This window comes from Microtus oregoni, unplaced genomic scaffold (genome assembly GCF_018167655.1).
Source record: "Microtus oregoni isolate MIOR12 unplaced genomic scaffold, Mior012 000006F_ref0000085, whole genome shotgun sequence".
Lineage (NCBI taxonomy): Eukaryota > Metazoa > Chordata > Mammalia > Rodentia > Cricetidae > Microtus > Microtus oregoni.
The window spans coordinates 11,163,710-11,307,888 of NW_024543065.1; the positions used below are offsets into that span (position 1 = coordinate 11,163,710).

At 38.8% G+C, this 144,179-nt stretch overlaps 1 protein-coding gene and 2 pseudogenes across 3 annotated transcripts; all 3 read right to left on the reverse strand.

Moving 5' to 3' along the window:
• Positions 1-10,357: 10,357 nt before the first annotated feature.
• Rspo3 (R-spondin 3) lies at positions 10,358-94,444 on the reverse strand. Of its 3 annotated transcripts, none has more exons than XM_041653993.1 (6): positions 94,322-94,444; positions 63,480-63,671; positions 61,704-61,850; positions 56,604-56,801; positions 12,056-12,225; positions 10,358-10,669 (listed from the first exon to the last, which is right to left on the reverse strand). In XM_041653993.1, exons 1-6 carry the CDS (start codon positions 94,416-94,418, stop codon positions 10,634-10,636), a joined length of 840 nt encoding a protein of 279 aa, XP_041509927.1. In that variant the 5' UTR covers positions 94,419-94,444; the 3' UTR covers positions 10,358-10,633. The 3 variants fall into 3 exon arrangements, with proteins under 3 accessions (XP_041509927.1, XP_041509931.1, XP_041509928.1); XM_041653997.1 differs by having other exon boundaries at positions 10,654-10,740; XM_041653994.1 differs by lacking the exon at positions 10,358-10,669 and having other exon boundaries at positions 11,011-12,225.
• A 21,587-nt stretch (positions 94,445-116,031) lies between these two features.
• Positions 116,032-116,495, reverse strand: LOC121449025 (annotated as a pseudogene).
• Positions 116,496-118,326: 1,831 nt separating this feature from the next.
• Positions 118,327-119,192, reverse strand: LOC121449275 (annotated as a pseudogene).
• Between the last annotated feature and the right edge of the window lie 24,987 nt (positions 119,193-144,179).

The following is a 144,179-nucleotide window of genomic DNA, read 5'->3' on the forward strand; positions in this document are numbered from 1 at the left end:
CCAGACAGTGAGAAAGCAAGATGGGCTGGCAATACAGAGTACGGGTCATATAAAAGAGTGTAGATTAAAAAATGCAGGCTAATTTAAGTTATAAGAGTTAGTTAGGAACAAGCCTAAGCTATAGGCCAAGCTTTCATAATTAATAAGAAATCTCTATATCATTGTTTGTGAGCTGGTAGCCCAAAGAAAAAATCTGAATATATCCACTGTGTGTTATAATTCTAAAATGTATCATTGTTTCTGAATAAATGGATTTTTTAACATCCCAAAATAACTACCAACAAAAGTGAGGTAGACCTAAGTAAATTGTATCATAATTCGGTCTTGCCTCAAGTTTCCTTTCTTACCTACTAGCTTCAGACACCCACCACTTCTCTCTGGTATTGCCTTCATTTCACATCTGCAATTTCTCACATTTGATTTCTTTCTCAACATACCATTATGTGGGATTCCCTTCTGTATGCTGTAAATACCATTGGTTAATAAAGGACTGTCTTGGGCCTGTACAGTGCAGAATAGAGGTAGGCAGGGAAAACTAAATGGAATGCTGGGAGAAAGGAGGTGGAGTCAAGAGACACTGTGTAGTTGCTGCCAGAAACAGATGAGCCAGTATGCCACAGCCAAGTGGCCATACACAGATTAATAGAAATGGGTTAAATTAAGATGTAAGAGTTAACCAATAAGAAACTAGAACTAATGGGCCAAGCAGTGATTTAATTAATAGAGTTTCTGTGTGATTATTTAGGGTCTGACCTGCCAGGCAGTGGGAAAAAAACATGCAACCTCCTACAACATACCATAGCCTTGATTCTATCTTTCTGATTTCATTGAAACAATTCATGAAAATTATCATCTTAGCAGATCCAGGTGCACATGTCAATATTAAATAGATTGATTTTATTGTGACATTTGAATTACTGATATTCTCAATATTTCATTATCATCATTTGCTTGATTCTTGGCACATTTACTTTTTTGTTCCTCTGTCTCAGATTCTACCACAATTCTTCTTCTACTAAGCTTTCAATAGTGCTAATATTTCTTAACCATTTTCTCCCTTTTCAAACACAGGATTCATTTTGCTTGCCTGTTTCCTCTTAGCGGATGGCGTGTGTCATGGCCAGTACCTTTCAGTGGTTCCTCATGTCTGTCCCTTCCTCCCTCTTTTTCTGCATTGACTCAGACTTCATTTACTGTGAATTTGAATATTATTTTATACTTTACAGTCTAAAACTGTTGCTCATTAGTCTTGACTCATTCTTAGCAAAATCTACCTGTTCATCTCCACTATATAATACTTAGCAAAAGAAATTGAATCATGCCATTGCTTTTTCAAAATGTTTTTTAACCCTCATGACTATTTTCATGGTACTATTAAGAACATTCATATATATATATATATATATATATATATATATATATATATATTTGTTATAGGTTTCCTGCCTATACACTTCCTAAATTTCTTACTAGACTCTAATTCTTCCAAGTGCAATTGTCTCTCTCTCTATATGTCTTCTCACGGCCTGTGCCACCAGTCTGTTGTTTCTGTGCTTTGCTTTACTAGCAAAGAAAATTGGTTAAATTTTAGGAGCAGGTTCAGGGTTTGGACACTCATTCTTGACCTCTTTTCCATTCACAGCTGAGTGAAGGCCTCATTCCTCTTGACCACCACACCCTTATGCACATCAGAAAACAAAAACACTAACAACAAGTGGATATAAAGGTTTGTTTTTTCCTCTAGGAAGATTGAGAGATGACAAATTGTCTTATGGGCTTACATCAGGAATATCAATCATGCTTCTTGGCAATAAGTAAGTGTGAAAGGAATACAGATGTGTGTGTGTGTGTGTGTGTGTGTGTGTGTTCATATATCTTTATGTTAGTGCTTTTATTTTAGATTGACTTGAAAACTCTGTTTTAAACAGTGTTCATAGCAAACTGAGCAAGCAACAATTCACGGAGGTCCTACTTGTGCTTCACATGTCCCATTCTTTGTTTTATTATCCCTTGTAGTAACTCTATACAGTCTGTAATAATTGGTTCATTTTCTGTGTGACGATACTGAAAATCAGTGCCTAAGCCATTTCTCCAGTGTCACAGGGTCAACAGTAGAGAGGTTTAAATTGCATGTCTCCCTGTTCTCAAAGTCTGTGCTTTTCCTACTAACTCACCCAGCATTCCCCACCCCAACTGATGTCCCGTGTTCTCCAACGATTCCATCTGACAGTTCATCTTGGCAGCTTCTCTAGAAGTGCATCTGGTTTTCCCTGGAGGCAATCAGATGGGGCTGGCCAACTAGGAGAGAAAGAGGAACAGATGAGCAAGTTGTCTGAAGGGGGTGTATGGAGGACCTTGTGAAGAGGCAAACACAAAGGACTGGGGTATACCAACCTGCTTCTTCTCGTCTCTCCTTCCTCTCTGTCCCTCTGTCCTCTCCTCTCCTTTCTGTGAATTATGGAATATTTATTTTTGGTTGGTTATGTTTTGCTATGTTACACTGAGAAGCATGTACAAAATGAAAACACCCCTCTCAAAACTCACAGTATGAATCCATCTTTGCTTTTGTTTAAATGCTTAATCATGAAAAATCTGGGTGATGCTTAAAAAAATATTACAACTAATTGTGTGGGTACATTTACAGAAGGGGAATCTGGAATTTAGGACAGCCTGTATGCAGTCCACCTACAAATAGCAATTAGGTCGATTTAATGAAAGGTAGGGAATGCTGGAGAAAATGGTTGCTATTTTTAAAAGAAGAAAATGTTAAAGTAAAACTCATTGTACTGATTTGGTTTGGAACATCTGAGAAATATATAACTATATGTCACTAGGAACAGACTGTGAGCAAATGAACAGATGAAGCAACATCTCAGACTCGGCTAAATGATCTTTCTCTGCCAAATGCTCCTCTGTGGAAAGAGAGACACGTGCAGTTTAAAGATACTTCTACAAAATCAATATTGCAATGTATTTATTGTTTATTTCAGAAATATTTACCTTTTTCTTGGTAACAAGTTCATCTAATATTTTAAAACATTGGGATTTGTGACTGGGAATAAGAAATAAATGGGGGACTATAAACTATTTTCTTTTTGATTCAAGTTTTTTTCTTTTTAATTTTATGTACATGAGTGTTTTGCTGGCATGAATGTCTGTAGGTGCCTGGTGCCCATGGAGGTCAGAGCAGGTAGGTAGTCAGAACCCTAGAAATTGCATTTGATGGACAGTTGTGAGTTGCTATTTGGTGCTTAAACTTGAACACAGGTCTTCTGCAAAAACAAGAGGTGCACTTAACCACTGAGTTATCCCTCCAGTTCCTCCTTTTAATTTTTATTGGTTGTTTTAAACCTAATGATCTTGAGGAGGTATTAAAAGTTAATTACATATTATATACATTTCTATTGCTTTTGTTTCTTTGATACCAGAGATATAATACTTAATTCATTATTTACAAAGATCCTACTTAGAACATGCCATAAATTAAGTGGAATAATTTGAGGGACAAGGATCTACATATTTTTTAAATTTACCTCAAGTGACTGGAATATGTAATTATTTTGCATAGGAAGGGAAGTTTGCTATCATGTAGTCTCTTTATGAACATGACTTGAATGGGGAGCTACACACAGGTGAATGCATACAGGAAGTCCATGAGCTTGCTCCTTTTCCTTACTTTGATGAGAAATGTTAAAGGTCATGATCACAATTATGTCCTCTTATGGCGGACATGCTATACCTTGGTAACACATTATACTTGAGACTTTGTGATTCTTTATTTTTTGCCAAAAACGAACACATAGTTTTTACTTTATGCCAAATACAGGAATAATTAAAAATAAATATGAACCATTTTCATATCTAAATGAACTGACTTAATAAGAGAATGCTTATTATACTGGTTTCAAACAATAGCAAATAAGAGAATTAACAAGTATTTCCAGGATTAACCTAATTTATGAGAAGATAGTTTGCAGAGAGTATTATATTTGAGATTTTAAAGTAAAACCAATTTACTCTTTGCTTGATTCTGGTTAATAGTGGAAAACATTCCTCAAGTTAAAAAAAAAAAAAGAAATCCATTCTCTTTTAGCAGTACTAAGAAAAGTCGACTCCCCCCTCACCCCACTGCGTGCAAAGCTTCCCTTCCAGATGTTATTTCGTATTTATTTTGCAATGTTTATTATGACAGTCCAAGATGTTCATGTTTTAGAGATACATCGGGGTGTTTATTTATAGAGAGACAGCTTCTTGAAGTGAAGACAGTTTACTTTGGGTGTGGGCTAAGCTACACAGCACCAGAGAAACGGCGTGTCTGTCTTCCTCCAATATGTTCTTCTTCTCATTTCCTTTCATTATGAGAACTCTACTTTGTCCTTTTCTTTTCCATCTGTGTTTTTAATGCGGAAGTTCTGTAAAGTTTATCTTGTGAAAAGTGAGCTGTTACCTGGCAGAGGAAAGGGGGGAACTCCATGGTGGGATGGATGACAGACTAGACACATTGGCTTATGAGTCTGGCTGCCATCAGAGCTAGGACCAGAGTAGACAGAGTTTCTCAAGGTACCTGGAAAGAGAGCGGTTGACTCTGTGTTGACCAGAACCCTGATGTTTCTCAAAAAAAAACTTAGGCCAGGAGACCAAAGAAGCAACAGATGTCTCTACTTGTTACTCAAATTGGCTGGAAAGACCTGTGGATGAAAGATTCTCTTACCCTTTTCTGCATTGCAAACTAGATGAGTGTTCAACCGTGAAGACAGATGAGAAAGGTCAGCCAAGTTTTCATTTCTTTCCTTTGACGACCTTAGGGTCGCTTTGGTAATTAATGTTGAATAGCATTTATTTCAAAAATTCTTTTATAATATAAAGCAATGCTAAGTCATTTTCCTGACTCATTTTTCCTGTTCCTCACAGTGTGCTTAGTTTTCCTCAAAAGAAACCCTGCTTGTGGCTAAGAGGCCCAGGGTACTTGGAACCTGAGAATCAGGGAAGGCTGGGGAAGTGCTGAGGACTTTCCCACAACCCTCTTTTGCATGCTAGTGCTTCTCTTCAAAAGGCAGTTTGGGAAGGGATGTCTTCTTATATTTAACATACACCCCCTTTCAAGTTGATCGTTAAATCTCTCTAATTTATGTGAATTTGTACCTAACTAACTCTGTATATTTTTCTTTTCTGGCAATTTTTTTGGGGGTAGGGGCTTAGGTAGAAATACCTTACTTAAGAAAAGGGAAAAAATAATCACCCTGAAAAACAATAGTTTTTTTTTTTACTAAATAGAGTTTGTATTTATTATGAATGACAGGTGTTATATATGTTATATATGAATTATCGCAAAATAACACAAGCCTTTAAGCCCTCTGAGAGACTTGATAATACTTCCAGAATATTCAAATCTAGTCTGATAGCTTCCCTGGGGTGTCACAACACTGTTAGTGATAATTTGCTATACCTTAAGGATGACAGAATCTATCTTACCATCAACTTGGCTTACTTATTTATTTACATTGTGGCTTTCTGATGGGTGGAAGGTGCATTTACTGGCCTGTGTGATATTCATGTCTCAGAGTAACTACTCTAAATATGGAATAAATTATCCTTGTTAAAGCGATTTTACTTTGTAACTTACTGATCCCTAATTATACCTCGTTAATTTAGTCTTTACCTGTTATCTAATTCACTTATGTCTTGGAGAGCAGTGTTGGGAAAAATATAGGCATGGAAGCAAATTGTCAAGGCCTTCAAGAATGCTTGTGCGCAAATGTTCTGTTCAAATGATCACAAATCTGATGACATCAATGTGGAATATCTAGACATCCTAGACAAACATGCTCTAAGAAGATTTCTTCCTTTCTATAAATAACCCCATTTTAGAATCTATTAGCTGTTCTGTATACACAACTCGAAAGTGTTTTCTTAAGCCTTTCGTGTGTACACAACAGGCCATTCTCTCAGCATTCCACAGTCAGCAAGTGCAGCTGTTGCTTTTCTGCTGCAATTTGCTCTCCTCTCTCCTCAGTGTCAAACACCAGCGTTAAAAAGAAGCTGGTAACCAAGAACACAGAGTTCATAGTTTGAAACCGACTCTCTTCCCTAAAGTGACCCTACTTGTCTATGTCTCCTTTAGGATCATATGTTACACTCTTTGATGCTTTGGATAAGCCTGAAATACGTTCTGGTGGAACCTTTGCAATCTTTCTTCTTTAGAGATTGTAAGGTACTGAGGTCAGATGGTGAGCAGCTTGGGGCGAAGCAGGTCTGGGAAGACCGCATCTGGTAGTACTCACTGACTCACAAATGACTCCGGTTCAAAATGCAAGATTTAGTCGATTTTATTTTATTATTTTTGGGTGTCACAGCATTTGCAGTTGTTCTTCTTGTGACACTCTTAATGCAACTCCAATGCCAGTAGCTACAGAAAACAAACCAGAGGGATTGGCTGCATTCTTAAAGGGGCACTCACCTCAGGCACTAGCGCTCCCCAACCTCCTTTTAGGGAAGTATCTGAATAATTTCCTCCAAGAATAAAACCCCCAGTGTCTCAGCAGGGTGAGGGATGGAGAGAGAAAACAGTCTGTTCAACAGTGGAAGGTAAAGGCTTTCCAGATACTGGCCAGTTTTCCAGCTACACAAATCAAAGTTTATTCTGAGTCTTGGTGTGTTTTGGGGGATAGGGGGAACACAGCAGGAAGGGTGGACCTGAGAGGAATGGGAGTCTACTGTGATCAGGGTGCATTGTGTGAAATTCCCAAATAATTGATAAAGTATTATGTTGAAAGAAAACAATACAAACCAAACCAAAACAAAAATGTTTAATCTCTTTTAATTTATTTTTTGATTGATTTAGTGTGTGTGTGTGTGTGTGTGTGTGTGTGTGTGTGTGCGTGCATGTTGTTGGGGGGTAGAAATGTCATCAAGCACACATGGAAGTCATAGAATGACTTTCAAGAGTCCATCCTGTCCTTCCATTATGTGGCCTCAGGGGCACAAACTTGGGTTGTCAGGCTTGGGGCTAAGCACCTTCATCTGCCAAGGCATCTTGATTTCTCTAATTCTGAGTAATTTTCATTGCCTCTAACTACAGATACTGAAGTTGTTTTACATACCAAATTAATTTTTTGTCTTGTAATTTGTCTGCTGAAACGCTTGCACCCTTGATTTCCTAGAAAACAGGCTATTTGTACTACTTGAGGGTCTTTTATCCCTTTATCTTAACGGCCCAGAATAAAAGCCATTGCTGGGATGGAGCTCCTCTTTCACTCTTTTCTATCTTCCCTTGATTTCTCTCACCCAGCCTCATTCCTTTCTTAGTTACACATGATGGACAAGAAAGGATGTGCAAACATTAGAACACATGTTCTCAGTGTCTCTGAAAGTCAGCGAGGTAGACTTTAAGTTTGCTATTCCAACAGTGAAGATCCATTTCTGCATTTCTACATGTCTGCCTGTGAACTAAGGGAAAGATGACAGTGCTGATCAGCACCATAAGAACAAATAGTGGATAACTATTTGAATTGTGATCCACTCCAGAGGCATACAGGGCTACAAAAGCTGGAGCCTTCCCAAGGATTCAAATGTGCCAGTCGCTTTTGGCTGGTCTTTGTCTTTCTCCAGTGGTGCATGATATCCATCCGGCCTTCTTCATTTTCTTGTCTTGTGCTGCATTCATTTATGACCCCACCACACGGGAAACCATATGTGTGTACCTGTTCAGAGGTGAGTCTTATCCTGGGTCATTCCCCTAATAGAACTTCTCAGTCTTCTTCATGAGGTAGATTCTTAGATCATGACATATTACCATCAACCTTGGAACTAAAATTAAATGATTTTAAAGGCTGTAATGAAGGAAAATTGGAGTTAACCAGAGATGGGAATGCCTTCTGGGCTTACTGAATACTGGTCATGTGATTTTTGGATAGTTCTCTGTGCCTTGAGTCTCTTGTTTGTGAAACATGGACATATCTATCTTCTTTAGAGGTATTTGGCATAATTGTGTAATACATCTTACTGAGAACATTATTGGCTACTGTAAAGGAGACCCAGCTGTTTCTTTCTCTTTTTCTATAATTCAAAACAAAACAACAACAAAAAACATTGGAATATAATTGTAATCGGAGATGAGTTATCATTGATTAAAATGGGAAAATTTTCTGTGTGACTACTGAAGGCTCCGGGATTAAGGGAAGTTTTTTTTTTTTTTTATCAGCCCCTTTGAAGTTCATGGCATATCACAGGAGAAGGGTAGACAGAATATAAGAGCTGAAGGAAGGGGCGGAGTTGTAGAGCACCATCTTCCAGGAACCCTGGAACTCACAGCAGCTGTGATTATCTGCAGGAATCTGCATGAGCTTGGGTTCCTCAGCAGCTTGTCACTAGAGAGGGAGAGACCATGGAGTCCCACTTTTATCTTTGGGCTTATAACCTTTCAAGCGGCAGAATGGGATATTTTTCTTTAATGGTATAGCTATTGGCAAGGTGCCTGTTTACCTGCAAGCAAACCCTCACTCACGCTGTTGTAAGTATGCTTAAAATTCAGTGGCCCACAAAACAATACAAAGCAAACCAGAAGTGGACCGACTTATGAAGAGGAATGGTTCAGCGAAAGTAGGAGGTGGACAACAGCAAGTAATGGGGGCGAATATGATCAAAATACATTATGCATACAGGTGAGAATGTATGGACATGCAGTGAAACCCATTATGATACACAGCTAATACATGCTAGGAAAATTAAAATAGGAATTCTCAATTGATCTGACCAACAACTTTAATCAGCCTTTTTGTGGAAGATGAATTCCACATATACTCCCATAGCATGTGAGAAGTTATATCCCATAATAAATATGCCTGAGAGCGAATTCTTTCCCCCTTTATTTGCCTAAAGACAGTTTCAATACTACTGAGAATGAATTTAGCCAGTCATTTTGCCACTGAAATACAATTGCAGGAGAGCTGGGGTGTCTCTACTTATGCCTACGTTTCAAATGTGCACATTTTTAAGAATAATCATTTCTTGTTTTTAAGGTTGAAGGCAAATTGTAAATTTGTATTCGTTCTTGAGTTACTACTGCTCTGTTGCCACCACTCTTGTATTTACATTTATATCTTGAAATCATTACACATGTATACTTGCTGGAATTCCATATATTAATCAAGCAATAGAATTGATTTACCTACTTGACTTGTAGACACGAGTTTGGTGTGTGTGTGTGTGTGTGAAATATTCTTGTCTACAGAATAGTTGTTGTTCTATTGAGTCATGAGTATTTTTATTCTTCTTGTGTTCTCGCCAGAAAGAAAGGCTGCACAGCTGGTCCAGGCTTACCCAAGTATAACCCAGTTGACTGCAGATTTCAGGCCTTAACATTGGCCATCTATATGCAGATAAGGCACACACTCTTCACTTCCTTTCCCCTTCATTTTGTGATGCTCAGCCTCTATTCTTGGCAGTAGCTACTTTATACACTATTTCTTCCCTCCATTATTCATTTGAATAACAAAGCATTAGACAGGTATATTTCAGTAACATCAGAGCAGTAAAGTCTACTCCATATTTCCACTTCTGTGAAGGGATGAGTAAGGATCCTTTTCAAAGTACATTCTCACTAGTGAGGACTCACTGGATGCATCCCCACGATGTGGAAGAAACACTAAATGTTCCCTGGCCTGGATCCCCCTCTCTCGTTGCAATAAAACATGGAGACCCCAATAGTTATACCCATGGCAACAGACCTAGGATTATAACTGAAATCTTCTGGTGATAGGACAGTTATAAAGCCAAGCTCTGGGGTTGTATAGATAGACTTTGAAAACCAGGGCAAGTGTATCAACTAGGTACTGACAGATTTGTGATGGTTTCCTTTTTGAATTCTATGTCTATATCAAGAATTTCCTGGATGTTTTTTATTATCAACATGGCCTTTTAAGGTGAGTGCAAAAAGTTTTCCATAATTCAGTGACTCAAGGAGCACTGCTTATTTGACTATTATATGATTTCTTATATCAGAGTAGGTTGAAATTTTAATACAAGTCACCATATAGCTTCAGGTATATTCTATCCAGTCTATGATTAACATCAATTGTAATTTGTTTTCTCTTGTACTTTTAAGTACATCAGATATATAAATACTTGGTGGTATAGAAGATCATAAGGAAATACATGATGATAATTTGCCTATGTTTGCTCTGTATTTGATGCATTGTATCCTTTTCCTAGACCTTATGAAGGGTTGTTGGAAGAGTGAAGATACTGAGAGTAGATACCCTAAAATCCAGCTGATTGCCATGCAAATGAGAAAAGAAACACCAGAGTAAGAAACAGTGACGAACTATTTAAAACTTTTATATCTTAATAGAGGAAAAGAAAAGTGAAAAACTACTTAAATCAAGCAGCCCACATGAGCAGTAGACTTAGTGAAGAAAGGGTGTACAGAGACAGAGAGGCAGGAGGCAAAGGCATTGCAGGTTCTTCAGAACTGATCTTGAGAGAGCCGGAAGCATGGTGCACAGAAGCAGCTGTACATCCTCCTGTTGCTGCAGAAGGCTAAATGGGTCATGAGAGTCTATGCTGCACACTCAGAGATCCCTCCTCCTGTTCAAGATTGGCTGGGTCCTCTGGGAAACATGACTGAGGCCTTCTGCTAGGGTGACTCCAGTTCCCAAAAGAGATCCACAGACTGAGAAAATATGGAGAAGAAAAGCTAAAAGTTGAAGATGCAGGAAGAATCAACACACAAGGTGCTCATCTCTAAGAAATGAAGGAGAGGGGGTAGTGAGATCATGTAGGTAGGCTCATGTGTCCATAATACATTTTTATTAATGTAAGAAAATTAATAAATATCTTCTAGCATATCATAAGTAAGTTTCCATTGGCTCAGGTAATGGTATATTGAAGGGGGAGCACTGAAAATCTCATCTTCTAAATTATTTCAGAAAAAGATCACCCATAGAATGGATTTCACCTTCCTAGTTCTTGAATCTCTCTTACCTAATGAAACAAAGTGAACGAAGCTTTAAAAACTATTAACAAATATATTTATTGTGGTGGCTTTCTCCCCTACTAGATACACCTTGTTAGAAAGTAGCATCCCTTTAGTTCCAGATGGACCCTTAAGCAGGTAATAAAATCGTTTTTCCTTCATCAAGAAAGAAAACATACACTTTTGCAAACATGTCACATTCTCCTCACTCTAGTTTTGTTCTCTATAAAGTCAGAATTTTCTTCTAATAAGTATGTTTTTGCTTTTGGAAGAAAGTTACAGGTACATGTTTACAGACTTATATAAACCGAGGTGTAGCAGGCGATCAACCACACAGTGCTGCCATAGATTGGAGACCTGTTCCAGGTGAGCACAACCCTTCACAGTACTGAAAAGCAAAGATGGTCTCCAGCTCTGTCACTTCTTCCACAGTTTCCCTCACTCCGTCCCCACACAGTACATTTAATTCTCTTATGTATGCTCAGTTTCTTGCAGAAGTACAGGATGAGGGCAATAGAAGTCATCTTTAAAATACTTGTTTCTTTGATGATAAACTCTAGGATTCCAAATACCAGGCCTTAATTCTGAGCATTCACTAGATCTCCTGGACAAATCCACCCTGTGCTTGGAGCGATGTTTCTCTCTCCTGACCTTTCCTTGGGACACTGCCTCTTGAAGTTGCAGAATTATCTTTTGCTTCTTAAAGACAATACTCGAAGAATAATTTTTTTTATAGGGAAAAGATGTTTCTTCTCTGGGTGTCCTCAATACATTGAGGATAGCTTATAGCTTATTGATAATTATGTACAAATTTTCTCATCTTTTAAAAATACACAGAAGCACAAAAGATAATCATCTAAAAGTATCCCTTCTTTGAACGTTTGGCTCTTTGCTTTTAACTATGCTTGTATGAAGAATATAGCAACTATTCGGAATGTTGTTTAGACAGAGCGGTAACTGGTGTGTTTTCCATTTGTGGCCCTAATGGCTGGAACACCTGTCCTGGGCATCTGGTTGAGATAGCAGCATCATGAGTCTACAAGAACCTCACAGGACCCTCTAGTGTACAGTGCTGACTGATACCGATTTTTGTTGTTTCTCTTGGGCTTTTCTCGTCTGCTGCTGCTGTCTGTCTTTGCTTTCCCGCTGCTCTGGGGTCTCTCTGCTGGACTCCAAACCTTTGCTGTCAGAACTTGTATCCTTTCTTTCCTCTTTATTGAGTTTTTTCCGTTTTCTCTCCCTTCCTTTTTTACCTGAAATAAAAGGACATTCATTTAATACATTTTATTCAATTATATTCTCTTTGCTTATTCTAACTTATTAAAAATGGCATTTTTTCTCAAGTTGCATATTATACTCAGAAATAACAAATATATACTCTTTAAACCTTTCTCTCAGATCCTTTTGTCAAACCAATGGAATTTTTATGCCTAATAGAATGAAGGGATTTATTTTACATGATAGTCACTTATGTATACTGAAAGGGAAACTTACATACATTTTTTTATCCATCTGAAAACTCTATTAATTTGTACATTTATCTGGTTTATATTTAAGGCACTATTTTATATTCAAATTTACAAATATCAGTTACATATTTCCAAGCTGTGGTGACATCTGCATGTTACCTAAGAGAAGGGAATTAATTTGTATAACAAATCAGGAAATAATAGTCCATAATGTATACCAAGGTAATTATGCCTTTTATTTTAGTACAAACTGAAATTACTTTGCATTGCAGTTTCTCTATGTGCATGGTGTTGAGTACAAGTTATCAATACTGTTATGGTGTAAATTACAGGGACAGGAACACTCTGTTTTTAATCAATCAAACAGATATTTCTTTGATGAATGCTGAATTCTATGGAAGGTCTTGACCTTGAACTGGGTTTGTAGTATAGATTTAGTTCAGACTAATATATGAGGTAGTTTCTCAAGTGAAATCAAGACACTAAAAAGGTTGATGTAGGTTGGCATTTTGCTCCACATGGAGCCACCAGCATGAACATTAAATTTTATTCAATTGTATTAGGTAACCATGAAAATTTTTGGTGAGTATTTTACCAAGACACCACTTTTTTCCCTATTTCCTTAAGAGTGAGACAAATCTCGAATGTTTGTCCCATACCCAGAGCCACACAAATTTAAATCAGTCTGCCTACAATGCGGCATTATGGATGTAAGAATTTTGGAAAAATTATTTGTGTGAGAGAACCAAAATATTTTCATGTCCTGAAACAGGCTGCAAATATTGAATTCAGTGGTTTGGCTCCTTTTTTCTCGTGCTTTGGTTACAGAATCCCAGGGAGTGGTGTTATTAATACTTCATATGTATACTAGGTCACTGCAGTTTTTTGTATTAATAATTTTATGCCATGAATAGCTTTGTCATGAGACTATATTTACAAAACCTTCAATCACTTCATGAAAACTTGCCTTGTTGAGTTTAGCAAAATACATGTTCAATTTATGAATGCTGGTAGAACCGTTAATAAAAATGAGAGTTCAGAGGAGGGTAAAGTAAGTATCAAATTATTTGAGGCACATAGAGTGAGACAAAACAGTCAACTATTACTTTGAAGCGGAACTACTGATCCACTGATAGGCCAATTTCAGTTTTCTTTTCACTTTGAGGTTTGTTGTGGTATTTGGAATACCTCTACTGATAGATCCCAGGTCTTTTTGTTAGTTTTTTTTTTTTTAACTTTTTTTTTTATTGAGAAAAGAGAAAAAAAAAAACAAAACAAATTTCCTCCTCCTCCCAGCCTCCCATTTCCCTCCCCCTCCTCCCACCCTTCTCCCCCTCCCCCCACTCCTCTCCCCCTCCCTCTCCAGCCCAAAGAGCAGTCAGATTTCCCTGCCCTGTGGTAAGTCCTAGGTCCTCCCCCCTCCGTGCATTTCTAGGAAGGTGAACATCCAAACTGGCTAGGCTCCCACAAAGCCAGCACATTACGTAGGTTCAAAACCCAGTGAACATGGGATGTACTCACTCATAATTGGTTTCTAGTCATAAACAAGGGTCACGGAGTCTACACTTGGTGATCCCAAAGAAGCTAAGTAAGAAGGTGAACCAAAGGAAAAGCATATAGTTGTCCTCTTGGCTATGGGAAGTAGACAAAATTGCCGGGGAGAAAATTGAGATCTTGGGGGTGGGGTGGGATGGGGGTAAGGGGAGATGGGGAGAGAGGGGGGAGAGGGGGAGAATGGGGGGGAGCTTGGGAAAGGGGGAGGATTGGGATGAAGGAAGGTTGGATGGGGGAGCACGGAAGCACGGTTCTTAGTTAAGGGAGCCACCTTAGGGTTGGCAAGAGACTTGAACCTAGAGTGGCTCCCAGATACCCAAGCCGAGGTCCCCAGTTAGTTCCTTGGGCAGCTGAGGATGGGGAACCTGAAATGACCCTATCCTAGAGCAATACTGACGAATATCTTGCATATCATCATAGAACCTTCATCTGGTGATGGATGGAGACAGAGACAGAGACCCACACTGGAGCACTGGACTGAGCTCCCAAGGTCCCGATGAGGAGCAGAAGGAGGGAGAACATGAGCAAAGAAGTCGGGACCACGAGGGGAGCACCCACCCACTGAGACAGTGGAGCTGATCTATTGGGAGCTCACCAAGGCCAGCTGGACTGTGACTGAAAAAGCATGGGATAAAACTGGACTCTCTGAACATGGCCAACAATGAGGGCTGATGAGAACCCAAGGACAATGGCACGGGGTCTTTTTGTTAGTTTTAATGACCACATTACATATTTGCAGAGCTGACTTAATTGAGGTAAGTAAACAACATGAGCAAAACATGAATAGAATATCTCCCCTTGTGATTATGTAGCATAATTTAAACTCCACAAAGCATCACAGGTTGATAGAACTCTAGTTTGCATACTCTGAAATTTCTCCTCAAGAGACTCTTGCAAGCATTGAATGACATACTATTTCTAGATTGAGTGGCAGGCACCTCAAGGGTGTTAGAGATCAATTATTAAATAAAAAGTCAACAAAAAATTATTTCAATGTCCTACAGGAGTTAATGACTTCAAACAAAATGTTACTTTTATGAAAATTACCCAGAAGTTCCATGTTTGACATTCTCTTGATAATGATCCAACATATGACAGCTGTGATCCCAACCACAATGTTTTAGAAACATAAAAAATATATTGTTTCTTCCTTGGTCATGGCTTGATTCATATGTTTTTTTCCCCTCCATTTGTGACAACACATTCAACTTCCAAAGCATTTCTGCTTATTAGTAAACTTATAGATTATTTCTTAGCCAGAAACATATTTGCAAAAGTCTTGAAGTTCAGTATTATGGCTTTATTATCCAAGAAATAGCTATTTACTCTGGGTAGGGTGTGGAAAGGGAGGCTCTGCTACAGCCATAGGAAACTACCACATTGTACATGGTTGCTGCCCAATAGAAGGTTATTACAGAAGAGAAAAAAATGCATTATTTTTTCCTTCATAGGCCATGTGTTAGTTGTTGGAAGCATTCACATTTTTTCTGCATAAAAATATATTTTACTCTTGTCCAAGAAATAAAATACAAATGCCTAGAGTGGCTGCAGTCCATTAAAAATCACGTGCAATTTGGGATAATTTTGTAAGGTTTTCATTAAAGGGCCTTCTCTTCCTATTGTAGTGACTTGCTGAGTTTTCACTGATGTGGTTAATAGTTATTTTGTGACTCTTTTGCAATTTTGCAAACTAAGCATTCTAATTAAAACAATCTGGTGTGTGTGTGTGTGTGTGTGTGTGTGTGTGTGTGTGTGTGTCTGTGTTGCCCTTTGCTGAGTATATATGTGTATGATACTAATGTGAAGTGGTCTAACAATTGAAAGAACGTTCATTTTTTCCACTGTTTTAGGTATAAGGAGGAGGTTTGAGTAGAAATCAAAGAGATATTGGTATTACTACTTGAGTACAATCTTCGCCTGCTAGGATTTGAATGTCCTCCCTTTAGAACTCATAGTAAAATTTAATTGCCAGGTAATCACAGTTTTAAAGGGACCTTCAAAGGGTGATTGCATTATGGTAACTCTACCCTCATAAATAAATTAGTGATGCTATCATGACAATAGGTTATTTCAGGATTAGATTACTGATAACAAGAATGAGTTTGGTCCCGGTTCCTCTCTCTGCCTCACACAAACCTACCAAACTTTCTGCCATTTACCATGTAGTCATGGAGCCCCCATAAGACACCGGAGCAGCAATCTGAGACTTCTTACCTTCCGATCCATGTGATAAGTAAGCTTCTATTGTTTAGTACATCACCTGTGAGAGACTTTTAGAAAAACAGAAACTAGAGCAAGATGGACACTTGGCTGTGAAGTTTTAGAATACCATCCTTAGGGCCAGAACTCCCTGCTCAGCTAAGTCTATTGCAAGTAGTTGCATAATCTTTTGCAAGTTTCCGATGAGCCTTGGGATTAACTGATACTTCAAGTAAAAATAAACCTTTCTCTTTGCTAAACGTTTCAAGGCTAAATAAGACGCTTGCAGAGCACTTACCATGGTACCTGACATGTTAGTCATGCGTAAAACAACAGCTAATGTTGTGATTATAAAGCACGGACATGTTGCAAGTTTTCACTCTACGCCAAAGAAATGTCTTTGCCTGAGTTTAAGCATGAGATGGTTCCATGCCTATACTGAGGTGGAGGCAACCACAGAACTCACAGAAAGCCCAGGTATCAGGTAATAGAGACTTAATGCGATTCTTTAGATGATGTTTAAGTCAAGCCTAAAAGAATTTGTTTTAGACAAGCGTTTGTGAAGCTGATCAAGGAAGAGGGCAAGGTAGGCAGTGAACGATATGTCAACATGTGACAGTGTGCAAGGACATGGTGACCTAGGACACTAAAAGTACACCTCCTTGGTTTGGTCAGAGTCTATATATAGGAAGTTACGGAGACACACTGGATTCAATTGCCATGTTCAGAATTTGTCCTAAAGCATCAGTGGTAATGAAAACTCTTCTCAGGGCTACTGTCAGAATCCTAGAACAAAGCAGAGCTTTGAGGTTTGGGTGATGCATTAAAAAATAACTGCATGTTTTAACATGTGACATTTTATTTCCCAGAAACTTGTTATATATGTAATGAAATCCATAAAGGGAGTATAGATTTTACTTATTATTCAGTCTTACAGTTTTATGCTGTTAATTTATTTTTGACAGTTTCACACACACACATACAAAACACATTTTAGACATATTCATCTCCTGATGCCCTCCCTTAAGAGACTAACTTTTCAAAAGAACAACTAAAATCTCTATGCAGAAAATAAAGCCACACATGATATAAGGACTTAATACAAATTATTACTACATATGTGAGTAGATAATAGACAGTATTGAGAGTGTGAAACTATTCTCTCCTGATGAAAATGCACAGTCCTTCGCATAAGCTCTGTCTAGAACCTTCTATAGACAAGGTTCCAAACATACATGACTGTGGCTGGAGATTACAACTCAATAGTTTGGTGAAGACACACCAGGTACTTGTGTTAGCAACTTTAGTTTCACTTGACCTTTTCCTTTCTTTTATATTCTTTCATTTCTCTTTTTGTATTTTCCTTTATTCCCAAAGATTTTACCCGGAATAGAATTACATCTCGTCTCCACTCCCTTTGCTCCCTCCAGTCCCTCACAGCTACCACACCTCAAATTCCTTCCATGTCCTTCTGCCATTCTCAAATTGACAGCATCTTTTTCTTTATCATTGTTACATACATTATATATATATAGTTATATAATATTACGTGTGTGCACAATACGTAAAACTTCCTGAGCCTATTTTGATAACTGATGAACCTAAGAACTGTATGTGTAGAGAAATAGAGTACCCTATTTCCTTAATTATATACAATGAAAATTTACCTCAAATCACATGGTTACTTTACATAACAAATACAAATTTGGCTTTGACTTACTACTACTAATCCTAGTAATTTGTAAGGATAGCTTTAAAATTAGGTACGTTTAGAATAGGAACTGAGGTGGGAAAGATTATTTGCAAATAATCTTTTAAAAACATGTAGAAGTACAACTCTGACAAAAATAATAAACTTTCAAAACTAGCTGAGGGCAGAAAATATCTTGAATTATTTTCTTTTTCTACAATATATATTAGACATTATATTTCCATGTGGAAACATAAGCCTTATGGAACATTCAATACTCTTTTAAAACACAGTGGGAAAATAATTGAGAGGGATATTTTCTGGAATCACGAGTGACAATTACTTAGATTATAAACGCTATGTGGTTTTTTGTTTTTCTTTTTTTTTGTCCACTGAAATGTTTAAGGGGTTCATTTATGAAGTTCTCAAAACTGACAGTAGGGGGCGCTAAGGAACTTTAAGTAGTTCCTTGTTTTAAAAACTAAACGAAAAAATTTAACAAAAATCTAAGTGTACTCCCCATTCTAGACTGAGAAATAAACATCACCAATTCCATGATCCAACCAACTAGTGAACTATGCCTCCAAAGAGACCAAATTTACCACTAGGACTTCAGTTATAAAATGAGATCCAAATTTACCACTAGGACTTCAGTTATAAAATGAGATCCAATCCGAAGCCCACGGTTTTATATATTAAAAGGAATTCATCTGATTTGTGAACCCAAATTGAGGCATGCTTTTATGTACAGAGGATAAAGATTACAAGTTTTGTTAGTTTTAGTTAATAAATCAGTGGAGAATTGTTGCACGGGAGGGGGCTGCTCCAGAGCAAGTATTTTTATGCAGCCATTATGATCTCTTGTGTAGATACATACTTAAAGGCCTTTGACCTGTGGGCTGTATAAACACAGGACAGTTTGACCCAGTGGTGAAGAACCCAGCTGAAAGCTCTCAAGGCCCAATGTCCTTCTCAGCTATCTTATTACCAAGTAGAACTGACTTGAGAAACATATTCAAACCTTTTGCCCCCTTTTTTCTTGTTTGTTTTTTACTAAAATAGACACACTTATTGCCTCTGCTGTAATTTTAAGAAATACAGTAAAAACAATCACAGAGGAGACATCTTTTATAGACAACCGGGCAGACATTTGATTTCTTCAACTTGAAATTTAAAGCTATGCAAGTTATGTGTTCGATCGGTTCATAGACAAATCAGACCTGTGGCTTTTCAACTTGACTTCTAGGGCCCTTTTGATTAATTAGCCAGAGAAAGTTAATCTGACACATTATTACGTACTCTACTGCCTACTATTATTTAAGGATATTCTCCTGAAGCCATTTTCGCAGTGATAGCTCTGGTCACTGGGTTCTGTTAAGACTTAGACTGTGTTTTGCTCACAACTGGAAAGGAGGTGCTGTCTGTCCACATCGTGTTCTTTTCAGAGTTGAGAAAGAAGAAAGCGCTTAAGGTAAGACACTACATGCACATTTTAGAGGTGAAAAGCCAATAATCTCAGGCTTCCTAATGTCGTCCCCGGGGTCCTTGTCCTCTGTGTCTTGTCCCTTCTTGCTCCCTCACCCACTTGGCTGGCCTCACACTTCTCTTCCTGCTCATCCCTGTATATCCTGCCCCCGCACCGCCATACTGTCTTCCGATTTCATATACTTGTTCACCAAGAACGAGAACTCGATTTCTAGACTTCCTTGTCTTACCTCAGACTCATGTTTAATTCTCTGGCCACAGGACCTCTTCAGGGAGTCTTCCTCGCTTTTCTAAACTTTCCCTAGGCTCAGCTAGTTTACTTAAGTTACTTTCATAGGTGCCCTCAGCACCCCCAGAGAAGATTCCTGCTGCAATCAAGATGCAGAGGCTAGGAGCAGGTCTGGGGGTGCAAACCCGTAATGCCGCTTAACTCAGGAGGCCGAGGAAGGAGAATCTCAAGTTTAAGATCAGCCTGGGCACCTTAGGAGCTCCGGTGCTCTGCAAGAAAAAGTGCTCTTAACAAACTGAGCGTCTCTCCAAAATCTTTAAGAAAGTCTTTTAAGAGTTTTGCCCCTCCTTTCTCTTGTTTAGGCTCATTATTCGCTGAAGAATCAGAATCTGAAATTTGAATTTCGGTTCCTGTGCTGACAAAGTTTTCTATGACCCTAAACACGGGGCTGACTCAATCCCACCCCAGGAACGCTGCTGGCTTGAATCCCAGTTTTTACTCCTTGCCTGCATATGCCCTAGAGCAACTCTTCCTGGCACTGAGTATTACCAGACAGCATGTCTGCTTGGTACAAATTCTCAGGATTAAACAAATTCAAAGTGAAAACTGGAGAAAGTACCCAAAGGTGTCTTAAAAACAGAACTGTTCAGAATATTTAAAATGTGCTCATTTTAAAAGTAAACGGAATCTTACTGTTCATAATATTTTTAAATAGAGTAGGACATGGCACTTCGTATTAGATATCTTAAATTTAATAGTATTTATTTCTATGAGTTTTTTCCCTTGAACTGTTAGGCTAAATATTGAGTTAAAGCTAGCGATTTCAGTATTTTAAGTGTAAGAACTATTAACTTTGAAATACCTTCCACCATATTAGATCAGATGACTAAACTCTTGGACAGTGAATCAAGCACATTAATTTACATGTTGAAATGTTCTTAACTGGCACATGTTTACATAGCACATTTTGAATTGGATGTTGAGTCTTAAACAGTTTTATTTACTGGATAAGCATATAAATTAACTCTGATATCAAAATTACGTTTAAATTCATTCTAATTTAGTTCATTAAATTTTATAAATTTATTTCTTTACTCATAAAACTCACGGCTACCTTATAAAATGCATATTATAGTTCCCTCAAATTATTCTGCATAGAATATTTTGGTTGCTTTATATTCTAGTATGTAAACTTTTATATACTGTTTATAAACTAAAATAAAGGTACTCCAAGGTATTTGGAGAGGTTTTTACTGCTTAAGAATGTATTTTGATCGAGTATGCTTTTAATCCCTCCCTTTTGTTGCTCCCCCTATTTATTTATTCTTTAAAAAAAAACCTGTTTAGTCCACTTAGTGCTTCCAGTAATGTGCATGGGTGTAGGTCATCTGTTGGAGCATTGACAGCCTCTCAAGGGCCGAATTCCTGAAGAAAAAAAAAAAAAACCAGAAAGCCTGATTCTCCTGGTCCCAGAGGCCGTCAATTGCTAATCGCTGCCCAGTTAAGGGGGGAATTTTGTGACTTCTTCCTGCCTCTGTGGTGGGATTTTGCCCAACTTGATCTTGTGCACTCATGTCTTACACACACGGTCACAATCACTGTGAGTCATGTGTGCCACACTCCTCTTAGGCCCAGGAAACACTGTGCAATTCGGATGTCCCTTTTAGGACTGAGTACTCTGTGGGATCTCTTATTCTCGGCGCCCTGACCAGTTGTATTAATTATCTCTGTGTCAATTGCCATCTGCCTCAAAAGGAAGCTTCTCTGATGAGGGCTGAGAGACACCCTAATCCACAAGTATAGCAATAAACCATCAGGATGTGATTTAATCCTATCCTCATTTATCAGAACAACAGTAATAAGTTCTCCCCTAGGACCCAGGACCCACCTAACCATGAATCGTTGGCTTTATTTGTCATGTCAAACACCAGTTCCATCTTGTTAGAGAGGCTGTAAACTCAGTCAAAAACTTGTCGATTAATCTCAGAACATTCATGTTCATGCTACTCTTGCACTCCTGGGCAATGACTGACATTAATATTTCAAAGACCATAAAACTGTACTTGGCAATGTTGTTATGTCTTACTAAAAAATTTTAATCTGGACCTAAGCATATCAAAACATGAATGAAAAGCTCCTAAATGAATTTATGTGCTCAAGTGTTTTATATGTGCACATGTGTGTGTGTGTATGTGTGCATGCGTACAATGTGTGTGAGAAAGTGAAAGGAGGACATCACGTGATCTGTCATATGACTCTCCACCTTATTGCCCTTGCTAGGGTCTCCCACCGAACCTAGATGATGGAGGAGGGTCATGTGTCTATGTGTTACTTTTATTGGTTAATAAAAAAACTCCCTTGGCTCTTTGATAGGACAGAATTTAGATAGGCGGAGTAGACCGAACAGAAGGCTGGGAAGAAGGGAAGTGAGGCAGACGCCATAGCTCTCCTCTCTGAGATGGATGTTGATTAGGATCTTCCTGGTAAGCCATCACCTCATGGTGCTACACAGATTATTAGAGATGGGTTAATCAAGATGTGAGATTTAGCCAATAAGAGGATACAGATAACGGGCCAGGCATTATTTAAAAGAATACAGTTTCTGTGTAATTATTTTGGGTAAAGCTAGCTGGTGACCAGGAGCTAGGCAGCTCTTTCTACACCTAGAGTTAGACGGACAGCCAGCAAGTCCTAGAAATCTCTGTAGCTGCCAATGGTTTATGGCCACACCCAACTTTTTATGGGAGTGGTGGGGATTTAAAATCAGGTTTTCATGATTATGCATCAAGTATTTTTAACAACTGCAACTTCTCCGCAAACCATCATCCTTTTATTAATTTTTAAATATATTAATTCTATACAGTCTCCCTTCTCGCTATCCACCCCACTTTATGTCCTTGCTCATTTAGAATATGGCTGGAGAATACCTGTAAATCTATGTAGTCTTTACATCAAATATAGTTGCCCTCAGTAGAGGGGAAGGATGGGTGACAGGGTCCCAGTGGGTAGAAAACCCCATGGAATCTCCAGTCTCTTATATAAAATGATGTAGAATTTACATGTAACTTATAGAATCTTCGTGGGTACTTCAAATCATCTCGCCACTATTGATCATATCTAACATAATATCCTGACATGTAACTAACCTGCTGCGCTTACTTGTTTAAACAATAATGACAAGAATAAAAGTCCGCACATGCGATGCATTTTGATCAGAAGTTAGTTGAATTCTCAAAGGCACAAGCGTGGTTTGGAAAGATGATGTAATGTTTTCAAATAACTTCAGCAAGTTTTCTCAGTAATTTAAACATTAAAAACAATGAAAAGACCCTTAGAAACTTCTCTCATGCAGATTCTAAATTTGAAGCCCATAAATCATATCAACTGTGAGTTTTCCTGTAAAACTGTTTGTAATTAGTACACTAATTATCGCTCAGAGCATCTATCAAGCCATCCCATTAAGTTTGAAAAAAATCCCTCCTATAGTTCCTGACTATACTTAGTCCCTTTAAAAAAAGTGTTTATACATTTCCTCATGAACTAGATGGCCTTAATTTTTGTGCCAGGTTAAAATTATTAGGAAGGTTGATAGTTGTGTCTATAGAGTAAGTTGAGCTGAAAGCTCCCGTTTTCAAACGAAGCTTTCTTTGTGAATCTCCATTTTCTTGCTCCAGATCTTTCTGAGTTTAGTCATGTTTTCTCAGCTCCAGCAGAGGGACTAGATGCTAGACAAATACCCAATGGGCAGACAGGTAAAGAGGTGGGGGGGGGGGCACAGAAAAGCCATAAAGATGGCATCCTTCTGACTTCTACACCAGTACAAAGACTCTGTATGTTTCCTTCTGTATGTTGGGCCACTTTCTGGCTGATCTGGAAATCTGAGATAGGCCATGGACATTTGTGGTGAGCCAGCCAGACCACTCTTCCCTCTCTCAGCTGACGGATCCAAACGAGAGGAGGGACACTCTGTCCATCAAACCCACTTTCTTCCCCAGCCCTCCAGGGAAAAAAGGGAATTTTAGAAACCAAAGTTTCTCTCCCTTTTGAAAAGAGCCTTCTTGCTGCATGCTTTTCCCAGTGTGCACACTTCTTCACATTTGATAAAATTTGCTACAAGTTATTACCTGCCGTGTCTGAAAAATTTTTGCTTTTCAATTCTTTAATTGGTGAAATAAATGAACCTGAGTAAGACACCTAGTTTGCAACATTTAAAAAGTGGTTATATTTTTTTGCCTTATCTAATTCATTTGTAAGGAAATGGGAACTGATCATTTTGTTAATATTTTTTGCATGTGTATATGTAATCTGTGTGTTTGCATGTTCACATGTGTGGGTACATTAATTTGTGTGTGTGTACATGTGGGCTTCCTAAAGGCTTTCGCTGTTTATTTATTTCATTTACTTGAGGCAGAATCTCTAGCCATGGGGTTATAGGCAACTGATGATCCTGTCTTGCCTATAGTGGAGTTCTGGGGATCTGAACTCTGGTCCTCATGCACACATGGCAAGTGTTTTATCCAGTGATCCATTCTCCCAGTCCTGGGTCAGTATTTGCCTCTAAGTACTGATGCTTTGATATAAGGTAGTATAATCATAGTGTTTTTGAACAGTTCTGAATAAAAACGCATTTGATTTCCCCCCCCTTTTCTTCAGCTATACACATGGGCTCACAGCAGATTCTTCCATGTGGGAAAGAGATGTCCTCACATCTCTTCGTGGCAACTATGAAGCGGAACCTTTCACAGTTACTGTTTGAAAAAGGAGTCTCTAAGCCAAGAGCATTGTCTTCATCTTTGATGAAATATAGCTTTGTAATGAGCAGGAAAGGCCTTTATTTCCAAATACTGAACAGAAAGCTACTTGGGAAATTTACTCCAGCTGAGTAAATTGAAGAACTGAAAGAATTCCAAAGAAAGAATATTCTCTTAGCATTATCATTTGATTTTCATTTGGATAAATTTCTACTTGTTCCAAGAGTTTGTCTCCGAATTTTGTTCCTCTGAGACAGAGAAGGAAGTGTTGATAGCCATGTTTGACTCCACTCCACTTCCTCCCCTATCCAAGCTGTCTGCTCCAGCAGATTGACAGGACTACATGCTTCACCCTTGCTGACAGGCTTGCATGATTTATTATACGAGAAATCATGATATTATTCTCCCCTCTTGCATCCTCTTATGTACTTGATCGCTTTGCTATCTAATTCTACCATAGCCTGTCTGTCTTTGCCTTGAAGTTTTTACTGTCCTATGGAGGTGAGGGGAGTAGGTTTAATATAGAGTCCTTTAACTGGGGAAAAGAACAACTTCTAAGTGTGCACTTAGTGACATTTTTGATGAGCACATTTATAGCCTTCTTTGCTAAACACATGATAGCCACTTCAAATTTCCAGCCACGTATTGACTACATAAAGCTAATTTTAAAATGTAACCTTGAGTATTTTACTCTGATTCACTGTTTTCTTTACCCTTTGTCTTTGATACATGCCATTTTGAACTCTTTCCGTAACTGGTCTGCAGAACAAACAGGAGCCGAGGCAGTAATGCAGTAGTGGGGGGCATGTTTGACAAACACCAAGTCCTGAGTTCATTTCCTAACACCATGAAAACATAAAAGCAAAAATGCTCATAGAAACTTCACACAGTATTCTAGTTTCATTCTTATTGCTGTGATAAAACACCTTATCAAAACTGTAACTTAGACAAGAAGGGTTTATTTGGCTCATAACTCCAGGGGGTCACAGGATAAGAAGACTGAGGTAGTTGGTCAGATCCTATCCACAGCTCCAAACAGAAATAACAGCACACACGCTCGCTTGTTTGTTCAGCTTGGTGTCTGGTTTCTTAGATAGTTCTGATACTCTGCTCCCCACTCGCCCTGCCCCTATGCCATCTAGCTGAGGGACTAGAACTAAAAACAGTGGACTGTGTCTTACCATATCACTGTAAGTGTTAAGAAAATTCTCCACAGACATGCCATGGGCCAGCCCAAACGGAGACAATCCCTCATTGAGCCTCCTTCCCATTCTGGGTGTGTAGATGACAATGAAAGCTAATCACCATGCTCACCATTTACTATATTATATTAAACTTTGTGATTAGTTGGTTTTAATGTAACGTAATGTAATGTGTAAATAAGAAGCAAAGGGCAGAGTTCACCCATACCGAAAAGTGTGAATTATTGTACCACTTGTCTCTCCCATTCTGTGTCGCAGGGCAAGCTGAACACTGCTGCTGTTCACGTGCAATATCCTAACCAGCAAGACGGTTTTTGGTGCTGTTTCAATTGTGGTTACATAGTGACTTAATTTCTTTAAAATATTTTAGCCGTTAGCTGCTCAATGATTTAGACATATTAGTAAGATTTTACTGCACCTTATTTCGAACTTTTCAGCATCCTTTGTCTATCACTGTGGTGCTGCTGTGTGCTTGGGTGGAAGAGTAGGCACATGTGCATCAAATGTGCTTGGTTGTTTGTGTGTATATATATGCATATATTTATTTATAGGTCCTTTCCAACCGCAGAGGGAATAGCTCAATTTTTTTTGATGGATTTAAAAATATAAATGCCAAGACAGCTGGCTTTTCATTTTAATCTTTGATAATTCTAAATGGAAATGTTTCCTTTGAAAGGCTGTTTCAAAAATTCAAATCTTCAAGAGATTTACTCTATCTTTTCCTTTTTTTTCTTTCTTTTCCCCAAATAGAGTTTCTAGCCTGGCCAGATTTCTAACTTCCTATATAACTATTTCAGTGACTATCTGATCTTCCTGCCTCTCCCTCCAGAACTGGGATCATCAGTATATGCTTCCACACTCAGTCTATGGAGTACATGCTAGGAAGCACTCTATCAGTATCCCAGATTTTAACTTTTTATTAACAACTGTATGTTCTAGATATTGAATTAACATGTAGCCTGGCTTGTTTTTTCTTCATAAAACACAGTTGGAAAAAGAAATATAGTTTTGTAATAAACACCCGATTAAAACAAAATAAATCAAAGAATTGCTTTCATTTGGGGAGAACTCGAACTTTTCTGTATGCTTTATCTTGCAATATTGACACTGTCAATACAAACATAATTTTTCTGCTGTTACTTTGTTCCTAGTGTGTTTTCTTCAATCAGTTTATCCGCTATGTATAATGGAATTCATAATTAATTATGTCTGTAGTTTTTGCAACTTTTCTAAGTGATATTGAATTTAATTTCTATTTTTGTAATGTTAGTTAAAATAGTATGAAGAGACTAATTATGATGAACTTACTCTCTAGAAATTCTATCTTAATTTTGATTCACCAGTATTCTATCATCTATAAAATGGCTAGTGCAGATTACATGGGGCAAGGTTGAGGTGGGGATAGTGTTGTAAGATTTCTAGGTGTGGGTTTCTGACCTATTTGCATGATTTTCTACATAAAGAGAAGCATGTGAAATATGTATTCCTGTTTTGTTTATCAGCATTAATTTATTGCTCTAAAACCAGATGGCAGTTATACTTTTCTTTCTGTCAATACAATAGCTACTCAATAAATTTAAATAGATTCAATGAAAAACATAATCTTATTTTTCTTAATTTCATGGCCATCATGCAATGAAAGAGACGTGAGAAGAACAGACATTGAGAGAAATGCCTTAACTAATAAATTCTTTTGCGTTCGAAACTCTGTGTTCCAGACAAATTGTCTCAATGAGCCCTATTTATTACTAGGGTGTTCTCAGGCAGTTACCTCTTCTCTTCAAATACTGGACTCAAGTGACTACAGTCCACTTAGAGTCATTATGGTCCCAGGAAAATCATTCCAGCTTGTCACACACACTCTAGTTGGTTCTTTGTGGGAACAAGCCAATGACAGAAAGAAAATGAATAACCAGGGAATCCCTGGCAAGAAGAGATGCTAGGAAATCAAATTTCCAGAGAGGTGAGAAGGCATTATATTCTCTCTTATTCTGAAAAATTGAATTCTGAAGGATTCTTAGAGACTTAAGAGCTTCCAAGTTTCCACGAAGTTGGGCATGTCAGCTATAGTTCATATCCCAGCTCCAAGCTTGACGACACTCTAACAAAAAGAAAATTCAAGATTGGAGAAAAAGAGAATGTGGAGCAACAGAAAAGAGGAAGAGAGGAGGAAAGAAAGGGAGTTTTGACTGTGAAAAGTTAAAAGACTCTAAAACAACTTTCTCTTTCTTAAATTATCTTCTACAGCCGGCATACATGATGCCTTGGTGGAGCTGGGAATGCAGTCTTATTCTAAAGTCATGAAATATGATCCTTGCTCATCTTGCCTCAATCTTGGGGCTTTTATCCCCTTTTGAAGTGGTACTCCATAGTTTCAGAAGCCTGAGAAGCCCTTGAGTTTTGAATGACTGTGGCTTTTGTTTTAATCCATTGATTTTTGCTTTCTCTGAGATGCCATCCAAATGAAGGACTGTTGGAGCGTGTGATGAAACTTCCACTTAAGAGTGTGTAACAACGGAAGCAGGCAGCTTGAATAGCGCAGTTAATGGGTAGAGAAAGCCTGGAACCAACAAGCGATCTTCTACTCCAAATGTATTTTACTATACTTGTTGAGTATTTAGAATTAGCCTTCTCTATTGACTTTCCAAGGAACATTTCAAAGCTTCTTTTTCACGAAGTCCCAGGGGATCATTCTCTAGCAGGTGAGGAAACATTCAACAGGAAGAGTTCCTATGACATTTGACTTTGAAGTCACAATGATCAGAGCTTGAATTTCTGCCAAGCCACTTAGTCAGTGTCTATCCTTGAGGGATGATAGGTAAACTCTCAAGACTTCATCCACTAAAATATGTGCTTTAAAAAAGAGTATGACGTAAAATGTAAAAACTGTGAACTAGTTATCCAGAGATGTGCCCTTTGCGGTTGGCTGTATCATTCATCAGCAGTGTGCCTATAAGAAAGGCACTTTTGTGTTTTCTTTGTTGATTTTGTAAAATACAATTTGTAAAGAACAAAAATTAATTACTATTTGAAATAAGTGTGAAAAACAAGTGATATGTGAATATTAGAATGTAGAAAAATACTAAATTAAAAAGCTCTTGACTAAGACTTAATTATAATGATTCTAAGAAACCACAAATGAGCTGTGTAGGCCAAGTCACTTTAGGGAAGTGATTAGTCTTGATCTGACTATAGTAAAAAATCTCAGCAGCACTTAATTCATTCAAAGCTTTAGAGCTAATTCTTAACCTTTTCAAGTCTACATGCATTAGCAAAGTTATGACAGTGTTTACCACCTGCATGTCTCTTAAATGAGTCACTCATTCGTCATCCACAGAGAAGTGTCTACTAACTCTAACATCTTTTCTTAAATTAAAAGAAATATCTAATTTGTTATTCGGATGTGTGTATTTGCAAATGTGCACACTCACTGTGGTATGTGTGCGTGGAGTCAGAGAAGCACTCTCCTGGTCCAGTTTTCTCCTTTCACCATGGGTTCCTGGGATCCAGCCCAGATCGTTTAGTTTGTGCATCAAATGCTTTCAAGTATTGAGTCACGTCACCCACCTGCTAGAGTGCTTCTTTGAAAAAACCTGTTTCAGGGTGTGTGTATGTGTGTGTGTATGTGTGTATGTGTATATGTGTACACATGCGTGCACATGCAAGTGATTCAATGTACCTTCTACCTTGCTGTCAGGCTGTCTCCTTACAGCACAGATGACTTGCCTCTTATTTTTGTTGGTACCTTGATTTTATATGCTGCCAGTGTTTTCCACCTGGTTTTCACAAGGTACAGAAGACCCTTCGTATCCAACTGTAGCTTGTTTTCTGTTTTCATTTTTCCTTTTGTTGAATACTATCCTCTTCTCTAATTTGCTATTATTTCATCTAATTTTGTTAATCTTCCTATCACTTGTTTATCTGGATTTTGCACTTTAGTAAATGCCCATAGGTGGGAAGTTCCTTTTCCTTTTCACAGAAGGAAAAGTCTCCCTGACCTTCTGGCTTCTTGACAGCTTATCCCCTCAACCTCAGAGAACAGTCATCTGCTCTGCTTTTGTTTCTTTATAACCAAATCTCCTAGAAAGTTTAGGGTCATATAAATCAGCCTAGTATATATTTGTACCTTCTTACTGTTATTTTTATTTCTAGTCTCTAGCACAGTTCCAGAAATAGAAGTTAATACATGCCTGACACACAGCAGTTACAAGTAGTCTGTGAAAATTAAATAAAAAAACCCAGCAGATGAAATGTTCAACACCAGAATCATGGACAGTAAAATAGATGGCAACATCACTATCTGGAATAATTCTTGTTCTTAAATAACACAATTTGATAATAATTATACTCATAGACAGATTTATTTATAGTTCAGAACATTTCATGGTATTTTCTGCTTTATTTTCCTTTGCCATCTTCTTTGCACCACTTATGGTATAGGAGAGTTTGATATTGATCATATCATAACATTACCCAGTAGATAATATTAAGGCATGGAATTGTTGGTCACTGCAGCTGGGAGAGTATGCAAGTGTTACCTAGAGTTCTGTCACATCCAGCTTTCAGCTGGATTTTTGATGAGCGTGAACAGGCTAATCAAGTTTGAGTTAGTTAGGGATAGCAGATTTAGCTACACTTTTCCAAATAATGTTTGTGGGAAGTATTAGCATTTTGGAATCAGTGGAAATAGATAGGAAAAAAAGATAGTAAAAACAAACAAACAAAACCAGAAAACCTGGAGAGACTTAGCTGAATTTGTCAACAGTAATTATGGAGGAAAACACCATCATGCTTTTCCTTCATTAAAATGAGTATTGTCTGTTCACATCTGTTCTTGACTAGTAGGCCATTCATCCCAGCATCACTAAGAAAGTATTTTGCAAATTAGATTCCTCCACATTGCAAAGAATCATGAACTGATTTTTGTGAAACAATCCTATCCTATAATAAGCAGATAAATAACATAGGCACATCCTAATCCTGGGCGCCTATGAATATGTTCATTGAAATGCCAATGGACAACTAAGATTTCAGATGAAATTAAGGTTGCTCACTGTCTGAGCTGGAGATGAGAAGAATACCCAGGACTATTCTGACCTATCCACTTAGTTATACAAATCTTTGAAAGAGAAGACCAGGCAAAGGAGGGGGCCGAAAGATGCAATATGAAAAAGACTCAACTCAAAATTTGTGCATGTGAAGATGGAGAGGAAGACAAGGGCCACAGGTCAAAAACTGAAAATTACCTCAAAATCTAAAATAAAACAGGTTCTTCCAATGTCTCCTTAAAGGAACAGCATCTTGTTCTTTATTTTAGCCTAGTAAAACTATGTCACTATACCATGGTAAATTTTTCTTGCTTAAGTCAATCATTCTTGATAATTTCTGGTTGCATTGTAAAATGAATATACTATCAGCCTTGTTGTATTTTTCTAGTATTTCAATTTATATATGTATGTAAGAGATTTGAAGACTACCACCCCAATATTCAGTGCTGGAGGGTACACCGAATGAATACTTCTTGTTTATGAACAGCATATAGCTTGTCTGTACAGAATGTTGGAACAAGAGAGCTTTAATGTCTATGAGTTCGAGGCCAACCTGGACTACAGAGTGAGTTACGTGACAGCCAAAGCCACACGGAGAAACTTTGTCTCCAAAAACACAAACAAAAACAAAGCCACACACAAAAAACCTCAAGGTAAATTTGATGTATGACATGTATAGCTCTGTATTTTCCCATAAAATACAACATCTAATAAAGCATTAAGAATCTCTCCTGGGAGATGTAACAGTTAACATTCTTGTATTCTAATTTAGGATATCATTCCCAGTCCAAGACCTGCAGCTAAGTGTATACTTTTTAACATCTAGGAGATACTGGATTCATTTCTTAATTTCTGCAATACATATGAACCAGAGCAAGACTCTATCCCACAGATTATGTATGGATACCAATTGGTAAATGCTGTTTTGCTGTTCCTATCTTGAAAAACACCACAATCCCAATAACTAACATGAAACCTCAAGTCTACTATTCAGCTCTGACTGAGTTCCTTCTCTGGAGAGGGCTTACAATTGACTTTTTGAGGAAAAATAAATATATATGTTAAAAAAAGTTTGGCTTCTTATGGGTTTTCTGTCCCCTTTTACTCAGGTTTTACAAAGAGATAAAGTAAACATAAATCCTGAAGATTGATCATTTTTAAACTTCAGTTCTTTTCCCACTATTTTAATTTTTACTCTGCTCTGACTATTCACTTTTATGGTTTGTGACATATTGTGTTTATTTATTGTCACTATTTGATACCATGCAGAATAAGTTCTTGTGATCAGTTCTTATCACTTGCATGGAATGCCTGGGGCTGATTTCAAATCTATTTCAGATTACATCTGCATCATGCTGTGTTTCCGATGGAGCTTAACCTACCCTGTTGTCTCACGGTGACCAATAGTTCTCACATGATCAATAGGCCTCTTCTCTATAGAATTGCCATTAGCGTGCATTTGGTGTGAATTGGTCTTTCAAAAGACTGGGAATTCACATTAGTTACACTGAAACAGAATTTAGTATTATTGGCTCATTCTCAAGAATTGGGCAACATGTTATAGTTTTTGATGATTTGTTGCTTACTTGTTATTCTTTGAAATTCCCAAGGAATGAGCAAAATACCCAAGTGGGAACACTGATGTCAGCAACAGACTCGGCAGTCACTTTCATGGGACATCAGTCTTGGCACATCACATGGAAACCCCAGAGGCAGGCTGTTTTTGGGTCAGAGTTCTTAGTGAGAAGATGTGCTACCACTAAGGAAGAACCAACTATGAGAGAGTTCTTGGCTTAAAATGGTAAGGATTATTACTCTTAGTATGGTGGGTAAAAGAACAGGTAGTGCTCATTAGAATAAAACTGACTACTGCAGAGTGTCTCTGGGGCCAAGCAGAGACAGACAACTTGCAGCCATCGGGAATGTCATGTCAACATTTTCCTCAATATTTAGAGTAGGTGTCACCTAATATAAATGTAAAAGAACTTTGACCTCTAGTAAAATTAAATAGATACAGAGAATCTAGAGCCTATTTTTGCCTCTTAAATCATACCTTGAACTTTAACTTGCTCACAATTATCCTAAATTCATCTTAAATTCCTTTCTGGTGACACCTAGAAGAGGAAGAAGCATGTTTTCTTTCTAGAAGTTAAAAATTCATTGAGCTCTTTTAAGTGCAATTCTTTTGTATTTGTTTGACCACATTAAAATGGTAATAAAAGTAGCCAAGTTAAACATGTTGGATGTTCGGATCCCAAAATCCAATAATAAGTAATATTTTAGGTTTATTTAGAAAATAAAAGGAACTAGCTCCTTGATACTGGAGGCCAGCCCCTCTTGTTACAGGCTCACACTCTGGCTTCCCTTTCTGCTTAGTCATTGCCTGAACTCCCACCCTGAGATTAATTGAGTGACCCTGGGAGATGAATGGCCCTCTGCTTAATTTTAACCAACGCAGTCTGGACAACCTCAGGTTGGTTTGGTGCCGCTCCCCGTGGGTGGTTTTCATTTGTTTTAAGAACATGAAAGTATCTCATAAATCTATATTTATTATACTGGTGAATACTATACAGTAATTAAACATGAAATGCTGGAGACAATTTTAAGGTAGAAGTGGGGTCACTTTTTTTTGTTAGTTTCAGGAATGCAAAAACACTCCGGAATTTAATTTCATCTGTGAGTATGGATATCTTTAACATAACACAGTCAGAAAAGAGCTTTCTGGGTACTTAAAAAAATAACAAAAGCAAACCAGAAAGTTCTAAATGACAAATGTAGAACAGTTATTAGAAAATAAGACTAGTCTTACGGGAAATTTGACTAACAGTTTTCTTATTCAATATGATGTGTTTCTGTTTAAACATAGTAGAAATTTGTTATAAGATTACTATTACCAGGCTCAAGTCTTCCCCACTGTGATTGCTGATGTCTTCTAACTATGAGTCTAAGATTGTGTTTCTTAAGTGGTTTTTACGAGAACTTTGTCATAGTCAAGAGAAAAGGAATAAACATGCTAAAACCCCATACTAATTAAACCCCAAGTTCCCAAAATAAATAACGACCTTGTGCCTTGATCTTTAAAGATCTATTTTCAAGTTATGAAACACACTGGACAGAGCCCTGGAGTCCAAATTCCGGTCGAAGAGAGGGAGGTGGGATTATATGAGCAAGGGGGGTAGAGGTGTCAAGATCATGACTGGAAAACACCTTAGAGACAGCTGACTGCGGGAACTTGTGGGAGCTCACAGACTCTAGAGGAGAGCTGGGGAATCATGCGTGGGACCAATCTAAGCCCTCTGCATGTGGTGACAGTTGTTTAGCTTGGTCTGTTCATGGGGCTCCTAGCAGTGGGACTAGGATCTGTCCCAAATGAGTGAGTTGACTTTTGGAACCTATTCCCTATGGTGGGATGCCTTGCTCAGCTTTGATATGGGGCCAGGGAGGGGACAGAGAAGCTCGGTCCTGCCTCAACTTGATTTGTCAGGCTTTGTTGACTCCCCATGGGAGGTTTTACCCTTTCTGAGGAGTAGATGGGGTGAAGGAGTCATAGAAAGGAGGTGCAGGGGAGGTAAAAGGAGGAGAGGAGGAAGGGAAGACTGCTTGGCATGTAAAATGAATATAAATTTTAAATTAAAAAAAAAAGAAAATGAACAAGACAATGCAGATGGGCAAACCAAAGGTAAAACAGACATAATGGCAGACATAGGAACGCTGAAATGACAAAACAGAATCTCCAATGTAAGAAGGTGAGGAGTGCTGGGGTGTTGTTGATGAGTGTGTTTCCAGTTCTGTGACTCCGTGCACATCATGTATCATTATCTTCTTTAAGTGTCTGTGGAGTACCCACAGATGGAAACCAAGGAAAATAATAGAACTTGTTCCCCATTCTGGAGCCTGCTGCTTTGTCCTAAAGACAGTGTCCTTTGCCATATGGAAACTTTTCAGTTTCATGAAGTCCCATTTATTGGTTGTTGGTCTTAGTGCCTGTACTATGAGTGTTCTGTCCAGAAAGTCTTTCTCTGTGCCAATGAGTTCAAGAGCAGTTCTGATTTTCTCTTCAAGCAAATTTATAGTACCTGGCCTTATGCTGAAGTTCTTGACCCACTTGGAGTTGAGTTTTGTGTGGAGTAATAAATGTGGATCTCTCTGTGTTATTTCACTTGTAGCCATCCACTTTGACTGGCACCATTTGTTGAAGATGCTATCTTTCCCCAATGTATATTTCTGGCTTCTTTGTGAAAAAAAAAATCAGGCATCCAGAGGTGTGTGGACTTACTTCTTGGACTTCATTTGATTCCATTGATCAATGTGTTTTTATGCCAGTACCATAATGCTATTTTATTACTACATCTTGAAATCGCTATCTCTAGAAGTTCTTTTATTAATTCAGGATTGTTTTAGCTTTTCGGCTTTTTTTGTTTTTATTCTTGTGCTTCCATATGAAGCTGATAAATGTCTTTTCAATTATGTGAGGAAGTGTGTCTGGTTTTTGATATACAGGGTATTGAATTTGTAGATTGCTTTTAGCAGGATGACCATTCTCACTGTATTAATCCCTCTGATCCAGGAGCATGGGAGATCTTTCCATCTTCTGATATCTTAACATTTTTTCTTGAATATCTTGAAGTTTTTATTATACAAGTCTTCCACTTGCTTTGTTAGAATTATCCCATGATACATTTTTTGAAGGTATTGTAAAGGTGTTATTTTCCTAATTTCCTTCTCAGATCATTTGCTATTTGCATATAGGAAGGCTACTGATTTTTGTGTGTGAATTTTGTTTCCTGATACTTTGCTAAGAGTGTCTGTTATCTATAAAAGTTTTCTCAATGGTTCTAGTGAGGTTAATGGGAAATGCTGTCTTTTTCCAACTGGACGATGCCAATGAAATAAAATACAGTGGAGAGGCAGTTTCTGCATGCGTCCATGACTCTGTTATTCTAAAAATAACCTGCGTTTCTTTTGCTCTCTTCGCACCTTCAACCTTCTCATGATAGCATAGTTGCTATTCAAAGACTAACTGCTGCTATTCATAGACTAACTGATGTGCTCACAAAAACACACAGGCAGAATTCCATGAGCCTTAAATTTGCAAATATCTCATTGTGCTTCAAGTAGTTTATAAGACTTTATAGACAATTGGTAGGGTTTTGATGAAATCTTAATTCTGAAAGTATCTGTATATACTTTATGGTCAATACATCCATTTTTAATTAAAATATTAAGAATATATATATATATATATATATATATATATATATATATATCTGTTCTGGCTAGTTTTATGTCAACTTTACACATATTAGAGGTAGAATTCTCAGTTGAGATCAAGCTGTAGGCAAACAGAATACGGAATATTTTGTTAATTAGTGATTGATGGAGAAGGGTCCAGTACATTGTGGGTAGGGATACCCCTGGCTGGTGGTCCTGGGTTCTATTAGAAGGCAGGATGAATACACCATGAAGAGCCAGTACCCTGCCACGGCCTCTGCATCAGGTCCTGTCTCCCAGTTCCTTCCCTGTTTGAGTTCCTGTCCTGACTTCATTTTATGATGAACTGTGACATGGAAGCATAAGCTGAATAAACTGTTTCCTCCATGAGTTGCTTTGGTCATGTTTCCTCATAGAAACAGTATCTCAAACTAAGACAATGCCATTTCCCCATTTACTTTTCTCCCTCTAACCTTTAAATGTACCCCCTTGCTACCTTTTAAATTCATGGCTTCATTTGTTGTTGTTACATATTTGTGTTTGCCTGTGTGTATACAACCTCCTTAGTTTACATAATTTTACTTGTGTGCATATGCTTCCAACAATAACCAGTGGATAATAAGTAACTAGTTGGTATTCTCTTCTCTGGGAAAGATCAAGGAAACTTCTCTTTGCAACAGATGGAGACCATTACAGAAAACCACAACTGATAAAAGCCGAGTTGTATCCATGTGTTTTGACTAATTTGAAATTAAACCTATTTTATGAGCTCAAGTTCAGGTCTAAAGCATATTTAAAAGCTTCTTTGGTATTTTATGCCTTCACTGATGAAAGGAACAGTAATTAGGCATGCCATTTGAAATGGGATAGTTCTTGATAACTTGAGGTAAAGTCTGGAAACAGGTATCATATAATACAAGTAGAGGAAGCAATGTTTTTCCAAGCAATTCACTTAATGCCCACCGTTTGCACCTGCAAACAAACATCCTATAAAGTGATCATGATAGAGCATTATCCTTGTTCCATTCCTTGCCAGTTTTTCTTGTTTCCAGTGTTGAGACACAATATCCGAGGGGAAAATCTGCACCATCCGCACATGCCTTCAGCAGATGTCTACAGCAACAAGAGCAGCATGTGATTTTTTTTTTCACATCATCGTGTGCTTCAGAGAACAACCCCAAAAGCCACGCTGCATCTGTTCACTCGCACATGCACATAGTGTTCTTTCTTGGAGCTCTACCCACTTGCAGCTTGTTCCACGCTAGAGGCCTCCTGGAATGGCTACTCTGCTCTGTGTGTCCAGCACATCCCCTGTACAGCGCATCTATACTTTACAAATTGAGCAGAAAATCCAATCTCTTTAAACATCTCCTTCAGCCAGCTTTCCTTTATGTCTTCAGTATCACTTAATAGTAATTGGATGGGGCATGACTATTCATAACCTTTGACAAAACTAAATGAAGTTTCTTATTAAGATTCAGAGTTAAACATAGCTCTGTGGAAACTGCAGAAGTCACGTAGTGCCTGAAGTTTGCTGACTCCACTGACAGTGGTTTTGTTTAGAAAGCCTGATACTGTGAACATAGCTATTTATAGCATTTCAATATGATGTTAACAGTTTTCAAAAACCATGTGTTTTAAACACCATGCGATAATACAAAAGGGACACCATTGGGCAGTTAAGTCTGGGTTTGCTCTTTGAACAGTGGAATAATTATAAACAAAAGAATAAAGCAAATTTGGAATGATTTCAATTGTATCAGCAACATTAACAAGGATATCAAGAAAATAATGAATGATGCTAACTCTTGTGGGTAACAGTGTAAATAGAGATGGGGAGACAAACAAAATACACCTTCATACTGGACACATGGCAATTTTTGAAACAGAAAGGATGAAGTTTATTGTCTTAAAGGTTCTAACCCAGCTATTATGTGATAATTGTAGTAGTTTGATGGTGTAGAAGTTCCTTCTGTTTGCATGTTAATGAATAAAGAAACTTCCTTAACCTAGTTGATAGGGCAGAACTTAGGTAGGTGGGGAAGACAGAACTGAATGCTGGGAAAAAGAGAGTCGGAGTGGGAGAGCCGCCATGGAGTTGCCAGAGTCAGACATGCGGAATCTTTCCAGGTAAGCCACTGACTGCCACATGGTAATACACAGGTTAATAGAAATGGGTTAAACTGAGATGTAAGAGTTAGCCAATAAGAAGTTACAGGTAATGGGCCAAGCAGTGTTTTAATTAATACAATTTCTGTGTGGTTATTTCAGGGCTAAGTTAACTGGGAAGCAGTGACGAACAAGCAGCCTCCCTGCAACAGTTCAATACATATACATTTTTGTCTAAAATACTTGAAATATCACTGGGATTGGGGTCATGACTTTACTTTAGTACCATACCAGTTAATTATTTAATATTGCTCAGTCAACTACATTCCCAATATCTCAATTTCTTCATCTTTAAGATAGATTTGTTAATAAAAATAACTACATGACTAGGATACTACATAAGATGATTGCATAAAACTGTCAAACACACATGGAATAATATTATTATTCAATCACAGTCTAATCAGGAAAAATATGTGTTAATGAATTAAATGTGGAGCCAATTGAATAAAAACATAAACTAAACTAAGCACATTATTTTGTTATTTTCCTATCTGGGTTGTTTTGTAGTTTGTTTGTTCGTTTTTCAAGACAGGGTTTTTATGTGTAGCTTTGGAGCCTATCCTGGAACTCGCTTTGTAGATCAGGCTGGCCTTGAACTTACAGAAATCCACCTGCCTTTGCCTCTTGAGTGCTGGTATTAAAGGCATACACCACCTTCGCCCAACATTGTCTCTGATTTTTGTAAGATATTTTTGAGTCTTCATGTATTTCCCCTGGAAAATTCTTATGTTTTGCCTGAAGTAACTGGAGGATGCATTTATGTTTTAGGTATCTCACTATGCTCTCAGAATTATACAGCCAGTTAACTGAATTACCACATCTTAACTCTTTAGTATCTAGAAGTGAGTAAGTGGAGAAACTTTGGTCAGTGGTCTTATTTAGTAGAACTCTACAGAACTCTATAGATTTAAACCAACTTAGAATTTGGATGCTGGTTTTTACTTTTTATGATCTCAAAACCCATACATGTTAAACAATTTGTTTTTTATTGTGTTTATATATTTGTGTAAATAAATATCTATGGTTTATATGTCTACTTTCCTGAGAAAGACAGGCTTATAAAACTGGCCTTTAAGACTAAAGAAATAGGGTTTCATGTCAATCCATTGTTTAATGTGATAAAAAAAATTGTATGTTTCTGATGCACATTAAGGTTTTTCCAGTTAGAATTTAGATTACATATATGGAGTTTGTTCCTTTTGATATTTTAGCACTTAACGTTTAAATGCCTTGACATCAAACTATCTTTTTTGAAAACTCAGTATTGCATACACACTGTTCAGTTAGGCAATAAACATCTGTCATCTGCCATTTATTAATATTAATTATATCTGGTCAGTGGCTTGTGGAATCCAAGTTCAGCAGCTGAGAGTTTTCTAAATTTGACCTCCTTAGAGTTTATATAAAAAGTGTTCCGAATAGTTCTCCTGAGGTCCCAGCCAATTTAAGGCCAGTTTACAACCTAATGTTTTACATTATGTATTTAGCAATCAACAAAGAAGGAACAAATGACAAAAAAAAAACCTGAAGAAAACATTAGGCCAGGGATTAATAGCACAAAATGCTCAGAATATGAAGGTGTATGTTAAAATGTTACCTCAAGGTAATGTCATGCTTTCAATAAATCTGCTGGGCTCTGTCACAAATTTTATCCCAATGTGCCCTAGTTTTACTACATTACGGGATAAATGGAAGTGCCATGATCTTCTGTTTGTGTAAGGGGATGCAAGTATGAGGGGAAATCAAGAAACAAATAAATGCTAAGCCCAGAACAGTGTATCTTAAAGAAGCTACTTGCCACAATTGCTTTTTCTTGTTTGACCTTTAACTTGCTATAGCTATGGACACGAAGATGCAAGGACATCATCTGGAATAAACTTCATGGCCCTATGGGAAATACATTGACATCTTTTTTCTTCTGAGTTTCAAGCAATTTTCCAAAGGGGGAGGGAACATTATTCTTTTCTATAGAAAAGAGCAAAGAGAAAGGTCAAATTCAGATTTTGCCATGAAGGAAAGTAAGAAAAATCAAAGAAGTTCAAAAAATGTGTTGTTCCATGGTTTTCAAATATAGCAGTCTAACTCATGGATATTGGTTGGTTAGAACTCATTCTTTTTCAAACAACTATTTTAACATTATTTTAATATTATGATATATGTATATGTAGTATACATGATGTATATGCATGTGTATGGGCTGTACATATGTTGGTAAATTTGTGGAAATCAGAAATGTGTGGGATCATTTTGACCTTCTACCTTGAGTGGGTTCCTGTCATAGAGCTCAAGATACCATCATGGCTTAGAAAGCCACTTAATATATTTTTTAATTGAGATAAATTATACATTACTATCCTAATGATCCAAGCATGCAGTTCAGTGGCAGTAAGATCATTCACATCATAAAGTCATCACAAACATCAGTTCTAAGGACGCTTCATTGTGCAGAATTGAATTCTATTTCTTACCCATGTCATTTTCCTGCTACAAAGTCCCTAGTATCTGCCTAATTTCTATCTCTGTGATTTCATTATTCCTCGTAGCTCACATAAACCAAGTCAATGGATATTCGTGTCATTGTGACTGGATGATTTCATCTAGCATAGCATCCTTGATGTAGCATGCCTTAGAATTTGCTTTCTTTTTCAGACAATGATGTACCATCTTAAGTATATGCTACATTTTGTTTCCAGTCTTCCATCCATGATCACAAATTGCTTACAAATTTTGGCTATTGTATGTAATACTTTAATGAACATGTCTCCTTTAGATTCTGCTTTCAGTTTTTTTTTATTATACACTCAGAATTGGAATTTCTGGGTCATGTGGTCATTTCAGGGTTTCTGTGGAACTGCATACCGGCTCCACCATCCCGCATTCCTATGGGCACTGCGTACAAGTTCCAATTTCTCTCTTTTCTTATTAACCACATTTTCTTTTTTCTTTTCTTTTTATTTATTTATTTATTTATTTATTTATTAAAGATATCTGCCTCCTCCCCGCCACCACATCCCATTTCCTTCCCCCTCCCCCAATCAAGTCCCCCTCCCTCGTCAGCCCAAAAAGCAATTAGGGTTCCCTGCCCTGTGGGAAGCCCAATGACCACCCACCTCCATCCAAGTCTAGTAAGGTGAGCATCCAAACTGCCTAGGCTCCCACAAAGCCAGTACGTGCAGTAGGATCAAAACCCAGTGCAACTGTTCTTGAGTTCTCAGTAGTCCTCATTGTCCACTATGTTCAACGAGTTCGGTTTTATCCCATGCTTTTTCAGACCCAGGCCAGCTGGCCTTGATGAGTTCGCAATAGAACATCCCCATTGTCTCAGTGTGTGGGTGAGACCCCTCGCGGTCCTGAGTTCCTTGTTCATGCTCTCTCTCCTTCTGCTCCTGATTTGGACCTTGATTAACTGTAAAAGGCTAATCAACCCAATTATAAAATAGGGCACTGAGCTGAACAGAGAATTCTCAACAGAAGAAGTTCAAATGGGCAAAAGACACTTAAGGTCATGCTCAACTTCCTTAGCGATCAGGGAAATGCAAATCAAGACAACTTTAAGATCCCATCTTACACCTGTCAGAATGGCTAAAATAAAAAAACACCAATGATAGACTTTGCTGGAGAGGTTGTGGAGAAAGGGGTACACTCATCCATGGTTGGTGGGAATGCAAACTTGTGCAACCACTTTGGAAATCAGTGTGGCGGTTTCTCAGGAAATTCGGGATCAACCTACCCCTGGACCCAGCAATACCACTCTTGGGAATATACCCAAGAGTTGCCCTATCATACAACAAAAGTATATGCTCAACTATGTTCATAGCAGCATTGTTTGTAATAGCCAGAACCTGAAATCAACCTAGATGCCCTTCAATGGAAGAATGGATGAAGAAAGTGTGGAATATATACACATTAGAGTACTACTCAGCGGTAAAAAACAATGACTTCTTGAATTTTGCATGCAAATGGATGGAAATAGAAAACACTATCCTGAGTGAGGTAAGCCAGACCCAAAAAGAGGAACATGGGATGTACTCACTCGTATTTGGTTTCTAGCCGTAAGTAAAAGACATTGAGCCTATAATTCATGATCCTAGAGAAGTTAAATAAGAAGGTGAACCCAAAGAAAAACATATAGGCATCTTCCTGAATAATAACCTTCATCAGGCGATGAAAGGAGACAGAGACAGAGACCCACATTGGAGCACCGGACAGAAATCTCAAGGTCCAAATTAACCACATTTTCTACTGCCAATCTATTTTATGTACTGGGCTCTGCATAGTATTTCAACAGGGCAAAGTGTTTTGTTACTAAAAATCAGTTTGAAAGGCTACAGTTCTGAACACAAGACCCTAGTTCAGTCCCCAGCATCTCCAAAACCAACAACTAAAACCAGAATCTTGCCTTCATGATGCAGTCCTATCACAGTGAAAACATTTGCAAATAGTCAAGGAGACAATTACCAGTAGCCCTGGAGTGGTTGATAAACCCAGTGTCATCAAGACACAGACTGCCCATTGATTCAACAATTTTGTATTTCTTTTCCCGTCTTCTTTGTTTTGCCTTTTCAGCTACCTTTCCAAATCTCTTAACCTAATCTTTACCTAATACTTATTCCACGTCCCTCTAGCCTGTGAATACAGCTGCTAGAACACATTTCCTTAAGGGGAGACGGGTTTAGCAGGGAAAGGTAGTTCAAATAGTTGTGTAGAAACAGGAATGAAGGTGCATGTATTAGAAGAACAAGCTAAACTCAGTAAACATGAACGACTTTGTGTTTATTAAAATCACTAGTTTTTAAAGGGCTGACAAGAGCCACAAGAGAGCTCAGTGTTAAAGGCTCTGGCTGTCAGGAGTTATTTTTGACTTTAATTCTGACTGTTCATAAGTTTCTACTACCATGTAAGAGGAAAATGCCTAAAATTAGAAGGGGCTAAGGAAATCCTTCTAAATTAAAAACAACAGGACAGAAGTGATATCCGAAGGACATATAACCAGATATATATCCATTAGGTGTACATACGTACATAAACATATGTATACACATACATGTATACTCATTTACAGGTATCAACATAACTACGCTAGTGTGCCTAAAACTGTCTAGCTCACAATTGATATTCGATAAATGTTTGCTGAATTCATTTATGTTGTCTGCTAGTTAATAAATTTCCATTTTAGAAATAAAAGTAGCTATTTAAAATATATGCAAAACCACTGTTCCATACCTTGAAATAAATAAGAGGAATGTTGTCTATATACATGATTTAGTCACTATTTCAACTATACAAACACTTCTCATACCTGCTGTGTTTTACTCAATAGAAACAAGAAAATGCATAAATTTTAAAAATGCATCTATGAAACCCTAAGTAGCAAAAATATTAGCTATCATATATATAACATAGTAATTGTAAAACATACCAGGATTATTAGCCATATTAACAGTTGGCAAGTGTTAATCATAAAGCAATAGGACACCATATGTTAATCTTCCAGGTTGGCAAGAGATTAAAGGATTAGGAACATTAAATTCTGGTTACTAACTACTAAAACATTTTTCAAAAAGGTTCTTGAGAACATAACAATATTTCTATTTTCTGAATATTTCTTTTATTTATGATACTATAATATAAACTGACCATTTCCCTCTTCTCTTTCCTGCCTTCAAACCCTCCCATGTACCTATTCTTGATCTCTTTCAATTCCATGACCTTTGTACTTTAATTTTTGTTACGTATATATTAATATTTACAAAATCAGTATCTTTTGCTTTATTCAGCCAGTGTTTGATACATATTGCATGATTATAGTCAAAAATTTCTCTCTACATAAAAATTTACTATAGTCAAAAGAATAATCTGGAAGAATGATAAAACATCATGTAACTTTTCTCAGGGGATGGGACTACACTGAAGGGGATGGATATTGTTACTTTATTACTTTTAAGTTTATGTATCTTCAAAACTTCTGTGCTTTTGCAGCAGCACATGTATACTTATTGGCAATAAAGTGCTTTCACAAAAATTAAACAATGAAGCAAATAACACTGATGACAAACTTGCGGTTGAACTGAGACAGATATGATTGCAAATGTTTCTTGCAAATATTTCTGTACTTTTACTAAGATGGCAGTGGAAAAACTAGACATCATCTTTACAAGATTCTGACTGTGAGAATAAACTGTGAATTTTAAGTTGAGGAAGACTTTTATGTGGATATTAACTGCTAAGTCAATGATAACCAAGCTCCAATGCATAGAAGCACAGGGGTTAGGTATAGATTAAGAGGCTGGAGCTAACAGATAGCTCTCCTTAGGAAAGGGAAAAAGAATAGATAGGTATGAATGGGTGGTAGGTGACTAGAATATAGGATCAAACAGAGAGGGGGAGAGAAGGCGGGATGTGGGAGGAAATTTGGAGTGAGATAGTTAAAATTAAGGACCTTTTGAAGGGTAGTATGAAAACCCAATACAGTAGAAACTTCCTAAAATATATACATCTAAATGCCGTCTAAATGAAATAGCAAAGCCAGGCAGTGGTGTCACATGCCTTTACTCATAGCACTCAGGAGACAGACACACGCAGATCTCTGTGAGACAGATGCATGTAGATCTCTGTGAATTTGAGGCCAGCCTGGTTTCCAGAATGAGTTCCAGGACAGTCAGAACTACACAGAGAATTCCCGTTTTTGAAAATCAACACCAATCCCCCCAAAAAACCAGATAATGGGGGAGACAGAACCACAAATAGACATTTCTTATCACCAAATGAAGCTTTTAGTACCCAGTACTGGGATTGAGTTCCATCTAATAGAGTTGATGGCCAAAGAGGACCCAGGAAAACCCCCAAATAACTCAGGCTGTTGCTCTCCACAAACTGACAGCAAAGCCCCATTGCTGAAAACAACAACTACATAACTCATTGATTATGGAGAAGTCAAGTTGACTCTTATATGGCGCTTTCACCACTGCCAGTGGCTTTGGTACAGGAAGGTACTCTGCAGGCTACTAAAGAAGTGTAAACACCAACCCAGCCACAAACCATTTGATCTACAATGGTTTCCTCCCTGCAAGATTTGCTAGGACAATGTTGGCACAAAATTTGTGGAAGTAACCAACAAATACTTGATTTGACGTCAGGTACTCTCCATAACATTGAAACCATACCAGACACTGCTTGGATGACCTAAGACTAGATAGCCCATGGACTTAGGGAAAAACCAAATACTCTTGTGCTACTAGGCAAATGTGAATCTACTATGGATTTATTAACTAAATATTTTGACAAACTAAATTGTAATTGCTAGGAAAACAAACAAAAGCAGAAGCCCTATAGCATGTGGTATAAATCTGAGAATTGTTAGGCTGTGTATTTGATACTTACAATGCATATTCATTATTCTGATAGATAGTTCATTATTGTATTGTGTATTTCATAAATATAGTTCTTCTCTACTAAGCATGCTAATTACATTATAGAAAACTAGATTATTCCTTATGATTATTCAGGTAATGCTTTTTGTTCATTTACATAGCAATAAAATGACACCTAATTACATTCTACTATATTCATAAATCAATCCTTGCTTAGACATCAACAAAAAAAAAAAAACCTTCTTCCTGCAGCAGATGAGAACAAATACAGAGACCCCAAGGCAGACAAAGTGAGAGAGAGTGACCTTGAAACACTCAGGATGCCATTATCATGCCCCACCACTCAGGATCAGGCAATTCTGTAGAAGAGGAAAATGAAAGAGAATAAGAGGGGATAGAGAAGACCAAGAAAGCAAGGCCTAATAAATAGACAGCATTGGCACACGAAGGGAGTCATGGAGACTAAAGCAGCATGCACAGGAACTTGCATAGGTCTGCCCATTTGGGGGCCTAAGACTGAAAGGAGAAGAGGACACATGGTCTCATCCCTAACTCAGAAGCAATCCCTAACTTATATCCATTTACAAATGAAAATTTAGTTTCCTCGAAGGAAGTCTCACTGGGAAGCAAACTACTTTTAGGATGCCCATCAGTAGATGGTCAACAGAAAATGAACTCAGTGGCATCCTTGCAGGTTCTTGTCTCATGCAATGTCAGGACATTTTTGTTTTATTTTCCCTTATATTTTAATTTTATAATTTTATTTATTTATTTTCCTCTATTTTCACACTACAGGTCTATTGCATATATAATATGATTCCCAGTTTAATATTTTTTTAGGGGGGATTTCTGAGTGTGCAAATGAGTGGGTCTCTGTGTCTATATCTTTTTCTTGCCTTTTCCTGGGGTCTTTTCCTTTTCTTTGTTTATTTTGTCTAAGTCCAATTCGTCTGGTTTTGTTATGGTGTATTATTTTTATTATAGTATATTGTAATATACTATATAATAGAATAGAAGCTTGTTTGCTTTCTAATGAGCGACAGAAAGGGAGTGGATCCGGATTAGAGGCAATATGAGTGAGGAACTGAGAGGAGTAGAGGGAGGAAAACTCTAATCAGGATATGATATGTTAGAGGAAAAAAATCTATTTTTAATAAGAAGGAAAAAATAAAATCGAGGCAGCTGAATATACTCATGCACACTTTGCAACCCAACTTGTGGGAGAACAGGAGGAATAGACTGTGAATTCAAGATCATGCTGACATTGAACTGGATCATTACACACAAATGTGGTAAGGGCTTTCCAGTATATATGTATATATTAATTAATTGAGAAAATATGCATTGGTGGGAAAATAAAATGAGAGAAGCATTTTTAAAGGCTACCACAGTGTTGAAAGTGATTGAAAAAGGAGAGAAAAGGTAAAGGGTAAATAAAAGACTCTCCAGCCTACTGAGATGTCTCAGGCTACTGTACTTCCAATGGCAAGCCAGACAACCTCAGTCGACCCTAGAGCTTAGTGGAAGTCAGAAATGACTGTGGTCCTCTGAACATCATGTGTGTACTCCCATACACATACTACACTCACAATATACTCACTAAACAATCATTCTAAATATATGTAAGCTCCCTTCTCTTACACATTGCAAAAGAACTTGAGGAACTAGGCAAATGGGAGTCTACTATGTCTTTATTCATGAAATACTTTGACAAACTAAATTGTAATTTCTAGGAAAAGAAACTAAAGCATAAGCCCCGTAGCATGTGATATAAATCAGAGAACTGTTAGGCTGTGTATTTGACACTTACAATCTATATTCATCATTCTGAGACATAGCTCACTATTGTATTATTTATTTTATAAAAATAGTTATCTACTAAGCATACTAATTACATTATAAAAACTGGATTATTATTCATGTTTATTTGGGTAATACTTTTGTTTATGGGTTGTAAATAGTTAGACAAAGGTTCCTAATTTAATTGTGTACATTTTCTTTATAATTCTCATTACATTTTACTTATTTAGTGTGAATGTGTGTGTGTGTGTGTGTGTGTGTGTGAATGTATGTGTATGTATGTGTGTGTGTGTGTCTGTAGAGGTCAAAGGACAGATTGTAGGAGTTGGCTCTTTCCCTCTACTGTGTGGATCCTAGGATCCAGTGTAGATTGTCAAGCTTGGTGGCAAAATCCTTCACCCCGTCACTGGCCTATATCCACACTTCCTATATGCTGCTCTATTCTGAAATTAACAATATGTGTCAAGTGTGAGTTTAGGATTTTATTTTCTTGCCTGAATTTAGATACTATGCCATGGTGAAAAATAAATGTCCTTCCAAATATCGTATTGCATGTGATGTAAAAGTAAAGTGACAAATCCATGTACGTGTCCATCCTGACTCATGAAATGCTCTCTGTTGAGCAACCCTTCTGTTTATCTGATTATTCGGAAAAAAATAAAACAGAAAAAAAAACCAGGCTCCTCTCTCAGAAACAATAAATAAACAAAACAACTCTTCTTAGGACATGTTTTTTTTCTGCTATAGTGAGCTGGCCTCACAGAGGCTAGAGTTATGACCCAGTGGTGTATATATAACATAAACACAGAGTTTAGTAATTAGGTTGGAGTTAATCTTACAGTTCCAGTGGCATGGTGAATAATTAAGCAAAAGGTCATTAACCACACTGTGTGTCTCACAGGAACCCAGAGCAGCTAGAAATGGAAATGAGTATGCTTTGACTGGAGTTCGTAAATCAGTCCCAGAAACCATTCAAGGAGTAGTGGGATCAGTTAAAGTCAGTTTAATCCCATAAAGATCTTTTTAAAACCCTAAAACTGTAAAAATTGGTTAAATGAAAACGTTAACATTAAGCTGGACTTACACATCTGGTCAAAATTGGAAAAAAAAAAAGACTTGCTTGAACTTCATCACTTAAATTGCTTTTTCACAAATAGTGGCTGGAAGGTATCTTATGAAAGAGTATGTTTCCATATTTGCATATGCATTATTGAGCTGAGTCACTTAAATATACATCTTTATTTGTAACTCAATCCACCATTTACAATGAACCACTTGTACCCAGTTTTAATTGTAGGACTGTGACCAACTGAAAGTAAGACCAATCAAAATACTGTAAGTGCCCATTGCAGTGGTTAGTTCAAGGAGTGGACATGTGATTCAAGCTGACCAACTAGAATCCTGCATACAATAGGACACGTGGGTAGGAAAATAATGGTAACTGTCTATTTAAATTGAGACTTTAATATACATACTGGGGCTACTTGGAGCCAGATTTCTTCTCAATTCCAGAAAGACAGCAGTGGATAACAAACTTATAAACAGGGAAAGGAAGGGAGAGATGAGTTGAAAAGGTGAAAAGAGAGAAAAAAAGATGGTTTAATGACCTTGGGCATTTACAAAATCCTATGCTTAAAACCTATTATTTTCTTTTGCTTAAGATAATTTCAAATCTGTCATTTTCAACTCAAAGGTCCCGATGAATACTGGTACATAATTTTCAATCCTGGCAACCAGTTCATATAGATAATGAATAATTTTTAGAGACGCTGTAATCAGAAAGAAAAACTATTGAGAAATATTTTCAATTTACATCAGAAGGAATAAGGATAATTTTGAAAAAAGTGTTGAAAGGAATTGAAAAATGAAAGTACTTGAGGAAGCAAAAGGGGTTTCATAGAATTTCCTTTCACATCCAATTGCCATGTTAACACAGAAGCTTACTGGTACAAGATGCTGTGCTGGGAACTCCAAGCTTAGATTTGTTCAAGTAAAATAAACACCTTGCTCTGAGAGCTTGCTTTAAGACTCACACAGGACTAAATCCCTGAAGCTTGAGTGAGACATTCTCATTTGTAATGCCCCAAGTATACAGTTTTTAAATCCAGAAACTCTGATATTTACATAACCTAGTTTCCACAGCCATGGTTTGGCATCAGACAAAGCATCTTAATGACATAGTAAACAGACAATTTTTAATGTAACCAAGAGAGCATTTCTGTCCAATGATGCCCCAGAGATCAACTGCAACCCAGTTGAATCTGCTACCTCACACCTCTTGGGAGACCTAAGAAGGTATGCAGTCCATTCTGTCATACACACACACACACACACACACACACACACACACACACACACACACACACTTTGTCTCTAAAGCTTCTGAGAAGTTGCTGCAGTAAATAAAGAAAGAGAAAGAGAATGATCTCTGAGATTTTGTATCTACAAATGTGGGGTTGTGTCTCCTATGCCAAAGAGGCTTCAGCCAGACAGGACCATGAAAGAAGGAAGTGTCTTCTTGGCTGAGAAATGTTTACTTTGTAATTAGCCAAGGACCAACCGGGCCCTCAAGCTACACTTTTGCAAGCTACATTTGGGGGTCCAGAATTTGAATTTATGCTGATGCTCGCTCTTGGAGTCTCTCTCTCTAGGGAACTCTACTAATTGGCAGGAATCTCAGTTGGCTAGAGCAGGCTATGAATGAAGCCAAAGGTCTTAGGGTCATTTCTCCAAAGACCCTATTAATTCAAGCTCTGTCCTGCAGACACAAGCTGTACCTTTAACCCTACTCAGCCACTTGAAAACACACATTAGTTCACCACCATGGGCGTCACAGGAAAATGCATATATTTGCCTAGAGACTAAAGCAAAGCATAGTCAGTTCTATTTTAATTTTGCCAGCATAAACAAATGCCTTTGTAAATGGTGAGATAACTCTAATGAAAACTGCAGCTACTAATGTTCTTATCATGAAAATGAAAACTCTCAACACAGGTTTTTGATCCAAGAGAGCTGAACAGGGTGGTCACAGCTGTATGGAACATTACGCACCATAATAATGCCTACAATATGAAAATCATGGTAAAAGGGGAGAGGCTTTTTTTTTTTTAATTTCTCACTGCTGCAGTCACCACACTTTAGAACACCTAGAACAAAGTGGTACGTAAGTAAATATTTACCTAGTATATGAGTATATCTTGACCTGGCTCTAAAAGTTATTTATATTATGATTTTATTTATGGGTGTTTTGCCTGCAAGTCAGAGTGTACCACATATGTGCCTGGTGTCTTCATAGGTCAGAAGACAGCATCAGATCTCTTGGGACTGGAGTTATGGATATTTGTGATTTGCCATGTGGATTCTGGGAATCAAATCTGGATTTTCTGAAAGAGCAACCAGTGCTCTTAATGGCCTAGCCATCTCTCCAGAACTTTGGCCTGCATTTTAAGTGCTTCTTCTTAGTCTTCTTGTGGTGGTTAACTCTGACTGCCAATTTCATATGGTCTAAAATCACTGTGGAAATTAACCTCTGAGCATATCTACCAGGAAGTGTCTCTGTTATGCTGGCTGATGTAAGAAGAGCCACGCAAGTGGGGTTGCCACCAATGCATGGCCTGGGATCCTGGACTGAATGTAAAGGAGAAAGGGAGTTAGCTGGATACCAGTATCCATCTTATTCTCTGCTTCCGAAGTAGCAATGTAACCAGTTGCCTCAAGCTTCTGTTGCCAGGGCTTTCGGGGTGATGGACCAAGACCTCAAAAGAAACCCTTCTTCCTTAGAGTGTTTTCTTCTTGTTGTTGTTATGCTTTGTTTTGTTTGTTGGTGTCAGGTATTTTGTAGCATCAGTGGGAAGACTAAGTAGTACACTTCACACTACGCATAAGGCACAGTAGAAATCATAAGCTGCACATCTACACTACGTATGAGAAAGATAGAGACAGCATCACAATAAGAAACTGGTAAAGACTAAGTGACCGCATTTATTGAACTGAGAACAAACAACAACAAAGATATCTGGGTGGCAGAAATGTCCCTTCCCTCCTGCCAGTGCTTACAAGGCACCTTGCAAAGTAACATCACAGTTGCGCCAGGAAGCAGGTGCAATTTATTTCTCACCTTGTGAGTCAGGAATGTCCTTCTGACTAGCACAGGATAACAGATGGTTGTTGGAATAAAAGCTTGCCAGTTCTAAGTATATCCTCAAGAAAAACTACTTCACTTTTCTCCCTTGGACTTGGTGGACCTTTCCTGACATTGAACATAGCCCAGTTTTTTCAGCATTCAGCCACACAGACACATGAAGGAGCCTAGCTAAGAGCCGAATTGGGGGATGGATGTCTGTTTAAACTGCCCAGATACTGATTTTTAAATGGATGGGTTCTTGTTTTAAGGTTGTTTGAGGTTACTTGTTATGTTGGGTAAATCTGTTAAAACAGCTCTCAAAGATAGTATCTAAATGAAGGTAAAACTAATCTTTTTTTTTATTAAGGGCTGAAGAATGCTATTTGTAGTAAGTTGGTACTCTCATGTAACAAATCTGTGCTATTTTAAACACATTAAAGACAAAGTTAAAGAGATGTGCCAGATGACTATGTCCCTGCCACCCGAGCATCAGGCGTGAGTTCAGATCCCCAGGAGCCTTGTAAAAGGCACAACAGCATGAATTGTAACATCAGACCTGGGTTGAATGGGAGAGACGGAGCCCAGTAGCTCATTGCTAAGCCATTCTAGTTAATCACTGAGTTCCAGGTCAAATGAGAAGCCCTGTCTAAAGAAGTAAGCAGGAGATCCATCAAGAATGACACCCAGCGTCAACCTCTGGCCTCCCCTCCCCAACACACACACATACACACACACACACACACACACACACACACACACACACACGAGGGAGGGAAGGAGGGAGGGAGAAAGGGAGGGAGGGAGGGAGGGAGGAGGGAGGGAGGGGAAGAAAGAGAGACTAATAGAGACAGAGAGAGATTAAAAGATAGAAAGCTTTAGATATTTAAATTTGTCATTCCCCAGAAAAGTAACCTCAAAGAAAATAGACATTTGCAAGAATCATTTGGGTAGATTATGGTTAGAATAGCAATGGCAAGGTCTCTGCCAACACAGAAGTCAATACAAATATTTCTGTAACCTTAGAGAGGACAAGCCCGCATGAATAATATTAACACAAGTATTTATGCCATAAAACTATCCACCAAGAATTCTGAACAAGATTAATAATATCCCCTCTTAGGGAGCTAACAAAATGCAAGTGATATAAACTTGGTTTTAATTATAAAGAGGCATTAACAACTACGAGTTGAGATAAACAAAGTAATATAAACCAAAGAACATGAGCCAGGAAATAAAGATCATCCTATTTTCTGTAGAACCTTTCTTTTGGCACTAAGAAGCTTGAGAGTGCGGCAAATAGAGGTTCACAATTTTCATTCCAGCACCTGGGGGGTGGGACAGAGCAGACCTCTGTGAGTCTGAGGCCATCCTGGTCTACCTAGACAGTTCCAAAACAGCAAGGGCTATTTAGAGAGGCCCTGTCTCAAAAATCAAGAAGAGGAAGAGGAAGAAGAAGCAAAAAAGTTGTTTGTGAGCATAAGTAGAAGCGTAAAATGTGTAAAAGACAAGAAATCTAGTAACTGTCATGCACTTTTTTCTATTTTCATTCAGATGTTGGCTGTGTCCTTCCACTTCCTTATGGTATCACTTATACAAATAAAAGATCTTGGATTAGTTTCAGACCCAAAAATGTGGGCAGCACAGAACTCTCAGAAAGATTTGGATATTAAAGGTCAAGTTAAAAGTTGTTTTCTGGCTTTCTTTAGAAAAGTGGAGTAATTATTGTAAAAAACAATCTATGATATATTTGTGCATAACTATAAAAGAAGAGTATAAAATTCCTAATACATAAAGATTATTATTAAAGTACAAATGTTTCTATATTATTTGAATATTACACATTGAATATATATGAAATTATCATAATGAATTTCATGACTATGTATAAATACATCTCAACAAAAAGACACCTCTGATTAGTGAAAATCCTTTTCACAAATTAAACAAAAAATTTTCTTCATTGTTTCTTAACTTCCCTAAACATAAATTGATGGAATTTACAAGTGAGTAAGAAACACATCAGTTCTCCTCCCAGTGCATGCCTGTGCATGCATGTGCGTGCATAAGTGCATATGTGCGCGCGCACACACACACACACACACACACACACACACTCACACACTGCCATACATTAAATGTGGTCATACACACATGGTACTTCACTTCCCCTGAGAAGATTACACTGAACATGTCAGAAAGTCAAAAATTTTGGATGGAAAGTCACTGAAAGCACATGATCTCTTTGTTTACTCTTTCAATATATATTTTTAATGCCAAGATGCTACAAGGCTATATGATTTCTTATATAACCTTTTACAACAAATTTTATATGTTCTATATTTCAAATATGTAATTAAGTTAATAGCCATTCAAGACAGAAACACATTCTAAGAGTAATAGCTCTTTGTAAGAGTACTTTATGAATAATTCAAAACTAATTTAAAAAAAGAGTATGCCAGATAAAGGAGGATAATCCCAAACTGTAAACAAACAGTACACTTTGTTATAATTGGGAATTAGGAATACAAAAGCATACATTGACATCCTTAGTCTCGTTTCCCATAGTTATTAAAAGTTATTAAAAGTGCAAGAAAAATACGAGTCAGAAAAACAATCCATTTTCAAAACACAATCCATTCTGTATCTAGAAACTATTTCCTTCTATTGAACTTTTTTTGAGCGCTCCTTTGAAAGTCATTTCTGGATCTTATCATTCTTCCCTGGAGCTTCTGCCTTTGGTAATTAGAACACAGCAGAAAAGAAATCCTGAAAACAAATTCTGCACCTGTTCCAAAATAAGAGTGACCTGCCTCTGTCCAGTGTTTACCTCTCAGGCAGATAAGCAGCTGCAGGCTTCAAATCAAGATTTGTGGGTGCATTTTATAACAAAGATCTGGTCTTTTGCCTCACTCGTCAATTAAAAAACCTCTTCCTTTTTCTCTCCATCTCTAATCTGAAATCAGAGCAATTAAGCGGTAGATAGATAGGCCAGAAGGTAGATCTTGTCTTTATCATTTTACAGTGCTTATCTTTTAAACTGCCTGAAGGGTTCTTAAGTTTAGCCTCCTAAGATAAAAAAGATCAGCTTTTCCAGAAACCTTAGGTCACTAGTCTTCTAGGTAACTTTGCCTGCTGGAATCCTTCCTTTCTAACTGCTTATGCCCCTTATCACTATAATTTAAAATGTTTCATGATATACCATCCATATTTCATAAATGTGTATGCAAGCTTAGTGAGGGCTTGGGTAAGATTCCCATGCCCTATATAGCTGATGATGTTCATGTATATATAGGTCACAGCTACTTGCTTTCTGGGCTTCTTTCTATTGATGTAAAATATTAGATAAGTAGACACTAAAAGAAGTTAAGGAATGTGCTAAGTAGGTGATGAATTAAGAGTTTATTTCTTCCTTGCATTTTCAACCCACTTTAAAAAATGAAACCAGCACATTGAAATACAAACGAAGAAAAAGAAAAAGAGAAATGAGACTGGAAATTTCATGATAGGGGATCCACGAGTCCTTTTAGTCTGTGCATTTATCAAACTCAAAAAAGAATAAAACATTTTTGCTGTTCTAATTGTATACAGTTCTGTTTTTCAGTGTAGAGTTTCTGTATCCTGAAGAACAAAGATCAGAATCAAACTCGAAGTGATCTCTTAAATTACAGACTGCCACTCAAACATCTTTATGGCATAATTTCTCTTTTAGTTGCTAGCTTCAAGGAGTGACCCTTAAGACATCATTGTTTATGGAAGGTGTAAGCAAAGTATATTAGAAGAGCATATACTCAATAAAAGAGAAAAGATAATATAAACTTAATTTTTATGGGGTAAGCTTTAGGTCATTTATATTTTTAAAGAAAAATGTACAAAATACTGATTGCTCCTGTAGATTTTATAGAAAGAATATGATTAAAGGCCACAAGTAGCTCATTAAATTTCAAGAATATTCAGTAAACAGAAGTAACAGTGTGGCATGGGTGAAGACCAACAGAGTGCTCAAACAGCTGACTTCCAAAGCCAAGTTTAAAAGTCTAGGATGTTTTAAATTAATTGGTAACAAACGCTAAAAGACCTTTTTCACTAGCCAAATTTCATTCCTGAAACTAAATTTTAATCAAAACCTATTATGAATTTTAAAAAGTTTGATGTTCTCTTTAGCGTAACCCATATCTTCAAAAAAATCTTAGTACTGTAAGCATTGATTACAATGGTAATAGAAGTCTCCAAACATTTTCAATTGCTTTCCCCAGTACAACAAAAAGTATTTTGCAAAGCTCAGGTGACCCAAATTATTTTTGTCTATAAACAATGTTCATGTTTGTTTTGTTCTCCTTTGTATTCCCAAGAAATTCCTTTATTAAAGGATATTGTGATCATCTGTTTAAATATGTCAGCTTCCCATTGGACTCTGAGTTTAAATTCAGAATACTTTTAGAGAGGATCTTATTAAACTGTGAATTTCTTGGGATTAGCATAATATAAGGTCACAAACATAAGAGCTTAATAAATGCCTGTTGACTGAAATAAACTAAGTAAGTTCAGCCGCAGAGGCATCCAGCTCCTGTCAATTAGCTAAATGAGAGGGTCATTTGCAGGCTCACCGGAAGATTATCTATAATTACTTAAAGATATACAACGTATTTCTAGGCAGTCATATTGGGGGTGTGATTGAGCAATATGGGAAAATGATCATTTAACAAAACAGCAACTGCTGTCTGTCCTTTTAAATGAAGTTTATTTTCACTATGCCCTATTGTCAAGGGAAATTTCTCCTTGTTACTTACAAGATTTTGACAAATTCTGACATAGATCATATTGATCTCATAGCTTCTGCAACCTTACATGAAGTTTATAAAAGCAACTTGAGACAGAATGTTCCCAATGGTCTTGGTCAAATACGAGACTTAGGATCATTGGCAACAATTTAATTTATAGGCAATTGTGAAGGGAATGTGTTGATAGGGGTATCCCTTTGTCCTGGTCTTACACCAGGTGAAGTTCACCTTGTATTTCTAAAACTTCCCAAACGTTCCTAGGCACTAACAAGACATATCACAGGGAAAAAAAAGTCAAACCCTAATGCTTTATCAGGAATCTCCTGAAATGAGGTACCTTTATCATGCTCTAAAGTTCTGAGATCAGGTTCCATACTAAAAAACCATACCACTTATGTGATCTGAAACTTGGAGCCATAATGTTCTTTTCTCTACACATTAGCGCTTCAGATATGAGGAATACAACCAGTATCCCATATAATGATATAAAGTGAAATATGGATCAAGGTGTGAGTGCTCAGAGAAGCACATTTTGTTAGTGTGTCTTTACCTCGCTCTCCCTTTGAACACTTCTTTCTCTGTACTATACACGTCCTTGTCTCACTGGTTGGGGGACACAGGTTGCCCTTAGCTGAAGGATGCTGTAGGATTTCTCGGACCCGTGTTTCAGTGCCTCTTTTGAAGCCACATGTTTTTCCTTTCTTCATGCATGGACTCCAAGGGCCCCACTCACTGGCCTCACAGTGCACTGAAAGCAAAGAGAAACAGTGTCAGCTGGCTCGCAGGCACAGGCAAGATTGTCAGTGAAACAAACAAGGAAGCAGACAAAAAAAACCAACCAACCAACCAAACAAACAAAAAACCACCCAAAACACGGCATATATTCTCCGTACATCTAAGTTTCTAGGAGAAATTCTGCATTATCAAAGTTGGGCAAGACAACATAAGTAAGGGGGCAGAAGTAGGGTGTTTCTAGTACACATGTTGGGTCGGTTCATACTTGCATTGAATTGGCTTTCTGCAATGAAACTGGTTAACCCAGGCACTAACATGACTACTCACAATTAATGCTTTGTAAATTTCATAGCACTGCTATAATTTTGGGTGATAATAGAGCTTGAGGAATATTGTGATTCTTGACTAGCGAATTAAACATTAGCAGATTTCAGAACTATCTGGAAGGCACTGTTGACAGAAGTTGCCCTCCCGGTCAGTCCCACAGCCATTCAGTCCCAAAAGAGACACACAGAGGGTTACATTAATTAAAAACTGGTTGGCCTATTAGCAAAGGCTCCTTATTAACTCTTATATTTTACATTAACCATAATTCTTGTCTCTGTTAGCCATGTGGCTTGGTACCTTTTATTTGTGAGGCATCCTCATGTTGTTTTCTCTTCGTCTGGGTGACGACTGTAGACTAAGCCTTTCCTTTCCCCAGATTCTCCTATTCTGGTCACCCTACATATATTTTCTGCCTGGCTACTGGCCAGTTGGCATTTTATTAAGCCAATACAAGTGACAAATCTTTACAGGATGCAAGACCATTGTCCCACAGCAAGGCACAATAAAGCACAAGATGCTAGAACTTTCCCTAAATCTTCTAATGAAGTTTTTGTTTGTTTTGGTTTTTCAAGACAGGATTTGGATTTCTCTCTGTAACAGCTCTGTCTGTCCTGAAACTTGCTGTGTAGACCAGGCCTTGAACTCACAGATATTCACTAGCCTCTGCTGTGATAAAAGGCTTATGCCACCAATGCCAAGCTCTGTGGAAGATTTAGGGTGAAGCAAATGTGCCCTCTTAACAATGTAAGAGATGTTATGTGCAGATGGAAATGCTGTTTGATTTGAGAACATCTGTGCTAGATAGAGAATGACAAGTAGAAAAGGAATCTATGTCTTTGTCCAATACTCAGTGCCCTTCCTATTCCCATTCTGCTGCATACCTAAGTATTATTTATGACTCAGTGAATGAGCGGCAGCATCTCTCACTTCACTGAACTTCTGGTCAGGGACGGCTGATAACTTGCATCTGGATCGAATGTCCTTATGTGGTTCTTAAAGTGCAGGATGTGCCCCACTGAAGCTCATGTGGAAATTGTTTCCTTTGTGTGAATGTAGTTTCTCTGCTTTTCATTAATAGCTTTTCTAGCAGTAGTAGTAAGACATTTGTGCTTTTAATGAAAAGGAACACTCCCAAAGTGCCTTCTTCCTTCCTTCCTTCCTTCCTTCTTTCTTTCTTTCTTTCTTTCTTTCTTTCTTTCTTCCTTTCTCTCTCCCATTTCTTCCCTCCCTCTTTCCTTCCTTCCAGCAGAGTCTATATGCAGCTGTATCTAGTCTCTGACCTATGCTCCCGTGCCTCTTCCTCCTGATTACCAGAATGTGTGTGCTACCCTGGCTGGACCGAAAACGCTGTTCCTGTTTTTATACCATGAAGCCCCCGAACTTACAACAACGGAAATTGCTTCCAACTGTAAACCTTTGAGGTAGCACAAACTTGTCTTCACAAGAATAAGTTTTCCAGTAACCTTTCCCATTGTCCCCTGACTTAATGGGTTATTTTGCAAGAATGTTATCTCTGATGACAATCTTAAAAACAATAACCTAAGTGTTCTAAAGATCTAAAGTTAAATTTGTAGATATAAGTAAATTTTTTATTAAAATTTTATTTTAAACCTAGAGATCTAAAATGTTCTTTGTTTTAAATAGGTATTTTAGTCACTTTTAGGTATCTGAATGCAGCAAAGAACCATGTAAAAGTGAATTGCTTTCTGTAAACTTCAATGAACATTATTGAACCATCTTCAAAATAAATTTGATATCCACTTATACCTTTGGGAATGTGATCAGAGAAGAAAGCAGCTACAGTATTTGATAGTATAATCTTCTGCAAATTATGAAAAATTTCTCCTAGCATCCTCTCCCTAAATTAATCATCAAAGAGTATAATAGATTAGAAGTCTCCAAGAAAGCAAAGGGAAGAAATGTTGTCTGTAAGTTAACATTGTATATGTGCTTAGCACTAGAATTAAGAGGAAGAATTAGAAAAAACATTATTTAATATAGAAGCCAGAATACTTTAGGTCTTTCATGCCAAAGATGAAAAGTCAAATACATAATTTGACTTTATAAAAATGGATTTGAGAAATTACAGCATAGGTAATTACTTATCTAAAATCAGAATTCGAAGGAATCAGAAGATGAATGGTTATAAAGGGAAATTTCTGATGTAAATCTTAGATAATTCCATTGGAGGAGGAAATATGACTGAAGAGATTGGATAGTAAAAATCTTTAGATGAGATTATTAAAATTGTATGAAGGGAAGAGATCTTTCTCCTTCAGAAATACTTTAGAAAAGCTGATCATGCTCCAAATAATAATGTTTTATAAATTTTAATTTATAATTTATAAATTTTATAAAAATGGAAACTTTAGAAAAATGATAGACAAACATAAAAATGTGATTTATGTTCAATTTAACTTAGATGAGTAGTGTGGAATTGGGACATAATGTTATTAAAAGATGCTTAAGAATGGGCCAGGCAGGGGCTGGAGAGATGGCTCAGAGGTTAAGAGTATTGCCTGCTCTTCCAAAGTTCCTGAGTTCAATTCCCAGCAACCACATGGTGGCTCACAACCATCTGTAATGGGGTCTCGTGCCCTCTTCTGGCCTGCAGGCATACACACAGACAGAATATTGTATACATAATAAATAAATAAATATTAAAAAAAAAGAATGGGCCAGGCAATGGCACATGCCTTTAAACTCAGCACTCCGGAGGTAGAGGCAGGCAAATCTTTGTGAGTTCGAAGCCAGCCTGGTCTACAAGGGCTAGTTCGAGGATAGGCCCCAAAGCTACACAGAAGCCCTGTCTTGAAAAAAAAACAAAACAACAACAAAACGACAACAAGCAAGCAAACGAACAAACCTTAAATTGACCTTCCAATAGGAAGCAGCCAACATTTCAACTCTTTGGATCCCAACCTTCCATTCTTGTTTCAGGGACAACTTTGATAATCTTCTGTGTACTGAAGCACACTATCATTTTCTCTGATAATCCTGGGGCAAGCCTGTGTGTGCCTGCTGTGCCCGAGGACCCAATACCAAATAACAGAAGTCTTCCCTTAGGGAACAGGCTTCAAGAGCCAGTCCTGAGCAAAAGCACCTGGTCTGAAATTCAACAGTGTCCTGGGTCACTTATTCAATACATGACCATTTGGCTGCTAGTGCCTATTTTAAAATATGTAATCCATCACCAAAAATTTATGGTAAGAAAGAAAGTTGGTAACGCTAAAGATATAAAGCCAATTTTCTTTGAAAGCTAATCCCACAGTGCCAGCTGTTACACCCTCTGTCTGATAGGAAAGTATTAATGAACATTCAGCTTTTAAAAATTGAACCCTGCACTTTCAACAACTAACAAAACTTAAATACCTGTCCTTTGTTCTGGGTAAAGAAATCCCACAAGCTTCCAGTAACTCATCCCAGTAACTCATCTGCTCTTGAATATTTTACGGAGTGTTTCCTGTATTTTTCCACTGCTTGGAACTTACTACCTCTAATTATCAACCTTCAGGGTGAGTAGGCCAGAAGAGATCTCATGGACCTTTTACCCTTTGTAAGTTGTTTTTCTGTGTTTTTCTTGACTAGAGAAAGAACTCGAACATAAAGGCACACAGACTGATTTAGGATTGCTGTTTTCCAGTGCTTATAAGGTTAACTTTGAAATATCATATGCTGGTTTTCTTCTGACAAAAAGAGTGTACAGAAATAAAAGTTGTGGTTGTCCTGAAGTGGTTAAGCCACTAACTTATAATTATTTCTCCAACACTTGAGATTCTAACAGAAGCGTCCTGTGGGGAGCCTGGAGGCAGTCCTGGAGACTATCACACACTGAATCAGGAGGCTCTGTGTACACATGCCAGAGTTGGGTCAGCATCAAAGGTTCCTGCAGCCACTGCCCAGGGGACTTGGGAGTTTTCCTTTGCTGTTTTCTCATTCAGTTTCGCATCTGTTCCACAAGTGTGCATCCAACTCATAGCTCTAGTAGCTGTGGAGCACTTAAAAGAGAGAAAACCTAGCCTGGCAGTGATCTGTTATTTAGACAGACAACTTGTATGAGGGACCTCCACTCCAGAAAACCAGGCCTGCCATTAATCACACTTGGGATTGTCTCATTCTGTCAGTTTGAGTGAGTCTAAAATTTTCTCTTTCCCCTTCTCTCTTTGTTCTTAATACCTGTACAAGATGGACACTACAGCATTAATGACTGTTTTCAAGAGAAACCCACTTCGATTATAGGTTGTTATTAAATTTAGGGATTTTGTAAAACTCTTGGTTGAAAGTGGAAATTAGTTGAGTTCCGCTCTCTCCCTGGCCCTTCTTTCTTGTTTCTCTGAAATGTAACAAATCTTTGATGATTAGAAGAGTAGTAAGTAGTCCTTAAGAAATATCAGAGCACTCTTAAACTGCTCATGACGCAGACTGAATATGGCTCTGCGAACATAGATTTAGGGCAGCATCTTTGTAAGCAAAGATGGACAGGGTATTAGAGAGAGCCTCTTAGGGCTTTGGGATGGATATTCATAGAGACTGCTATTGTCATCTGAAGTGTGTCTCATTCATTCTAAATCTTAGAAGCCTTCCTCACCAATACTGACGCATTCCATAGTATGGTTGTTGGCTTCTAACCCTTCTGGGCAGCTGTCAAGGCACTTTCCGAGGTGTAAGTAAAATCCACTTTTACACTTTGTGCAGAAATTTTTGTTGAAACAGGTATCACAGTCAGCTTTGCATTCTGAAAGAGAAACACAGAAAAAGAATTGTGACTCTTCTATCTTCTCCAAACTATTGCTGGATCATCTTTCTATATACTTGAAAACTCCTGCATCTAAGTTTGGGATCAATATTATTTTACCAGACTTGAATTGAGGACTCTTCCAAAGTCATTTAGTTGATAAACATCAGTTACTGCTTCCAAAATTGTGGTACAGATTGTCTCATGAAAATACCTTGATAATATACGCTGGGCTCCCTTATTTTCAGCCTCTAAAATAAAAGTTCTTCTAAAATCCGCAACATTCTGATCACTGACATCATGTTACAAAGTGTTATAGATTTGGATGATCACATTATAGATACTTAGACAGTTCTATACAAGTATTCCCAAATCCAAAAATTCTACTAAATCAAAACTGGTTACATACAGTTTATATAAGAGGTACTCAACCTGTCCACATGGTCAAATAGCTCTTTGCATTAAATGATAGTAATATTTTGTTATAATTTGAATTAAATATACAGAGATGTTGTATTCATACTGTTCTCAAGACTTATTTGTGCTTTCAAGCAGTATGCAATTGTCTATTGTACGTTGAAAGTTGGTTGATGGCAGTTCATGGGGGTAACATCCACTGTTCACAGTAAGCATTATTAATTGTCTTTTATGTGATCATTACCATAATCCATGACTATTATGAGTATTTTGCATTATTGTTACCTAAACTTCAGCATAAACCAACAAAGTAGCCACTATAATAACTGTCATTTACAGCCAAGATGCCCAAGGCTCAGGTCTAGCCCAGAACCACAGAAGTAGGCTACAGAAATCTGGATCCAGAATGGTAAGTGTTCTGGGAAGACAACAATCACAATAGCAGTGGATAAATGTGGGAAATTTGTCAGACAGGTGACTGACAAATACAAGAGACCTATTCTTCTGGATGAGAGGAACATGGTACATGGCACTAAGTAATACCTTTAGAATGTTGAATAAGGGAACAAGCAGCCTCCGACGTGCTAACGGAGCCAGTGAAGAACAAAAATTGCCAAGGCAGTTCTTGATCTGAGATCTTAGCAGGGCTACAGTAAGGCTCATGCAACACATGAGGGAGTTACAGGTGGTGGCTTGAGAGGATGTGAATGGTGACACGTGATGTTCCTGGGTTTTCAGCTTTCAAGGTCACTTGGTTTCTATTACTGGGACTGGACTTTTGGGGGACAAGATGATTGTGCTCATAGACTTTAGTTCCAGCTAACAAAATAGTGTTTTCATTGTTATACTGGATATGTATGGAAGCCAAAATAGCTGAACTAATTCTTCCACTCATTGAATATTTGGATTTTATAATGGTAATGGGAACTCAGTCGGTCTGTTGTAATTTTCTATTGGTCCAGTGAGTGATAATCATACTCTTGACTTTAGGTTTTGTACACAAACAGACAAACAACAAAAACAAAACTTGAGCGGAATTGTTTATGTTAGTAGTGAAATTTTCTGCTCTGGGGGATAAGTTTATGTATGTGTTACTCTAAATATTAAGCAAATATTACTTGCTTTTGGATATTTTAGGTTTATTAGAAGCTGTTTTAATCAGGAGAAATCCCCAAGGATAAGACAAAAATATAAAGTGATACGGGCACTTACTTGTACACTTATTTATATCTGGATATCGAGTTCCGTAATATCCACTTGGACATGAAGAGAGACACACTCCTATCTGCTTCATGCCAATTCTTTCCAGAACAAAAAATAGTCTGGGCTTACATGACAAACATCCATTGTAATCTGAACACGTCGCACAGCCCCCTTGGCAGCCTTGGCTGACGTTAGGATGCACTGGAGAGACAAAATAGGAAAACAGAAAGAGAAGTTAGACCATGGATATAAAATCAAATGGCATGTCGGTCTGTGAACATGTTACTTTGATTAGTTTTTATTTGGTGATAGTGGGTGAGTGAGATAAGATGTTCTCTTCCTTTTGCTTTAAGCTGGAATTTTTCCTAACAAAATATATTATTTTTAATTTTTAATCTCATACATTCATGCATTTGTAAGTTTATAATATACTTGATTCAAATAATTCACCAAAAAAGCCTCAGTAAAATATACTTACTGAATTAGCATCCCGGAAAGTGGAAAATAGGGGATTTGTTGCTTTCTGTGTGTTTGTGTGAGTTGTTGCTGTTTTCCACGCTGAAACGGGTAAAGTTGACATGGTTTTATGTGTGTCTCAGGTGATAAGCACATGTCTCTGATTTCTCAGCAGGTGTAATAACATGCACTTCGAGTGAGGAGGCTGGGTAAGGACATCAGGTCTGGGACATCTTATTTTCAACTCTGACCTAAGAGCCCCGTTTACGTTTTGATCTGACTCAAACTGATTGAGAACCTGCGTTAGCATCTTGTCACTGCCCAATGATTTTCTGAAAACATCTTCTCACTATTCAAATTGAAATAATGTAAAAAATTTATTTAAATAGTGCATTTAAATTTTATGAGTAAGTCTGTATAGCTCCAATGTCAGTGCTTATCATGATTAATGTGTACTCTTTTGTCCTTTGGGAGAGACCTTAGAGTTTTTGTGACTCTATTTAAATCTGCTCATTCAAGTAAAAGGCGTATTTACTGAGGATGGATGAGGATAGACTAGTTCAATGGAAGGGATCACTGCCAACACACTTTCCCAGATTTTTAATAATCATAAATGATCACTGGCAATCACAAACAAACATAAAGAAGTATTTGAGTCATCATTTACTTGAGCTTCTTTCATTTAACATGCCTATAGACATTAATTATGTGTTACCTGATAGGACTAAACATGTCTCACGTAGTGGTCAAGCTTATCTTTTTTCCAAATGGATTTTCTGTTCATATACAATGCTAAACCTTTATAGGCCTTTCCAGATGTCAGGAGGAAAACGATGTTCCTTTGATAAGCAGAAGTCGACACGCAGGTATCTTAGCATATTTCTGACTTCTTTTATTGATAGACGAAAGTATAAACATCAATAGACATGACCACGATTAATCTGTCTTCATAGTGCTGTAAGATTATTAAACTCTATTGCAGAAACAATGCCCTCCAGTCATATGGTGCCCCACCAGGAAGTGAAGTGGGAGGGGGACTGGGTTTTGGGCAATAAACTTCAAAGGTCCCCCGTTAATAATCTTTCTCCACCAGCTAGGCCCCACCTAAAGGCTCCACCCCCTCCCCAGAAATTATCACTTACAAGCTGGGCAACAAGTCTTCAGAGCATGAGCCTGTGAGGAATACATCAGATTTCGAGTATAATAGCAAGGGAAGGCATGAGGTCCAATAGACCTTGACATCATTAGTCTGTCTTCTCAGTCATATTTGGTTATTAACTTCTTCATTGCAAAAACTAAGTCCTCTAGACATAGTTAGAAACGGGACCCATAAAACCAAAGAACCTTCCCATTGGGGTATATGGGCTAGCCACACAGAGGTCATTCGGTTGACCGGCTTCTCCCCGGCCTGCAGGAAATCATCCCCGAATCAGCCACATGAACCACAAGCAGCTTATTCTCATTCCAAGATGTTTCATAAATAAACTGAGGAAACGTGTGGGGGAAGGGAAGGCTGCTTTTCCTGTACATGTTCTTCTGTGGGGTGGAGCGGTTCTATAAAGTGGACCAGGAGGTTTTGCCTTTATGGGACCTGAGGGACTGGTATGGGAAACTCCTTTCCAAGTATCAGGGACATTTTTCATGCCAAGCACTCAGCACTGGGGACTTGGAGAAAAACGAGAAACTATTTTTAAGGAGGGATACACCCTCAACACAAAAGGTGCAGGAGAGCCCCGAGTGTTCAGAAGCAATGAGACTCGAAGCAGAAGCTAAAGGTGTAAGTACAACCTGGAAAGATTTTTTCCACAAAAACCTGTCTGTGGAAAAGTAGATCATGCTTGAAAAAAAAAAATTGCTTCCAGTTCAGTCAGGCAGTGATTCCGGGTTCAATGAGGATGGATCCAATTGGTCCCCACGGTTATATAGATACCTCTGAAATGCGGTTTCTTAAAGAAAATATGATTTTGAAATGATGTACCCTCAAGCTTTTATGAATGATGAAACAGCTTTAAATAGATCAGTTATTAATATTAATGTGGTTTACAATTTCAGGGACTCAAACACTAACATTCCTTGAGATGTGTCATTTAAATAACTGGGTTTGGATGTTCATAAACTTCTGAGAAACAGCCCTGAGTGCATCTAACTATTGGTAACCATTTCCTGTGACATGGGACGATATGCCAAGACCTTGCTCAATTCCCTGCTATTCTAAAACTTTTCCCAGTGAAATGATGCAAGTCAATATTGTGATATAACAAATCTTTCTGTATTTTTCCTTAAGAAAAAAGGTTTTGAAAATTCGAGGGAGGTTCAGTTGTCCCGGCTTGTGGTGAGGATTTGCTTGTTTGTAGTCAGAGAATGCATGATATGGACAGTGGTGTTTGAGCAAAAAATGAGAAAAAATATTTTTCTCTTTGGGAAAGTTTATATGGTGGCTATGGGAAATGACAGAAGTTAAGACTTTGAAGTTCAGATTCTGGGATCCTGTTTTTATGGGTGGATACTGTAGTGAGGGCTTTCATGAATGCTGTATAAGGATCACTGAAATTATAGTCAGTATTACACAACTAGATACGAATTTCCCAAACTTCGTCTTAAGACAAGAGCTTTTTACTTTTTATATGGAAACCGCAGAAAACTTTGGATTGCTTGTAAGGGCTCTTTCAGCTGTAAAATTCTGTGATTGTAAGACAAAAAAAAAATAGAATTTTACTTTGTCCTGCTTCTTTCTTTTGGGCCTATTCTATTGACTTTATTTTTACTGATACATTGCTATATTTATCAAATAATTTTTTTTCTGTGTTGTTATATATGAACATTGAAGGTAGGGCAGTTGAGATGTAAGGGATGCTTTGCTTTGTAGAAATTTCCACTTTGTCTTAGAAAATAAGTGGAGTTTACCAGCACACATGCATGTCGATGGCATGCTAGAGCAGGAAACACCATCATCGGTCCAATTGAAAAGAGACTGGTATGAGTTTGATGCGAGGGCCTGAAAGTTTCAGATAAAGGAAGAATAAGGACTCTCAAGAAGACTGGGGGCATTAGGGTGTGTTTCTATTATGGAATCCATTGTGGAACATGGAGTGACAATCATTCTGTTTCTATCTTGTGAGTGTGTGATATGATTTATATTAAAACAGTTTTCCCCTAACACCTTGGCAGACCTAGAGATCATAAGGTGCTTAATGTGGTATTCTATGTAAAAGGCTGAAGGTAATTTCTAATAACCTAAGGCAGAGTGGTATAGTAAGGATTGGATGAGGGTTCTAACAGCACCAAAGTGGTGTAATCAGGCAACCAACAGAAGTTACCTGGATAAGAAAGTAGTTTGAGAAGTTGGGTTTTTGAGTTCTTGGGAGAGAAGGTACTACTTGGGATGAGAAAGTCTGCAGGTGGAGAATTAGAACGGGTTGGGGGAGCAGAAAGGGGACTCTAATCATAATATCATGGCATAATATGGCATGATCGAACAGGAACAGAACTTACTTTGGAGTGTTTGTTGGGGATGTACATGGGAATCTCTGGTGGCTACTATGTAAGGTGAAAGCCCTGATGGATTAAAAAATAAGGACACGTAGCACAAAATAAAGAATAATTTTTAAAAGAAAGGGGATGAATAATGAACAAATTTCAATGGTGCCTTGTTTCTTTATGCAACTTCATATTTAAGAGCATATGCCCCATAAAATAACACATTTTAATGTGGCAAATGTTCTGTGACCTGTGAAAGTAGAAGCTACCAGGAAGATTCATTTTTGAAACTCAAATCTAGGTCTCAGCAACATTGAAAATTACTAAACAAATAACAGCTGCGATCGAGATTAAAATATACATCTTTGGTGTCTGGCAGCTTCCTTTGAATATTGGTAAATGTTAATGTAAAGGGGACAGATATGAATGAGATAATGGGTAAAATTCACAGGAATTCAGAAGGCTTCCAATGATCTAACTGCTAAGCTTCAAGTTGTGATTTGTACTGTTGATGATGCATGAAGCCAATTGATTAAGAAGTCCATGCAACAATTCATAGCAAGCTCCCTGGACCTCCCTTCCTTTACTCTATTTCTAAAGTGTAACTGCCATCTATTTAGATTGCTATGCGAAAGAAATAAATTGTTGTGTGTTGCAGATCATTATCTCTGATCCTCATCGACTTGTAGCTGGAAAATGTTAAGATATGCAAATTTAATAAACTTTAGGTTCTTAAGACAGGCTTGATTGAATTCAATATACGTGTTGATTACATACGAGTGATTTTGTGATTTTATAATTTATTTAATTAAAATTTTATATATTCACAAATTTGACAAATCCCATTTTAACTAAAAAATAAAGAAGCAAGCAAAACAAAAACACTCATCCAGACCCTCCCAGGAGCCCTGAGAGAAAGAAGAGAGAGAAGAGACCTCTCTTTCACCATGGTTCAGGCCTGCCCCTCTTACACACTGTTTCTTGAGATAAGAAGTTCAAATTTGATTTGATGATTTCTTTATAGACTTTTTGGTAGGTCCCAGCTTCTCTACAGAGTGACTATTTATTGCATTGATTTTTATTAATAATTGAAAGGATGCATCCAGTAATGATGTTTATAAAAACAAGTGTTAAATTGATGAATACTTAACAGAAAGTTAAACAACAAAATTTTTTTCCTTTTCTTCAGTAATCCATTTTCCTAGAGAAAATGTGACTGTGTTTCGTTTTGGTTTTGTTATCTTGACTAAGTTAGGAAATGTACAAAGCAGACTTAATTGCAGAACCATTGTTTCCTTCTATTATTCTAGTGAGATACTATGGTAACTGAAACTTTAGGGATGATTCATGGTTTCTTGATTGCCTAGCAAGACCATTTTAAAGATAGATCAAACATTAAAAATTAAAACTACCTAATAGTCTCTTACAAATTTTGGGTAACTACACCAAGAAAATATTGAGATTTTTTTTTCTTAATTTATAAGTTGATGACCATGGCTGGGCCTCCCTAGCCTTTTAAACAATTTGGAAGAGTTAGGGATAGATATCAAAGTAGGCACAAAAGCTTATTTGAACATGTATAATTATTTAATTGGATACAGCGGGTTTTTTTTTTCCTATTTTCATGTGTACATGTGGGGGGGATGGGATATGGAGTACTGAGGCTGACCTTGGGAATCTCTGTCAATCATTCAAATCTGGAATTCCCAAATATGTTTAGTCTCACTGGCAAGCTGGCTTTAGGGACCTCTTGTCTATGCAGTCAGAGGTTCTCAACCTTCCCAATGCTGCGACCCTTTAACACAGTTCCTCGTGTTGTGGTCACCCCAACCATAAACTTATTTTCATTGCTACTTCATAACTGTAATTTTGCAACTGTTATGAATTGTAACATAAATATCTGTGTTTTCCGGTGATCTTAGGCAACCCCTGTGAAAGGGTTGTTTGACCCTCCCTGACACACAAAGGTCGTGACCCATGGGTTGAGAACCACTGCTCTAATTACAGGTAGGGGCAATATCCACTCAGCATTTTTATGGACTCTGGGGATCTGAACTCTGGTCCTCATGCTTTCTGGAAAGCTCTCAACCACAAGATCATCTTTCCAACCCCAACACTATTTTAGATCCCCACGCTGTGATAACTGAATAAAAAGTTGCTTATTCACAGTCCCATGGTGCTATTATTATTTAATGATAATCTATTGGAACAGCTATATTTATGGATGCAGACATAAGAAATATTGCTATCTTTAAATGCTATTTACCTATTAGATATAATGTTTAATATTAGTATATTAAATGATTTAAAATTCAACTGTTATTTAAATATATATAAGCATACATATGGTCATATATATGTGTACACACATGTGTGAATATATATGTGTATATATATGCAAATATACCATATACATATGCCGCCATGCACATACACACCTACACATACTTCACTTGGTGTTTTACCTGTGCATAGGCAAGGCATTAAATTTTGTTTCCTCCAGGGGAATCTCACTGGGGAAGCAAACCACTCTTAAGGGTAGGCTGCATGCCCAGAAGTAGACAAGTAGACAGTCAACAGAAAATTAACTCAAGGGCATATTTTGAGGTTCCTTGTCTTATAATCTTATAATGTCAAGTCAGAGCTTTTTAATATATGTGTGTGTGTGTGTGTGTGTGTGTGTGTGTGTGTGTTTATACACACACACACTCTCTCTTTTTACTCTATAGGTCTTTTGTGTATAGATCATGGCTTCCAGTATAGTGTTTTTATGAGATTTCTGAATGTGTAAATGAGTGGGTCTCTGAATCTATATTTGTTTCTTGTGTCTTTTCCTGGGATCTTTTCCATCTATTTGTTTCGTCCTATCGTGATGTATTAGATTTTGTTTTATCTTATTTTATTATTATCCCTTAGAAGTCTGTTTGCTTTGTAATGAGAGACAGAACGTGAAGAGCTGTGGTTGGAGGGAAGTGGGGAGGAAGTGAGAGGAGCACAGGGAAGGGATGCCATAATCAGGATATATTATGCAAGGAAAAAGTCAAGGTTCAATAAGAGAAAAACATTTTTAAAAAGAATAAAATCACTGGATCATATCAAACTAAAAAGATTAATTGTTAGAATGGCCAAGTCTGCCATATCTTTTATCCCAGCTTATCACTTTTAACTGGAAAACTGAGTGTCCACCTGAGTTCACACAATTCTCAACAGGTGCAGTAAAAGTACATTCACATCTGCTGAGTCTTGGACAGTTAGTGATCCACCATTATTATAATGCAAGGAAACACACTATTTTTCATAGGAATAATTTCTCTGGGAACTTGGTAAACCTTTTTTCCTAAATAATAATTTTCTATAATAAGTCTAACAGTTTTATACTTTAAGTATGTTAAAACAAATTCCCAATTACCTAAGCTGAGGCTAACATTAAATAGAGAATAGCTACTTTTTTCACTAAAATCAAGTCAACTCAAAATTCTAAGAAAACTGTAGAAGTGGTATAATTCCTAAAATTCACCATATGTGGAACACTTGGTAGTTAGCTTGGTTAGCAAGGGCAACATTTATCTTAACCCAGTCTGTGGGGTCAGGATGAATCAAATATGAAAATAAGTTCATTGTGCATGAATATACCATAGAGGCTGTAAATTAAGGTTTTCGGTACAATATAGAGAATACATGGGTGAAGGCAATGCCCAGTTCTTGATGTCATGGTGCTAACCAGTTGATAGAAACATAAATGCAGAGTTGGATAAATATAGATTAAATCAGATCTCAGGCATACACAGCACAGACTCACTCAGAGATGCTACTATAAGCACAGTGCTGAGGGGGGGCATTTGGACATTATTCTTTGTTTGAGGCCTAGATGGTGAGGAGAAGTCACAGAAGCCACCTTTGTGCATCTGAGAAACAGTCTAGTCAAAGACCTGTAAGTGCAAAGGCCTTTGAGCACTGAAAAAGAACTAGCCACGAGGGACAGCACGAAAGGAACCTGTGAGGTTCCAGCGCTGCAACAGGTGAGGAGGCTAGAGCAGGGCGGAATCCAACCCCAGACGCCCTTCTTTTTTTTTTTTTTTTTTTTTTTTTTGGTTTTTCGAGACAGGGTTTCTCTGTGGTTTTGGAGCCTGTCCTGGAACTAGCTCTTGTAGACCAAGCTGGTCTCGAACTCACAGAGATCCACCTGCCTCTGCCTCCCGAGTGCTGGGATTAAAGGCGTGCGCCACCACCGCCCGGCCCAGACGCCCTTCTTAAATGAAGTCCACAGGTGAAGTTAGTGTCTGTGAACTCTGTACTTTGTAAACGTTAGAAGGAAAGGAGAGAACATATTTGGTCTGATAGTTCTATTCACTTTAAGTTTTCTTAATATTACAGGTTGGGAAAAGAGCAGGTATTCTGTATTTTAAAAACAAATGTGTTCACTTACTAATTTTTATATTAGAGGAAATGTTCTAACTAGGCACATACTTGGGAATTTGCACTCAGATTCCAGAACTCCAAGAGCCTGTGTATCCATCTCTGGGTTCCTTCATGTGAGAACATTCCATTTCCCCTCTGCTCCTGCCTATCTCCCACTGGCAGTAATTTTAGTTTGCTTGGAGGTTTTAAATTGTCATTCCCCTTTTAATGGAGTATCTTTGTGTATTGGGGTAAGCAAGAAGAAAAGGGAAAGTTATAAAACATAAGAGAATAAAATCTTTTTAATCATTACAGCCTAACATATAGTCTTTGCTTACATTTTTCTAAATCTATTAATGCAAAAAAATCAACGAATGCAAAAACTGACACTGTGGCTTTCAGTCTAATGAGACTTACATAAGAGTCTCCACATTATGCTACTTTATTTATTAAAAGAATAATAATTCATGGATAGATTTCAAAGTTGAATTGAATAATAGGAAACATCATATTACTTTCCTGTGATGACCTCGTCTGATCTACTGGTTCAGTCTGATCCTGAGAGTATATCAAGATGTCTGAAGGATCAAGAGCAAAGGATCTTGACCTTAACCACAAATAGAAACGCCATCATAAAGCAAGCACATTCTGCTCTGGGTTAACATGTAGGTACTGAGTCAGCATCCCCAGCTGGTTCTAAGGGAAGGGAAACTTCCCTTTCTCCAAGTGGCCATGTTCCCAAGTGGAGGTGAACAGAGGACAAGAGGGGTTGGGGAGGGCTGAGGATCCAGATTCTGCAGAGAGCCAGGACTGTTGATGAGTTTGTGGGTGGTAAATAACAGCGTTTTTCAGCAGACAGGTCCAACAGTGTTCATCCAACAGTGGGAATCATTATGTGCTCTGGCCAGGCTAGCAGAACCATCCCCCCTTTTCTTAATGGGAGAAATAATTAGTTAACACAAACAGAAAATGTGATAGTTTAATGGTACTGACTTTGCCTGGGTGTGAAGCCATAACTACCAACTCACATTCTTGAGCAAAACAAACTTCAGTCTGTGCAAAAAAACAAACTCTACTTTGTTATATTATGAATAAACTTGGATCTTCGTGCCACATAGCATGCTAAAGTAGCATATCTGATGGCCGAAGCCTTAGCATAAGCAAACAGCAGGCGAAGATTTGTGGTGTTTTAATAGGCACAAGAAGATGTGCAAATAGTAGGCGTACCATTAAAAAAAAAATACCTGGCTTTATGAGTCGCATTTAATGCTGGGAGCAGAGAAAAATAAGTAGCTCTTTCTCCTAGATTAATGAAATCGCTGATGACACAGAAGAATAAAGATGCACCTTATTGAGTGAGATGTTTTTTGGGAACTTTGATGCACTCTCCCTGCAATGGTGCCTCATTTGGCTATGAGCCCTGCACACTTCCCAGAGGAGGCCAAGCAGTGGTGAGTGCGGACTCTCAGTTTGCAGTCTGGTTTGGAATTCCAATTTTATTTTTCTAACTAAGTTACTAACATTTATCTCTTAATCCAAGTATTTATTTGAAAATTAAGTTATTAAACACTTTCACCCTGTTAGCTAGCAAACATACAAAGATGAATAACACAAATTACCTGTGTCAAGAGATTGGAATCTGATTATTTATTTTGGCAGGATTTGCCTACCCATTTCAAATCAAGGGTTGTTTATCTGCAGTATGGGATCATCAACTTGATAATTTCTGAGAAGTATTTAGAAAGACATTGTATAAAGTACCTAACATTCATTAAAATTCTAACACTCATTAAAAATCCATTAAGTACCATTACCTTCTGTCTCCCATTTCTGGAAGACCCTCACCATCCCCATTATTCCTTGTTAGTATTTTGACCTCAACAGATATTCCCAGTGAAGCACAAGTATATGAAAATTCAAAGATAAGATCCTCAAATGATAGAAAAACATAATGCTTGTCTTTCATGATCAGGGCTTAGAATTAATGCTTCCAGCTTCATCTATTTACCTGTTAATCTCTTAATTTTACTTTTCTTAACAATTGAATAGTATTCCATTGTGTAAATATGCGATAATTTCAATATTTATTCATCAATTTATGGACATTTAGGCTGTTTCCATTTTCTAGCTATTGCAAATAGAGCAGTGGTGGATTAACAGGTATCTCTAGTGTAGGATAGAGTAGGATATCTTTATTCTAGATAGAATAGGCATCTTTAGTGTAGGATAGAGTCCTTTGGATATATAGCCAAGGGCTGTGTAGCTACATCATTTGGTAAATCTGTTTTCAGATTATTAATGACCTTACATACCGATTTCCATAGTGGCTACACCAGTTTGCATACCCCCGGAAGTGAATAAGTATTCCCCTTTCCCCCCCTCTCAAAGCCAGTCTTTGTGGTCATTCAAGCGATAGGATAAAGAATACATAGGTTTAAAGGGTATTAATCCTTAGCCTGTGCCTTTTTATAGGTGAATTGAGACCATTAACCTTCATCAGGCGATGAAAGGAGACAGAGACAGAGACCCACATTGGAGCACCGGACAGAAATCTCAAGGTCCAAATCAGGAGCAGAAGGAGAGAGAGCACGAGCAAGGAACTTAGGACCGCGAGTGGTGCACCCACACACTGAGACAATGGGGATGTTCTATTGGGAACTCACCAAGGCCAGTTGGCCTGAGTCTGAAAAAGCCTGGGATAAAACCGGACTCGCTTAACATAGCAAACAATGAGGACTACTGAGAACTCAAGAACAATGGCAATGGGTTTTTGATCCAACTGCACGTACTGGCTTTGTGGGAGCCTAGGCAGTTTGGATGCTCACCTTACTAGACCTGGATGGAGGTGGGTGGTCCTTGGACTTCCCACAGGGCAGGGAACCCTGATTGCTCTTTGGGCTGAGGAGGGAGGGGACTTGATTGGGGGAGGGGGAGGGAAATGGGAGGCAGTGGAGGGGAAGAGACAGAAATCTTAATAAATAAATTAATTAATTAAAAAATACACAGAAAAGGCAAAAAATATAAAGGGTATTAATGAAACAGGAAGGGAGAAATTGAAATTGGGGTAGGACAGCAGGATATAGGCAGGAAAAAAGGGGAGTGGAAGAGACAAGTAACACTAAGATTTTTTTTTTTTAAAGAACATTTCTGGCATATTCTAAATGCCATTTCAGTTTTAATTGGTTTTTAAAACAATTATCAGTGAAAATAATAAACTAGGGTCTTCTACAACCTATTGTTAATACATTTAGTCTGTTTGTATTTCCAGTTTGCTCTCCAAAAGTTATTCGATCATCCTATGTTTTTATTACCTGGACGAAAGAGCACTCTCCCTCTGTCCACACAGCACTTTGCACTATTGGGGTTTAGCCCATGCCTGTATTTTGTCCAATGGCTTTAGTAACTATTCCTAACCATGACCCATTTCTTTTTTTTAAAATTTATTTATGTTTTAAAGATTTCTGCCTCCTCCCCGCCACTGCCTCCCATTTCCCTCCCCCTCCCCCGATCAAGTCCCCCTCCCCCGATAAGAATGTGAACTAAGATATTTTTTTAAAAAAAGTCACTACCTACTGCTATAGAAGCTTAAATATTCACACACACACACACACACACACACACACACACACACAGTTATATTGGAGTCACTCTAATGGGATGGCAATGCCCTATGAGATATCACAAGTTGACAAGAGAAAACAACAACAGCAACAATAACAACCAGTTCCAGGAATGAGTTGTACCTCTTTTGGAATTGTTAGCCGGTGAGGTGTCATATTGATAATGTTTTTGATTACCTTCCAAAACCTTAAAGTAAAACCCTATTGCTAAAAGACACCATCTTCTTGAGTCACAGAACATAATAAATCAAGCTGATACTCACTTGGAAGCTTGATCCTTACGGGGTAATTTTCAAAGTGCTGGAAGTTGCTATACATGCTACTAGAAGATAAAAGTAATCATCAGTCTTACCACGGCATGGTTCTTTTGAGCTACAGTAATGACTGGTTTGGGAAGACATGCCCACTGATGAAACGGTGTCATGAACATCATTGGAGTAAGCAATACTTTCTGGGTGAATTTAAGTTCTGCTCTACAAGATAAAAGACCTACCTGACAATATTGTCAGGCAAAGAACTTGGGACTAGTTAGATCATAGGCTTGAGGGGAGAACTTAATATTTTTATTCTGCTAAATGGACATAGTGTTAAACTAATTCCTAATAACTGACAATTATGACTGTAAATTAATGCATCTTTCATTAAAGAATCTTCTATTTGCAGTATAGAGTGATTAGCATAGAAACCCACAACTGTCCAAGGTATTGAAAATGGGACATCTCCATCATATACCCTTCTACTAAGCATCACTGTGGATTAGAGGCAGAAAGAGTTTAAGAGCAGAGGTGGTGGATGAATACAAGGAAACAGTGTCCTCTAGATCCAGAAAGACAGCTGCCCATATTAACTCACAGTAGTTACAGCAGCATGCTGAACCTCCAAGCAAGGTCAAGCCAGAGCAGAATACCAGAATGGGTATGGGAGGTGGCACAAAGTCCTTCCCCTAGTTGAAGAGCCATGACAGCTGCTGTAAGAGGGCGTGGGAGTTTTCTCGATGAGTGGAGCCCCTGGTAAGGTCAAGACAGCACAAATTGAAGTGTGAGGGGAAAAAAGGGCACCAAGTTTGGTGAATAGGGAGAGAGTAAAGGATCTGGGAGGTGTGGAAAGGGGCAACTATGAATAAAACACATTTGGTAAAATTCTCATGGAACTAATAAAACAAAAAAAGAAAATCCTAATTATAGCTAGTATAGGGTGTGCTAGTGAATGCTTTTAATCTTAGTACTTGGAAGGCAAAGGCAGGCAGGAGTCTGTGAGTTTGAACCCAGCATGGTACACACCATATCCAGGTCAGCCTGGCTATGCAGTGAGACCCTATCTCAAAAGAGCAATACATATATCAAAGACAATTTACTGTATTGCACATTTGCTTCTCTCTGAATGTATTTGAGATAGCTGGTAGATTTATCCAATAATACAGGACGGAAAGAGGGCATATTCTGATGCGTCTTTGTAATTTAAGATATTTAGCAACATAGGAGGCAGAAATTCACCAAGAGTCAATGTGAGAAGCTGCGTTGTAAGGGTCACAGACACAGGCTTAGTATGCGTTACTGATTACCCACTAACCACATTCCAGACAAAAATGCCCATGGGCCTGCCAGCTCACCAGAGAAAGGACTTTAAACAGACGGAGACAGAGAAAATGAATTATAAAAACATTAACAGTGAGGCCATAGAGCTATCTCAGTGGTTAAAAGCAGGTTCTGCTCGGTCCATGGACCTGAGTTGTCAACAGTCATGTCAGGCCACTTCAAACAGCTTATAAACCAAACCTATAACTCCAGTTCCAAGAGGATGTGAAACCTTTTTCTTCTGGTCTTCAAGCACACCTGTACGCCTGTGCACATGCAAACACACACGCGCATCGTCTGTACTTCTGTTTCCATGGCATGGGGATGTGTTTGAAAGTCAAATGATTGGGTCCTACTTCTAAAGATTTTGATTTGTGAATGGAGAAGGTAGACTTAAGGCTCTACATTTGTACATTTCAGGTGACTCTGACACAAATGGCATAATAATTATCACATTTTTTTGAGTGTGACATCTTTGCCATATGAAGAATTTCAACTATTACCCGAAGCGGTCTCCCAGGGACTGATAGATAACTCTGTGCTGTAACAAGTACTCTCATTCAAGAAATGTGTGACAGTTGAGGAAATTCATGCTTTTACATAGGAAAAAACACACATACATAAACTAGAAGCTTTTTGCAAGAGAAGTACCAGGCATAAGGGATTACTGGTAGTTGAGGTGCTTACATGCCATGGTCGTCAGTTAGGAGGAGGAGAACCCAGACTGAAAGATGGAGAGAGGGAAAGTGAGGTGCATTACAAGGTGCATATGAAGAAAGAAGATTCATGAGGATGCTGTTATGGTGGAACTTAATAGGACTATGGAAATCTTGCTCATCTTCATAAATTTTCAGATGAGAGCATCAAGATCTGTGTAGCTCATTAATTTCCAACTTATAGAATCATGAATTTCTAAATCAATAAATGTCCTGATACTTATTAATTATGAATATTTATATGAAATATTTTTATATAAATACTTATTTTAAGTATCTTTCTAATAGAAACCAGGTACTTCTACAATCTATTCTTTTTTTTTTCTTTAGGTGGTTTGTTAAACAAGGATTGGTGTCCTTGCCTAGATATTGATTTCATCTCATGATAAGAATTCAATTGAACAGGACCTTAAAGATCTGCCAATGAAAAGCTTGTCAGCCAGTCAAAATATCACATGTAACAAATATTTACCTTGATATTTTTAGGATGATAATACAAATTAAGACAGAAAATGACTTAGGTCTAAAACTTGGACTAAGATAGGATAGCTAATACAGTACTTTCTCTGAATTTGCCAAATACAAATGGACTGAATATTGTAAATATAATTCTTACCTGATAATTGTTTTTATTGTAACAGTTTTTCTGGATTGGAGCTAAAGCCTTTCCTTTTTGTTTAGAAAGAAGGGGAAATGTTGTAGAATAATCTTTTTGTACACTGTAAAGATATGTTTTTGCCACAGCATCTTCTGATTGGTTTAATAAAGTACTGAATGGCCAATAGCAAAGGGGGGAAAAGTTAGGTGGGACTTCCAGGCAAAGAGGTAGGAAGATGAGATGAATCTACACAGGGGAGAGACTCCAGAGGAAATGTAGAGGAGAGGCAAAACATAGATTCATATAAGAGGCTTAATTTAAGCTAGTAGGACAAGCTTAAGCTATAGGCTGAACTTTCATAAGAAGTCTCCATGCCGTTGTGTGTGTGTGTTTATAAGAGAGAAAGAGAGAGAGAGAGAGAGAGAGAGAGAGAGAGAGAGAGAGAGCGCTGGTGGTACAGAGAAAGAGTCTCAATACCTACATGTTGTTGATATCAAAGTCAAAGAAATTATGAAAATATTAGGTATTTCAGGGGAAATATATGGGGATTTAGTCAGTATAGGAAAACTCCCAGATTTATATTGGGGAAAAAAGAAAATATCATCCTTTCATACTATTTTTTCTTTTTTGCTGCTTACTTGGGATTGTAATAAAATACTATGCAGAACTTTATCTGCCCATTTAAAAGGGATATTAAAAAAAACCTGGTAATGATGAAACAGTGTCTCTATACCATTCAACCCAGTAAAAGAAGTCACTTTTAGTAATTGCACAGTGATGCTTTACCAGCTAGAGGCTTCTTCATCCCCAAGAATAGAATGAGAACATTCTAGAAGGGAAACTGATAACTTAATGAGAAGTTTTGTAATTTGGCAAAAATGGTTTGCTACCAAATGATGTTTCATTTATAAGTGCTAGACTGTTGGGACTCTGTGAGTGACCTGTCCTTCAGTAAGGAAATGAAGAACATGTGAAATAATTCTTTAGTTTACGAACAGGTAGCTCTCTTTGAAAAGACAAATTTGTGGGAAAAATGGCACCGTTTAGTTCCTAAAGTCAGAAATTCCTGAGCTCCCGTTATCTCCACCTCCAATCACCCTTCCCCACAGATTGTACTTCTGTAATGAATAGAGTTTATGTCTTTCATTTCCCACCAATACTACGAATGCAGATTAGCAACCAGAATAACCATTGAGAAACACCAGCTCTGGTCTCACACAGTTTAATGTCCTTCTCTACTTCCCTGTAACCCTGTCAATTATTCTGGTTTATTTCTTGTATCAGATTGACCTATTGTCTAGTTAAATAATAATATTCCCATCTCCACTGGAGAGGGATGTCCTCTTTTAACCTTCCCTGTCCCCTGGGTATCCTTTTTAATAGGCTTAATGAAAAGCAGAGTGTCATAGTGAAGACTGTTACATTAGCCTTTGGATCTATTATTTCTGTATTATTTTGAAATATCCCTTCAATGTTTTTCATTCTGGTTCTTATTTATGTGATTGTTATCAATGTATCATCCACTTGTTGCAAAATAGCGCATGTAAAAAGTGGCTGATAGTTGCCTTTCTTTACTTAAACCCATTCAGGAGTTAATTATAACTTACAAAAAGAAAGATCTGAATCAAATTGTTTTCAGGTCTTTGAATTTTAGGAATGAACCTTTTCAAAGTTATCAACTGATGTTAGAAAAATAATCAACTGACTTACAGAGAAATCCAAATAATGTGTTGACAAACATCTGCCAAGCTGGGGCTTTAAGTCGATCTGGTTGCATGTTTCATGTACTGATCAAGGGACTGGTTACCATAAAAGGTTTGAGAAAATCCTTGGATAGATGAACAAAAAATGCACTATTTTTAAACATAAAATATTTCAACGTTTGTTTGGTAGAAGTAATTCCAGTTAATGAAGTAGTGTGAGAGTTCTGCTATAGAAATTAATAAATGCACCCAAAATGGAAATTTGCTCAGCCAAACTACGCCACTCCATTCCAATCATTACCTAACAATGCCAGCTACGTTTACAGTACACACAGCGTACTTCCCGCGATTGTCACAGAGGTCACACTAAGTGATGACTCCTATTCATTGGCCATAAATTTTAAGACAAGAAAATGCTGGGAGGCCTAATAAATTCCAGTGTTTTAGGCCGCGCTTCCTTCCATCTTTGTGCTTCATTTCCACAATACTGGTCTCCAGATAAATATTTGGATGTGGCTTGGACTCACTCATTGCAAATAATTCAATTTCTATTTCTATTCAAGCATATCTGAAAAAAAGAGTATGTCACAACTTATAAATATATCTAAGCATTCTATCTTTAGCAATATTCTGTGTTTATCTGTCTGTCTGTCTATCGATCTATCTATGATAATTTAACTGGGGCAACGTTGAGTTTTATTTTTACCGTGTATTTAACTCCAGTAAACTTGTTTTTGCTTATTTTTTTCTAAATATACTCTAAAAGATATATGAACACACCAAGAAAAACTTATACTTTTAAATTTAAGCTTCAATTCCACATCCATGAAGCTCTGACAGGTAACTTTATATGGCAAGAAGGAAAGAAAGGCTCATTGATGTCACAATTGAGGGACTTAAGGTCAGTAACCTGTTCTCTGGAAAATAAGGAGTAGTAGAGCTGCTTTGCACTGGCCACAATGCAATCACAGACTAAATGATTTGGGAAACGATACCACAGTCTATCAATGATCAATCAAACTTCTTTGTCTTCTACCACTGAGTCGTTTCTCACTGTAGTCAAAATCCAAAAATACACAAGTTTTGAGAAGGTCAAAAGTTACAATTCTCTTACAATGAAGTGCAATGAATTTTCCATTTGTATCCCACAGTTCCCTGCTTATTATTTTCCTTGTCACATCATTATATATACCCAAGATTCAAATGTAAAACATTTTGAAATTTAGTGAGTACTGTATTTTTGATATCAAGACACAGGGATCAAATCTCATTGTAGATGTTGAGACATAGTTCTTAGGTTGACCTTGAGTCCACAGAAATCACCTGCTGTAGTTTCCCGAGATTTGGGGGTCGCATTTGCACCTTCACCTCTAAGTTCTAGAATAATTTTTCATTGAAAAAAACATTAACTTATTTTTAAAACCTTACTTTATGAAGAAAAAAGTAACAGACTCACCTAGAGGTCTTAGTTTGTTAATTGTCAGTGGTTAAACTGAACTCAAAAGGATGGATTTTTATATCTTAGTGTCATTATCAAAGGACAGAGAAAAAAAGTTTTCCGAGGTCTGTGCTTGTTATCCAGCTGACACCATGAGATCACTGATACTGTAGTGCTATTCTGAACTTCAGCCAGTGATCTTCTTTATACATCAAATGCCTACCTGTGTCACCCTTAACCTACTTATCTTTCTGCATCCATGTGTCTACAAAGTCAACTGAAGACTTAAAACAATTTTTCAAAAAAAAATAAAGTCTGTAATAAACTTGCCTACCTTTTTCTTTGTTATTTTCTCCTAATAATACTGTATAGCAACTATCTATCAGGGCTAAGTGTTGTAAGTCCTCCAAAGATGATTTACATATGCTAGAGATGTGTATAAGTCTTATCGGCTCCTCTGCTGTATTGATTATATAGTAGAGCTGAGAACTGGAGGGCTTGACTCAGTCACCAAATCACTCTGGATGCTGAGGGAGGCAAGCCTGCAGGTACTCGTTATCTGAGAATTTTGTGTGGCCAGGAAACACAGAATGAGGACACTGGTGAGCTTACTTCTTGAGGTTGAGGTTGCCACTCTGTTCTCACAAGTGATACTGGATATAAGCATTAGCGTTCAGCCCACATCCCCTTTAATACTAATTCTTGAGTAATAAGAGAGAAACCAGAGCTTCTGTCAGAGCAGATCTCACACATGTTGCTTCACTCTGGTGAGCATATGGGAAAACAGCAAGGGGCTATTTAAGTGATGAAGAGATAAGTTATTGCCCCTTACCTTTTCGATCAATTTAAATTTATCTTTTATATTTTCAGCTTAAACTAATTCATTTTTCTCTACATTATTTAAACATAGCCCTCTAGAGATAAATGATAGGTAATAGTTTGTAGTTCAAATTACATACAGCACATTGTAATTCCTGGCTTGGTTACTTTTCTTTGGTCTTTACGGAGGGTGTCAGCCTCTTTGCATCAGATGAAATAAGGTCTGCTCTTGTAAACATTAATAAAGACATCATTTCGAAACAGTTACTTATACTTTGTTTAATCTCTAATGGAAAGGATTTCTCTAAATATTTACACCAGAATGGTTGTCAGAATGAATGGTGAAAAATTGCTGGCATACTCCCAGAAGGAGAGGGCTGGTAGCTGAGGAGAAAGGGGATTTCTGGTCATATAATTTTAAGCAGCCCTAGAATTTTAGGGAGCTTCCTGCTAGAATCTGAAGAGCTTATATTAACAAAAGGTACTTCAGCATGAAAAGAAAGTCAAGTAAGATATTTGAAAAACCACTTTAGTTTATTGCTCTTGTAAAAATGACTTCACGCTGGCTACAGGTTTAAAGAAGAGAAAACACATAGTTTTCACAGACTGGATAAATTGTCCACAAATAGAAACTTGTACAAGGAGTGTGTTGAGGCTTCGAACTCATTTTGAGCTGTAATTTCAAAGGCAGTTTCTAGGTGGAATCAGCAGGAAAGCTTCATATATTGGGAGAGAACTACCATTCACTGAGATAATATAAATGCAGCATGTTTGTGTTGAATTACATTGCTCCTCCCCATAGCCCATAAATTAAGTAGTTTGTCTAAAAACTATTTCATACAAATATGCAGAATTATAAACTTTTCCTTTAGATCACAAACACTATATTAAAGTCATTGGCCAATAGTTTCCAGTGGGTCTCTGGACGCTGACAATGGCTGTGGTAGTAGGAATCATTTAAAGTCCTTCTGCAGCTCAACTGGGAAAGAAAAACTGGATTTTTCTATCACTAGACTTCTGACAAATTCCCAAGAAATGCAATGAATTCTATGGCTCTCCTAAGTTGCTTACAATGAGAAGCAGCTCCTTCCATCTCATTACCTATGTGAGGACAGAACACATCTACCAGATACCTGGAGATTGCCAGTTGCTAACACAATCTGACCAGCAAATGAATTCATTTGTGTATTTAAAAGAGTGGTATTTGTTTCCATATGTTTAAACAAAGATCTAGTAGCCTAAGTTCGAAGGAATAAAGCAATATACTAAATTCGTTCTAGATTAGAAGGAATTTGCAACTTTAAGGATAGTGAGCCCTGGGATCTTTATGGGTTTGTTCAATTAAAGATCCATCCCACGAGGCAATAGGACACCTCGAGTATTCCAGACGATGGCAATGGCTTCGAAGCAAACTTTCCCCTTGGTTATTGTGTACAGATTCCTTTGTGCTTGTTGTATGGAAAGATTTAACAGTCTTTCTGTTTCTTATACTGAAACTTTCAAATGATAGTTCCACTTCTTTGTTGGTAATTTCTACTTATCTGTCACCAGGCTTCTGAAAGGGGTTAGTTTAATTAAGTACAAGGAATCCTAAATTTGCCCTCGGCTTTTTTCTAACTACAGATTTTAGCACCCCTGCCCTGCCATCATCACGCATTATCATCTTCTTATCATTGAAAGTCCGTTCACTAATATTATGTCTAAATTGACCTGAGGATGTTTACAGGGATTTTTTTTTTCTCTTTCCTTTCTTTCCCCTTCAGATAATTCTTTTACAAAGACTGAATTCCTGGGGCTCTTTTTATCTGCTCAGGAAGGGAGGAGGCTGACTTGCCATAATGACAGCAGGCCTTCTCTGTGTGGGTTTTGCACTCTTGCAGACAGACAGGTGGTTTATGAGGATTGTGACGTGCACTGCGCCCCCGCCGGAGGCGGTGCTGGTGGCATATTTCCATCTTGTGCATGCTAAGGGTGAATAACCTATTGAGAAGAAAGTTGGTGGGAAAGCATTGTTTTGGGTAGTTTCCTGCTTTCTGTAGCTCATGATTGCTCCCAATCCTTAGGGACAAGTAACTAGGTCTGAGCACGGAGCAATGTCTCAAGCATGCTATGATGACCCTCCTCCCAAGGAGCCTGGCTTTCTTCAGTCTAATTACTTCTGGCAATTGTGGTTATTGGGATTTGGCCTAGTGACTCATTGCAACCCAAATTTTCCCAAAGAGCCCCCTTAACAAGCACAATGAGCTCTGACAGGAAGCCCAGACTTCCACCTCGTTTTTACATGGAGTTTTCCCTAATTTATGGCAAGGTTTGAAAATTCTGTATGGACTTAAAAAGAATAATAAACAAGAGATAGAGACAACTGCTCAGAGAACAGGTTAGGAGAAAAATGAAGCATTTTTGAATTAATGATCTGCTCCAAACTTAATCCATTTGATAGAGTTGAGTCTCCCCTCCCCCGCATGCTATTTATAGTGGTCTTACTGATCACCAGTAGTCAAGCTAAGCTAGTCTGGAATTGTAGAGCATATAAAAGAAAGGAATGTTTACTTCTTCTTAGGCAGTTGCCTCCCCATTAAGGTTTTCCTGACAACAAGGAGGACACTTGGGATCACTGATCATCTGGTAAGACATTAAAAACAAACAAACAACAACAACAATAACAACAACAACCAACCAAACAAAACCCCAGTTGTTCATTATTGAGTAGTTTTGGAAATAAGTTTGAGCATAGCTTGCACCCCATTTACTTTCACGTTTGCACTGTTTTCCCCCTCGCCAACCACAGCAGTGCAGTCCCCTTCTCCTGAGGGCTACCTTGCATGGATCCAGCACACTCTCATGCCCATGCCTTCCTGTGTGCACTTTGCTCTCTTCCTAGAATGAAGTGATTGATTCTCTTTGAGACAGCCCTGCTTGCTCAACTCAGTGCCTTGAGTTTATCAATTTCCTATTGAGAAATCATACTGAGCAGTGAGAGGGCTTTCTGCTGTTCAGATGATACATATCTCCTCCCTTATCACACTTCACGCAGGTTTATTTTGTCTGTCTAACCCTCATAAAACTGGCATAGCTTTCAACAGTTGCTCAGCACTAATGGATGGTCTTGAATTAAGGGTCTGAAAATATAGCACTCTCAGCTCTGTATTAGTATCCCCAGGACAAGTTTTAAAACTGAGACTATCAAGGCCCTGTCTCCAGAGATTGCGCTATTTGGGCTAGTTGTTTTTATTTTTAAAGCTCTCCAGGTGATTCTAATATGAACTCAGAATCAGCAATCCTCGTATGAAGGCCCATAAAGCAAAAATTCAAAATGGAAGTGATTATTAATGGTCTTGGTGAAAGTATATAAATAACAGATTTTATGAAACATCATAAAGATAGCTTTCTGGATAACAAAAAAACTAGCTAGGGAAATGCCAATTGTGATTGTAAATTATATCCAAGGGTTTTGACATTTAACTGCAGAATTACAGTTTTGCCCACATCTTTATGCCTAAGTAAATCTTGTCTTGGATGTGCAAGACATACTTGGGAAGAAGGATTTTATAATACGTCAAATAAATCGTGTGATTTTATTGCTTGTGGCATAAAAATGATCGGCAACTTAGGTTAGAAACTGCCTATAGGGAAGATTGAGGAGAGAGGATGAAGGAGAGAGGTGAGCTGGAGAATGCAAGGAGTGAGAAAGAGTGAGTAAGGAGGAAAGGAGGAGAAAGACTGAGGTGGAGTTTGAGAACGTAATGACTTACGGACCAAGCTCAAGAGTGAAAAGAAGGTGAATCTTGAAAGGCCTGGACTTTGAAATTAAACTTGAATGGCCATCTAGGGACTGAATATCATCCCTGTGATAACAGAATAAACAATAAATAATAAACAGATAAAATAAAACTCCACATTGCTTCTAGGATGGATGGATTCTTTTGGGGAACATGCCAAGTAAGGTGTTTTTTGCTGAAAGGCAAGAAGATATTTAGGGAATTTATTGTTACTATAATATTCTCTTAAAAGACAAATGCAAATGTTAAAGTATGATACACAGAATGCTACCATGGCCCTGAGAGCTGTGAAGCTCTACTTTCATATGAGGCATTTAACATGCTTGGACATACCATTCTATCACCTCTCTGTTGAAATGACACTTGTTCTGTGTATGTGGCAGCCTTTGTCAAGGCTGTAAGCCTTTGTCAAGGCTTTGTCAATACCTGTAAGGTTCCATTGTAGCTGTTAAACGCAGCAATCCTTCTCTTACTTGACTGAATATATGTCAGGGAGGTGGTATTCTAAAATAAGTAGCTCTTAGATTCTGTTACTTTACAAAGTGTGGTAGTGGTTTTTTTTATGTAGTAACAAAATGCGGGCCGTTTCAGCACTCATCTTCAGGAATGTACTTTCTATTGGGATATAATTACAAATATGCTTCTGAGCATATGTCTAGAAACAGTTTTGGGGAGGGAATATACAACCTACTTTATTGCACATTAATTTTATAAAGGTGTCCAAAAGTAAGATAAATCTAACTCATACTTCTGCCAAGTTCTTAAAATACAGGGAAAAATATACTCCCTTTGCTATGAAGCCTCAAAATGAATAGATGGAACCAATAAGAAACCTGGGACCTGACGATTATAATAGCTGGTTAAAGACCGATCAGGGATGTTGCACAACGTAGATGAAGTAACTGCATGCCTTCCAATTTCATCCTCTCCTGAGATGAGCACATTTCCATTGACAAATCTACTTGAAAGGGGCAATAGATGCTATGTCCAAGTCCAAGTACAGTGGTTCGAAACCATTCAACATCTCACAGGAATGTATCTTCCATTACTGGAAAGTTTTTCAAGTCTCCTTATGATCAGTGGCAAAGTAACATGTTCTGTAGGTAGTAGAAATTCTAAGCCTAATTGTCAACTACACAATTTGGCAATTTAGAACTATCATTCATGATACCAGCAACCACTCTCTTACATAATAGAAAGTACTACAACCAAGAAATTCTTGTTGACAATAACACATTAAAGCATTTAACATGAACCCAGTGATTTAATGTAATCACGTTGACACTGCATGAATAAAAACTTTTCATAAATAAAGGAAAAGGAAAGCATCCCTCTTTTTTTATTTCCTATGTCTAGCTATATCCTCCCTCCCTCCCTCCCTCCCTCCCTCCCTCCCTCCCTCCCTCCCCCTTCTCTCTTTTCTATTAGTGACACTACTGTCCTTCATGGCAACTCTTGTTGGTCTCTGAAATTAGAGCTCAAGTCCTAAGTGTCCTCCAAGCTCCTCAAACTAAAGATAGTTCAAAAGTAAAACGCATTTCTTACCAAACCTACTTGTCTCATTCTTGTCTTCGCTTGTGTCTATTATTTTTCTGTTTACCAACATCTGAATCCTCATGCTCCTAAATTGATGCCAAATATGGTCTTGCTTCCTTTTCTTCTCCGTACTCAATTAAGTGCCAAGGGCTATTGATTTCATTAACATGAGTCATCTGCATTATTCTCCATCTTCATCATGCAGTGTCATAGTGTAGGCCTTTTGTCCTTAAATGTGGATTATCAGATGTGACTTTTTCTTACCTCCACAGGGCACGTCTAAATGCTGCTGGGACAGGCAAACTCTGTCACATTCCTCCACTTGGCACTCTGAACGCACTCCCGAAATTGTATGTCTGAGGACAAGATGAACCTGCCTGGGTGTTCCTATTTAAGCCTTGGCTTTGTTTTCAGCCAATACCTGAAGGATGCAGAATGTCATATGTGACCCACTCTCCAGCTTGAGCAATCACTTGGTTAATCTCTATAGCACGTCTTCTGGGTTAAATTTACTTACTACAAATAATGACTTTATTTGTTTGCTTTTTTAAACCTAATAAACCTAGTTGAGTAAGATGAGTAATTTGGAAGAACTATTTAGCTCCCTGCTCATGATTTTTGTTTCACAAAAAAGATTAATAGTTGTTAAGATTATTGGATGGTGTAGACCTAAGTAATTTTTTAAAAATATGACTCAACATTCTTATCTTGTCACAGAGATAATACTGTCTAATATGGTAACAAGGGTTTGTGTGGGTCATGTAAATGCTAGTGACCATGCTGGATCATGAATGGAGATCTTTAGCGCTCTTTTCACTCTTCCTAATTCCCATTGGGGATTTTCTTTTTTTAGGTCTCAATCTCTATCACAAACTTATGAAACTTGTTTGTTACCAAAACATTAAAGGTCAGATACAACACTATATAAAACAGTGCCTTGAAGAGTTAGGCAATATTTTTCATAAAATACAGACAGTTACAATTATGGATGTATATGATTGAACATGCTCTTTGGCACCACTAAACTGTTCTTTTTTTATTTTCCAAAGAACTTTAGTGGTAGTAAATTGTTAGGTTCATCACGTGCAGACCTTACAATTAAGGCAGAGATGACCTTAGAAGATAAGAGGCACTGTCAGTGGATGTTTTGTGAATAAGCACTGTTCACATATGAAATGATTTCAGATATTTTATTTAAGTATTGCATTGATGAAATTTTTCAGATGAAAAAATGGGAATCTTAGCATTCAGTGACACCCAGACATTTAGCATTCTTGACAAACTATAACCCTTGATAATGGAACACTCCATTGTTTTTAGCGCTTCTTAATAAACATTAAAATTAGAATGCTACTAATGCTTCGGAATAAAAAGATGTGACTAGGCACATTAAACAAATAAAAAAAATTCTCCAGTATCTTTCACAAATTCATATATATACTTTATGTATATTATTAAGCTTATTTGCAAAGTATTTCAAATCTACTAGTGGCTCAACAGATGGTAATTTCCAAGATGACGTGTTCATTGCAATCTTTTAAAAATTGCAGCAATCTGTCTTATTTTCCCACAAAATCAAAAGCAAGACAGAATCCACCAAGTTATGAGTTAAGATACTTCAAATTATTGCTTTGGAAATTACACCAGTGTACAATATATTATAAGAAGGGACCACCCTCGCTAAGTCAAACATAATTCCAACCCATCATCATGACTGCCTCTTGCTGTATTCTCAGAACTTATAGATGTTTTCCTAATTGCAACCAAAGTTGATTCTTACATTTCATGAAACACAATATCCACTCTGGTGGCATTTCAGGAATTCACTGAAAGTTGAGAATGGTATTTTTTTTTTCTGAGTGGGAATAGGTGTATGAATCAGGGAAATGCTCAAGTTGAGTGCTTTAAAAGAAGATAAAGAGAAAAAAGTATTAAATTAGAATATCAGTAATAATTGTATTTTTTAAACTTCATTTTTGTAATTTCAAAGTAGTATTTTAATATTACTTTATAATGCTTTCTCATGAAGGATTAAAAACACTATACATATTTAAAATGATTAGACATTTAACTGGAAAATATTTTAGACATTTAGTAGCAACGTAGAGATCCCGACCCAGATTCAAATAATCTAAAAGGATCAAATGTCTAATAAAGTCGTTTTGTAGTAATGTACCAAGGGTTTTCCTATAACAACTTGAAAATCAAATTTTACTGCATGTTGTAATTTCAGTTCATTGCTTTCTGGAGACCTAATTTGTAGAACATTAAAAACCATGGAACTCTTTAATGCAGAAATGGCTTAGTAAAGCCTATCTACTTACAAGCTTAACTACTGCTCATACTGCATGTTCAAAGAAATATCGAAATATTTGTGGTACACGCTTTTTACTTGCTCTTACATTTTCAATGCTTAGAGTGACATGGGCTAAAATGACAGTATTTCAAAATACCATTTTTCAGGTGCTTAGGACAATCTTTCTTCTGAAGCAGTAAACATGGATTTAAAATAGAGTAGCAACAAGTTATTTTGGGAAACAATCTTTCTAGTTCAAAGATGGTTCCCTTAGAACTGAAAAAGGTAAATGCATTTTTGTTTCTATTTTTTGTAGCCACCACTTCCTAGGAAATTGAATTTATCTTTGATTTTCATTCAACCCATATGATATGCCTTAGAAGCCCTTTCTTCACCAGATTTTGCTCATATCACTGTCCAGCTATTTTTCTCAAAACTAAGGCATACAGGTGAAGAATGTAGTCCAGTGAGGAAAAGCATGTATTGTTACCAACCTCCAAATGAAACACTCAAATTAACATCTTAAAATTTCAGTGTGTTCTTTCATCTGTTAACTTGTCTTCCAGGGCCAGCAGTAAAACCACCAAGAGTGCATCAGAACCTTACACTATAAGTCAGCATTTGCTACACTGTCATGAGCGGTGATCAATATATTCCACTAAGTATATTATCAGTGTAATTATTTTTGTTCTATTCTTGCTTCTTTTTGATGTTTCTCTAAAGATTGTAGTAGCTGTGTTTTAATTGTGAGATATGTAATGAATTTCTAAAGCATGCGTGGTGTATAGTGTGGAACACTAAGATGAAATAATAGATGCTCATATCCGAAGACCATGGTCCCTGATGGCCTGCTTCTGACAGTAACTCTCTGGGGCAGTATCATCCTATAGAGCCCTTTGGAAAATCAACTCAATGTTGAGCAACTTTGGTGTGCAATATTTGACATTTGTCCACATTGTAGCAATACTTATCAAGATTATGCTATTTGAGCAGAATAGCTTGTTCTCTAAACATATTGGGAAAATGACAATCTGGAGATGATAAAGTTAATTGTTTTAATAGTCTGATAGCCTCTTTATGGCAGGGCCAGAACATAGCATAAATGATAAAGGGCAGAGAGATTCGTGGGAGAAGACAAACTTCATTCACTGACTCTCTGGCAGGCTTTTTGGGTTTTGGTTCTTAAACTTATTCTCTACAGAGGCAAGATCAATGTCAGCCAAGTGACAGTTCTTGTGAAATGTGATGCATTAGGAAGGAATTGCGATTGTTAGGATAAGATGATGCTTAGATTTTTATTAATATGCAAACCAAAATTAGAAGATTTTTTTTAATACCAAACTTCAAAGGAAAAAGATTGCAAGGCTGGAAATGAGATTAAAGATGGAGTTTAGGTTTTGTAAATTCACATCCAGGATCCAAATCTGGGACTTGCTGTGAAAAAAAAAAAATCTTGCTGGATGGTAACTTCTTTTGAGTAAAGACTTTACATTTTATCCTGTATAGATTTATTTTGTCATCGCTGAGCACCATACATCAATCAAAATCAGTACAATTTCTGTTGTGTTTATTCGCCGTAATTACACAGATATTTAAAAGTACAAGATATCTGTTTTAAAGCACTATGGGTTTTTTTAAAGAGAAAATAGTAGTGCGTAATAATTAGGATTATTGGTTTTATTTTTGCCAAGTAGAGCTCAATAGAATACTGATTATTGTACAGAAACAGAGGGATATTTGCATAACTTTGTTGGCTATTTCTGACAACAAATCATAGTTGTTAAATATGAACATGATTAAATCTGCAATGACACTCCTTGGTACTGAACCATTCAAGAGACCACTTAAAAAAACTTTAGGAAATATTTTTAACCTTAATTTTCCACTTCCATCGTTATTGATGTTGCTAAAAGTCTAATAAAATGAAGTTATTTATACAAGGCAAAAGCAAGACCCTTAATTGCTCATTTTAGTTGCCCTAGTGTGGAAGAAATAGGGGTGTCTGATCATTTTAAAATAATTTGACCACTGCTTTATTATTCATTATAGAAATTCCCAGTTACTCTTAAGGACATTTTTATTTAGCTACTTCAAAAAACATGATCCAGGTTAATTTATGAATGTGTGGCGTTAATTTCGAGTTTCTGGACATTGAACAAGGACATTTAACCCTCTGATCCTTGCTCCAAAAAAAGTCATGCTAAACTAGCCAAATCTTTCTTCTGTCTACTTAGACGACGCAAGGGGTCGCCCCTCTACCAGGATTGCAGGAGCAACCAAGCTTCAACCGCAGACTCAAGTGCCGCCTCAGCAGCAGAGATGCCTGCAAGAACTCTTTTCCAGACTCCCATAGAATCACTGGAATTTCAGCTCCATTCCACCGATTTCCTCTTTCATCCCCTCAACACAACCAGAGGGCGCCTTTGACTTGGCCTTAGGAAGATGCAGGCAGAGAAAGGGAGAGAGAGAGAGAGAAACTTCTCTTTTAGACTTCACCCATCACCCATCTAGTCCCAGCCCAGATGTGCGCACCCAGAGTTTCCCCAGCTCTGGTCCTCACTGGGGGAGATGAGAACGAACGCACAGCAAACTTTCTTTGCTGTCTTTTGTTTCCTTCAGAAACAGCAGTGACCCAGCCAGAAACCCAGGTCACACTAACGCACAGTGAGGATTCAGCCCCACTGGGGCAAGTATGGAGCTCCCAAGGGTGGGTGGCTGTCACTACCAGGTTGGAGTGGCCTATAGGCAATGTAGGGCAAGAAGCTGTGTGTCTCCTGAATTCGGTTTCCCCACTGACCCTGAAACTCAGTGCTCAGTGGACCTAGCTTGCCTGGGTAGGTATGAGGAACTCTGAGCCCCAGGCTGCTGCTTCCGTGCGGCAGCAGAAGGGCCTGAGTGATAGACTGGGTGGGAGGGTTGCACAGAATACAAACCACTCAGAGGCCAAGAATAATAAATCGGATGCCCTGACATGTTTAGTTTAGGCCCTCCTGCGCAGAGACGCAATCCGAGAGGCAGTGGAGCCAGCTCGGACTCCAAGTCTCTGGCGCTCCCACCCAGCCACGATTTTTAAAGGCAATTTTCAGGTGAATCAAACTTTGTCTGGCCTGGGCTTTGCGGTACAAAGGGAGCTTTCAGGGGACCCTCACGTCCAGGGCCAGGGCAGAGACAAACAGTGAGGAGAGGCGATTAGTAAATTTTCACTCCACACAAGTGTTGTTGTGTCCAGAGAGTTGCAGGCGTTCCTGCCTTAAGGGTTTTTGCGGGCTGGACACTCGGGGAGAGATCTCATCGGGAGACCAGACAAGGTCGTGGGCTGTCTAGCCAACCAGCCGGAATAGCTTTACAGAGTGATGTCAGTTAGTTCCCCTTATTAGCTAGCCCTGGGTTCCTGTGCCCTCTGCCAAGCCAGGGTCGTCCTTAACTCAGCGAAGGGACTCTTCTCATGGGCACCCACAGCAGAGCTGCCCGCAGGGTCACCCTCGCATCTCTGCCCGAATCTCTGAAAGGTGCCCCTTTGCCTCTGACCAACTTTGGTGGAGGCTTCCCAGACGTCTCTATCTCATTCCAGAGAGAGCACCCTACCCAGCCGCTACAGAACACTCTTCTAGGTAGTTGGGTAAAGAGCAGTGAGGAGATGAGCTCAGGGGGAACCCCATTCTCTGTGTGTCTGTCTCAGGGGACCCACTTGAAAGAGTCTGAGTTGTCCACATCGCTCACGTGGGACAGGCAAGGCAAGAAGGTAACTGGAGTTCCAAACCTCCGGAGTTCCTCTCCATTCAGACCCCAGAGCGTGGGACATGGGGCAACTCCGCAAGCTGTCGTGGAAACCCCAGCGCCCCCGCACCACTCTACTCCACTTGTGCGCACGTCGTGGAGAGAGCAGTAGCGCAGGCGCTAGCTCACTGCCTCCCTCCCCACAGACCCGCCCCAGGATGCTTGCCTTGACTACCAGAAAGCAGCCCGGGGAGGGGGGGAGGCAGCCAAAGCTCCCCTGAACCAGGCAGCAACTCGTGGTGTGCTGGTGTTGCGTTGGGCCAGTATCAAGCCACCCGAAGGCAGGACGGGCGACCCAGCTGCCTGGGGCTCTAGGCCTCCGTTGGACTCTCCAAAGTAAAGCACACATCCCTAGAGCGAATCTAAGTAAGAAACAGAACATTTCCAGATCCCGAATTACAAGGGGGCGGGAGTCAAGCTAGCACCCGGTGCACAGACCCCAGCTCTGGCTAGAGAAGGAGAGCCCATGCCCGAACTGTTATCTCCTATGAGAGGCGAAGGATGGAGGCTGGAAGGACTATTTCCTCTGGCAGCTGACTCTGGACAGGCAAGGAGACAGGTGAATGCGGTGGAAGGGAGGAAACGCTCAACACAAACCAAAACAACAACAACAACAACAATAATCAAAAGAAAATAAAAACCCTAAAGCAAACCCTGCACTTACTTCTTCGCTGGCGCCGTCCCCGGGAGGCGTTTTGGCTGCCGATGTATTCCATAAAGTTCAAAATGATAAAAAACCAAGAAATCAGTCGCAAGTGCATAGTAACCCAGTAATGTTTCTCTTCTTTCTCTCCTTTTTTCTTTTGACTGTTAGTTATATTAAATGTTTTTTTTTAATATGCGCGTAGGTTTTAGGCGTGTCTATATGGAGCGCTGAAGAACCAGAGCAGCGGGACTTCTCCACTGAGACCCAACAGGCGTGCTGTGATGGCAAGCGAAACGGGGCGGGTGGGCAGGGAAACCAACAATTGCATTCTCAAATTGTCCGAACACAGCCGGCTGCTCCGAGGTGGCTGTCATCGCCGCGAGCGAAGGTTGCAGGAGCCTCCCGGCTGGCTGGCGGCAGGTTAGCCTCGGCTGCGCAGTGGCGGCGGCCGCGGGCGGGTTCCCGGCGAGCAGTGACCCCTGGGGCTCAGAGGCTGTGGCGGCTTCGGCAGTGGCTGGGACCCCGGGAGCGATGGGGAGCAGACGCCGTGGGTACCGCGGCCATGGCCAAGGGGCGCTGGAGAGACCCAAGCTGCTTCTGGCGTTCCCAAGCAGGAGCCGCTCCAGTGTTGGGCAGGGCTGGAAGCACCCCATTTGGGAGGAGGGGGAGGGAGGGGGAGAGAGGGATGGCTGCGGGGGGCGGGGGGAGCTGGGGGGGGGGCGGGGAAGGAAACTGCAACAACCCCGAGCGACCTCAATAACTTTCAATTTCAAGAGGGAAAGAGGGAGCTGGAAAAGTACAGGCGTTGCGATTTGGCAGAGGGACGGGAAGAGGCGCCTAAGGGGTCCCGGGTCTGTGCTGGAGCATCTCTGGACACTGCAAGGACTGCTGGAGAAGGGGAGCGGGGTTGGGGGAGGCCCTCTGAGGGATAATTCGGACCGGGTGAAGTGGGTGCACTGGGGCTGAGTGCGCTGAGGTTTCTGATCCAGCTGTCCCAAGTACCCCAGGCCCCAAAGCTTCTGCTGTCCTTGGCCTCTGGCGCTCAATGTCCTAGACACCCAGTCCCTTGGCTTTCCAGAGACCCCTCCTCACTCCAGCAACCGGTCCTGGGCAACCCGCCTCTCCTCTCTTCCACCAGGGTCGCTTGTTTCCTGGGTTTTCTGGTCACAGATTCCTCTCAAGTTCTCCTTAGCCTGTCTCGGTTTCTCTCTGCTGCTGTCTTCTTCAATGTCCCCCCCCCCCCCCCTTTGTTTTTTCAATGAAAGTAGCTGTGATCAGGTGTTGGGCAGGTGATCCTAAGGGGTGATTAGATGGGCTTTATCCTTCATTTTGAAGGTGATTTACCTGATCTCAAGGGGTGGACCCAGAGGTGTGTGCTTTGGGGACCTTCTGGATGGAAAAGCTATTGTGCTGAGGCTTTCTTCCAAACCCAGCCTTTGCTGTGGCTCCGGTAGATTCCTCCTCCCCTCAGGCACTTCCCCCTGTATTCAGCTGGCCTGTTAGGCGCTCTCTCGTCTCCTAATGTTCTTGAGAGGATCTGTTGTACATTTTGGCTTCTCATCTGGGAGCCTGGGAATACTATGTGGAAAGACTGTCCCCATTTGGGGGGAGTTCAAAAAGGTCCATTTCTTGCTTCTGTTTCCAGCGCAAGTCGGGTGGGGGTGGAGGACTCATGGCAGTAGCAGGAAAAAACCAGGTTCTCAGGCCAACACAGCACTGGGGAGGAGACAGGGCCCTGAGGTGCTATCCACTGTTGAAGTCCTACGTCTTCCCCAGTAGCACAAACCCATACACACTTCTGTCCTTCCTGGCGTATTTTGTTGAAGGTTACAAACCTCAAGGCATTTTTAATGTAAACCTGCCCTGAGAGTACTTAATTGTATTCGAAGGGTTCTGCAGTGCAAGGCTTTGTGCAAGGCTGGATGGCAAGCAGACCACTTTGAAAACAAAGTGAGATGTGCAGGATTGCCTTCTATTTATCTGCCCACAAATTAGAGGAGAAGCAAAAGTCATAGCCCCTACCTGTCCCATTTTGTAATTTTTCAAAACACCCCAGGTTACAGATCTCTGTAATCTTTTTACCTGTACCTTTCTTATATGCCCCAAAATTGGGACTGAAGAGATGAAATGGCCTAGATACTAAAGTCAGGGAACTTCAAACAGGCATTCTTTGCAAAGCTTTAAAATACAGCATCTGGGAGGCTGGCCTTTACCTGCTAAGTCTTTATTAAATGTCCATTATTTTGCCTACTTGTATTGGAAATTTGAAAGCAGGCATAATATCCTGCAAGTTTGATATATGAGAAAAGCAGTAATCCTGTCAAGAGTATGATTTTTTAAAACTTGTTTTTAAGAATTCCCATTTACCACACAGTTCCTATTTCTGCGGTAAAACCTGTTTTTCTGAGCATTCCACAAGTAGCAGGAGTTGCATGAGATACACACACACACACACACACACACACACACACACACATTGCGGGGGCGGGCAGGCACTCTGCATAAATTGTATAACATCTACCGGTAAATGACAGTTTATCACTCTGAACTGGAAAGTCACAGATGCCCACTCGATTCCAATAATGACTCTCTGGTGCAGAAGCCACTGTATTCCTCTGTGTCTGTCCCCATCAGCTTTTTGTTCTTTCTTGCTTAATACCCTAGATTCGGAATATCTGCACCATAAAATGTGGAGGATTTAGAAGCTATGGGAGGCCCCCTTTGAAGAGGACTCCAGAGACTGCCTTTCTAATCCAGGATACTTGAGCAGGACAAGATGAGATCGCAAAAGGCATATAAAAAAGCAATTTGGTGAAAAGTTCAGGGAACTTGGCATGCAGAAAGACACTCACTTCTCACCGTCTGCTCTGCAGACATATGTTCCTTAGGATGAGAACAGGAATGGCAGCGTAAGTAAATAAACAAACCCAGTGAACTAAGGTTCTTGAGCCATCCCAGAAAAGAAGTGTTAGACTCAGTGGGCAGGAAAAGCTTGTCAAGGAACAAGCACCATTCAGAGGAAACATAAGGAAAACATTAAATAAATGGGGAGAGCTTTCTTTCTTTCTTGACACTCGACTTTAGAATAACTTATTTTTTTTCTTTTTGGTCCATGTTACCTTAGTATTAAATGTGTGTTTACTTGCCTGACTGAGTCTTACATTCCCTCAGCTGTCCCAGAAGCTTACAGAAGGCATGCCATGGACTATTTTGTGCAATAAAGTACCCATTTTTCCAATTCAGTAAAGAAAACAATGCTCGTAGAAATTGGCAGTACCTCTCAGAGCTCCAGACTAAAGCAAGTTAAAAGCCACGGGTGCAGCACAGAGTTTGAAATTTTCTTCTGATTTTACCATTTGTCAGATCAAACTGGGATTAAGAGTTGGAGACTCAGGGCAAGAGAATAGTATGGGTTTGGATAAACACAGGGAGATAAACATATCCAGAATCAGACTGTAATTTCTCATCTTTCCTCACTGCGTCCTCCGACCAGGCAATGACAACAGTAACAAGTTATTTTTATCCGCTGCAGCAGTGGCACTTTAGGGAACAAAAATGATTGTTGTATTGTTGAACCCATACAGCAAATATGTGGAAGGGAGCTTGCCCCAGAAGAGAGAACAAACCTAAGAGTCTGGAGTGGGGGACAGCTCATAGTGATCGAGAGATGTTTGCCAAAGTTGGAAGTGACATCAGTCATTATAGCGCTGAACCGGTATGCAGATTTGGAAAACGCTCCCCTCTATTCACCCAGATCTAGATGCCTGTGAGTGATCAAATCCAAAAGGATACTTCTGGAAAGGTCTGTGTGACTAATGTGACCAGAAGCAATCTCGGAAACATGGAGCCAATAGGTTATATAAAAGCCATTGGAATTAGTAGATGGAATCCACCCACTATTTTAGACAGAGATAGAATTATTAGATCAATTTAAGAAGCGATTCAATGGACTGTCGCATTAAGACAATGGGAAAATGACGACACGGAGTAGCTAGTGGGCTGTCTATCAACACTTTAGGAATGTTGCTCCTCCTAGATGAAGTCAGGGAACGTTGGTAAAATTGTGTTGAGCATTGTCCTGTGTGTTTTTATTTTAAAACTAATTTCTCTCATGACATCATTGAACTGAGAACTTAGCACTATTCACTGCAAAGAATGTAACACCCCAGAAAATGCTGCTTGATTAAAGCATTTTACTGTCAGGAAACTGTGTGTTGTAAGAAGAAAGCACAGGTTTAGTAATTTGTACCATTGTGGGTCCTGGCTCTGCATTTTCATTGTGTTTATGTGTTTCCTCATTTGAAGGATGAAGAAATTCAATCAAGTGATTTCTAAAGACTCCGAACGCACCGAAAGTAATGATAATACCTTCCAAACAGAGAGACAGGCTTGCAATTCCAAATGTGGACGCTATTTCTAGCTGTATGACATCATAGTTAGCACTTACGGAGTTGTGTTTAATTGAATGGGTCCAGATTTAGAAATCTGCTTTCGAATGGATCCCTTTGCTGGAAATGGCCAGCCCTTTACAAGAATCCTAAATGACTCTGGTCTAGCAAAGCAAATCCAGGACTAGTTTAATCTATCTCTGTAGACTTTGCGATCTCATTCGAGTGTACATCTTAAACTCTAATTTCTGGGCATTCTCTTAGGGAAAGCGGGGAAAGTGATTCCTACATCTCATGGAGACACTGATCCACTTCAGTTTGAGATTGCAAATCATACAGGAGGTAAAACAAACATGGGCTCTATTGAGCAGGGTTTTTTTTTTTTTTCTAGTTTCATGCCACTTTATCTTTTCAGTGAAAAGAATAAAAAGCTTCATTTTTTTTCCCATTTGTGTGTTTTTTCATAAGGATGTTTATCTATGCTTCTTTTGTTCCTGGAGACTCTTCAGAAGGTTCACAATTAAGCCCGGTGACCGTGCTCACCCCAAAGAGGCTGACAAACCGCTACGAAAGACATGAAAGTTTTGTGACCTCTGGAAGGCTATAGGAGAAGGGATGTTAATGAAAACAATTGCCCATTCCACTGGCATATTCCACCTCAAAACAGATCTCCAAGCTCGTAGTTTCCAGGATGAGACTTTTGGGAAAAAACAAAAACAAAACAAAACAAAACAAAAAAAGCCAAAGTCACATATGACCAATCTTATGTAGAAAGTACCGTTAATATATGACATTACCTCTAGATCTGATTTTGGTAGCACCTCTGTCTCTGAGGAAGTTGGCAGTGCTGGATGAAGTCACCAGAGCCCCTTCCCACTGGTTTCCAGATCAATCTGTGCATGAGAGCAAAGATTGTTTCTGTCCTCTTCCTGCTCTGACATCCTTCTGGAAGTAGGTGTATCCCACGAGGCTGGGGCGTGCATCTTTGAGGGGCAGCACCTTTCCCATAACTCCAGCTAGTTCTCAACCAGGTTTTTATACCATAAGGTTATATCCTCTCCTTACTCTTTGAATGCAGCTGTAGAAATAACTTCTGACTTTTCCTAATTTCTGGGTAATTTACTGTTTTCCATTGATTTCTTTGGTTTTGTTAATGCTATCTAAAATCTGATTTAACAGTAAAATTTTCTGGAGATCCCTCCTGAGCCCCTAAGTGTCACAAACTTGTCAAAGTCAGGACTTGAAATTGGGTTGTCTCATTAAAAACACTGACACTCGTACCATTTTATCCTGCCTCTCCAGAGAAACACATGCGTATTAAAACTGAGCTAGTTGGGCATAATGGCACACACATTAACTTCAGCACAGCACAGGCAGAAGCTGGTAGATGTCTATGAATTTGAGGCTAGCCTAAATTTGAGTTTCTGGATTACGGCAGGTGGAAGGGAAATTCTTTGTGGTCACAAATAGTCAAGCGCCAGACACCAGAGCAATGTCATGGGTTCAGTCGGTGTGAATTTACCAGAATCACAATGGCAATAGCAAAGCAAAGTTCATGTTCAAAATTACAGCCAGGCAATGGGAAACAAGGGGACAAACAGGAAAAGAAAGAGCAAAGCAGCCAGGAAACAGCCGCAGCCAAAGTGAAAGCTGACGCTGGTTTCCAGGCATGTTTTCAGTAAGGCCCTCTTTATTTATTTTTTTCCTGCTAGGTTAACAATATCTCCATAAGTGACTAAGGGTAGTTTATGTAAAAGGACTGACAGCTGTCAATCAGTCAGCTACTCATCTCACACACAGTTGTCGGGTGTCTTCTGTAAGTGACTCCATTTATTCACGGAAGTAGAGCCTCTGAGCGCCATCTTTCAGGCAAGAGTGTGGAAGGGCTGACTTTAAGGGGCTTCTGTGTCTCCGACCAAAAGCCCCGTCAGAGTTTATGATGAGTTCAGCAGCGCACAGAGGACATGAAGCTGTGTGCTCAGGGAAGTTTAGGAAACCTATTCTTAGAGTAGGAGTTACCTTTAGCGGCAGAACAACAGCTGTTCCACCTACATTTATTCTCCTTTTATCCATTTGTTACTGTCACGTATGTACGCAGCTACTTTGGTTCAACTGGTTATTTTTCTTATTTTTTTTTCTACATCGATTGAACATATGGTAGTTACCATCTAGGACCTAGTGACACACAACAGAAAAGAATAGGACCCTGTCCTAATTGAAGTTGCCCTCAATGAGGGAGGCAGACAGATAAATGATTAAGCTTTCTAGGTGATAAGTGCTAGGTGATAAGACTGTGCTCTGGGAAGAAAAAAAGTCGCCTGGCAACTTCTACAGATGATGCAGTGTTTGGCGTATGGATGATGAAACCTACTGTAGATAAGGACCTCTTCCTTCCTCTGCTTTAGACTGATTCAGTGGTAGAGAGAAAGCACTTATCCCCTCCCCCCCCCTTGTTTTATGGCAGTCAGTGGCTGCGGTTGGCTGCCTGCTCGCTAGGGAGGCGGCCACACTCCACTGGTGTCATCCGCCCTCCTCCAGCGATTCACTGTGTTGTGTTGACTGTGTGGGAGGACTGTTAATGGCTGATGCCTGGTGTTGGGGTCTATGTAGGTTAATGATTTGACCAGTTTACTGTAGCCGTGGGCAGGGTCCTATCAGGTGAGAAAAATGACATTTCATCCCTCATATTTCCTAGAAGTGTTTGAAGGAATTTAGGGTATTTGCAAACAAATGGATGATGGCGTCCCGACCTAACTGCTCCTGTTTATATTTTCCACTCCTCTACACGACTTCTCTTGTTACTTGCAACATGGTCTTCCCAGACACAGCTTTCTACATCCATTATCAAAAGTCTGGCCACCGAGTCTCATCCATTTGGATTTCCAGCCTTGTTCATGCCAGACGTTCCAGGCTTTGCGGTTCCATCCTTGCTCTTGTTAGTAATAAGGGTTGGCTAACCCTTCCAGTCCTCCTTTCTTTTCTTCTATATAACCCTTTCTCTCGAGGACCTCATTCTGATTTCTCATTGGCCGGTGAGAAGTGTCCATTATGGAGACCAAAGTTGCTGTTTTGTTGGATGATGCTCTTCATGTTAGTCCACTCACCACCTCCCCGTACTTGCTGGCTACCATTCTGTGCTTATCAGAAGAATTGACTCACTAGTATTTAGCAAGAAGAGAGGAAGTGAAGACTTTCTTCCCAGGGAGGCTTGTGTCAGTCATACATTGCTGAACAACAAACTATACCCATGAAGAGTGACCTAAAATGCCAGCTATTCATGGTTTCCCACAACCTTGTGGGTGAATTAGCCACCCACTGACCTCCCATGGTTTGTCATGCACAGCATCAGCTTACAAGTCACTGGAAAAGGGAACAGGGCAGGCCTCTCCTACCAGATATTTCTTCATTTTCAGAATACAATGCTCTTTTAGTTCTAGTAGTGGGAGGAGAGAAGTTTCAGAGGATGTCTTCTAATGTTTGTTCTATTATATTTTGGTTTTGGCCCAAGCAAGTTATGGGGCCAGTCTAAATTCCAAGGTTCACTCAGTAGACCCAAACATTTGATAGGCTGAGCTGCAAAAAACTGTTGGCCGTCATTAATACAGAGCTATTAAACATACTAATCTCTGCTTAAGGTCAAGTTTTCAAATATTTTTGACCAATCATAAAATTTGGCATTGAGCAAACAGAAGTTTATTACACACTCTATCTGACCAGTTATAGGGTACTTTCAGAGTCTAGATTAGGTCTTACTCGGTTGAGTTTTGGTTCTATTCTCGAGACCTTAGTTATGCCGAGTCTAACTTTGTGTTTTAGGTTTCCAAGTAAAAGGAACTATGGCTTGGAACTCAAAGGGAGTTTGGAGCAGTCTCAACATTGGGTAAAGTTGTAAAGGTTTCCCCCACAGAATTTTAGCATGTGATTCCAGTTCTCTCTGGTTTTCTTGGGTAGGTAAATGTGATAGCCAAGGCCCCTTGTGGAAAGGATCCCTGAATAAATACCTTGCCAGACATACTTCCTTTTGTTTACTACTAAGAGTCAATGTCAAAACTTAACATGGTACTGCATAGTTAACTGCAGATTATATTCCCTAACCTTGAGACTTAGTCAAACAAAGAAGGATCACTTTCTCTACAATATAGATTTATCTTTAGGGTTTAAGAAAGGAGACAAGGGAAGCAATGTCTTTACTCACTCACTACTTGATACTTTGACTTACTTGAGAGTCACTTGTTACTTTTGGATGAATGTCTGGTGAAGGTCATTACTGTGGTATTAATATTCAATGTTTGTATTGTTTACTGTTCTAAAGGCAGTGGAACCTGGTGGAATGGAACCTAAAAATGAGGTGCACTAACATGCCAAGTAATAATTAACTTTATTCAGAGCATCAGACAATTTATACCCTGGGCACCACATGTTTTCCTATTCTCTGCATTCTGATTGGTTGAGATTTTCTGTAATGGTTTCTGGTTTGGGAAAGGATCAAGGGAGGAAAGGAAAAGGGAAGACAATGTAATTATATTTTAATTTTAAAAAACACCCAAAACATTTTCTCCTTAAAATTTCCTAGTCTCAAGTATTTTGTTATAGAAAATAGGTTAAGACAAATAGTTCTATCGCCTTTTCCACTTGTGTATTAAAACATAATTCCAAATAATATTCATAAAGGTGAGTTCTTTTGTGGGGAGGCAATTAAGTCATGAGAATGCTACCTTTACTACTTGAGTTAGTGCCTTACAGAAAGTCTAGATAGCTTCTTTGTCCCTTTAACTATGTGAGGACTGAGCCAGAAAGTACCATCTTGTCATCCTCATCTTGGAAGCTGAGAGAACACCATTAGCACAAGCGAACCATGTGGACTCCTTGATTTTGGACATTCCATCCTCTGTAACTGTTGGTTGTTAACCCAGAAAATAATAACTATTCAAAATGCAGAGAGTAAGTGACAATAGAAGACTCAGCACAAATAGGACACTGCTATCATTGTCCTTTGCCTCTACAGTTCAGGGATTTTGGGAACAGGAGGTAGCAAGAATAAGACACTGAGGTTAGGGTGGATGGGTGCAGGATAGTGTCTTCTTGACAAAACAGGGCCACTACACTCATAAAGTACAGTATCTGCGGCTGCCTGAAGAAGACCTATACAAAATCAAGGCAGTCAGTATTCTATAAAAGAAGAAGGAAGCTCAAGAGCCCTCACTTCTGGATAAGGAGCTATTGAGTAAGTAGTTGATGAGGGAAAGTCAATTTACTCTAAGGATTGTGTCCTCTAGAAATTTAACCATGCTCCTGTGGATGGCTCAAAACTCATGAGTATGTAGACAACACAATGAACTCTGTGGGTTATCAAAAATTAGCCAAAGTAGAGAGAGAGTCTATTTAGAATGTGAATATGGGAGGAATTACATGGTATGGAATAATCTTTATAGACTGGGAATAGGTATTATTCTCATTTGTTAATAAAGAGCTGACTGGCCTACACCTGGGCAGGAAAAGATTGGGTAGGGGAGACAGAGTAGGAGGACACTGGGAAGAAGAAGGTGGGAGTCTCAGGAGTTTCAAGATAAACATGCTGTACTGAGATAAGGTACCAAGACACGTGGTAGAATGTGGATATAAATATGGGTTAATGAAAGTCGTAAAAAATAATAACAAGCTTATGCTATTGACAGAGCATTTATAATTAATAATATGTCTCCGTGTGGCTTTTTGAAGTGGGCTGGTAGGACAGTGCTGACCAGTGGTCCTGATGAAAAATTTCACCTACATCTACTGGGAGAAAATGTAAGCGAATAGGATTTTTTAGAAAGCACTGTATGAATTTTCAAAGAATAAAAAAGTATAATAAAAATAGGTTAACCATCCTGAAGTATTTGGTTATAAAAGAAAGAACAGACACATCATATATTTATATACAGGTCCAGACTAGCTTCTCATAAATAAGTCCTTGAGGATTTTTCTCCCAAATAATTATAAGAATAATTTACATTTTTTTCTTTCCTTCTATGTGAGGGGATGTATGTTTGTTTTCCATAACTAAAATCACTTGTAGTTATCACATGTGTCATTTGAAAAGCAAGAAGTCCTGTGAAACTTACGGGCAAGTGCATCATTAATACAGCATGTCCTTCTGAAAAGATCCTTGACTTGGTGTGGGAGGAGGGGGCCTAACTTATGCCAAGCATTATCAGATGTATTTGAGAAATACGTCTAATATGGAATTTAAATAACTACCGTGTAAAGGCAAAAAGTAAGGCAAGAAACAGGAATTCTTCAAGAAAAAGTGTAGGTATAATTTGGTGGGAAAGCACTGGCACAGTGCATCTGAGGCCTTTGGTTTGGTTATTAGTTTCTTTTCTTTTATTAAAAAGTATTCACCAAGAAGCAACTTAACGAAGGAAAGGAGGGTTTATTTGGGTTTACAATTGAGGAGATACAGTTCTTCATGGAAGAGAAGGCATGGTAGATGGGATAGAGTCATTGGTCTCATGGCGTTATCAGTTAGGATGTAGAGAATTGGACATGAAGTTATAAACAATTACCTCCTGCCCCTAGGAACCCATTTTCTCCATTGAGGCCCTGACTTCTAAAAGTTCTACATCCTTCCCAAAATAGAGCCAGCAGAGACCCAGTGTTAAATGTATGAGCCAAGCCCCCAGGGTGAATATTAGGAGTTAGGTAGAGGGGTGGGATAGAAGAAAGCATTTCACTTTCTTGTTTGTTTGTTTTAGAGACAGGATTTCTCTCTGTAACAGCCCAAGCTGTCCTGGGACTAGGTCTGTAGACTCCTCACAGAGATTTGATGGGGATTCCTCTTTGTATGCTGTGAATACCGTTGCTTAAAAAAGAATCCGTTTCAGCCAGTAGCTCAGCAGAGTAGAGCTACGTAGGAAAAATGAAACTGAATATTGGGAGAAAATAGTTGTGGTCAGTGAGAAGCCATGTAACCCTGCCTGCCGGAGACAGATGCCAGAACTTTACCCGGTAAGCCACAGCCTCATAGTAATACACAGATTAATGGAGATGGCTTAATTTAAGATATGAGTTACCTGGAAATACGCTTAAGCTATTGGCCAAACAGTACTGCAAATAATATAGTTTCTGTGTGGTTATTTAGTGTCTGAGCAGCTGGGAACAAACAAGCGGTCTTCCAACAACAACAGAGATCTGCCTGCCCCTGCCTGCTGAATGCATTTCGCTTTTCCAACAGGCGGGATGAGTGGTTCAAAAGTGAACGTTGGTTTTTAGAGTTGACTGTGTGTGAAGCATTAATAAAAAGAAAGCATCCTTGCAGTTTTAGTGAACTCTTATAACCATGGGTAAAGAATAGCAAGCAAATCACTCAGCCAATTGTTTTAAAGATAATTAAAAATCCTCAGATGAAGATCTGCCTGATGGTGTGTCTCACAAGACTGGAAAGAACCGCTAAGACTATGAAGATTAGAAGTAGTGCACACTCCTGAACACTAAGATGCAAGACTAACAACATTATAGCATTTTTGTATCTTAACCATTTCTTTCTAAAATTATCAAAATTGCTACTATAGTTTATATTTGTTAGTAATGATTATATAAAATTATTTTTATCTTCTGTGACCAGTTTCTAAATGGATGCTAGAGGGAACCTTCAAATAAGGATGCAGTGATGCTTAACTGGATACTAATATCTATATTACATGTTAATTTAAGGATGGCCCCAGCTACCGAAAAAGACTTTACCTAATAATCTTGAAATAGGTGTATTTTCATTTCCTAAAAATTATATTGTCCTATAATTGCTCTTTCTGTTGAGTTATACTGTTCATCCTTTGAACAGGAGGGCAAGTGTAACCTAGACTATGGTGTCATAATTTTGATTTCAGTTTCAAAGTGCCTTTTTGTGGATATCTAGTAATAATAGTTTCACCATGAATTTCTTTAGTGATTTCTATAGTCACATATTATACATTCATATATACATATGTACACACACACAACACACACACATATAGATAGATAAATATGTACAGGCTACGTTGTCTAAATATGCAATTTCACTGAACAACACAGGGCAATGAAAATTTAGGAATTCAAAGATATCCTTGTTAGAGGAGAGAAGAAGGAGAGAATGATTTGAGATCTGGAGGGAGAGAGCAGAATGTAGAACAAAGAAGACAGATCCAAGTCTCTTGACATTTGATCCTTTGTGTTTACTTTCTCTCAGGAGTCAGGAATTGCTGTGTCCACGAGGAACTTGGAATCAGAGGTCAGAAGACGCTCTGATACTTACTCCTGTGCTCTTGGGAATTGGTAGAGTTTTCAGCCAAAGGGTTTCTGGAGGCCAGATCCATCTTATTTACATGAAAATGTTAGAAGAAGAGGCATAGGGCCTCTCCCTGTTACACTGGCCTGAGAGCATTATCGGACTCCATAGAGCCTGTGAGCACAATACTGCTTCTGGAACACTGTTTTCTGGACCGGTAGAGTTCACATTTTCTGCCACTTCCTTAGGCTTTGGGCATAAATTGGGAAGAAATGAGAACGAAACTGACATTAGTTCCTTAAAGAAACACATGTGGGGAGCCAGGATTGAATCTACTACATTCTATCTTTAGTGATTCCATGGTCAGGGCAACACATAGGAAGCTGTCATCAGATGAGTCCCAGATTGGGCAAAGCATGGGTGAGAAACATAGTTATGTGGTCATTGAACTGCTGATGTTTCCCTTGCTAGATCTGGAGTCCGTCATTCAGAATATCCAGCACATATAAGTCAAGATGTGTGCAGAATGTCAGTAAATAACACGTTAAAAATACGGAAATGGCAATTTAAAGAATAAATTCCCATTGACAAATGGGGAAGAATGACTGAAAGGTAGAGCTGTTGAGTTCTTTGAAATAAAATAAATCCACTGTTGCTAAATTGTCAGAATTAAATGTTCAATGATCTATTGTCTTTTATGTCTAGCATGCTTTTTGTTTTGCTATTGCTTTTATTGGTTGCTATTCTTGCTATGTTTTGAGATTGCATATCCTATAGCCAAGGCTAGCCATGAACTCCCCTATAGCCATGGCTAGCATGAACTGATTCTCCTGTCTCACTTTTGCCGTCACTAAGCTCTGAGAGTATAGACTTGTGCTACCACAGCTAGCCTGTCTATTATTAAATAATTGTTTTATGTCGTCTTGCGGTTTTCATCACTATAATGAAATACTGGAAAGAGGCTAACTTTTTATAAAGACCAGAGGTTTATACAGCTCATAGCATCAGTCTGACACATGGCTGGAACAGGCAAACGGGAGAGTCTTACTCTGAGAGTGATTCAAGGACTAGGTTTGGTCTTCTAACAACTTCCTGTTACTATTTAGGGAGCACCGAGGCCCCAGGATGACTACAATAATCGCTCCCAAAGACAGCTCCCAGTGAGCTAAAGATCTCCCAACAGCTCTCACCTCTTAAAGCCTGGGTGATTCCCAGGAACTAAACAAGTGACAAGGTAAGTTCAGATGCAAGTGCTTCAGAGAACATACGCAGTCCTGGAGAGAGAAATGAATATAAACTTTCCCACTTGACAGGCATTTCAGTCTGGTGTACACCCTCTTCCTTCGGATCAGTGGTTTTCAATCTGTAGGTCACAGCCCCTTTGAGGGACAAAGAACCCTTTCACAAGGGTCACCTAAGACTATTGGAAAACACAGATATTTACATTATAATTCATAACAGTAGCAAAATTACCGTAATGAAGTAGCAATGAAAATAATTTCATGGTTGGGGTCATCACAACATGAGGAACTGCATTAAAGGGTTGCAGCGTTAGGAAGGTTGAGAACCACTGCTCTGAATGCTATGTTATTGATAAACTCTCAGGATCCCATATTACCATGTCTACAGGGGCTCTCTCATCTTTTATATGGGGGCACTGAGCAGGACTCCTGTTAACTTGTAGGAACTGGAGGACAAAGAAAACATGCTTGGAGTCTGAACCAAGAGGCCAGAGGGCCCGGCGATTTTAATGGGCTTGTGGTGAGAGAAACTTGGTTCTCTTGTAGAATGTTTCCAAAAGAAAATGAAGTTAATTTCCCTTGGATGGCAGATTGTGCCAGCATAAGGCTTCTCTGGAGAGCTGAAATTTCCAATTGAGCCAGGTGTAGTGAGTCAGCACTGGGAAGTCTATGAGTTTGAGGTCAGCCTGGTCTACACAGCAAGTTCCAGGAGAGTTAGGATTGCGGAGTGAGACTGTGTAGAACTGGAAGTATTGGAGGAGACCATCTAGGCATCAAACTCTGTCATCTTATTTTTAATATGTGCCCTGATCCCTGAAAGATTACGGGATTCTCTTGGCACACTCCTGGCAAGGTTAAGTCTCTTTGCAGCTAGAATGCTGCTTATTACACTGGGCTTCTGAACGCTGTTCAGTCATCCTGTGTACCATCACTCTCTTGCTTTACAAGTTTCCATCCTTGTCCTGCATCTCTGGTGTTCGAGAGCTCCCTCCTCAAGCAACTCATCTGTCTGTTCCCATTGCTCTGGCCTTTCTATGCTACAGGGCTACTCTGACATTGCCCCTGGTTCCCATTCTCCTTCCAAACTGAGATCTCTTCATACACTTTAAAACAGGACTTTGTCAGTTTTCGTGGGGCCAACATTTTAATTCTAGTTCTCTTTCTTTCTTTCTTTCTTTCTTTCTTTCCTGCCTTTCATACCCTCTTGATTTGTAAAGCCTCTGATCAGGTGACTTCTGGATATAATTGAGAGAAGACAGTATTTTTGCATGCAGCTTAGTGACTAAAGGCTGTATTTGTTTTTATAACTAAGAAAATCCATATGAATTTGTTTCACAAACAGGCTCTGTTTTTATTCTTCAGCTGAACTTAATAAAAAAATAGCCTACTCGAAAAAATTAGGCATTGTGTTTATGTATTATTTATTTTTGCATTGCTAAATTTATTCATTTATTTTTAAATTACTGTGATGAATAAAACTCACTTGGATTCTGCTTCTACACTGTCCACCAGTGAGCAAGCTGAGGGCTTAGTAAGAAGAGAGTAAGCATAAAAATATTAATAGTGAGAATGACACCAAAGACAGAAATAACACAGGTTTATAACTTATTAATGAAGAAGGCTTTAAAAGTATATTAATAAATACATTATTATGTATCAATTTTTTAAGACTGAAAAAGGGTTTCTTCAACTATAGCAAAATGAGCAGAATTAAGTCAGGGTCATTAAGATGGCCATCTTGGAATCCTTGAATAGTAAATTAGTTTCTGAACCAAATGAAGTCTAAATCTGATGATAGTTTTGGCAAAGAGCAGTTCAGGTATTGAATATTACTTTTCAAAAGAAGACTTGCATAACAGTTCTTCCTGTCTCCTCCAAAATCAACTCAGGAGCCACTCTCTGTACAGGACTCTTGAGAAAGTTCCTCAGTTTCTGAGAGCACATAACCCAAGCTTTGAGTGAGGACCCATGACTTGTCATTGTAATTATACCCATTTACCTGCTTCGGAGGTTTGCGGGTTATCTTCTACTTTCTCCTCTGTACTGAGCATCTTATTCATCTTCAGAGTCTACAACTTACTCCTAAATGTGTGTGTGTGTGTGTGTGTGTGTGTGTGTGTGTGTATAGAAGGGATGGAGGGTGAAGGAGACAGTACCTTCCATTGTGGCTCAATTCTCAAGCTCTCTGTTTAATAAGTTTTAGAGATGGTCCAAAGATCAGCAGGACCAATAACAACTGAAAACTTCTTAGAGCCATGGACTCTCAGGCTCTCCCTTGGTTCTGCTTACCAGTCATTTCAGTCTTTCCCACAGGGTTTGTATGAGACTTAAAATAAAAGAACCCGTGTCCTGACATATCACCACCCAAGAACACAGAAAAACACGAAGAATGAATTCTATTTCAACATGGTTAAATCAGAGCTGGTGAATGGTGAACAGGCGTCTGTATGATTCACACAATGCTCAGGAGATCCCATTGTGCCCCATGGTTAGGACTCCCTGCTCTACTCGGGCTCCAGTGAACCTAAAGGCAAGAGACACTTAACCCCCTTGTTAAATGAAAAAGGAAAAAGGAAAATTCAGATTCCATGTTGCTGCAAGCACTGAACCCGTAGTCTGAATTTTCACAGAAAGCTCTTGTGTGTATCTAGCATGCATCTCAGGTTGTTTCAATCTGCTGCTCTTGAAGGGGCATCTTGGCCTTTGTCCTCATAGCCTTCATCAGGTGACAAAAGGCAAAGAGGACAACATACAGTGTAGAGAAGGTGAGATGCGTTAAAGATTCTGAAATCTGATAGGCAGAGGCATCTGAGGAGGTGGGGCTCCAATCAGCTAAGCCATTAGCTCATTATCAAGAATCCCTGAGACACCCAGGGAAGCTAAGAATTCCAGGGGCTCTCCTTGTTTGGAAAAGAGCTGCTTTGGAATAGTCTTACTAGAATGAGTAGCTAAGTCTTATGACTCAATATGAAGGGAGAGAGAAGCCATTCTTCTGACCATGGATGCTATCCTTTAAGTTTATTTCATTTTTATGTGATTGTCAGAACAAGGACCAGCCACTCCAAGAGCATACAGTTTCTTTACACAACACAAAAGCAACTCATGTCCAGGGAATTTAATTACTGTGTTTGTTCAATAGATCTGCCCCTTGCCACAGAAGACCCAGTTAGTTGTATGGATCATTCTTGGTAAAACCTTGTTGCCACTCAAGAATTCGTTCAAGAGAAAACACTGATGAACAGAAATATTTCTATGATTCCTTTAGAGTGGGAGGAGCAGCATGCATCTCAAGCATCTCCGGACAAAAGTATGTGGACCGCCTGGTGAGGTGTTACACACAGATGACACTAAAGAGTAGAACATCTGAAAGGTTTATTTATTGATTTATTTTCCATGGGGAGGAGGTCAGGGCTTGCATGTGCAACCAGTAAACAGCAACAAGGAGCACAGATGAGTGCGAAATGAAAGGCTTGGGCAGGGACTGATGAGCGGGTGTCCAGGGCTCCAACTGCCTATGGATAGCCTCGGAGCTCCCCTCCAAACCCACGTCTGTGGGAAACATGGGGCTCTCTACTATCTCACATCCTGTTCTCAGGTGTAGCTTTGGTGGTTATTTAACTCCTGGATTTTACAAGAAAGAAATGGTAATCCCTGGCTTCCCCTGGCACTAAACTTAAAGGAGCTCCCAGTTCCAATGAGTGAGCTTATCTAGTTTGACTATCTAGAGAAGCTACAAGACCTGAAGATAATTTGCCTTTGTGAGAAGCAGCCAAACTGAACATTTGGCTGATAACTCCTGTTAGGCCTTCCCCTTCTAGCAAGGGCGTGTGATTTCCCAACAAAGGCAGCAGAGTTGCAAAACAGCAGGACTTTGCTAAAGTTAGTAATTAATGAGGTGCTAAAACTGCCAGAGCAGAGGCTCCCAGACTCAGTGTGTGACTCAAAGGGCTAAGAAGCACCCAGGCTTTCAAACAAGTGTCAGTTAAATAAACAGAGAGTCAAGTGAGTCCACTCTGTGGAATGGGAGATGGTCCACTGTTATCAGGAAACATCACAAGACTGTGTAATACAATATTAGAAAGATTAGTCACCGCATTTTGCAAGTTGTGAGAAACTGGAATTTTTTTTTTCTCCCTTCAGTCTTTCGAAGGTGTAGAGTTATCTGTCTTCAGCATTCAGGGGAGTCAAAATGCATTCCTAAACCACCCCGGTGTTCAAATAAATAACCAATCTGCTACAGTTTCCCACTAGCATGACTTTGTTTTATTCTTTTAATGTATATTAATCAATCAAGTTAATTATTAATATTAGTAGACAAGTCAAAAGACTTTACATATCAACCAATAGCCGAGGACCCCAAAGACTAACTTCAGCTTCCTTTGCTGGAAAAACATCACTGAGGAAGAATGATATAAGGTGTCATTTTTGCCAAAAATGAAATGTGTGGGTTTTTTTCTTTGAAAGAGCAGAAAAATTCTTGAATAAATTTAGATGACTGTTATTATTCACACTAGATTTTATGGTTTCTACCCTCGCGTTGTTTACAAATTTCTTTATGTAAATGAATTTTGTGGTTGCGTGCAATTTTCTGTAATTGTAATAAAGTGTATTATTGTATGTTAATAAGTTTCCTCAAAATGATTCACTATATATACGTACATATATAAAAGTAAGATTACTTACAGTACATACATATTTATTAATAGTCTCCCTACTGTGATGGGAAAGCAAAAATTATTTGATAAAGTTGACTAGCTTTGGAGTCCCATGAGGGATTTTAAAACAACTTACTTCTGTTCTAAATGATGTGGTACAGCTGCTTCAGGGGCACCAAAAATTTCTCATGTTCGACAAATATACTGAGATTTAACATGCAAGGCAAATGAAAGAACTCTTTGAGATGCATTCCAGTGCTAAAAGTTTTTAAGAATTAAGCGAGTCCCTGTTGTATTCCTTAACAATATAGGACTAATATACGCATACTTGCCATAAAGAAACGCTTGACGTCTATTCACTTATAAGCAAATACGTGTGCTTTCCAGATACAAGAAGCCAAGAAGCTGAATCTCATAGAATTGGGCCAGTGCATTTCAATTTGGAGAAATAAATCTTTCTTGATGATAGGTTTATCTTATTTGAGAGAATTTATTAAATATCAGCTGATAACAGACACTAGCAGTCTCATGCTAAAGCTATTATTGTGAATTTGGAATTTTGAGACTTTAAATCACACAGGCAGTCATTAATGATCTGACTCCAGAGATCTCTGGTGCTGGCACCAGTGTGTGAATGAGGCAAGGATTTAAATCACTTGAGTGCTATCCATTAAGAAGGCCTGAGTTACTTTGCCTTTGCTTCTCTTGAAGTTGTTTTTATTTTGGAGGAAGGTTCGTTTTAGCACATGAACTTTCCACTTTTCACATCTGTAGTGAAGAATTATTTTCCTGGAGAAGTCTTTTCCTTCAACATACTCTAGAGGGAGTCAAATCTAAGAAAGTAATGTTTGAGGCATTTCGAGTACTGTTGGCTCTTTTCATAAATTCCTTTCCTTGATGACAATCTGCGTTGACTCTCTCAGTTAATAAAGACCGAAGCCAGGACTTGTGCAGGATCTGGATTTGATGAGGCCAAGGGAAAGGCAAATTTCTGTGTGAATCACAACCCCCCCCCCCCTCAGACTGCTGGGATCATCTTGTGGACCAGTATAGACTTTGGCCTGGATGGCCAAAGAGTGATGAGCAGGTGGCAGATGAAGCAAGCACTCACAGGAGAGGAACAACCTCAGTCCTCCTAAACTGGAATAAACTGGAATAACGAATTCGGAAAAACTCTTAACCTTGTTGAAATTCAAGTCTTCTCAGTTTTGATAAATGGAAATTTGAATTAGGTCTCTGGCCTAAATTTTATGACATGATTTCTAGAGAAGGTTTCAATATTTGTTCTTTTTATTGCATTATGAATTTCTCTTGGTATGCCATCATCAGCTTCTATGCACAGCTGTGGAAATCATGGGTAGCCCTCAAGGCTCAGCTCAGAGATGTTATTCCATGAACATAAATCTTGTCCTTCCTCCATGCTCCAGAAGTCATTTCTGCTTCCTCAAGTTTCACCTGAAGTTTGCTATGATTTTCCTCTTGTCATTACCACACCCTGCTTGGATCACAGCTGCTTTTGTAGATGTCTGACATTACAGCCAAATGTTCCAGCTTTATACGGATAGGGCCAAAGTGATCTGAACTTTACACTGCTCATGCTATGCAACATGAATTGGGCATAGAAGATACTGAACAAAGGTTTATTGAGAAACAGAAAAGAAACTGCTTCCAACATAACCCTGATTTTTCAAAATGTATTTAATTATGAATGAAGTTGATTTTAGTGAGTTCACAGACTGCAGTTCCTAAGCTTCAGTGAAATCGTTATGAGGATATCATTTTAGGAAATTTCCTCTTTAGAAATTGAGGGTAAAAAAAATACTTGGTATTCTTTTCAAGTTTGTTCTTTTAAGAACTAATAGTTTAAGTGTTCTGTGTAGTTCATCAGCTGATGTCTACTCTGAGCTGATTTGAGTGAATGCTTTTGGTGACCACCATAGGACATACATTAGCCAATCTCCTGCACCCCTTAGAGATATGGGGTAACCAACATTTTTCTTAGCCACTGCCATCTTACTTCTATATAACAAACTGACTATGTTTACAACAAGAGATCCATAGTTAGCTGAAGAGCTATTGGTAAGTAATGGCTTCTGGAGGAGGAGGGTCGTTTTCTTTTGGCTCATGGCTTTTGGTAGATTGTCCATGCTCTGTGGGAGGATAGTTCCACATCTATGCACACTCAGGCATCACTAACTGAAATCAGTGGGTTTTAAAACAAAAACAGTGTAGAAATAGAAGAAAAAGAAGACAAAAAGGTGTAAGGGGAAAGAATTGTTTGGATCTGGGTAGAATGTTAAGGGATATTTGGGTTAGATATGATCAAGATACCTTGTATACATGTACAATATTATCAAAGGATAAATAAAATTTCTAAAAATATTTGCCTTTTAACTTTTTTACCAACTCAAAGTATCCACTTTCTGTTAGTATTTGCATTCCTTTGTGCAGAATCAATTTTGTTTCTTATACTTTGGGAACTTGGTGACGACCATAGTTGAATCCCTGACAATAAATGTCAAATTTAACAATTGACCTTTTCATTAGGGAATCTTATCATCTTAATATCCTTTGTAGTACACATGGACACATGTGATTTCACCAGTGGGTGAATAGGTAAGGCATCCTAGTTAGGTTTTCTGTTGATGTGATAAAGAACATGATCAAAAGCAACTTGGGGAGTAAAAGGTTTATTCCTGTTTTACAAACCTTAATTCACACTCCATCACAGAGGGAAGTTAGGATAGAAACTCACGACAGGATCCTGGAGACAGGAACTGAAGTAGAGGGCACTGAGAAGTGATGCTTCTGACCTGCTCCTCCTAGCTTGTTAAGTTTCCTTTCTTACACACTCTGGACCCACTTGCCCAGGGATGGTACCCTCAGAGCTGGTTAGGCTCTTACCATCCATTAGAAAAAAATCCTTGCAGGCTTTTATACTGAATAATCTTATAGGGGATTCTTTCTCAATTGAAATCCCTTCTTCCTAGATATGCTTAGATTTGTGTTAAGTTGACAACAACCAAAACAAAAAAGTTCTCCTTCCAGTTTCCATTTTTTTTTTTAAAGTTAGGGTCATTTGTTGGGGCAGATGGGAAATGGGGGAGAGACAGTCTTCAGGGTTTGAGAAAAAGCTTAGAGCAGAGAAGCCCATCCTGGGAGAAAGAACAGATGGCCAGGTTGCCAGCTTGTGAGGTTGTCAAGGGGTGCCCAGGGGAATGGTGAAGGAAAGGTAGTACCCAAGAGCACACCAGCGGGGCCGGTAGATCTGGAAGATGGTGATCCAGGTGGTGAGAATAATTACCTAGAAGAGGAAGCCCACAGCTGAGCGCCAAACATCTATAACGAAGAACAAGGGTAGTAAGAGTTGGCCTCTCCCAGGCCCGCCTTTTTATCTCCTGCCAGAGATCTCCCAGAGGTCTGGAGCCTCTATCATCCCTCCAACCACCCACTACCCTGTTTGTTTTGTTTGTATTTTGCTGGTGCCCTAGAACTCACAGCCTTTGATTTGGCTCTGCTCTGCTCTGCTGGGGCGAGGAAGGCCTCTCCGAAGAACTAGAAAATGTTGACCAACCAAAGAAAAGGCAGGAATGCAAAACCACCAATATAGTACTTCTGGCACAGATTCAACTTCTCCTCATTGGACACCTGCTCCAAGTTCATAGCTGCGCTGGAGGCTGGTGGTTCTAATTATCTGCAGACCAAGACCCAAACGACAGGCACGAGATCATGAACTACCACGCCCCTATTACGACAAATTAGATAAAGGGGGGGGGGGTTGCTACCAGGAGGGTACCTCTGTGCCCTCGAACAGGCTGGTGGGGAGAAGTTCTTTATCTAGTTAGGGTGCGTGAGACAACCCCCAAATCACCAGTGGAGTTTATCCCCAGTTTCCATTCTTTATTGCCTTTGGAGACAGTCTTGTAATGTCCTATCTAACATAACCCTAGTCGTGTGTTTAAATTGCTTATCCTCTGATTCTCTTAAACTACATATTCACTCGTGGAAGAAGACTTTTTTTTCCATCTAAATATGTATCTGAAAATGTAGAGTTGTCAATCAGAGAGTTTGAAGTATCAAAAACATTGATTTAATATTAAAGGACCGGTAGAAATATGGGATAGAAAGGGAGAGAGGTCACTTGCTCAGAGGAGCTTAGTTGGGAGACTGGATTGTCATTCTTGTCCATCCCTTGGACACACGAAGTTACATTCAAGGCTACCTTTATCTCCCTTCACCACCTCTCTTGATCACTCAGTCTCTTTCTCTCTGGCATTCTGTTGAACTGAGTAATGTGTAGTAACAGCATCTCCCAGAGGTTTTGTGGGGATTAGAAGCCCCTATTAATTGTTCAGTCTTTGCTGTAGAATGAAGAGGCTTTGGCACAGAATCAAATTATTGATGTCACAGAAAACAGAACATATTTTGCATGTTACATTATGTAGTTACTATGGAACAAGGTGATGTGTGGGTGGAGGCCACTTGTTCATTCCCGACTGCTCAGAGCACAAAACAAAGAGAAACTATTTTATTTAAATCACTGCTTGGTCCATCCCTTAAGCATATTACTAGATAGCTCTTTTATCTTTGGTTAACCCATTTATATTATTTTATATTTTACCATGAGGCTCATAGCCTACTGGCAAGGTTCTGTCTGGCAGCTTGTATCTTTCTCCTCTGGTGGCTCCACAGCTTCTCCCTGATTCTGTGTTCTTTCCCCAGCATTCAGTTGAGTTTCCCACACATAGCTCTATTCTGCCTTGTGCAGGCTCAAAGCAGCTTCTTTATTAACCAAAGATAGTAAAACATATTAACAGCATACAGAGGGGAATTCCACATCACCTCCCCTTTTCTGTATAAATAAAAAGAAAGGTTTTGACTTAAACATAGTAAAATTACATATAACAAAACAGTTATCAAGCAAGAATTATGGTTACAATACTTATATCTAATTTATCTTTTATCAAAACTAAGGAAAACTATAATTATGACTACTCTTAAACTCCATCAAATATTATATATATATATATATATATATATATATATATATATACACACACATATATATATCCAATACTGTGGCCCATTTAGAGGTCTTTTTTTTTTGAAAATTCTTACAAAATGGATTTTACACAAAGTAGGTTGACAATAGAACTGCTTTTCCAGAAAACAGAAAGATGACAAAAGTTCTTAGTTCTTTCATGACATAGTAACACTGTCATCAGAAGTCCAAAAGGCACTGTAATGGCAATCACAAACACTCAGGAGACAGTGAAACTGTGAAAAGGAGGACTGGAACCAAGTGTGCTGACACTAGCAACCAGAAACCCGAGTGGAGCCTGGGCCTGGCCGACACTCAGCAGGTCACCACCCTGTTTATCCTTCTTGCTCCTCATGAAGAGACCCCGAGGGACTTGAAGTGCGATCTGCAGTTCAGTGGTCCTGTGTCAGCGCTGTCACGGTTCCTACTCTTCTCTGGAGCTGACAAAGTTCATCATTTTGCTACTCTGGAAGAATTTATTTTCCTGATATCAGCGTGGCTTACAATCAATGTCCCATTTCTGAATTTTCCAACTTGTCCATTTGACAAAATGCTGGGAGCCGACTTTTTGGATCTCCTGTCCTCCTGTACTTTCCTCTTCTTTTTCTTGAAAATGTCTGTGTCCCAGGCCAATCTCTCTTCTTTTTCCTGCGCTCTCCTTTTCCCTTTGATTTGTTGCTGTAAAACCTTGTAATTCACGTAACTTCTTTTGGGAGCCTTAGTCCCCAGCACGATAGCTCGCTCCCGTTCCAGGACTCTCTCTTTTCCTTTGCCATAGCCCGTGATCCCAAAGCGGTGTACTTCCAAACGAGCCTTTTCTAGCCTTTTCTAGGTTAAATTCTTGAATACCCACATCTTTTTCAAGGGCCCTTGTTTTATCCTTTGCATGCTCTTCTTGACCCGGTTTTAGTTTTCTTTTACATCTGCTTTGAAACTCCACCACGTCCACGAGCCTGCTGTTGTTCTCTGGGGCAGAGAGCGACACTGCATTAGTAGCAGGGACTTCTGCTCCTGAAGGGGGTGCTGAGAGGGTAGCGGAAGCAGTGTAGCTCTTTTCTGAGTTCCTTGAAAAAGCTGGAAGCACTCTTCCTCTGGCCCTTTATGAGAGATCTAGGCAGGGGGAGTGGCGCTGCTGTAACCTCTGCTGTGGTCTCCACGTTTCTCTTCTTTTCTCTCTTTTTCTTGATCCTTTTAGGCTCTGTTTCACATTCCGTCTCTTCCAGGTCGTAGAGGGTCCGCAGCACCTCATCCAGGAGTGTCTCAGTGCCAGGAGGCTCTGCGGAGTCCTATTCTCGTTCCTCCGCCGCCGCCATGGGCATCTGCACGGATCTTCAAATCCAGCCCACTTAGAGGTCTTTCTTTTTTTTTATCTGAATCTGTCTTTATTGCATATCTGTAATCCTTTTCTGACTGGGACTGGGACTGCTTCTTAAAATGCAAAGCAACATGGCTAGGACTAAGGCTGCTTTGCCTTTCGGCTCGGGATAATCTAACATGGTGGAGGTCTGTTCACTGTGTCTGAGACTGCCAGGTGGGAGCTACAATCATCACTTCAACTCTGGCAACAAATTAGTCCATGCTGCTAACAAGTAACTTGCAGCACACTGCCTACATTTCAAGGTATCAGGCAAGTGGTGAGCTTTGGCTCTACAACTGTCCATTCCCCTCATCATCCGTATCACTTTATGCTTCAGATGCCTTGCCAAGAAGTTAGGTTTTACTGTACTGGATGAGAGGAGAATTGCAACAGCTTCTAAATTGGGTTGAAGTTAACTAAATGTCTCTTAGTCCTTTCTTTGCAGTGAATCTGCATTTGGATGAATACCGAACACTGAGCATGAAATCTTTTGCAGTGTCTTTTTGGAGGAGATTGTTGATTTAATTTTGCCTGAGGAGACCCGGGCAAGCATCTTACTGTTCTCCCTAGGTAGGAAGCCATCGACATACTGTATTAGTCAGTTTTCTGCTGGTTTTACAAAACAGCCATGGACAAAAGCAGCTCATAGCAGAAGTTCATTTGGGCTCATATTTCTAGAGAGATAACAGTCCATCATGGCAGAGAAGCATGGCAGTAAGTAGTGGGCATGGTGGTTGGAGCAGGAAGACAAGAACACACATTTCAGAGGAAAGCATGAAGGAGAAAGAGAAGAGGGAGGGAGGAAGGGAGGGATGATGTAGAAGAGTCTTTATATATCTGTTGTTTCATTGGTTGATTAATAAAGAAAACTTCTTGACCTGATAGGTCGTAGTAATAAGGGCGGCGGGGCTGCGTCCCCAGCACCCCAGCCGCCCGCACGGCTAGCTTATGCTCGAAATAACAACACACAAAATGTATTCATTTAAACACTGCTTGGCCCATTCTCTTCTAGGCTAATTCTCACATATTAATTTAGCCCATTTCTAATCGTCTGTGTGTAGCACCCCAAGGTGCGCTTACCGGGAAGATTCTAGCCTATGTCCATCTCTCTCAGGCGTCTGCTCCCAAGAGGAGAGCTGTCGAGACTGAGCTCACTTCCTCTTCCTCCCAGCGTTCTGTTCTGTTTACTCCTCCCACCTATCTTCTAACCAATAAAATGGGCCAAGGCAGTTCCTTTATTAGCCAATGACCTTCCTCCATCAATAGGTCAGAACATAGGTGGGTAGAGTAGACAGAACAGAATGCTGGGAAGAAGGGAAGTGGGTCAGATGCGACAGAGCCAGCCTCCAGGTCAGACATGCTGAATCTTTCCCAGTAAGCCACCACTTCATGGTGCTACACAGATTATTAGAAATGGGTTAAGCAAGATGTGAGAATTAGCCAAGAAGAGGCTAGAGCTAATGGGCCAGGCAGTGTTTAAAAGAATACAATTTGTGTGTTGTTATTTCTGGGGCTAAGCTAGCTGTGTGGGAGCCAGGCGGGACGAAAAGCAGGTCTGCTTGCCTCATCACTATAGGAGGGAGGGAGAGAGAAAGAGAGAGAGCACAATTGGAAGCAGTGGCATGAGGTAGTGAACTCCCAAAGCCTATCTCCAGTGATATGCTTCCTCCAGCAAGGTCACACCTCCTCAGCTCCCCAAAATTGTGCCACCAAATGTTTAAATTTCAGAGCCTATGTGCCTGAAATTCTCATTCACGTCACTGCCTAGGCCAGTATAAGAATTCCGCCAAAGCCCAACTTGGTAAATGAAGGTGTTTATTGTATTTCCAGAAGCATGGGAGAATGGATACTTGAAGGAACACGAGTGACCCTAAAACAACTGCATTGACACAAAGTCCCACGTCTTCATGAATGAGAACTATGTGGATGCTGAATAATGGAATTTCATAGTTAAAAGTCTACTTCCTGTGTTCACAGTATGTCCTGAGATTATTGTGACTGGTAGAGAGAGGATACAGTATGGTTGGAATCCCTGGCAGGGGTCTGGTGAACCTGGTCATGGGCCCCTTCTACCAGGAATTGTCAATAGTTTATTATTATTAGCACAGACCACAGCTTATTTGTTGCCATGAGTGTGAGATCCAGGGCATCTCTACACTAAGATGGCTGATTGGGTGATCATATTATCTACATACTACAACAAAATGATTAACTTAACCCAGAAGGAATAAGAGATGAGGGTTAGGTCTTTAGTTTGTTTCTTACCCCACTTCCATCTACTCCAAGATGCAGGCATTCCACATGGTCTGCCACATGTGCTCAGTTGTTGTCATGTGAAGCTATGCCAGTTTTCTTTGATGCGTGTTGTTTTTGCTGTTCTTGGTGGTTTCCTGTTTTCTTACTCTTGCGGCACTGGGCATCTTCATTTTCTTTTTAACCTGCCTCTTCCCATTCAAATAAAGCATTAGGTTTCAAGCTTTGTTTTTTTTTTTCACTCCTGTTATCTACCAGACTTTGGTTTGGACCAGCAATGACTTATTGTTTTGAAATAATTATAATGGATAATTTTTTTAAATGTAGAATTTAACAAAAATTTCTTCTCTGTCTATTTTCCCCCTAGATTTCTAATATAGTAACTTTTTATATTTAGGATGAACCAGTAATAATCTATGATTTTATGTAAGGTTTTACTACTTAGAATTATTTGGTATGGATTTCCCTAAAATTCAATATATTCATAAAACTGTAGATTGGACAGTGCTCAATGATGCTAGCAGTATTCTCAGTCTTAAAAACATTGTGTAACACACTGAAGTATCCCAAGATGAATCTTTAAGTATGTTCTAGTACGTTGATTTAATCCATTCCCTTGTTAAGTGACACATACATATTTCTAATTTTTGCTCTTATGAGCAATACTACAAAAAGACTTTTTATAAATGGTGCTCTGTGCCCCTGTTTCAATGTTGATCTGGGACCAATAAAATATTGTTCTGAGACCGAGAGAAATCGCAAGGAAGATCACTGGAGATGAATAATACGTATGTCTGTTTCACATCTTTCATCATCTCTACAAAGTTTTATTATCATCACTTCATTTATACTCACAGGGGTCACCTAAAACCACAGGAAAAAAAAACAGATATTTACATCACTATTCATAACAGTAGCATTAGTGCAGTCATGAAGCAGCAATGAAAATAAACTTATGATTGGGGGTCATCACAACATTAGGAACTGTGTTAAAGAGTTGCAGCATTAGGAGGATTGAGAATTATTGTTATAGATTATGTAGAGTGAGAAGACTTATCTGAAACTTTCATCCTTATATGCATGTGTTATAAATGGTTCTCTAGCATTTCTAGGGTACATAGTGAAATTGAGGGGAAATCCTAATAGCTCATGTTAAAGATCTGAACCAAAAATAGAGGAACCTTAAACATTGATTAGAGAGTGAAGAAAACAAGGTAATCAAAAGATATTTTGTTTGTAGGTATGATAACAATAGCTATAAATTATGTGATACCAGTGTAAGACAGAAGATGCCTACAATGACTGATAAAGTCTAGCTTGAACTGCTGATTCAATTACAGTGAAAGAGAGGAGTGCTTACCCAGCAGGGAATGAAATTTCCAGTTTTCCATTTCTGACAAATTAGACATGGAGTCTGGAGGATGTATATTTGGAAATATTCAGGAGGTGGTATAACTATCATCCCAAGTTTAGAACAAGAGGTGTAAACTTGAGAGTTATAGAAGTACAGGGCAGCACCAGTGAGAATAGTCATGCTGCCCATGATGGAATCATTGTCAATGAAAAGGTGAGACTATAGGTAGAAACAGAAATGAGAAAACAGCAATGAACCAGTGAAGAAGTGTTTGCCGACTTTCCTAGAATGTAACACAGCAAGTAGAGGAAATAGCACGTTCAAGGAAGATTGCTGCTAATGCAATTCAAGATCACTGCTGTGAAGTAGTTAACAAGAAGGCCACTGCTGTGCTGGCCACAGGACAGAACACTTGCCTGTAGTAGGAGCTGCGGGCTGCGTTCCTGCTACCTGGCTCCGGGCCGCCTGGCTAGCTTATGCCCCAAAATAATTACACAGAAATTGTATTCTTTTAAACACTGCTTGGCCCATTAATTGTAGCCTCTTAATGGCTAATTCTCACATCATGCCTAACCCATATTTAGTAATCTGTGTAGCACCAGTCTTACTGGGAAAGATTCAGTATGTTTGACCTGGCGGCTTGCTACATTGCGTCTGCCCTGGAGAGAAGAGGCATGGTGTCTGGTTCACTTCCTCTTCCTCCCAGCATTCTGTTCTGTTTACTCCACCCACCTATGTTCTAACCTAGAGCAGTTTCTTAATTAATTAACCAATGAAAGCAACAGAATGATATGACACTCCCACATCACTTGCCCATGTCAAGTTGTGAGGATCCAGAATGGTTAATATAAGCAAACTACAAAGGGACAGTGACCGGAAACACACGGGCTCTCTGAGATGAGAAGCCATGGCCTTGTGTAGACAGCAATGATAAAGGATTTCCTCCTCTTTCCTCAGGTTAAAATGTAAAAGATATATATTTTCTTGTTTTTGTTGAAACAAGTTTAAAATTTCTGTCAGGAGGTACTGCAAAGGCTAAGACCTAAGAGCTGTTGTCACCATGATTAAAATGCTGGACTGCTGAAGTTGAGGCTGTGTAAAATGTAAATTCTCAGGTCTTACAGCAACACGTGTGAAGTAATTAACATTCGAATAGCAAGTTTCAGTAAAGGAAGCAGAGGCATTAATTTGACTGAAAACTTGTGACTGAATGTAAAATAAAGTTCAGAGAAGGTGAGAGTGGCAACATGTGATGGGAATTAGAGGCTTCTATTTATTTTTCAATTTCTCATTTGCCTCCCATCTTGAAGTGTTCAATACACTGAATGTAAGTCAGATATAAATAAGAACAATGTGACTTTCTTGTCTGAAATAAATAATACTATAATTTAGAGTTTGGTGTTCTACTTTTCCTATATGACTGCCTACATAATCAGCTTATCTATGTAGTTTCTATGGCTCAGTTTCTTTATGTGATAATTATCCCACGTGCAACAAAGATAACGTGAGGATGAACCCCAGAAGAAATAAATCAGAGGCAGGACATTGCTTCATCACCTGTATTAGCATTCTGTTTGGGTCATGACCTTGAAACTTTTTTTAATGCACTTTAATGAAAATGCCTTTATGAGTTTACAGTGAAATTGGCTTAGCAACAACCCCACGCAGGCAGAAATGAGTGATCAGGTCACAGAAGTGAAGTTGATAAGACTGGTGACTGTGTGGTTATAAGAAAACACAGATGTCATCATTAATTAGCTTGTTTCTTTTCATTTGAGTGAGGGTCTTACTATGTTGCTATGAATGGTCCAGAACTCACTATGTAGACCAGACTGCCCTTGAACTCACAGAGATCCTCCTGCCTCTGCTTCCTGAGTATAGGATTAAGGGATTATGTCACCATGCCTGACTATTATTAATTTTTTTTCAGATTAGCTTTTATATTTCTGATAGCTTATACTTTCATCAAATTCCATGAAATAAACAATCTTAGTCATTTGCAATCTTGCTTCATGTCCAACTGTGAAAAACAATAGCAATCATATAAACCCTACACCTATATACATGTAATACTTAGAAAATATCTTTTATCCTGATAGGTCAAATCACTAATAAATATGGTATGTTAAACCAACTACGAACATAAACACTTTTGGTAGAGAGACAGTTTGTGTTTGCAGCTGTGATGGTCTGTTTCCAGAGATGACTACCCACATTAAATTCCCTTAGGGCAGAGATCTTGCACTCTTTCTGTCTCTGAAGTCAGAACTTAACTTACTGCTCTAAATATAGATGATGATCAATGGTATTTCTGAAATATTCAGCAGAATGGAAAAAGCATGCTCTAAAAGAGAAATTACAATTTGAAATGTTATTAACTATAGGACAAAAATTCCATTGATAGAAATAAGATCCTTGCTGACCAAGGATCCTATTTTGAATGTGTGACACAAACCTTAATTAATCGTGAGTTACACTGTGTGGCCATTGACATAAATGTCTTTCTTTTCTTTCCTCCTCCCCCCTTTTTTTGCAGCATTGAATCAAGTAAGCACACACCGCTTTGTGGGGCTGGTTTGGAGTGGCCAGAATGATGATTGGTAGCATTGATTGATTGTCTTGGGTGAGAATGCCATTTCCCTTCATCCCTGAAACTTAGCCTTCATAGTGTTTCCTTGACCAGTGTTTTCTCAGCAATTCCTATGCTTTTGAGTAGGAAGGCTTGCTAGACCACAAACTTCCAAACTCAATTTTTGTGTATCCTGATGATAATTCTCAAATTTCTGGACTGAATGTAAACATCGGTGTGCTCTGTTTAAACTGAAGTTTACTAAATGTTGGCAAAGATTTGATGAGAAAAATAAGATGGTTTATTTGTATCCATAGAGCTGCTTAGAATATTTAAGAGCTCAAGCAGAGTAATCCATACTTGATATATATTAGCATGTCTGTCTTGGTCATCACCTGTATTGTCACTTCTGACCGTGTTACTTCTACCTCTTCCATCAAAGTCTTCTCTGGAATGTATTAACTTCTTTTTTTTCTGTCTGATATTTGCCTTGTCTCTACGGTTGCATAGTTTGATTCCTCATCATCTCCATCTGTGTCTACCCTGACTCTATATTCTGGTAATGATTGCACATGTCTACTACAATGCCGGCAGCATTTTAACAAGACCCTAAGCAATCCCTACAAGAAGTAATATATAGACATGGTTCACATTTCCCTTTACTTATTAATAATAAGTTTGTAGTGCTTACTCTGGCAAATGTAGTAAGTGCTATCAGAGCGATGACAATATAATTCAATTCTAGATGATTGCCATTGTAACCTGCAGTTGAACTATGTATCTGAGTATGTTAATAAAACCACGAATATAAGCCGGAATCAAAGGAACAATTCATAGGGTTTCTAAAGCCAAGTTCTACTACTTAAGGAAATCTGACTTAGGATAGAGATAATGCCCTCAGTGTGTCTGTAGATAGGATGGGTTTATTTTTAGTATGTCATGCATCAATTTTGAAAGCAAAATTTTAGAAAGCCAAAATTATATTGTCTAAATTATAGTTTGCAAGCATCTCATGAAGAGCATACCCACAGCATAGACTTGGAAGAACATAAAACAATGAACTACTAAAAAAGTGTGTGTGTGTGTGTGTGTGTGTGTGTGTGTGTGTGTGTGCCTGACCACATATTTTGTATTGTCCATTTAGGTTCTCCCAAGTCTATGATAAATCCAATATAAATCCCTTATATTCAAGGCAATAAAGAGAAATGAATTTGTTAAGATTGCTCTTTCACAAACTATTTTTAGCTTTTCAAAAATCTCAGCTGAGATTTTGCTCTACCTGGAAGCTAACAGGTTAGCTTGCCAGTTTCATGCTGTTGGCAGAAGACATAAGGCTCCTTATGCAGACACAAAGGAACTTATCATTAGCAGCTGTACTTTTCCATGTGGACTCTCCATGACTCAGTTCTCCAAAGGCAGTGTGAATAAGATTAGGTGATGCCTGTATACCCAGTGACACGTTAAAAGCTTGGGTTCTGGGGCTTGGGAGCTTGAGTCTTTTATCATGGCAGTAACACGTTTTGCTTTGTCCTCTGAAGACAGCCATTATTGTCACTAAATTGATCAGTGTACAGACTGCCTCTGCTTTTAACTGTTCTTTGCTGTGAAAATATCCGTAAGGCATATACTGACTGCTGGTTATGGTGGTATAAATACCATATCATACCATATAATCCAAACACTTTGGAGGTTAAAACATAAGGATCATAAGTCTGAGGCTAGCGTGGACTACACAGTAAGTTCAAGGCCAGAACAGGGTACACGGTAAGACCCACTCTCACAAAATAAATAAATAAATAAATAAATCTTATCAAATCAAAAGCAAAGCAAAACAATCCCTCTAAACCCACCACCACCGAAGACCACAAAGTCTGGAAAGATTTCAGACAGCGTCTCTACCCAGATGTGAGGGGATAAAGCAATGAAAAGTTATCTTCCACTGTTATTGCTCTCTTCTGCATCACATGGCTTCTGCTGAACTTTCCTATGAGGTGGCAACTTGCTTGAGCACTCTGGCTAATGTGACTCTAAAGGCTAAGACCAAATCTGCTCACTGAGGCCAATAAAACATTCAGCTAAGTTTCCTCTGAACAGGACCGAAGGTGGCAGAATGAGGCCAACCTGGTAATTTCACACAGTTCAGATTTGCCACATCCTTTTAAATGAGAAATGTTCCTAGCATCCATGTGCTTTGTGGTTTGAGAAGACATGTAGCATCTTCCTTCTGCATGGGGGGGATTGTCAAACCATGTCAGTGGTGAGCTGTCAATATTGGTGACTATTTCACATTCCTTAAAGGCGGGCGGGTTTGTTGTCTCAGTGAAGGACTTAGAGCCCATCACGGTGGAGAAATCATACAGCATGAGCATGAAGCAGCTGTACACATGGCATCAGCAGTAAGGAAGTAGAAGAGGTAAGTGCCAGTGCTCAGTTTGCTTTCTCCTCTTCGTTCAGCCCAGTACAATAGTCCATGGACATTTCCCACTTACACTCCGGGTGGCTCTTTCCACCCCAATTACCCTAATCTAAAAAAAAAAAAATCCATTATAGATAATTTCTAGAGGCTTGTCTTCCAGGTAATTCTAAATTCTGATTGACTGCTATCTCTGTCAAATTCTTATAACTGGTATTAAAAAATTAAAACATGATTCAAGAATGAACTTTCAGTATTTTCTATTTAAATGATATAAATGCCCCCGACATAGCTGAGACCAAGCCAATGTGATACTGTTGAACATGACATTGAGAAGTGATGTGTTTGATGGATTATTGTCAACAAGTGTGATGTGGCTCAGCTTACCACTCAGTACACGAGCATAATACCAGGCTGAAAATGTCACCTAGAAATCCCCCTGCTCAAGTCACGCTTTGCTTAGGCTGTTTACGTGGCCTGAGAAGGTCACTGCAGGCTTTAACAGAGCAATGATGTTAAGATTGCTTCGCAGGGGTTCAGGACATTTTAAACCATTTGAAATGCTTCTTTCGGTGTGTCTAGTTAAATGTTCATACTTAATAAACTGTGGCAGTCAATATCCAGGCAAACATTCCTTTAACGGACTTTCCTCACCCTTCAGAAAACTCAGAATGGTTCTAAGAGCCTTGCTTCATTTGCTCATAGCTACTCAGCACACTATCCTGAGCAATTAACAGCATGCCACTGCACACTCTGACATCTGGCCGGTTCCCTATCTCTCCCTTTCCTGACCTTTTGCCTCCTTTCCTGTCTTCACCTTTGTCTCTTCTATCCAATAGGATTCCCGTGCTTACAGCTGGCGATTCCTGTGATTAGGACTCATTCTTGCTCCCACTGTGCACCTGCTGTTCCTGCTCTGCAAGAAATAATCTGATCTCTGCAAGCTCCAGGGCTCTCTGCTAACTGGTCCATTAGGTTGAAGTTCCCATTGTTTTTATTAACTTTATGAAAAGAAGCCAACTTCTACCCAAATCATGGACATCTTCTATAAGATTTCTGACTAAAGGTCACTATGTTTTCGTCTTTTTAGCTGTCCAGCTACAAACACTAATTCCTAACATACACACATTTGTAAGTATACTTTAAAAACTATCTTAATAAATACCTAGACCTTCAATTTGAAATATGTTGTTCATCAGATTAAATATATGGATAACAGTCTATGAATACTATATTATTTTTATGGGATATGGAGAATTGTTTAGCACAAAGCTATGCAAATAAAATTTGGATTATATATGAAGGTGTGTGATAAATAACATTTTTCCTAAAGAAACTGATATTTTATAAGAGAAAACCATACATATTTGGAAATATCTGACCTTAAAAATAATGAATACAATTACATGTTTGCAATCTTCATGGGAAAAATATAGTTCAAGGACTGATATGAAAGTTAGTGTTAGCCAGACATGGCAGTGCAGAGAGAGATAGGTGTATTTCTGTAAGTTAGAGGCCAGCCTGGTCTACAAAATGAGTTCTAGGAACCATGAGTATGTATAGTCTTCTTTAAAAAACAAAAACAAAAAAAACAAGAAATAAAACAAACAAAAAACAAATCAACAGCAGAAAAAAGTCAATGTTTAAAATTTTTCAATATATAAACATAATTATAGTCTTTTTTCTAAAAACTTATTCTATTTATTATTTTATATTCAGTCATTTAAATTCTACAGTCATATTTTTTTTCTTGCAAGTTGTGTGGATTACAGAAAATTAAAGAAACACATTATTTTTTATTCATTAAGTCACCTGGTTTAGAATATGTTACAGTAAAACATGGCCTTAGTGTACAGTCTAGGTCCTTTGACTTGAGTCAGAAAACAGGGCGTTATGTGCTATAGTTGGAATACAACTTCAATGTACAGCAGCAGGAGGATGCTTGTGGGTTGTGTAGAAATCAGAAATTGTTTAATGTCAGAACACATTGAATTCTAAGAGATTAAAAGTACAAAACTATGCTCTGGGTGGGGCAAAAAGCATATGATTAATTTCTCACACTGGTTAACGATAATAGCGATAACTTCAGTTCGCACTTCCCTGTATCTAATTTAACACTCTCCCCCTCTATAACTGATGCTCTTACTTTTGCTTGAGAGTGAAAATAAATTAGAATCACAGATTTTAAAAAGGAAAGGCAATGCTCCTTAGGAAAAGACAAGACAATACCCTGAGGGAATGTGGAATTAATTCATACTGAATTGTCTGAGGAAACGGAGCCTCTAAGCATTGTGTAGGTCATCAGGCTAAAAAGTGAGGCCTGAATTTTTGAAAACTCAGAGCACTTTATGACCAACAGCATCAGAAATTACACAAATCAGATAAAGATAATCAAATCTCATACCACAGTGCACAAGTGGATTGCCCCAGGGATCCAGAGCCTCCTTCTCTTTCTCCCTCCCTCTCCCTCATGAAGTAATTTCTTGGCCCTTAGACCTGTTTTCAGGATTGATTGAAATTGTTGCTGCCAGAGTCCCATCCCATTTGGTACAAGGGAGGAAACAAAGCCCCCAACAACTCCAGTGCTTTCTACAGGGACTTCCACTGTTTCCTGACTGTGGATCATGACAGACTGTAAAATCAGATGCTGCTCAGAAGTCTTGCTAACGGGTTCAAAAGACGATCATTGCTTGCTCTCTCTGTCAGATTTCTCTTTGTACTAGAAAGCTTACATCCCTTGACGGATGCTTTGAGCTCCCTCCCCACAGGTGTCTAGTCGCCTCTGGCTGGTGGGCAGCAGCTGATCTCCCAGAAAACCGGGACTGCTGCTCTCTGTAGGGTACTGGCTTGTTTCACCGAATGCTGGATCGCTTCAGTCCTTCGAAAAGTTCCCTCTGCAACTCATTCCTACTTGAGTGTGATCTGCAAATAAAAATCACTTTGTGAAAAATCTTGTAAGTAATACATACGTAAGAAATCAAGCTCGGGCAAGTGTGCTTTCTGTAGAAGGCAGACTTACATAGGCACTTAGCACCGGAATCTGGAGTTTGAGTGCAAACTTATTTCAGTGTTTGTCAGCCTGATTTCATCCAGGGTCATCTCTCCTTTGGTGGCCTCACCTATGTCCTGGTCTGTGGGTGAAAATATGTAAGTGAGGGCCTTTCTGACCTGCACTCCATACTGCTGTGCAAATGGAAGTGTTTAGTTTTGCTACTCAAACAACAAGGGGGGAGACTAAAGAACACTGGCTTCACAAACAACAGACTGGAGGAAAGAAAGTATCAGTTTCCATTTGCCTCTGAAAGATTCTGGATTCAGTTGTCCTAGCTTTGTACCCCTGCCCTGTGGTGAAGATTTATACCTTTTCATTTTCAAGACTTACTCATCCAAATGGCCTATGTTAAGGGCAGTTTTATGCATAGTATACGTATGGTGGTGTTTACTGAATTTCCGGTGTCAAAAAGAGTCTCCAAGAAGAAGAGATGTTTTTTATGCCATTAGCTTGTTCACTGTTATTAAAGTCAGTGTATAGAATATGTCAATCTAGAGTGAGAGAGTCTTGAGTTATGATGAATGGAAGCACGAGCCTTACACTGCCTCTGAAGTTTTCAATAATAAGACTGATAATAGTGATGGTCTGGAAAATAATGGCCACATGAATTACTCTGGGTCAGACATTAATAGAGTGTTTGGTATGCTTCAGTGTGTTAAATGTTCTCAACATCTCTGTGTTCGAATTATCCCCATTTTTATAAATGGATAACAGGATTAGTCTTTGGAAGAAATCCTATCAAGAACCGGGATTGTCAGTCTCATTCCCAAGTAAATGTGTTTCCTGTGTTCTCTGTTGCCTGAACACTTCTGTGTTTTGACTATTTTATCTGTAAAGCGAAAGTGTCGATGTAGATTCCTACAGAGAGGTCTTTCAACCCTGCTTTCTTGTAGATTTAGTTCATCCTAGGTCTGCAGAGTACAGACCTCCTAAGGCTTCTCTTTGGAGGTCCACGCTGCTAGAGAAGAAGAGTATGTCTATCATCTTATGAGAATTCCTCAACACATACCTAGCAATTGCTTTCTGGAATATTTTCTTACTTAATGTCTATCCTTTGATAATTCCATTCTTGGGGAATATGCAGTTATTCCAAAAGAATACTTTTTCAAAATTAAATAAAATGTGTTTGCTAAGTTAAAACTGCTCTTTTAAAGTGCGGATGATTGGAAGTTAGGGAGATAGCTCAGCTGTTGCAAAGGATCTCAGTTCAAGTCTCAGAACCAATGTCAGGTATCTCACAAATGTCTGTAACTCCAACTCCGGAAGATCTAACATCGTTTCTGTACTCACATGCACATATCCACACACAGACACATATATACACATAATTAAAAATAAAAAGTAAAAAAGTAAATAAGTCTAAAATGTAGAAGGCAGTGTTCATGACCTCAGGAATCAGAGAAAGGTGGGACAGAGCAGGCATTATTAGCAGTAGCATAATGAACCCTTTGAAATGCCTTGCTTGCTTCCCAGCAATGAAAGAGGAAAATGAGGGGCCTGAAAGATGGTTTAGTGATTAAGAGCACTTCTTTTTTGTGAAGGACTCGGGTATAGTTCCCAGCGTCTACATGGTGGATTATAACCATTCATAACTCCAGTTCCAGAGGGTCTGAGGCCATCTTTGAAACTCTGCATGTATTAGGCAGCAAAAACAGGTACATTTTTTTAAAAATGAGAAACGTAGGTTGTCCAGTGAAATATTCACACTCTGGACATGAGCGTAATGACAGGATTGAGCGACAACTTAGTGTATTGCTGTTCGTGTAGCTTGATTTTACAGACAAGGAAAAAGAATCATTCTAAAAAAGTGTGCCAGGGAGAGATCATAGACTTTTTTACATCTGCCCAATATACCCTTATTGCACTAAATGTTAGCTATTTTTCTTTTGAAAAACTTATTGTCATTAACTTCTTGGAGGCACTTTCTAACATGAAATGAGTCCAGGCTGATTGTTCCTTATTCACAGTACTCAAGATGAAAATGATTTAAACTCAGAATGTTTTAGTTTCATGTTTTTGAGACAGGGTTCTCTATGTAGTCCTGGCTATCCAACAACTCAATATGTAGACCAGGGTGGCACTGAACTCAAGGAAATCTCCATGCCTTTGTCTCCCAAGTGTTGAGATTAGAGGAGACTGCTTATTCATTTCCTGGCTGCCCAGACTCGAATATCACACAAAAACTATATTAATTATAACACTGTTTGGTCAACGACTCAGGCATATTTCTAACTAGCTCTTACATCTTACATTAACCCATTTCTACTAAGTGATATTTTACCACGAGGCTCGTGGTTTGCTACCTCTTGCTTTTTGAGCCACTATATAGCATCTGTCTCCTTTGGCAGCTGCGTGGTATCTCCTTAGTTCCACCTACTTTCTTTCTATATCCCTGTTGGGATTTCCTGACTGGATTAATTCTGCTAAACCATTGGCCCAAACAGCTTTATTCATCAATCAATAAAAGCAACACATATACAGAAGGACATCCCACATCATCACCACACCCCACAGAGAATTCTCTTTTTGAAAATTGGAATATTCTTGTATATATTATGTTGTATGTTGGAAAATGGGGCCTGAGACTCACAGGAATAACTAAGCACTCAGAGTTCCCCCACCTTCCACACTCAGCAGTGGTCTCTGTGTCCACTGGAGGTTCTGATGCACTGTAAACAGGACTGCAAGAACAGTCCCTGTCTGAGGTTCTTTCTCCCATGATAGGTTACTTCAGCACCACACTGTAAAACCCTGCGAACATTTTGTTCTGGGAGGGAAGGAAAGAACTAAGGAACATTTACCTCCCCAAACAATAAAGGCAATAGCAAACCCCATTGACCCTGTTTTTGCTTTTCGGGCTTCTTAATTTTCCATTTTGTAACTCATTGTCTGCATTTGAAAACACAGGAAATAATGACATTACCTTTAGTGATTGCCACACCTTTAAAGACTCAGTGAAATTCTTCTCCTTATTAATTGTTGGCATTTATTTTAAAGACTCTAAATTTACCAAAATAGTTTAAAAGGCAGGGGAGTTTTGCTTACTGTTTTCCTTCAACTATAGAAGCGGTCTTTTGGTTATCTCTGGTATGCAAACATAGCCAATGCTCTGCTTTCTCTTAGGAATCCATCAGTCACTTTACTTGCCCCTTGTAACTCTTCTCTTATTACTTCAGTATTTCTGAGAGCCAAAGCTGACCTTCATTTTTCTAAGTATCTCCAGGCAATGAAGCCAATGCTGCTCTTCTGCCAGTTTTGTGTTCCCACTCCTTGGCTTTCCACTCTTGCTACGGTTTGGATGTACTTTTGTCTTCCTAGGGGTTCTGTAATAGAACCCTGGTCCTCAATGTGGTGAGCTGAAAACTTTTGGAAGTGTAACCTCATGGAAAGGGATGAGGTCTTTGGAAGTCCTGCTTTCTGAAGAGAATAAAGGTGATGGTATGCAGTGAGTTAACCCTCCTAAAAGTGGGCTGTAACAAACAGAGCACGAGCAAGGAACTCAGGACCGCGAGGGGTGCACCCACACACTGAGACAATGGGGATGTTCTACTGGGAACTCACCAAGACCAGCTGGCCTGGGTCTGGAAAAGCATGGGATAAAACCGGACTCTCTGAACATAGCGAACAATGAGGACTATTGAGAACTCAAGAACAATGGCAATGGGTTTCTGATCCTACTGCACGCACTGGCTTTGTGGGAGCCTAGGCAGTTTGGATGCTCAACTTACTAGTCCTGGATGGAGGTGGGTGGTCCTTGGACTTCCCACAGGACAGGGAACCCTGATTGCTTTTTGGGCTGAGGGGGAGGACTTGATTGGGGGAGGGGGAGGGAAATGGGAGGCGGTGGCAGGGAAGAGACAGAAATCTTTAATAAATAAATAAATTTAAAAAAAAGAAAGAAAAAAAAAACAAACAAACTGAGCAAGAGGAGCTGTTACTTGACCTCTGGCTTACTGCCTCATCGTGGGATTTTTCCTTCATGCAGCTGTTCCTGTCATGATAGTTCCTACCCAGTTGAGATACAGTGAGGAGGGCCCTCTGCAGAGGATGAATCACTAGGCATCCTTGGTCTCAAACTTGCAGTTTTAAAAGTATGAACCAAATATTTTCAAATAAAATACCTTGTCTCAGGTATTCATGAACTAACACAAGTTTTTAAGATGCGCCAAGTAACTCTATTGTCCCATATGTCATTTCTATATGAGCAAACAGCAATATTATATTCTGGGTGTTATCTTGGAGTGTATGACGTAAGCAATGCTGGCTATTCAGTCAGATCAGTCCTGTTCTCCTACATCTTTCAGTCCTGTCCTCCTTTCTAGCATCCTAGGCGATGCCCAGTGCAACTTGTTCTCAAGGCATCCACAAAATGGGACGGGTATTTGCATCACAGATAGTGTTCAGCGCAGTTTGCTGTCAAGTCACTCACAAAATGGGATGGGTATTTGCATCCTAGGTGATGTTCAGAGCACCTTGTTGTCAAGTCATTCACAAAATGGGACAGGTATCTGCTCTCTGAACTATCGCAGCCTTTAGATTCAGCTGCTGAGTGTTAGCAGAAAGCCAACGTTGCTCAGAGGTAAAAGCTTAAAGCACCTTTTCACTGCCCACTAAAATCGTGCACAACATCTTTTTGAGATTGAAGACTAAAGCATTTGCCTTATCTAGACTTCCTACCTGATTGGTTCTCAACCTTCTTAATGCTGTGACCCTTTCAGACAATTCCTCAGGCAGTGCTAACCCACAACCATAACATTATTTTGTTGCTAGTTTATGACTCTAATTCTGTTACTGTTATTAATTGTAATGTAAATACCTAATATAAAAGATATCTGATATGTCACTCTCAGAGGGGGTCATGACCCATAGGTTGAGAACCACTAGTGTACCTTGATCTCACATGACCCCCCACTAAGGGTTCACACCAGTTAATTGGCCCTCTTCCTGTTGGCAGTCCTCTTTCCATATGCTGGGCTCACAAGGGCCTTGGGACCTTAACACATATCATTTGTTCTGAGAAAAAGCATCTGGAGGGTATTCAGGGCTCTTTGTAGTTTCTAATGTAGTTCTGAAGGCATTAGTACATATGAGAGAGAGAGAGAGAGAGAGAGAGAGAGAGAGAGAGAGAGGAGGGAGGGGGAGAGGGAGAGGGAGGGAGGGGGAGAGGGAGGGAGGGGGAGAGGGAGAGAGAGAGAGAGAGAGAGAGAGAGAGAGAGAGAGAGAGAGAGAGGAGAGAGGACACTGCATTTTCCCACTTCTCATGTGAGATTAACTGGTTTACAAAAATCACATGACTCTCAATGACTCCAAAATGTGTAGAAATGAAAAGTGACATTTGTCAGTTCAGAACACTTATTTTGAATACTCTCATGCCTCGTTACACTTCTATACTGGTCAAGGCTGATTAAGTTCTTAAGGTTTGTTATGGTTACAAAAAGCTCATAGAGAAATATCATATGTATGAAATATATCTGTTCAATACTTAAAGCAGTTTGGTTTATGAATATTATTGTCACTTATACTTGACAGGGAATCAAAGGCTTAGAGTGGCATGGTTACAGGGAGCTTAGAACTCATAAATTACTTTCTATAAACATATTTTAAAAATATGTATTTACTATTATTTTAATATGCATGTATGTGGTATGTGTAAGTGTATGTAAGTGTATGTGTAAGTGTAAGTACAGTTGCTGTAGTGATCAGAGGTGTCAGATCCCCTGAAAGTAGAATTATAGGCTGTTATGAACAGCCTGACATGGTTGATGAGAACTGAACTTGGTTCTCTTCAAGAGAAGTCCTCATTCTTAACCATTGAGCCATCTCTTCAACTCTCTTTTGATAATACTTTGGCACTTGAGTTATTTTTATTCTTTTCTTTTCTTTTCTTTTCTTTTCTTTTCTTTTGGATTTTCGAGATAGGGTTTCTCTTTGGCTTTGTAGCCCGACCTGGAACTAGCTCTGTAGATCAGGCTGGTCTCGAACTCACAGAGATCCGCCTGCCTCTGCCTCCCGAGTGCTGGGATTAAAGGCGTGCGCCACCACCGCCCGGCTGAGTTATTTTTATTGAATGAGTGAATTTTTTTCTCTCTGATCAGGTCAAAGTTTTCTATTTCTAACACGTTCAGAGCAAGGATTCACTTTGGTCTTTATTATTGTTACTTAGATAAAACACCCAGATGTTGAAGAGGGCCTATTTCCTAAGACAACTTTTGCTTTCTCCCTAGTGATTCATCAATTGAATGAACAGAAGGTAAAGTAGATTGACTTAACAGTGGCTAGGGGTCCTTTATCTTGTCTGATGCCTTTTAATTTTAAGATGGGAAACATTACTAGACATTTTGATATCTCATCAGTTCTTAGTTATTAAATATTTTCTGAGAACAAGGTGTGGTTTCTTGGTTTTCTCTGATAGATGGAAGAGACTTGGATCAGCCAAACAAAGTATTATTCCACTGTCATTAACCCCAAGGTTGACAAACAAAAACTCCAATTGGCCATCTCTTGTGACCTTAAGGGATCTTTCTTTAGCTGGCATGCTTCTTTTACACTGTGAAGTTATCTCTTCTTGGCTTGAGCCCACTCAGATGACACAATTGTGCATGACAAGCCAAGAACAAGCAATACCAAATACTTACTAGTAGTTCCTAGTCTTTCTGTAGTCAACAATCTCAAGAAAAAGGCAGGATTAAAAATTCTTTTTCATATAGCATAATTCAATTATATATACTCTATAAAATTTAAATACATTAGATCCTGATTAAATTATATATTTTAAATATTTCTCTATAATCATCAGTGACTCTTGCCTTGCCCAGTTCTACTGTCTGAAAAACACTTCCTAAATACTTATTCAAGGAGAATATCCAGTTTAGCTTTGGATATCTCATTGTAGATGGAATGTCTACAGTAAATACCATATCTACTGGTAAGAAATGGAAGGAATTCTTAGCCACATGTCTTCCAGAAGAGTTTCTACCATTGTTTTATGTATGATTGTATGCTATTTAAGTATTTTTTTTAGCTTTCTGAGATTCTAATTAGTATATGTGGAATGAGAATAGAGCTCTCTCTCTCCCACTGTCTCTCTCTCTATATATATCATCCCTCTTAGATGATATCTATGATTTGTTCAGATTTTATAAAACTGCCACCACTTTTACTCACCTGTTGTTTCCAGAGTTGTGTCCCACTTACTCAGGAATGTGCCATTCTTAATGTGTTCTACCCAGACTCTGGAAAGACAGAACAGAATTCTTTGTTTTGATGAAGTTGTTTGAACATCAAAACTGTGTGCTAGGCATTCAGAATTTAAAACAACTACTGCCCTAAATTGTTGCCTAATCCCATATTTTTTTTTTTTTTACTGGACTCAGTTTTGGGATTAAGAACTTCTGCATTGTTAACAAATCTGAGGAAGTTGTAACACTTCAATTTAACAAGGGTTATCAAGCATCTGTGTAAGAAAGGGGCTATATTTTCTACTCATCAAATTATGTTACAATAGGTAAGCACAGATTAACAACAATAAACATCTTTATGTGACAAGCATGCAAAAGGTTATGACTTAATTAAGAATAAATACTTATTAAAATGATAAGACATTGAGGAAATAGAGTTCATATGGAAGTAGCCAATCCTCATGGTCACTGCCAACCATCCACCAGATGTGAGAACTGGAATGAATGCAGACTCATGGCTGCACAAGATGTCAAAAGTAAATTGTTCTGTTCGAAATAAGACAATTACATCACTTTATATAAGGACCAAAGAACAATGAAAACAGGGAGTGGGACGTATGTAAAAACCACAAGAAAGGATGTTAAAGGACTGGAGATGTCATTCTTTAAGCTGGACATAATGATTTCAACCATGAACTCAGAACTAGTTACCTGCATTGGACCATTTGAGACTGGCTCTGTTAGTCATGGAAGTGAGAGAGGCTTATGGAATCTGACATAGGGTTTCTATTGCTGTGAAGAGACAATGTGACCATGGCAATTCTTATAAAGGCAAACATTTAATTGGAGTGTCTTACAGTTCAGAGGTTCAGTCCATTATCATCATGGTGGGAGATAATGGCAAGTAGGTGGACATGGTGCTGGAGAAGAAGCTGAGAAATCTGCACCTTTGATCTTCAGGCAACAGGAAGTGAATTGAGATACTGGGCATGGCTTGAACATATATGAGACCTCAAAACCCACCCACACAGTGACACACTTCCTCCAATAAGGCCACACTTACTCCAATAAAACCACACCTCCTAATAGTATCACTCCCTATGAGCTTATGGGGGCCAATTATATTCAAACAAGGTCCTACTGCTTACTGCTAAAGTGTTGAGTGTTTGCAGCATATGGAAGAGGAGGAGGATAGTTTTTAGTTGTGCATCGGTTGGTGAGTCTACCAGGCTCTAAATGATAGCTATAACCCATGGAACCACAAAGGGCTCTTATTAAATGCAGTGGGTTACATGACAAAATGAATAGGCATGAATATGAGAATCAAATTTGTAGAAAACGGTGGGGGAATGTAAAAGGAGCTGTGGGCAGGCCTGCTTTTTGTCCCACCCGGCTCCCTCACGGCTAGCTTTACACCTGAAATAACAACACACAAATTGTATTCATTTAAACACTGCCTGGCCCATTAGTTTCAGCCTTTTCTTGGCTAACTCTCACATTTCGACTAACCCATTTCTAATAATCTGTGTAGCACCACAAAGTGGTAGTTTACAGGAAAGGATTCTAGTGTATGTCCATCTTGGGCTGGAGCTTCATCATGTCTGACCCAGAGAGGAGAGGCATGGTGACTGAGCTCACCTCCCTTTTCCCCAGCATTCTGTTCTGTCTACTCCACCCACCTAAGGGCTGGCCTATCAAATGGGCCACTGCAGTTTCTTTATTAACCAATAAAATCAACAGATTGACATATGACCTTCCCACATTAGGGGGAAAAAAGCAATAGGGAGATGAGAGATGTTGGGGGAAAGGAGAAGTAGAAGAGGGATGAGAAAAGGTGAGGTTAAAGATAACAAATGTAGATGAGAGAGTGGGGCTAAGGGGTTAGTAGGAGATGTGGAAAGATGAGGGCTGGTGTGCTCAGGATGCATTACATATATGTGTGTGCAATATTCTCTAAAACCAGATTTAATCACTAAAAAAGAAAAATTGCCTAAAAAGATTTTGGTAGGGAATGCATGTTGAACTGAGGCTAGTAGTGTAGAATAGACAAAAAAATTTATAAAAATATTTTTGAGCCTGAGAAACATGGTTCATATTTAACAAACACTGTAGAGTTCAGCTTGTCAGAGTGTAGGGTAGAAAAAGTACTGGATGGGTGCAGAACCATTATAGTCAGGGACTTTTCAGCTAATAGAATATGGAAGGACTGACAGAGAGGGAATGACTTAAAGGCTAATTAATACCAAAATAAGACAGAAACGTCACATGTCAGAGGTTGGAAAGCATAAAAATAAAAGTAGCTACACTGTGACTTTTAGATGGAGGAGTCAGAAGCAGCAGTGCAGGCAGAGAGAATATTTATATCAACTCTGAGGTAAAAAATCCTTTCACTGATGGACTAGCAAAGTATCAATCTGAAGGGAAATATAACCTAGTTATTGTCCTCCATATTTTTTCAGAAAAGAGTAAGTCTCACAAACATGGCATGAGAAGATACAGTAAGACCAGGCCCAAACCCTCATATCAATGCTGAATGAAGCAACCCAGTAGGAGGAAAGTGATGTGGGAGTGATTTCTTATTAATAAAGAAACTGCCTAGACCCATTTGATAGGCCAACCCTTAGGTAGGCGGAGTAAACAGAACGGAATGCTGGGAGAAAGAAGCTGAGTCAGGGAGTCGCCATGATTCTCCCACTCCAGACAGACGCAGGCTGGAATCTCCCTGGTAAGCGCACCTTGTGGTGCTGCATAGATTAATAGAAATGGGTTAAAAGGCTGAAACTAGGGGGCCAGGCGGTGTTTGGAGGAGTACAGTTTCCATGTAATTATTTCGGGGCATAAGCTAAAGCTAGCCATGTGGGCGGCTGGGTGCCGGGGACGCAGCCCCGCTGCTGCTCCGTACTACAACAGGAAAGTATCCCCAAAGCATATAAGAGTCAGAGGCACCTGCTACACACACACACACACACACACACACACACACACGCACGCACGCACGCACGCACGCACTGTCACTGTTAGGAGTTCCACAAAAACACCAGGCTAACAACCATCACATATATGCAGAGGGCATAGATCAGACCCATGCAGACAGCCTCTGTTGAGACCTATTTAGTTGATTCTGTGGGCTGTCTTCTCCTAGTGTCCTTAAATCCTCTGGCTCCTACAACCCCCTCCCCACTTCCAAGAGGTTTGACTGGGAGGTTGGAAGGAATGAAGGGAGGGAAAATGGCAGTCAGGATGTATTAAAAACAAACAAACAAACAAACAGGTTAGTGATTGTTATTTTATGGGCAGAATAAACATTCTAAACACACCATCTCATTGAGAAAAACTGGGCTGTGGTGGCACTTAGACAGCGTTCTCATGAGTAGTCAGAAATGCAGACATTTTTACTCATTGGTCTGTTTGTTGATTCATCCCTCCCATAAAGGGAAACATTTAACAAGCACCTTCTCTGTGGAGCAGCCACACAGGACTCCGTGGGAGATGAAGTCAGATGCGAGCGAGAAGAGGGATGGCTGCCAAGGCTTCTGAGGTGTTCAGCTTGGGTGAATGGTGGAATCCTTTAACCAAGACAAAAATAGCAGTTAAGAGTAGCAGGGCAATTGTGTTTGTTTGACAAATTAGAGAGTTCTCTTGTAAACCTCTGAAGATTAAGGGAATTACAGACTATACAAACAAACTGTCTGGTAGGCACTTGTGGAAGTTTGTTCAGAGCTCAGGGAAAGATTAGGAGGTGAGGGTTTCTGTGCCAGAAACCTGGAACAATTTTCTCTCAAATCCTTGCTGTCCCAGGTCTTCTTTTTATGTTCAACTCAGCTGAACATGTTCATTCCTCACTGACATTTTCTTCTACCTTATTCTCTCTGTTCATGCCTCATTTTTTATTTTATTTATTTTTTGACATGTATTTTTATCTGTGTGTATGTGTACTCCCATGCATGTATTTGCATGTCTGTGTGGAAGCCAGACATCGATTTTGGTTGTCTTCTTTCTTCCTCAATTGCTGTCATACTGTCATGTACTCTCATGGATTTGACTAGACTACCAGGTCAGCAAGCTGCATAGATCCTTCTCTCTGCCGTCCCTCATTGGGATTATAGACATGGACTTCCACAATGGACTTTACAAAGTGGTGCTAGAGATCTGAATGCGGGATCTTATGCTTGTGTGACAAAAGTTTACATCTGGAAGGCACCTCCTAACCCTTCTATAATTTGATTTTTGTTCATGTGTTTCTTTATTTGTTTGGTATATTTACATATTTAGAATATTGTTGCAGTCTTCATAACTGTAAGTTAAAACATAGTAATGACCTTGATTGTCTTGCTTTAACTAAATAACATAAATTCTGAGGACATAATGATCAACAGATCTCTAGGCATTTAATGGATGAACTACATCTTTGAGAGGTAATGGTATCTTAATGACAAACAAGCCTGGAATAATAATGAAATTCTTCAATGTAACAAAGAGGAGGACAAATGAGGTAATCTGGGGACATCCCAACGCCATAGTTAGAAAAGAAACTGCTAAGGAGTATTTCAGAGAAGAGAAAGGCAGAAAGTGTTTCAATATTCATTTGCATGTGTTTGAACACACACACAAAATAGATAACATATAGATATATATGTTATATAATATATATCTAGATATATATCTCTAGATATATATATATAATAGATATATTAAGTATAATATAGTCATATATGTATATGCAATTAAATTGCATTTAATTTATTTCCCTTATATAGTCTCAATTTTTGATTTTTATTTATGTGTTATTTTTGTCACTTTTCTATTCAACTTTGTGTATGAACTATGGATATTGAGCACATGTCACATAAACATTAAACATTTTCCTTTATCTTTGGAAACTGCTATTTAATTGTTTTGAAGTGGCTGTCTTGTTTTTAATATATCAATGTTCAATATGTGTTTTTGGGGGGGCTGGGAGGGAGAGTGCATAAGTGTTCTTTTAGGATAAAGGAGCGTTTGAGTCAATGAAACTGTTTCATGAGTTCTATGTAGGTCTACATAAGAGAATGCAGAAAATACAGTCAGCAAAGGCCGTAAGTGGCCTGATTAGAAGATCTAAATGTCGCCAGGAATGACCCACAGAGTGAATAATTTGTTTCCCTAGGAACATATGGAATCCACTGACTTCAGGAAATATTTTCAGAGTGCACACATATTTCTTCAAGACATTAACATCCCAGGGGAGGAGGAGGGCTAGAAACATGACAGGGAGTAATTTAAAGTGGCAGGCACTGCAGTGTTCTTTTCCTGCATTGGAAACCTGATATTTGATACAAATGTAGATGATTTTCTTATGATTGCTATAAAGTTGATACTACTCTTTCCAAAATTGTCTAAGATTTATTTTTTCCTCCTCCTTTGTGAAACTTTGCTGTTTTTGAAAGGCTTGGGTTGTGGGTACAGAGAAATCAAAACATTGCGCATTGTTTCATATCATGCAACCACAAAAAGAAAAAAAAAACAAAAAACGCAAGCGCTGGGGCTCTGATCCACAGAGGAGTATTGCCTATTAGTTACGGTATGGTTCAGTGGGAAAATGGAGTCCAAAATTAAATTATGTTTCACTAGACTGTAACACAATCAAACCTTGATTTTCTTGCACTGGTTATGTTATTTCCCCTTTTAATTTTAATCTTTTCAGCATCTCTGGGAAGATTATAACACCTCAGGAGACTTACATGCTGGACTTTGATGAAGACAGTGAAGGTTCAAAGCCTGTTTTGCCCCAATAAGAGATGTGTCTTTTTGAAAGTTACTAAAAGGCTTTGAATGTCAATTTCTTCACACCAAGAAGAGAACCATTGCTGCCTACCCTAGAAAAAAATTGAGGATTCAATCACAAAGCAGCCTGAGTAAATAGACTTTTCCTTTCTTTGACCTCAGTAGTTTTTAAAAGTGCAAAGTATTGTCATGCACCTCCAGTATTCTCTAAAAACCCTTGGGTCAATCATCCACAGGGATATTGCAAATATCTTTGTAAAGAGATATTTAGTAAATTTCAAAGTGACTTATATGCATACAGTCTTCTAATGAGACTTATTAGTGTTATGCTATAGAAAGAATGGGTCCTCCGCTTAAAAACATAGAC

Bases quoted from the DNA above. Each gene is read 5' to 3' on its own strand.
- Rspo3 (XM_041653993.1), bottom strand. From the start codon at position 94,418: ATGCACTTGCGACTGATTTCTTGGTTTTTTATCATTTTGAACTTTATG. The intron at 56,802-61,703 runs GTGAGGAAGGCT...CTTTGCTTTCAG, and splicing joins TATGGAATGCGTCAGTATTG to TGCACTGTGAGGCCAGTGAG. The intron at 10,670-12,055 runs GTATCAGTCAGC...ATATTTTCTCAG, and splicing joins AAGAGAAACAACAAAAATCG to TCTGTGGATCTCTTTTGGGA.